The 117,457-nt window shown below is 45.9% G+C and overlaps 2 protein-coding genes and 1 long non-coding RNA gene across 4 annotated transcripts; 2 read left to right on the forward strand and 1 right to left on the reverse strand.

Moving 5' to 3' along the window:
• The first annotated feature begins 28,797 nt into the window (after positions 1 to 28,797).
• LYPLA1 (lysophospholipase 1) lies at positions 28,798 to 57,990 on the forward strand. Its single transcript, XM_040434307.1, has 9 exons — positions 28,798 to 28,992; positions 32,550 to 32,581; positions 33,597 to 33,662; positions 35,239 to 35,286; positions 41,391 to 41,461; positions 50,287 to 50,360; positions 52,852 to 52,953; positions 54,960 to 55,136; positions 57,494 to 57,990. The coding sequence occupies exons 1-9, from the start codon at positions 28,924 to 28,926 to the stop codon at positions 57,542 to 57,544; spliced, it is 690 nt and encodes a 229-aa protein (XP_040290241.1). The 5' UTR covers positions 28,798 to 28,923; the 3' UTR covers positions 57,545 to 57,990.
• Positions 57,991 to 63,130: 5,140 nt separating this feature from the next.
• On the reverse strand, positions 63,131 to 72,471 carry LOC121002773. Its single transcript, XR_005779326.1, has 3 exons — positions 72,461 to 72,471; positions 67,189 to 67,192; positions 63,131 to 63,251 (listed from the first exon to the last, which is right to left on the reverse strand). It is a non-coding gene; the product is annotated as an uncharacterized LOC121002773 (long non-coding RNA).
• A 924-nt stretch (positions 72,472 to 73,395) lies between these two features.
• On the forward strand, positions 73,396 to 104,582 carry TCEA1 (transcription elongation factor A1). 2 transcript variants are annotated; one of them, XM_040434305.1, is made up of 10 exons: positions 73,396 to 73,634; positions 77,468 to 77,530; positions 83,949 to 84,054; positions 87,903 to 87,990; positions 88,984 to 89,135; positions 92,537 to 92,593; positions 93,233 to 93,387; positions 95,433 to 95,579; positions 96,609 to 96,680; positions 104,068 to 104,582. In XM_040434305.1, the coding sequence occupies exons 1-10, from the start codon at positions 73,560 to 73,562 to the stop codon at positions 104,074 to 104,076; spliced, it is 924 nt and encodes a 307-aa protein (XP_040290239.1). In that variant the 5' UTR covers positions 73,396 to 73,559; the 3' UTR covers positions 104,077 to 104,582. The 2 variants fall into 2 exon arrangements, with proteins under 2 accessions (XP_040290239.1, XP_040290240.1); XM_040434306.1 differs by having other exon boundaries at positions 73,397 to 73,634; positions 88,987 to 89,135.
• Positions 104,583 to 117,457: the final 12,875 nt, after the last annotated feature.

Raw genomic sequence — 117,457 nt, forward strand, 5'->3', positions numbered from 1 at the left:
TGTACAGTGATCAGTGGTTTGTCAACACGGGAAACCGGGGACGAGGAGACTCCACCCAAGATCTGCCCCCGACAGGATCTCAGGGTACGAGCGTTTCCCGGACGGTTCGGACATGCCAACCGAAAATGCCCACCGAGACCACAGTACATGCATCGGCCCTCGCGTCTCCGGAGTGCCCTCTCCCCCTCGGACAGGCGAGCAAACCCCAGCTGCATGGGTTCACCCCCAGACAAGTCATCCCCAGGAGGCGTGGGAGGAGAGGGAGGCACGGGTGGGACAGCAAACGTAGGCACCAATCTGTTAGAAGACCTCCGCAGGTTCTCCTTAAAGGAAGGTCTCTCCCTGAGTCTGGTGTCAATCAAAATCAGGAAAGAAATAAGAGACTCGAGCTCAACTGGTAGGTCCTTAGCTGCAACCTCATCCTTCAAGGCATCCGAGAGACCATGAGAGAAAGCAGCGACCAGAGCCTCATTATTCCAGCCCACCTCTGCTGCCAGGGTACGAAACTCAATGGCGTATTCAGCTACGGATCGTGAACCCTGTCTGATGGACATAAGGAGCTTCGCAGCAGAGGCAGCACGAGCCGGCACATCGAATACCTTCCGAAGAGAAGCAACAAAACCGGAAAACTCGGCAACCACCGGATTGTTGTTCTCCCATAAAGGGCTGGCCCAGGCCAAGGCCTTGTCCGAGAGCAGCGAGATCAAGAAGCCCACCTTTGATCTCTCAGTAGGAAAGGCATGTGGCAGCAACTCGAAATAAATGCCCACCTGGTTAAGGAAACCTCGGCACTGAGTTGGCTCTCCCCCAAAGCGCTGTGGAAGAGGGGCAGAACCGGTCATACCCCGAAACACCGCAGGCGCAACAACAGGTGTCGGGGTAGACTCTGGCGCAACAACCGGAGCGGCAGTAGGAGCGAGCCCAGGAGCGACAACCGACCCATTGGCAACGGGAGCGAAATGAGCCGTGCGTTCAAGCAGGGTTTGCAACGCCACAGCGAACCGACCCAACAGGTGATCCTGCTGATCAAGTCTGGCAACCAGCGTGGGTAGTGAGGATGGCCCTGTACCGTCAGAATTCATGGCTTGGTCCTAATGTCACGGAACCATGAACCAGACGTACAACAAGAGATAAGTGAAAATAAGAAGGCTTTATTGAAAATAAAGCTGTAAAGCAAAAGTCCAAACGGATGGTGAAACCGAGCAGAGTCTTTGCGAAGCCAGAGGTCAGGAACCAGAAGGGTAGTCAGACGAAGCCAGGATCAGGAACCAGCAGGGTAGTCAGACGAAGCCAGGATCAGGAACCAGCAGGGTAGTCAGACGAAGCCAGGATCAGGAACCAGCAGGGTAGTCAGACGAAGCCAGGATCAGGAACCAGAAGCAGCAGCAGTCTTAGAAGCATGTGAACACAAGAGGACCAAGCAAGGAACTGAAGCCACAGACCTCCTATATATATGAGCTAGGCATCCAGCTCCTCCCAGGGGAAGGAGGAGCCGCAGGGTGGAAGGCTACAAGAAACCCAGGACCCAAGATGGCCGCCAGCACATGTCAAACGAAGGAGAGCAGCAAGCAGGTAAGACCATGACAAAAAGACACCCCAAAACACATTCCCCAACGTCTCCTGAATACGGCGATACCAGATGTGTGACACTTTTTTGCAGCCTAGGTGGGCAAAGGGGCCCACATTCCAAAGAGCACCTTTCGGATTTCACTGGTCATTTACCTACTTACCACACATTAGGGCCCCTGGAAAATGCCAGGGCAGTATAACTACCCCACAAGTGACCCCATTTTGGAAAGAAGACACCCCAAGGTATTCCGTGAGGGGCATGGCGAGTTCCTAGAATTTTTTATTTTTTGTCACAAGTTAGTGGAAAATGATGATTTTTTTTTTTTTTTTTTTTTCATACAAAGTCTCATATTCCACTAACTTGTGACAAAAAATAAAAACTTCCATGAACTCACTATGCCCATCAGCGAATACCCTGGGGTCTCTTCTTTCCAAAATGGGGTCACTTGTGGGGTAGTTATACTGCCCTGGCATTCTAGGGGCCCAAATGTGTGGTAAGGAGTTTGAAATCAAATTCTGTAAAAAATGACGAGTGAAATCCGAAAGGTGCTCTTTGGAATATGGGCCCCTTTGCCCACCTAGGCTGCAAAAAAGTGTCACACATCTGGTATCTCCGTACTCAGGAGAAGGTGGGGAATGTGTTTTGGGGTGTCATTTTACATATACCCATGCTGGGTGAGAGAAATATCTTGGCAAAAGACAACTTTTCCCATTTTTTTATACAAAGTTGGCATTTGACCAAGATATTTATCTCACCCAGCATGGGTATATGTAAAAAGACACCCCAAAACACATTCCCCAACGTCTCCTGAATACGGCGATACCAGATGTGTGACACTTTTTTGCAGCCTAGGTGGGCAAAGGGGCCCACATTCCAAAGAGCACCTTTCGGATTTCACTGGTCATTTACCTACTTACCACACATTAGGGCCCCTGGAAAATGCCAGGGCAGTATAACTACCCCACAAGTGACCCCATTTTGGAAAGAAGACACCCCAAGGTATTCCGTGAGGGGCATGGCGAGTTCCTAGAATTTTTTATTTTTTGTCACAAGTTAGTGGAAAATGATGATTTTTTTTTTTTTTTTTTTTTCATACAAAGTCTCATATTCCACTAACTTGTGACAAAAAATAAAAACTTCCATGAACTCACTATGCCCATCAGCGAATACCCTGGGGTCTCTTCTTTCCAAAATGGGGTCACTTGTGGGGTAGTTATACTGCCCTGGCATTCTAGGGGCCCAAATGTGTGGTAAGGAGTTTGAAATCAAATTCTCTAAAAAATGACGAGTGAAATCCGAAAGGTGCTCTTTGGAATATGGGCCCCTTTGCCCACCTAGGCTGCAAAAAAGTGTCACACATCTGGTATCTCCGTACTCAGGAGAAGGTGGGGAATGTGTTTTGGGGTGTCATTTTACATATACCCATGCTGGGTGAGAGAAATATCTTGGCAAAAGACAACTTTTCCCATTTTTTTATACAAAGTTGGCATTTGACCAAGATATTTATCTCACCCAGCATGGGTATATGTAAAAAGACACCCCAAAACACATTCCCCAACTTCTACTGAATACGGAGATACCAGATGTGTGACACTTTTTTGCAGCCTAGGTGGGCAAAGGGGCCCACATTCCAAAGAGCACCTTTCGGATTTCACTCGTCATTTTTTACAGAATTTGATTTCAAACTCCTTACCACACATTTGGGCCCCTAGAATGCCAGGGCAGTATAACTACCCCACAAGTGACCCCATTTTGGAAAGAAGAGACCCCAGGGTATTCGCTGATGGGCATAGTGAGTTCATGGAAGTTTTTATTTTTTGTCACAAGTTAGTGGAATATGAGACTTTGTAAGAAAAAAAAAAAAAAAAAAAAAATCATCATTTTCCGCTAACTTGTGACAAAAAATAAAAAGTTCTATGAACTCACTATGCCCATCAGCGAATACCTTAGGGTGTGTATTTTCCGAAATGGGGTCATTTGTGGGGTGTTTGTACTGTCTGGCCATTGTAGAACCTCAGGAAACATGACAGGTGCTCAGAAAGTCAGAGCTGCTTCAAAAAGAGGAAATTCACATTTTTGTACCATAGTTTGTAAACGCTATAACTTTTACCCAAACCATTTTTTTTTTACCCAAACATTTTTTTTTAATCAAAGACATGTAGAACAATAAATTTAGAGCAAAATTTATATATGGATGTCGTTTTTTTTGCAAAATTTTACAACTGAAAGTGAAAAATGTCATTTTTTTGCAAAAAAATCGTTAAATTTCGATTAATAACAAAAAAAGTAAAAATGTCAGCAGCAATGAAATACCACCAAATGAAAGCTCTATTAGTGAGAAGAAAAGGAGGTAAAATTCATTTGGGTGGTAAGTTGCATGACCGAGCAATAAACGGTGAAAGTAGTGTAGGTCAGAAGTGTAAAAAGTGGCCTGGTCTTTCAGGGTGTTTAAGCACTGGGGGCTGAGGTGGTTAAGAAATGTTTTGCGTCTGCTGCCATTCTGATGCAACCTGATGTGTCTCAACCGTTCATCGTGGAGGTTGATGCATCAGAAGTGGGGGTCAGAGCAGTTCTGTCGCAGGGTCCATCCCCTAGCAAATGGCGTCCGTGTGCTTTTTTCTCCAACTCTCGGCCGCTAAAAGAAATTATGATGTAGGAGATAGAGAGTTGCTGGCCATTAAATTGGCCTTTGAAGAATGGTGTCATTGGTTGGAGGGGGCTACTCATCCTATTACGGTATATACTGACCACAAGAATTTGACTTAGCTGCAGCCTGAATCCTAGACAGGCTAGATGGTCACTGTTTTTTTACTAGGTTCAATTTTGTGGTCACCTTTCGCCCTGGGGTTAAAAACGTCAAGGCAGATGCGTTGTCACGTAGTTTTCCTGGGGGGAGTGATTCGGAGGATCCCGCTCCGATTTTGGCTGATGGTTTCCGCTCTGTACCCCGAGTTGGAGATGGAGGTGTTGGGGGCCCAGGAGGAGGTTCCTGGTCCTTGTCCTCCAGACAAATTGTTTGTTCCTGCTGAACTGCGATACAAGGTGTTCAAGGAACATCATGATACGGTCCTTGCGGGACATCCTAGAAGCAAATCCACCATAGATCTTATTTCCCGGAGATTCTGGTGGCCAGGGTTGCGCAAGGGTGTGGAGGGTTATGTGACAGCTTGTGAGACCTGTGCACTCGACCTTCAGGATCCCTTCTTCCTTTATCATCCCGTCTCGTCCTTGGACGCATTTGTCCATGGACTTTATTACCGATTTACCGAGTTCCTCTGGGAAAACTGTGATTTTGGTGGCAGTGGACTGCTTCAGTAAGATGGCCCACTTTGTACCGTTACCTAGCTTGCCCAATGCCAAAACTCTCGCTCAGGTTTTTATCAATAACATTGTGAAACTACATGGCATTCCCTCTGATGTGGTGTCTGATAGGGGGACGCAATTTGTTTCCAGGTTTTGGAGGACGTCCTGCTCTCGTCTGGGAATTCAACTGTCTTTTTCTTCGGCTTTTGATCCCCTGTCGAATGGTCAGACAGAGCGCACTAACCAAAACCTGGAGACCTATTTGAGGAGTTTCGTTGCCGAGAACCAGGATGACTGGTCCTCGTTCTTGTCTCTAGCCGAATTTGCCTTGAATAACCGTAGACAGGAGTCCACTGATAAGTCCCCATTTTTTGGCGCATATGGTTTTCACCCACTGTTTGGTACTTTTTCTGGGACTGGATCTTCTGGGATGCCAGAAGAGGAGAGATTCTCTTCCGCCTTGTCATCTATCTGGCGGAAGATCCAAATTAATTTGGAAAAAACCGCAATTAGACTTACCGGTAATTCCGTTTCCTTGAATCCACCATGACGGCCCACATTGAGATTGACCCTTGACCTCTGTAGGGGCAGGAACACATAGAGAGTTTAAATTCCCCCCACCCCTCCACCTCCTCAGTGCTTTACAAATTATCCGAAAGGTGGAAAAGAGAGTAAAAGATATTGATTCATACCCTTAAACTCGTATTTTATATATATATATATATATAATTTTTTTTTGGGATGGGAATAGTACGGGGCCGTCATGGTGGATTCAAGGAAACGGAATTACCGGTAAGTCTAATTGCGGTTTTTTCATTTCATCCACCATGACGGCCCACATTGAGATGTATCAAATGACTACATGGGTGGGGATATGGCCTGTATAATCTTCCGACCTAAAAGAGCCTCATTCGAGTCTGGAAGATTAAGGCGATAGTGTCTTACAAAGGTGTTTGTGCTAGCCCAGGTTGCGCCCCTACAAAACTGGTCTAGTGAGACGCCTCTTTTTTCAGCCCAAGAGGAGGCAGTGGCCCTAGTGGAATGGGCTTTAATATTGCCGGGACTGGGCTTGTCCTGTATCCTGTAGCAACACTCGATGGTGGACCTGATCCATCTAGCTATGGAGGATTTAGCTAGCTTCTTCCCTTTATTTTTTCCAGAGAACTGAACTAGGAGATTATTATCTATCCTAAGAGCCCTGGTAGCCTCTAGGTATTGAATTACTGTATCCTTAACGTCTAAGAGGTACATGTTATCACTAGACCCTGCAACTTCGGACCTAGTGATAGAAGGTAGAAAGATCTCCTGTTCCTGGTGGAAGGAGGAGACTACTTTAGGGAGGAACCCAGGGTCGAGCGTTAGGCGGATGTGATCATTACAGATTTGGAGATATGGTTCCCTGCAGGAGAGGGCCTGAAGTTCTCCAATACGTCTGGCTGAAGTAATTGCTATCAGGAAAGCAGTCTTCAGAGAAAGGTGTTTTAAGGAGATCTCTGATAACGGTACAAATGGAGGCTTTGTTAGGCCTTCTAGGACGATGTTCAAGTCCCAAGTTGGAGCTCTAGATTTAAGGGTGGGTCTTAACCTTGAAGCTGCTCTAATAAACCTCCTGACCCATCTGTGATTGGCTAAGCTGCAGTCGTAGAAGGTACTGAGGGCTGATATTTGAACTTTCAGAGTACTAGGTCTCAGACCTAATTCCAGACCGCTCTGGAGGAAGTCCAGAATCTTGTTGGTGGGAGGAGAAGAGGTGTCCGGGTGATCAATTCCTAACCAAGAACAGTATCTTTTCCATATCTTTAAATAGATGGAAGATGTCACTTTTTTTCTACTGGCCTTGAGCGTGAGAATCACCTTATCTGACAGGCCTCTGTTCTTTAAGGTTTCGCTCTCAGGATCCAGGCTGCCAGTCTGAAGATTCCTGGGTCTGGATGCAGAAGTGGGCCCTGGACTAGGATGTCTCTCTGAAAAGGAATTTCCCAGGGATCCTCCAGCGATAGCTGTCTTAGAGTAGAGAACCAGCTCCTCTTTGGCCATAGGGGGGCTATTAGGATGAGAGTAGTTGGTTCTCCTAGAAGCTTCTGGATGACTCGCGGTAATAGTGGTATCGGGGGAAATGCATAAGCCAGTCTCCAATTACACTGAATTGATAGGGCGTCTATTGCCCACGGGCCGTCCTCCTGGTTTAGGGAGCAAAAGCATTTTACCTGCGTATTTTTTCTTGAAGCGAATAAGTCTACTTCCGGATGACCCCATCTTTTTGAGATCCTCTGGAAGATCTTTTGGTTCAGGGACCATTCCCCTGGATCTATTTTTTCCCTGCTCAGGTAGTCTGCTACTGTGTTTTCGCAGCCCTTTAAATGGATGGCGGAGAGCGACAGGGTGTTCTCTTCTGCCCAGGAGAAGATTTTCATTGCTACAGCGCCCAACAGGCGTGACCTTGTCCCTCCTTGGTGTCGTAGGTATGCCACAGTTGTGGTATTGTCGGATAGAATCTTTAGATGATGACCCCTCAGTAGGTCTTCTCCTTTTGTTAATGCTTCGAGGACAGCGTACAGCTCTCTGTAATTGGAGGATCTTTTTCTTATGTCTTCTGGCCAAGTACCCTGTAGAAGATGGTCTCCTATTTTTGCTCCCCAGCCTTCCAGACTTGCGTCTGTTATTACCTGAACGGCCGTGTAGTTCCGCCACTGTAGACCTCCAAGCAGTCTTCTTCTTTCTTTCCACCAGCTTAGATCCGATTTTACGGACTGAGGAATCCATACATTTTTGTCTAGGTTTGTCTGTCTTCCATCCCATACACTTAGGATCCAACTCTGGATTACCCTTGTGTGGCTTTGGCACCAGGCAACCGAGGGGATGCAGGCAGTTAGACTTCCGAGAAGACTCATGGACCGTCTGATGGAGCACCTGTGAGAACTCTGAAACATTCGGATCTTCTCTACTAGCGCCACTGTTTTGTCCTGGGGAAGAAAGGTCTTTAACAGGGCTGAGTCCAGTTCTACGCCTAGAAATCTTATTCTTCTGGATGGGATCAGAGTGGATTTTTTTATATTTATGATCCAACCCAGATCTTTTATCAACTCTGAGAATCTCCGAGTTGCAGACAGATTTTCGGCTTCTGTATTGCCAAGGATAAGGAAGTCGTCTAGGTATGGGATAATTGTTATACCTTCCTGACGAAGATAGGCCACCATTTCCACTACCACCTTTGTGAAGACCCTGGGGGCCGAGGAGATGCCGAAAGGGAGGGCGGCATATTGAAAATGGTGGATCAAGCCGTCCGGCCCTTTTAGGGAGAATCTTAAGTACTTTTGAGAAAGATGATGAATAGGAATATGGTAGTATGCGTCTTTGAGGTCGATTGACGACATAAACGCTACTTTCTGGATTAGGGGAATAGTGGATGTGATGGTTTCCATCCTGAATTTCCTGTATAAGATGGATCTGTTTAGAGGTTTTAGATTTATGATGGTTCGCAGGGATTGGTCTGGTTTCTTTACTAGGAAGAGGTTGGAGTAGAAACCTCTCCTTTGTTCTAGTTGCGGGACCCTCTGAATTACCCCTAGATCTAAGAGGTCTCGGACGCCCTGCCATATTTTTGGAAGCTCTGTTTTGTTCTGGGATGAGATGCAGAATCTTCTTGGGGGGATTGATGTGAATTCTATCTTGTAGCCTTGAGAGACTACGTTTAGAACCCAGGGATTTGAGGTGATCTGCTCCCAGGATGGTAAGAACCCCTTCAGTCTCCCCCCTACTCTGGCGTCATTGCTGTTTATTCTGGCGGTTTTGGGGATTGAGAATGAAGCCTCTCCCTCTTCCCCCTTTGGGATAGCTCCACCTGCCAGTTTTTCCTTTCCCCATGTAGGATCTCTGCTGGGGCTGGAACTGACGAAAGGGCTTCTTTCTAGACTCCTTGTCCTCCGGAAATCCCTTCTTCTTATCCGCCGCTCCCTCTAAAATCTTATCTAGAGTGGGACCAAAGACAAACTCCCCAGAAAATGGGATAGAACAGAGTTTGGCTTTGGAAGCCTTGTCCCCTGACCATGCTTTCATCCATAATGCTCGCCTGGCTGCGTTAGAGAGAGCAGCGTCTTTGGCTGAGAAACGGATGGATTCCGCAGAGGCATCCGCTAAGAATGCTGTGGCGGAACGAAGGAGTGGAATAGACTCCCTGATTTCTTCTCTTGGGGTCTTATTTTTTAGGTGTTCGTCCAATTCCCCCAGCCATATATACATAGCCCTGGCTACTGAAGTTGCTGCAATGTTTGCTTTTACCCCAAACATTGCTGACTCCCAGGATCTTTTTAGGAGCCCGTCTGCCTTTCTGTCCATTGGATCACCCAGTTGGGAGGAATCCTCAAAGGGAAGAGCGGTTTTCTTTACAACCTTAGCCACCTGTATGTCGACTTTGGGGGTCTGATTATATATTTTGCTTTCTGCTGGATCAAAGCAGAGTCGGTTCCTGAACTCCTTGGGGACACCTAATCTCTTCTCAGGATCTGACCACTCCTCCATAATCATTTCCCGTATATTCTCGTTTATAGGGAAGACGATGGAAGTCTTGGATCTAAGGCCGCCAAACATTTCATCCTGGATGGTCCGGGGTCTAGGGGTATCCTCAATTCCCATTGTGGACCTGACTGCTCTGAGTAAATGCTCGATCTCGTCTGTGGAGAAAAAATATTTTTTGTCCTCCTCCAAAATTTCCCCCTCTGACAAGGGGTCCTCAGCAGGAATCTGTCTGGATGTGACGGAAGCTTCCTCTACATCCTCGCCCTCAGATGAGGAGACGACCGACAGTTTGCGTTTCTTGGGAGGGTTGGGGACACTAGCGGGGACAGACACAGTGGCCAAAGAAGATCTGATTTCGTCCGTAATAAAAGTTTTCATTTCGGACAGAATATCTGGTTGCTCTTCCTTCCATATTTCGGCAGTACAAGGCTTGCACAGCCTTTTTTTGTAATTTTCAGGTAACCTTCTTGAGCATGCACAGCACTTTGAGAGCTTTGCTTTAGTTTTAGTTTCTTTGCTGCCTGTACTGATGGCCGAAGGATCAGAGCCTTCCTGGCGAGGAGTAGGTGCTTCAGACATCGCGGTGCAGCAGGCAAAGGCTGACAACCGCGCTTTTTTAAAATTCTTGTCCCGGCGTCTGACGTCATCAAGCAGCGCCCCGACTGACAGCGTGAGCCTGCGCCGCACCAGCTTGTAGAAAAAAGGTACGTGCGCCGCCCGGCCCGCCTCTAATGCGCATCATGCGCCGCACCACTCCTCCTGCCGGTCACCTGAGAGGAAGGACGCCAAGCGCCGCGCGCGAGGCGCCTTGTGAAGCCGGCACCCCCGACTATTACCCAGAGGAGGGAAGGAAGTCTGAGGTAGGGAAGGACCGCAGGCCTCAGCATAAGCTAAGACGAGGGTCCTTGTTGCTCCAAGCTGGCCAGCCTTAGCCCCTGCCGTGGGAGGCCAGCAGGAGATTCCTGTAAGAGAATAAAGCTACTACCCTCCTGGAAGGAGGGCTCTCTCTACATGTTGGCCCCTGTAGGGGCAGGAAAGCACTGAGGAGGTGGAGGGGTGGGGGGAATTTAAACTCTCTATGTGTTCCTGCCCCTACAGAGGTCAAGGGTCAATCTCAATGTGGGCCGTCATGGTGGATGAAATGGAAAGATCGGTGAAAGATATAAACGGATGGCTGACAGGAGACGTATGACTGGTCCGGACCTGTGTGTGGGTGATTCGGTGTGGTTGTCTACTAAAAACATTAAGCTGAAGGTACCATCTTGGAAATTGGGTCCAAGATTTATTGGCCCTTACAAAATCTCTGCGATTGTCAACCCGTTGGCGTTTCGTCTGGATTTTCCGCAGAGGTGGCGTTACGTCTGGATTTTCCGCAGACCTGGAAGATCCATAATGTGTTTTACAGGTAAAAGAAATATGTGGAACCTGTGGAACCATCTCTATTGCCACCTCCCCCGATCCTGGTGGATGGCAATTTGGAGTTTGAGATCTCTAAGATTCTCGACTCACGTGTTCTTTGGGGTTCCCTCCAGTACCTGGTGCACTGGAAGGGATACGGTCCCGATGTAAGAACGTTGGTTCCGGCTACTGATGTCAGTGCTAGCCGCCTGGTGAGGGCCTTTCACAGGGTACTCCCGGATAAAGTTGGTCCGGGGTGTCCGGAGGTCACCCGTAGAAGGGGGGGTACTGTCACGCCTTGCCCTGTGAATGTGCAAAGGTCTGTCAGACTGGCTGCACATGTCTGACTTCTCTGTTTTGATTTGGGTTTGAGCTGGATCCACCTTCCCTCAGGTGTACTGGGTTTCATTGATAGTGAGGCTATTTATCCCTCCTTCCCCCAGTGGCCTGTGCAGGTTATAGTTCTTTCCTTGGAGCTCTTGCTGTGTGGTGGATTGTCTGCTCCAGCTCTGCTCAAGATAAGTCCTCTCCGTTATTCCCCTTTGTGTGTTTTATCTAGGCCTCTAGGGAGACGCTTGCTTCCTCCTGGTTTGAAGAAACAGGTTGCCTCTTCCCTTTTCCCTGCTGCTTAGGGTTTGCCCAGGGTGTTTAGGAATGAGGACATGTGCATATCCACCATAAGGGTATGCACATGGGCACAGCAGTCTAGGGAAAGCTTTTAGGGATCACTAAGAGGTGACCCTTTTCTCCCGAGCTTTTTGGCCTAGTCCTTTGTTCTGTTTGTTTTCCTGTGTTTGGTTATTTCCCTGCTTACCTATCTATCGTGACACTTTATTACCTTACAATGAAGCTCCAGTAACAGGCAGAGTGGGCGGCGGCGCAACGTCACTCACGTTATGTCGCCGCCCGCTCTGCCTGTTACTGGAGCTTCATTGTAAGGTAATAAAGATGCGTTGTTGCCAGTTAAGGACCCGCAGGCATAGCGCCTGACTGCCCGCATAGCTACGAATCTATAACGGGATTCGTCGACAGCGAATCCTGTTATCGAATATTATCGATAACTTCGATTAATCGTTGCAGCCCTAGAAGCAGGTGTATCGCAGGCCTCAATCAATATTTGGTGGAAGCAGGTATATCAATCCCCTTAATCACTATTTTGTGGAAGCAGGTGTAACGGGGTGCCGAAGGCGCACTCGGTCTCCCATCAGCCACAGACCTGCTGCTTAGCTTCGGATCTGTGTTCGGCTTCGTTCCCAGGGTTTGCTAGCTGGGAGGCTCCCTGCTCCTAGGTCTGCCTTGAGCGCCGAGCTGATCACTCGGTGCTCGACTTGTCTGTCATGTGACGCTGGCCATGTCACATGACCCTCACTCCCCACTATAAATACAGGCAATCTGCTGGCTACAGGTTGCCTGTGATTTTGGTCTCTTAGGCTGTGTATTATTATTGGTATTTAGCTTACCTTTGGATTTGACCCTTGATCTGCTTCTTGACACCTCTTCTGCCTGCTCCCTGAACCTTGACGCTACCTCTCGGATTTTGACCTCGGCTTGCTTTTGGATTTTGTCTTTGCCTCTTTCCTCGTACTGATGTGACCTCCTAGACTGACCCCGGCTAGTTGACCCACCTCGCCCTTCCGTTTTTGGTGGTACCTTGCTTGTTCCACCTCTCTGTCCGCTCGAGTGCTACCTCTCATTGGCTGTCCGCTTCCCTGCTGTCTCTATCTCTCTGCTTGCACTTACTCAGGTCAGGGACTGTCGTCCAGATGCGCCCCGTCACCTAGGGTGGGTGGTGCAAGTAGGCAGGGACAGGGGACTCAGGGGGTGCACCTCCACTCTATCTTTATATCCGTGACGCTACCCTGTGACAGCAGGTGTCTCGCAGGCCTCAATCAATATTTGGTGGAAGCAGGTATATAGCACCCCTTAATCTGTATTTTGTAGAAGCAGGTATATCAAACCCCTTAATCAGTATTTTGTGGAGGCAGGTGTATCGCAGGCCTCAATCAATTTTTGGAAGCAGGTATATACAGTGGCGGAAATAATTATTTGACCCCTCACTGATTTTGTAAGTTTGTCCAATGACAAAGAAATGAAAAGTCTCAGAACAGTATCATTTCAATGGTAGGTTTATTGTAACAGTGGCAGATAGCACATCAAAAGGAAAATCGAAAAAATAACTTTAAATAAAAGATAGCAACTGATTTGCATTTCATTGAGTGAAATAAGTATTTGAACCCTCTAACAAAAAAAGACTTAATACTTGGTGGAAAAACCCTTGTTTGCAAGCACAGAGGTCAAACGTTTCTTGTAATTGATGACCAAGTTTGCGCACATTTTAGGTGGAATGTTGGTCCACTCCTCTTTGCAGATCATCTCTAAATCCCTAAGGTTTCGAGGCTGTCTCTGTGCAACTCTGAGCTTGAGCTCCCTCCATAGGTTTTCGATTGGATTAAGGTCCGGAGACTGACTAGGCCACTCCATGACCTTAATGTGCTTCTTCTTGAGCCACTCCTTTGTTGCCCTTGCTGTATGTTTTGGGTCATTGTCGTGCTGGAACACCCATCCACGACCCATTTTTAGTTTCCTGGCAGAGGGAAGGAGGTTGTCGCTCAGGATTTCACGATACATGGCTCCGTCCATTTTCCCGTTTATGCGAATAAGTTGTCCTGTGCCCTTAGCAGAAAAACACCCCCAAAGCAAAATGTTTCCACCCCCATGCTTGACGGTGGGGACGGTGTTTTGGGGGTCATAGGCAGCATTTTTCTTCCTCCAAACACAGCGAGTTGAGTTAATGCCAAAGAGCTCTATTTTGGTCTCATCAGACCACAGCACCTTCTCCCAGTCACTCTCTGAATCATTCAGGTGTTCATTGGCAAACTTCAGACGGGCCTGCACATGTGCCTTCCTGAGCAGGGGGACCTTGCGAGCCCTGCAGGATTTTAATCCATTGCGGTGTAATGTGTTTCCAATGGTTTTCTTGGTGACTGTGGTCCCTGCTAATTTGAGGTCATTAACTAACTCCTCCCGTGTAGTTCTAGGATGCTTTTTCACCTTTCTCAGAACCATTGACACCCCACGAGGTGAGATCTTGCGTGGAGCCCCAGAGCGAGGTCGATTGATGGTCATTTTGTGCTCCTTCCATTTTCGAACAATCGCACCAACAGTTGTCACCTTCTCTCCCAGCTTCTTGCTAATGGTTTTGTAGCCCATTCCAGCCTTGTGCAGGTCTACAATTTTGTCTCTGACATTCTTGGACAGCTCTTTGGTCTTTCCCATGTTGGAGAGTTTGGAGTCTGCTTGATTGATTGATTCTGTGGACAGGTGTCTTTTATACAGGTGACTAGTTAAGACAGGTGTCCTTAATGAGGGTGACTAATTGAGTAGAAGTGTCTAACCACTCTGTGGGAGCCAGAACTCTTAATGGTTGGTAGGGGTTCAAATACTTATTTCACTCAATGAAATGCAAATCAGTTGCTATCTTTTATTTAAAGTTATTTTTTCGATTTTCCTTTTGATGTGCTATCTGCCACTGTTACAATAAACCTACCATTGAAATGATACTGTTCTGAGACTTTTCATTTCTTTGTCATTGGACAAACTTACAAAATCAGTGAGGGGTCAAATAATTATTTCCGCCACTGTAGAACCCGTTAATCAATATTTGGTGGAAGCAGGTATATCGCAACCCTCAATCAGTATTTTGTGGAAGCAGGTATATCGCAACCCTCAATCAGTATTTTGTGGAAGCAGGTATATCGCACCTCTCAATCTATATTTTGTGGAAGCAGGTATATCGCACCCTCAAGCAGTATTTTGTGGAAGCAGGTATATAAAAACCCCTTAATTAGTATTTTGTGGAAGCAGGTATATTGCACCCCTCAATCTGTATTCTGTGGAAGCAGGTATATTGCAGGTCTCAACCAATATTTGTTGGAAGCAGGTATATTGCACCCCTCAATCAGTATTTTGCAGAAGCAGGTATATAAAAACCCCTTAATCAGTATTTTATGGAAGCAGGTATATCACACCCCTCAATCTGTATTTTTTGGAAGCAGGTATATAGAACCCCATAATCAATTTTTGGTGGAGGCAGGTATATCGCAGCCCTCAATCAGTATTTTGTGGAAGCAGGTATATCGCTGATTTTTAGTATCGCCCCTATGTTTATCCTGAATGTGTCTTGCAAGGGATGTATCAGAGTCTGTATTAATACAGCTTAAATGTTTTGAGATATGTCTTCTGAATTGTTGTATGTTCCTATATAGAGCTTAGGAGATCCACATTCAATAGCATAGATCACGCCTGTGGATTTACAATTAAGGCTACTTTCACGCTTGCGGCAGATTGATCCGCCAAGCAGTTCCGTCGCCGGCAATCTGCATGCAAATGGATGCAGATCCGTCTTAAAAATGCATTGCAAGAACGGATCCGTCTCTCCGGATGTCATCCGGAGAAACGGATCCGTTATATTTTTTTTTCACATTTTTACCGGTCTGCGCATGCGCAGAAGGACGGATCTGGCATTGTAGTATTTTTAATGCCGGATCCGGCACTAATACATTTTAATGTGAATTAATGCCGGATCCGGCATCTGATCCGGAATTTTGGATGGATATAATACTGCAGCATGCTGCGGTATTTCCTCCGTCCAAAACGCCGTTCAGTGACTGAACCGATGACATCCTGATGCATCCTGAATAGATTTCTCTCCATTCAGAATGCATGGGGATAAAACTGATCAGTTTTTTTCCGGTATTGAGCCCCTATGACGGAATTCAGTGCCAGAAAAGAAAAACACTAGTGTGAAAGTACCCTAATATACTCCTTAATCTGATACTTTTTTATTATCCACTGGATTGGTAAACGTTCTTGGGGACCATCTTGTTGCAAAATGTACAGTCTCCAAAAGAGTATGAACCCCTCGTGGATAACCACACGGTTTTCTGCTCTTTTCGATTCTTCTGATGGTGACTATGTACTAGACTTTGACAGAAGGAGACATTGATAGAAAGTTACAACAAGAAGAAACAAAATGGATATATCGCCTGAAAAGCCTATCTCCGTTGGGACTTAACAAAGGATTCACGTATGTGTCATTCCTCTGACTCTAGTGGCTCAAATAAGAGGTATACAAATAAAAATACTACTATAGATTTAAGAGAAAGAATAAGTATAACTGATGGTAGGAGTATGACCATAACCTGTTGAGGACACATGATGTACCGGTACGTCATGATGCCCTGGTACTTAAGGAGACATGACGTACCAGACGTCATGTGTATTTACGATCACCGCCGCGGAACAGAGTGCCTGCTGAAATCATTCGGCAGGAACTCTGTGACAATGCCGAGGGGGGGTCCTGTGACCCCCCCGTATCGGCGATCGCAGCAAACCGCAGGTCAATTCAGACCTGCGGTTTGCTGCATTTCCGGGTTATTTGGGTCTCTGGTGACCTGATAACCCGGAATAGGATGGCGATCGGTTGTGTGATAATACACCACCAATCACCATCCTTAGATCCTGTGTAGTGATGGTGACATAATCTCACAGGATCGCTTCCTATTGGCTGCACGGGTGGGGGTTAACTCCCCCCAGCTATTCTCTTCTCCTCCATTCTGCGTCCGGGAGTGAGAAGAGAGAGCAGCCTGCGTCGGATCTCCTGACCCAGCACCCCCATCTGTGCCCAGCACCTTCCTTCTGACCCTCCACAAAAAGGTACTTTAGGGACAGGTTAGGTTAGGCAGGGATATTCAGGGGGGGAGTTTGACTGTTGCATCACCCTGATCGGGTGTCTGGGGTCCACAGCACAGCTTCCCCCCCCCCCACATAAATTTTTTAGGGCGCAAACGTTTTTTTCTTTTTTCTTCGCGTACGCTGACTGTGGCCGGCACTCCTAGCGTCCGGCCACTGTTAGTGCATCGCCGACCCCACTGCTGATCAACTTTGGACGGCTGATCAGCGAATTTGAATCTTTTTTTTTTTTTGCCTTTTTTTTGGTTTTCATTTTATTTAGTTTATTTTTATCAGTTAGGTTTAGGGCAAAGTCCGCGAACACCTGTGCCCCCACACACATGCACACTAAACAATGTTTTCCAGGCACGCACACACACACTCCCCTATGGCCCGCCGGATGTTCTCGGCCGAGGAGGTATACGCCCAGCTTGCCTCCCACTCAGAGAGCCCGTGAGGACGAGGATGACCCCACTTTCCTCTTGTCATCCGCGTCCTCCTCATCTAGCGATGATGATGAGCCCCCAAGGCGGCGGAGACGCTGCCAGGTGGAGCAAGAGGACCACCATGCCAGGGACCCTGTGGCCCACACTAGTACAAGCAGCTCTGGGGCTTATACTAGTTTTCCAGCCCACCAGATAAGTCAACCTGAGCCCCCTAACTGTGAACTTGCATGGTGTACCCCAGAGGATTTTGAGCCTGTGATTCCTGATTTTGTTGGCCAACCAGGAATCCAGATTCCCACAGTGGGCTTCACTGAATATGACTATTTTAGTCTTTTTTTCAGTGACCACTTTGTGAATCTAATGGTGGAGCAAACGAACTTGTTCGCCCAACAGTTCATTGTTCAACACCCGGGCTCCTTTTTGGCTAGGACTGGTGGCTGGACTCCGGTCAGTGCAGCCGAGATGAGGACGTTTTGGGGCCTCGTGCTGCACATGGGCCTAGTAAAAAAAAAAACAGTGTCAGGCTGTACTGGAGTAGGGACGTCCTCTACCAGACCCCACTTTACAGTACGGCCATGACACGCTCCCGTTTTGAGGCCATTCGGAAATGCCTGCATTATGCAGATAATGCAGCATGTCCCCCCTTACTCTTAGCTCTGGTAACAGCAGGCAGTGCGGGCGGCGCTCACTCACTGACATCACGCGCCTGCTCCTCCCACTAGGCGGCGCAGGCGTGTGAGGTCAGTGAGTGAGCGCCGCCCGCACTGCCTGCTGTTACCAGAGCTAAGAGTAAGGTATCCAAGTAAAGAGATCAGCGATGATTAAAGTTAAAGTTACTGATTACAGTTTATAAATGTACTCCTGTGAGCATCGGTAGGGGGATCTGTGGATGCCACTATTTAGGGGAGGGGGATCTGTGGATGGCACTGTTTAGGGGAGGGGGATCTGTGGATGTCACTGTTTAGGGGAGGGGGATCTGTGGATGGCACTGTTTAGGGGAGGGGGATCTGTGGATGGCACTGTTTAGGGGCAGGGGATCTGTGGATGGCACTGTTTAGGGGCGGGGGATCTGTGGATGGCACTGTTTAGGGGAGGGGGATCTGTGGATGGCACTGTTTAGGGGCGGGGGATCTGTGGATGGCACTGTTTAGGGGAGGGGGATCTGTGGATGGCACTGTTTAGGGGAGGGGGATCTGTGGATGGCACTGTTTAGGGGAGGGGGATCTGTGGATGGCACTGTTTAGGGGAGGGGGATCTGTGGATGGCACTGTTTAGGGGAGGGGGATCTGTGGATGGCACTGTTTAGGGGAGGGAGATCTGTGGATGGCACTGTTTAGGGGAGGGGGATCTGTGGATGGCACTGTTTAGGGGAGGGGGATCTGTGGATGGCACTGTTTAGGGGGGGGGGCTGTGGATGGCACATAGGAAGGGGTGGGGTTTAGAGAGGAAGGGGTTTGGCCTTGACAGGAAGGGGTGGGTCAAATTTATATTAGGGGGGGCCCGAGTTTAGTCTCGCCTAGGGCAGCACAAAACCAAGATACACCACTGCTCACAGTAATGGTGCCTGGCAAGAATAGCAAAAAAAGAGATGTGAAGACCTGAATATGAGCTGTATGTGGGCCCGCAGTGCTTCTCTTACCCTGTCAGCCTGCTCTACTGACTGGCTGGGAGTGAGAGAAGCGGTCTCAGTATGGAGCCACTGAAAAGGGGAGCACCGCAGTGTCTGTAAAGGCCCTGTGTTGTATGGAGGACAGTGTGCCAGGAAACCAGACTGCCCATCTGGCCTCACTAGCCCTAAAGAAGGATGAGCAGATATCCAAAGACTGTCTAGAATCACACAAAGCCGTGTGTGCTAGTAAAGTATTCGCTGCTTATGGACTTTGCTGCTTGTGGAAGGATTACCAGTTACCGGCACCTTTCACACACTTGTATAATGGTTTGGCCAATCATTTGACGACCTGCATCCCTCAGTCCAGGGATTAAGATTAGAAGGTTTACAGTCTTTGGTGCCTACTACACTTTCCTGCTCTGTGTGTGTGGATGATCTGTAGCCTGGGATGCCTTCCACATTTTTGAGAGTTTTGCATTCCTGTGATAATAGAAAGTTTGTAAAGTGTTTAGAAGGAACTCAGGGACTACTATTCCTGTTATCATTGTTGCCGTTTGCCTATATAAAGCTATTGGGAAGAGACGGCACTGTGACTTGCTTTGGAACTTTGGGGCACATTTATTAAGGCCGGCGTTTCTCTTCTTAACTTTGGCAGATCCTCCGCCACTTCTAAATGTAAGGCTACATTCACACTAGCATTTTTGCTGGATCCGACAGGGTTTAGCAAAAATGCTTCTATTACTCATAATACAACCATCGGCATTCGTTATGAACAGATCCGGTTGTATTATCTTTAACATACCAAGACGGATCCATCATGAACTCCATTGAAAGTCAATGGGGGACGGATCCGTTTTTTATTGTGTCAGAGTTAAACGTATCCGTCCCTATTGACTTGCATTGTGGGTCATGACGGTTTGCTTTCCGGTATGGGAACGCAACGGAATGCTTATTGGGCAGACTAGATGGGCCAAATGGTTCTTATCTGCCGACACATTCTATGTTTCTATGCTTTTTGGGGCATTCCGTTCAGTTACGTTTTGTCCCCATTGACAATGAATGGGGACAAAATGTAAGCATTTTTTTCCCAGTATTGAGACCCTGTGACGGATCTCAATACCGGAAAATAGAAAAGCGCAGTGTGAAAGTATCCTAAGACAACTTCCTTATGTCGTAATAACTAATATAGGTGTATTTCAGCTTCATAAATAACCCCCTTTGTCTTCATATTGTTAGTTGTACTACAACTCCCATTCTGCACTTTAGTAAACAGAGACTTGTTTACTTTCTACAATCAGCCTGGTTGCTGACCCCACCAACATACACTGGTCACTGCACCTCCTGTCTTGCTCCCTGAATAAATACTGAAAGGGGTTGTCCAAGTTAAATTTATTGACCTATCCTCAGGATAGGTCATCAATATCAGATCGGCTGGGGTCCGACACCCGGCACCCCCGTCGATCAGCTGTTTGAAGAGAAGGCGCGCGCCAGTGCTGCCTCCTCTTCATTGTTTACCTTCTCGCTGTTGCATCTGCAGCAATGAGCAGGTGTAATTACACCTAACCGTCCCATTCATTTCAATGGTACGGATCGTTTCCATACACTTGTATAGGAGCGATCCGTACCATTGAAATGAATGGGACGGTTAGGTGTAATTACCCCCCCCCCCCCAAAAAAAAAAACACTGCTTGTTGCTGACTATCCAACCAAGTAGTTACCAGCCCACACACCCCAAAGGCCGGTGTAATGTCATACTTCCCTACTTCATGAGATTTCCCTACCCTCGTCACTTCCGGTCGCACCGGACATGACGTGAGGAGGTGTGCAGCACCGCGCAGGCGCACAACGTCAGGTTAGGGAAGTTTCACAGCAGAGTGCGCATGCGCCAGGAGTCTCGCAGGCGGTTAGGGTAGGGAAAAACTATGGGCCAGTGAGCAGGCGCAGTGATCGGATGGATGTTCTCAGCTGAACACCGGCCGACACTGCACATGCACCGGGAGCCTCACCAGCAGTTAGGGAAGGGAAAAATTACGTACGGGCCAGTGCTTTATCCCTACCCTAACCGCTGGTGAGGCTCCCAGCGCATGCGCAGTGTCGGCCGGTGTCCTGCTGAGAACATCCATCCGATCACCGCACCTGTGCACTGGCCCATAATTTTTCCCTACCCTAACCGCCGGCGAGGCTCCCAGCGCATGCGCACTCTGCTGTGAAATTTCCCTAACCCATCGTTGTGCGCAGTGCGCCCCCCCAATATAATAACATAAACATTGGTGGCACAGTGCGCCCCCCCAACACCCCAGTATAATAAACATTGGTGGCACAGTGCGCCCCCCCAACACCCCAGTATAATAAACATTGGTGGCGCAGTGCGCCCCCCCAACACCCCAGTATAATAAACATTGGTGGCGCAGTGCGCCCCCCCTCAATACAATAAACATTGGTGGCGCAGTGCGCCCCCCCTCAATATAATAAACATTGGTGGCGCAGTGCGCCCCCCCTCAATATAATAAACATTGGTGGCGCAGTGCGCCCCCCCTCAATATAATAAACATTGGTGGCGCAGTGCGCCCCCCCTCAATATAATAAACATTGGTGGCGCAGTGCGCCTCCCCTCAATATAGTAAACATTGGTGGCGCAGTGCGCCTCCCCTCAATATAATAAACATTGGTGGCGCAGTGCGCCCCCCCCTCAATATAATAAACATTGGTGGCGCAGTAGGCAGTGCCAATGAGGGTTAAAAAATAAAAAAATAATTAACTCACCTCCTCCAATTGATCGTCTCCTGTTCTTTCTTCATGACCTGTCAAAGGACCTGTGGTGACATCACTGTGCTCATCACATGATCCATCACCATGGTAATGGGTCATGTGATGAGCTCAGTGATGTCACCACAGGTCCTGAAGAAAGACCGGCAGCTACGCGATCAACTGGAGGAGGTGAGTTAATTTTTTTAAATTATTTTTTAACCCTCATTGGCACTTCCCACTGAGCCACCAATGTTTCTTATACTGGGGGGGGGGGCGCACTGAGCCACCAATTATGTTTCTTATACTGGGGTGTTGGGGGGTGGGGGGGCGCACTGTGCCACCAACGTTTTTTATACAAATACAGGAGGCGGGTGCCGGAATCAAATAGCCGGCACCCGACCTCTGTGACAGGGAGCTGCGATCAGCGGCAGTTAACCCCTCAGGTACCGCACCTGAAGGGTTAACTCAACTGCCGCTGATCGCAGCTCCCTGTCACAGAGGTCGGGTGCCGGCTATTTGATTCCGGCACCCGCCTCCTGTATTTGTATTCAGGTCAGTTTTCTTCATTGGTGGCGCAGTGGCCACAGCCCTTCCCCTCCTCCTCCTGTCTCTCTTCTTATTGGCAGCGGCGGGGGCAGCAGGCAGGTCAGACAGGGGAGGGGGAGATGGAGGGGGCGCCCCGAGGGAGAACACAAGTACAGCCTCGCCTGCCGCAGATTACATTGCGAGCTGTCGGCCGCCCAGCGCCCTTGTTACTAGGGCCCCTTTGCGGCCGCACACCCCAAAGGCCGGCCCTGAGCCCAGGCACTAGGAGGTGGGGACCTAAAGTGAGATCAAGCCTCAGCTGCATTTGAGAGATCCAGTGGCCAGTAAGATAGCCAAGCTAATGCGACTACATTTAGTGTAATGTGGGGCCACCATCTGTATGTTCAAATGGAACTGAGTTTGATAATGCATCATCCCAGTGCCACACAGCACTGTTGGGAGATGTTATGAGGCTTATGTGGCACCAGAAACCAATCCCAGTCTGGGAGGTTGTTTCGAGATCAGCGGGGACCCGACTCCTGGCACCCCACCTGTCAACTATTTGAGAAAGGCCTGGTGCTCACTGGAGCTCTGGTGAGCGCCACAGCCTACTCACAGCGCCGTACATTGTATAGTGGCTGTCCTTGGTATTGTAGCTCAGCCCCATTCTCTTGAATGGGACTAAGCTTCCATAGGCCATGTACTGGTGTACGGTGACATTTATGCCGGTCTGCGCCCCCCTGCACTGTTGTAGTATACGGCTGATTTATGATGAGGAGTAAGCCTGCCTGTAAAACGACCTCAGCCTCTGGTATAGTTGTCTTTTATCGCTATTTCCAGGTAAAAAAAAGTAGTAAATATACCGGGGCCAGAATACGTCGGTCCTACTTGGCGTAAAAACACCTGTCCAACAAAATATTGTCACATGGGCATTAAAATAATCACAAATAGAAAGTCAACTATTTTAACGCCAGACGAGCTTTAATAAATCACTTTCTATGTTTATCTTTGGAAATTGACCTGTCGCGCCAATTTTGAAATAAGCAGCACCTCAATTGTTTCTGAAGATTTCCCCCTTTGCAATGCATTTGGGTGCAAAATACTAACAAAATCCAAGCCCAGCAAAACAGAATTACGGTATATTAATTACAAAACAGAGTTCTACTTTCACATTAGTGTTACTATTTTCCAGTATTGAGATCAGTCATAGGGTCTAAATATCGGAAAAAAACGCTTCCGTTTTGTCCCCAGTGTTTTGGTGTCCGCCTGGCGGTGCAGAGCCATACGGATCCATCCTGACTTACAATGTAAGTCAATGGGAACGGATCTGTTTACATTGACACAATATTGGTGCAATTGTAAACGGATCCGTCCCCCATTGACTTTCAATGTAAAGTCAGGACGGATCCGTTTGACTTACACTTAGACTTTTTTTGACTAAGTGTATGCAGACGGATCCGTAATGAACGGATATCATCGTTTGCATTTATAGGTGCGGATCAGTCTGTGCAGATACCAGACGTATCCGCACCTAACGCAGGTGTGAAAGTAGCCTAAGTCAAAAACGGATCCGTTTGCATTATCATGAACAAACAAAAAATATATAAATATTTTTTTTTTTCATGGTAATGCAAACTGATACGTTCTGAACAGATACAAGCGTTTGCATTATAGGTGCGGATCCGTCTGTGCAGATACCAGACGGATCCGCACCTAAACGCAGGTGTGAAAGTAGCCTTATCTTTAACATAGCCAAAACGGATCCGTCTTGAACACCATTGAAAGTCAATGGAGGACGGATCGGTTTTCTATTGTGCCATTGAAAACGGATCCGTCCCCATCATTTATTGTGTGTCAGAACGGATCTGTTTGCCTCCGCATCGTCAGGTGCACACTGATGCATTCTGAGCGGATCCTTATCCACTCAGAATGCATTAGGGCAAAACTATGAAAGTACCCTAATAGAAGTCTATGGGAATCAAAACGGATCCGTCTGGGTCCCGTTATGCAAGAAAACAAAGTCCTGTCGACAGGACTTTGTTTTCCGTCTTGCATAACGGGACCCAGACGGATCCGTTTTGATTCCCATAGACTTCTATTAGGACGGAACGCAAACGGAATTAGGCTACTTTCACACCTGCGTTAGGTGCGGGTCCGTCTGGTATCTGCACAGATGGATCCGCACCTATAATGCAAATGATTGTATCCATTCAGAACGGATCCATTTGCATTAGGCTACTTTCACACTTGCGTTCGGGGTTCCGCTTGTGAGCTCCGTTTGAAGACTCTCACAAGCGGCCCCGAACGGATCCGTCCAGCCCTAATGCATTCTGAGTGGATGCGGATCCGCTCAGAATGCATCACTCTGGCTCCGCTTGGCCTCCGCTCCGCTCAGCAGGCGGACACCTGAACGCAGCTTGCAGCGTTCGGGTGTCCGCCTGGCCGTGCGGAGCCAAACGGATCCGTCCAGACTTACAATGGAAGTCAATGGGGACGGATCCGTTTGAAGTTGACACAATATGGTGCAATTTTCAAATGGATCCGTCCCCCATTGACTTTCAATGTAAAGTCTGGACGGATCCGTCTGACTAACTTTCACACTGAAATATAATGCAGACGGATCCATTCTGAACGGATACCATCGTTTGCATTATAGGAGCGGATCCGTCTGTGCAGACACCAGACGGATCCGCTCCGAACGCAAGTGTGAAAGTAGCCCATGAACCAAAAATAAAGTAAAAATTATTTATTTATTTTTTTGTTCATGATAATGCAAACAGATCCGTTTTGACTTACATTGAAAGTCAATGGGAGGCGGATCCATTTTCAATTGCACCATATTGTGTCAGTGAAAACGGATCCGTCCCCATTGACTTTCAATGTAAGTCAAAACGGATCTGTTTGCATTATCATGAACAAAAAAATAAATAAATAATTTTTACTTTATTTTTGGTTCATGGGCTACTTTCACACTTGCGTTCGGCTCCTATAATGCAAACGCTTGCATCCGTTCAGAACGGATCCGTCTGCATAACAGTTTTTTTCAGATCTGATTTTTCACTTCGTGAAAACTTAGATCCGACAGTATATTCTAACACAGAGGCGTTCCCATGGTGATGGGGACGCTTCAAGTTAGAATATACTACACTGCTCAAAAAAATAAAGGGAACACAAAAATAACACATCCTAGATCTGAGTTATTTAAATATTCTTCTGAAATACTTTGTTCTTTACATAGTTGAATGTGCTGACAACAAAATCACACAAAAATAAAAAAATGGAAATCAAATTTTTTAACCCATAGACTGGTCTGGATTTGGAGTCACACTCAAAATGAAAGTGGAAAAACACACTACAGGCTGATCCAACTTTGATGTAATGTCCTTAAAACAAGTCAAAATGAGGCTCAGTAGTGTGTGTGGCCTCCACATGCCTGTATGACCTCCCTACAACGCCTGTGCATGCTCCTGATGAGGTGGCGGACGGTCTCCTGAGGGATCTCCTCCCAGACCTGGACTAAAGCATCTGCCAACTCCTGGACAGTCTGTGGTGCAACGTGACGTTGGTGGATAGAGCGAGACATGATGTCCCAGATGTGCTCAATTGGATTCAGGTCTGGGGAACGGACGGGCCAGTCCATAGCATCAATGCCTTTGTATTGCAGGAACTGCTGACACACTCCAGCCACATGAGGTCTAGCATTGTCTTGCATTAGGAGGAACCCAGGGCCAACCGCACCAGCATATGGTCTCACAAGGGGTCTGAGGATCTCATCTCGGTACCTAGTGGCAGTCAGGCTACCTCTGGCGAGCACATGGAGGGCTGTGCGGCCCTCCAAAGAAATGCCACCCCACACCATTACTGACCCAATGCCAAACCGGTCATGCTGGAGGATGTTGCAGGCAGCAGAATGTTCTCCACGGCGTCTACAGACTCTGTCACGTCTGTCACATGTGCTCAGTGTGAACCTGCTTTCATCTGTGAAGAGCACAGGGCGCCAGTGGCAAATTTGCCAATCTTGGTGTTCTCTGGCAAATGCCAAACGTCCTGCACGGTGTTGGGCTGTAAGCACAACCCCCACCTGTGGACGTCTGGCCCTCATATCACCCTCATGGAGTCTGTTTCTGACCGTTTGAGCAGACACATGCACATTTGTGGCCTGCTGGAGGTCATTTTGCAGGGCTCTGGCAGTGCTCCTCCTGTTCCTCCTTGCACAAAGGCGGAGGTAGCGGTCCTGCTGCTGGGTTGTTGCCCTCCTACGGCCTCCTCCACGTCTCCTGATGTACTGGCCTGTCTCCTGGTAGCGCCTCCATGCTCTGGACACTACACTGACAGACACAGCAAACCTTCTTGCCACAGCTCGCATTGATGTGCCATCCTGGATAAGCTGCACTACCTGAGCCACTTGTGTGGGTTGTAGACTCCGTCTCATGCTACCACTAGAGTGAAAGCACCGCCAGCATTCAAAAGTGACCAAAACATCAGCCAGGAAGCATAGGAACTGAGAAGTGGTCTGTGGTCACCACCTGCAGAACCACTCCTTTATTGGGGGTGTCTTGCTAATTGCCTATAATTTCCACCTGTTGTCTATCCCATTTGCACAACAGCATGTGAAATTGATTGTCACTCAGTGTTGCTTCCTAAGTGGACAGTTTGATTTCACAGAAGTGTGATTGACTTGGAGTTACATTGTGTTGTTTAAAGGGAACCTGTCACCAGGATTTTGCGCATAGAGCTGGGGACATGGGCTGCTAGATGGCCACTAGCACATCTGCAGTACCCAGGTCCCATAGCTCTCTGCGCTTTTATTGTGTTAAAAAACCGTTTTGAGTGATATGCAAATTACCTGATATGAGTCCTGTAGCTGGAGATGAGTCAAGCGTCAAGGAGCCCAGCACCGCCCCGCGTCCTCCGAATCTCCTCCTTGCCGGCTGACGTTACAGAGCTGGAGCGCCGAAATCTCGCGATGCGCGAGCTAGCGCATGCGTAGTTCGTTCCCTGTGCTGATGTCAGCACAGGGAATAAACATGATGCCGACACTGCGCATGCGCTAGCTCGCGCATCGCGAGATTTCAGCGCTCCAGCTCTGTGACGTCAGCCGGCAAGGAGGAGATTCGGAGGACGCGGGGCGGTGCTGGGCTCCTTGACGCTTGACTCATCTCCAGCTACAGGACTCATATCAGGTAATTTGCATATCACTCAAAACGGTTTTTTAACACAATAAAAGCGCAGAGAGCTATGGGACCTGGGTACTGCAGATGTGCTAGTGGCCATCTAGCAGCCCATGTCCCCAGCTCTATGCGCAAAATCATGGTGACAGGTTCGCTTTAAGTGTTCCCTTTATTTTTTTTAACAGTGTAGAAAGTCAATGGGGGACGGATCCGTTTGCAATTGCACCATATTGTGTCAACTTCAAACGGATCCGTCCCCATTGACTTGCATTGTAAGTCTGGACGGATCCGTTTGGCTCCGCACGGCCAGGCGGACACCAAAACGCTGCAAGCTGCGTTCAGGTGTCCGCCTGCTGAGCGGAATGGAGGCCAAACGGAGCCAAACTGATGTATTCTGAGCGGATCCGCATCCACTCAGAATGCATTGGGGCTGTACTGATCCGTTCGGGGCCGCTTGTGAGAGCCTTCAAACGGAACTTACAAGCGGAACCCCGAACGCAAGTGTGAAAGTAGCCTTACATTCTTTTAAAGGCATCCGTTTTGCATTCCGTCATAATACAAGTCTATGGGCAGAAGAACGGATCTGTCCTTTCATGGATTCCGTTAGGGCTCTTTCACACCTGCGTTATTGTCTTCCGGCATAGAGTTCCGTCGTCGGGACTCTATGCCGGAAGAATACTGATCAGGATTATCCTAATGCATTCTGAATGGAGTGAAATCCGTTCAGGATGCATCAGGATGTCTTCAGTTCCGGTACGGAACGTTTTTTGGCCGGAGAAAATACCGCAGCATGCTGCGCTTTTTGCTCCGGCCAAAAATCCTGAAGACTTGCCGCAAGGCCGGATCCGGGATCAATGCCCATTGAAAGGCATTGATCCGGATCCGGCTTTAAGCTAAACGTCGTTTCGGCGCATTGCCGGAGCCGACATTTAGCTTTTTCAGAGTGGTTACCATGGCTGCCGGGACGCTAAAGTCCTGACAGCCATGGTAAATGTAGCGGGGAGCAGCATACTTACCGTCCGTGCGGCTCCCCGGGCGCTCTGACGTCACTCTGGAGCGCCCCGGGAGCCGCACGGACGGTAAGTATACCGCTCCCCACTACTACTATGGCAACCAGGACTTTAATAGCGTCCTGGGTGCCATAGTAACACTGAACGCATTTGGAAGACGGTTCCGTCTTCAAATGCTTTCAGTACACTTGCGTTGTTACGGATCCGGCAGGCACCTCCGGCAACGGAAGTGCATGCCGGATCCCAACAACGCAAGTGTGAAAGAGGCCTAATAACCATGTTCTAACGGAAAGCCATAACGGAAATCCCTAACGCTAGTGTGAACCCACAAGGAAAAACGCAGCATAAACGTAGATGTTGTTGCAAAAACCGCGTGCAGTATTTGGTGCACCCTCAGGCAAGTCTTCAAGAAATTTGTAAGAACCCTGCAAGTACTTGGACGCTCGTCAGTTGTGTAAGTACCGCCCGGAGAGCAGGGAGCACAGAGCGGCACATCACAAGACCACACCGGCCACGCACACCAGTCACACACGCTGGCCTCTTCTTGTCTGCTGACGTCACTGATGAGCCCGCCTCCTCACTTCCCCTAAAAAAAAAATCCCCGAAACGTCGAATGTGGCCCACTTTATCCCCGCCTACAGAGACTTTCTGTCCAATGGAAGGCAGTCGTGAGTTGAGGTAACGCCCCCTCTTCCCCGCCCACTCCTTATAGTTCGGGGTTATGTTCGTCCGCTTATTGGCTGGTGAAGAAGGGGCGTGTCTATCCTGGAAATTCTGACGATAGCGACACGCCCCCATCCGCGCGGCTTAGCTCCGGGTTATTGCAGGATACGGGCGGCGCAGCCGTGTACAGCCCAGGATCCCGGCACCGCAGGACGGCTCCGTGCAGACCCGGTGTATGTGCGGCAATAACATGTCCGCACCTCTGCCTGCCATAGTGCCCGCCGCCCGCAAGGCCACGGCCGCGGTGAGTGAAGTGTGAGCCCCTCCTCTGTAGGTCACTGTCCTGCCTGACTTCTCTCTCCACCCCGCCGCACCTGCCCCGTGTGACTGCAGGGGACCCTGCGTGTACTTCAGAGCTGCAATCACACTGCAGCTGTCTGTCTGATACTGTCTTTTATGTCATACTGTGTGTTGTGTATATATTATTGTATTTTCTGTAACGTCTCTTTATGTGATGTGTATACAGTTTGCTATTACCACGTCTTAGGGCTTATTCACACAACTGTTTCTCTAATGCCAGTCGTCCACTTTAAAAATTGATGTCACACTGACCTATAAACGTCAGTGGCGCTGTTCACGTTTTTCCGTTGATCCGTGTCCTCTGCATGTCCTGTTCTGGTCAGGTTTAGTGGACCATTAGTGGAGTGAGAATAAGGCTCCATTCACACGTCCGTGGTGTGTTGCGGACCCGCAATTTGCGGATCCGCAACACACCCGCCCGGCACCCCTATAGAAATGCCTATTCTTGTCCGCAAGCTGCGGACAAGAATAGGACATGTTCTATCTTTTGCGCAGCTGCGTACCTGAAGATCGGGGCCGCGCTCCGCAAATGCGGATGCTGACAGCACACTGTGTGCTGTCCGCATCCATTCCGTCCCCATAGAAAATGAATGGGTCCGCACCCGTTCCGCAAAATTGCGGAACGAATGCGGACCCATTTGCGGACGTGTGAATGGAGCCTAAACCGGGATGCGCACTGAAGCGTCCGTGTGCCGTCCTGCGGATGGATGCTCAGACAGTCTTGTGAATGAGGCCAGTGTGAAAATTGACCCTTTCATTGCTGGCACGTGAGGCAGTTGTACAGAATATGTGTAGACAGACGCTCTGCACCTTATGCGAAGGTCTCATCCACATGACTGCATGTTCGGTGCGGACCCGTTCATTTCAATGGGGCTGCAAAAGATGCGGACAGCGTGCCCGTATGTCCGTTCTGTCAGCCCGCTAAAAAGATAGAACATGTCCTGTTCTTGTATGGATACAGACGAGAGATAAAATAATTGCAGAATGCACACTGCCAGGATCCGTGTTTTGGGGACCGCCAAACCGATACGGTCGTGTGCATGCGGCCTAAATATCAGAATTCCGACTGCCTCTTTTGGAGACTACAACTCCCAGCGTCCCCTCCCCTCTGGTACTTCTTCCTGAGAGCCTCAGTCTGGAGACTACAACTCCCAGCGTCCCCTCTGGTACTTCTTCCTGAGAGCCTCAGTCTGGAGACTACAACTCCCAGCGTCCCCTCTGAGCCTCAGGCAGCAGACCACTGCTGTAGAGTACTCTGTGACTATTCTCGTGAATATATAACCTGTACCCGTGTCATCGCCTCCCCCCAGGAATGTCGTCATGTGTACATACGTGACGGTTCCGGTGTTTTCTGGTGCTCGCCGTCTTGCAGGGGAATGGATAGGACGCTGCACAGTCTGTTTTATGGAGTTTAGACTTGTCTGTCTTGTTATGCTATCTTGGGGCTGTAGCATATGGCGGTATTATACTGATCCGTAGTGAGGCATTCATTGGCTATTTTGGGCCCAAACTGCGCCTCTGTTTCCTTTTTTTTCTGAATGAGACGTCCCGAATGAATCTCCTCACCTAGCAGCATATGGTGCAGTACGGACCTGCAGCTATGTAAGGGTACGTTCTCGCCGACCTCGGTCCCGCTCCTGGCTTAGTTCTATTAAATAGTGTTAAACCGCGAGCGGACACCCACCACATCGTCAAGCAGTGTCCGCCCGGGCACGATGCTAAAAAGGGACACGTCCCTTCTTGGCGCAATCATGGCCCGCAAACCGCAGCGCTGCCTGACACCGTGTAGAATTTTGTTTTTCGGTGTCTGCGGCAAAATTCCCCTAGCAAATTCCGCCAGGACCGTAGGGACTGTGTGTCCTTGAGTCCATGCAGTTATTGACTTTTTAGGCCAAAGCCAGGAAGGAGAAGTAGAATCCTCACTGCTTGTGTGATTCCTGCCTTAGGCCAGATTCCTACCTCTGATGGAGGTTCTGCCTCCTTCTCACATTCCAACAAAACACCACTGCACGCTGCAGCATTTTTTTCTGGAAGAACCCGCGGGCCCCATTATAAGCCATGGGGTCCACTGGACTCTTTTGGTGGCCCCCATATGCCCGATCCAGTGCCCCTTCCCCCCCCCCCCCCATTATACCAGAACAGAAATTGAAAAATGTGCTGCATATGTGAACCTAGCCTAAAGCCTACTACTCCCACCCGCACCAGTCTGGCCCAGTATGACGCCGCGCTCACCAGTGAGGTTATATTGCGGTATTTTCCCCCCCCTATTTACGGTATATCCGCTACATGCTTGGATATTCACACCAATGTTGATATGCTTTCTTCTCCTACGTGTAAGTAGCATGTTTTATACGGCAGCCCGGATTTTATGTTTTTACGGTTTTATTACTTGGCAGAAGATTGGAGACCAGGACTGTATCTGCTGTGCCGAGGACAATCTGTTCTACTTTCCAGGGCCATCAATAATTGAGTTGTAACCCGAGTCATGCGCCTTGCGTCCTGCCACTCGTCCTCCTCTACCACACTGCAGTCACCCTATTAGGAGGCAGTGCCGCGCGGAGGTCGGTGACTGGTTCCCACATCCAGCTTCAAGCTTCGTGGGATCATTCTTTTTTTTTTTATATGTCCTTTGAGGCAAAGGACATAGTGTACAGATCAGACGTCAGGCAAGCCCGCTGCTATTGGTGGGATCGGCCGCCCCTATAATGGGTAAGGGTGTGCCCCCTGTGTAATGGGGCCTTCACACAATGCAGATTTTATTGCAGAAATTTCCGCAACTCAAAAATCTGTTCATCTGAATGGAGCTTGCAGAAATCGATGTGCTTGCCCCCCATTCAAATGAATGGAACCGATTTTCAGTTGCAGAACTTTCTGCAGCGCGTGAAGACCCCCCCCCCCCCCCCCCTAATACAGGAGGCACACCCCTTACCCACTATAGGGCCAGCCGATCCCACCAATAAAATGGATAATTGTCTGATCTGGAAAAGAAGGATTGGGCATGTTGGATTTGAGCAGTCTATTCCCCTCTCCCTGTTGGGAGCACATGCGTGTGCAGAGTATGCATGTGCATGGTGGGGTCATGAGGAACGTGTATAGCTCGTGGTTCATTGCAGCGGACGGCGGGCATGCACTTGTGAATGATGTGTTTCACTATAGAGGGGGCAACCTTGTGCTGAGTCTGGATCGGACCCGTCACGTGATCCAGAACGCACCATACCCCGTTCCTTGGTGACTAGTTTTTTTGTGTTGGTCTCATTTCATGTTCTGTGCTGCGCAGAATTGAGTGATTTGCAGCTTCAGAGCTGCCTGCTCCGCCGTCTCTCAGGCCTTGTTGCACACGTGACTGCAGCTGCCATCAAACCTTGGACTTGATAGTAAACCTGTCTAATGTGCTGGCGTCAGGTTACCATGTTAACTCGTCGTGTGTGCCCATCGGGTCAGTGGTGCTGCAGAATTGTCTTTTTATGTGTATTAACCCCGTACTCTTGTGTTTTTTTGCAGGTAATATTCCTGCACGGGCTTGGAGATACCGGGTATGTATAATGTATCCGTCTACACACAAGTAGGGACTCCTCCGAGAGTCAGTGAGGAATGTGGTTCAGCAATGTGCCTTAGGGCAAGACCAGTTTATTAGACTTGCTGCTGGTGAAGTGTCGGGCAGCCTTAAAGGGAACCTGTCACCAGTTTTATGGTGTCCTAACTAAGAGCAACATAAATAAGTGACTGATTCTCTTAGCAAAATGCTGGGTCACTTTCTTTAATTGTCCCAGTCAATCTGCCAACATCTTGTATTGAAAAGCTCCAGCTGATAATGATGAGTCATGAATATTCATGAGCTCCTGACTCTCCCCGCCTACCTGCTGCTGAGTGACAGTTTTTTTCCATATGAATCAGCAGCAGGTGGGCAGGGGAGTGGATATAGCTCTGAATTAAATATACGCTGGACTCACTAACATCACGCTGGACTCAAATCAGGTCATTAGCATGCAGCATCTTTGTGTGTATATTATGAGGTAACCATCTGTCACACCAGTAAGTGAATACATCTAAGGCACTTTTTTAGTAGTTAATGATTGTATATAATTAGTTAGATTATAATCAAATATCCACATGACAGGTTCCTTTTAATTGCCGTCATAGTTTTGACTTTATTTACTCTAAGTACCGCCATACAGTGAATTACATGTGAAATAGGAGAGACGAATGTTTTCTCTACCAAACAGTTCAGCATAGTGTAGAAGAGTTTGCAGAATTGGCCCCTGCAATTTACTTTTGTATTAGTAGCCAGTTTAGCTTTGATGACCAGCTCTTTCCTTTACTGATGAGTGGGCAATTATCGGGAAGGAACAATCCCTTCCCAATAATTGCCTGTTCGGTCGCTGCATGTAAATGAGCCTTTTATTCTTTAGAACAATCTCGGAGCATAGAGTGATACCAAACGCTTATGTAATATGCCGGGAGGCTGGAATGCTCCTGTATCTGCTTCGAGGTGCTGAGCATCCAGTCTTGTATGGACCATGTATTCATGTTTTCTTTCCTGCCATCCAGGCATGGCTGGGCCGAAGCTATGGCAAGCATCAGAAGTCCCCATGTGAAGTATATCTGTCCTCATGCGTAAGTGTAATCTGTGTGAATTTGATAGATTATTACAAAACAAAGATATTTTTATTCAATTTTTTTTATTGTTTAAGTTGTTTTTTATTTTTATAATCTAGACTCCTCTCATACTTGTTCCAAAACCATAAGTTGTTTTTTTTGTAGCTGTAATCTTGTGTGGTCAGACCTGCCGTCGATATTGCTGCCAGTTCAAATGTAACTGTTGTATGTGTAGATAGAGATGACACTATATCTGGCCATTCGATGACTTGTATCCTGCATTCATTACAAGGTTACTCCTTTGTAGGCTCTACCTCTAATTGCCAGTTTTCCCTGGGCTGATGGGTGGAGAGAAGAGAAGATCCTGCTCCCCTGTCTCTCCTCAGCACAACCTTATAAGCAGCAGCGTGGAGGAGATTGTACAGCAGTGCTGAGCAGTATAGTCGTGCATCCAGCACTGGGGTGTAGTAGTAAAACATTTACTGGAAACAGCAGCATCTCTGTCTCTCTCACTGGAGCTCCTCTCTTCTCCCCTCCCTCTCCATAGTCAGGGCAGCAGCTGTAACATGATCCCTCAGTGAGCTGATAATTAGCGTTGAGACTACGTATAAGTAGGGAGGAGAAGAGGCATCTCATAAGTGAAGTTTGAAGATTTTTCTTTTTTTTTCTTTAATAAGATATATTACAGATTTTGTACTATTCTTTTATGGAGAAAAAATGGAGCCTACGTTTTCTCTTTATACTAGTTTTTCTTTTTGTACCGGAGAATGTTATTGTAGCCTGTCGGCTCCGGTTTATCTGCCATGATGTCACAATTACATCGGTGCTTGTGCTATAATACCATTGTTCAGGTTGCTGAATACTGGACCTGTCATCTCTCCTGATGAGAATCTATTCTTATGAATAAAGTCTAGAATTTATAAATTAATTGCCAGCCGTTTCAGTGAAGGTCCAGATGGGTGTGACCAGTTGGGGGGGAGGTGTCCTGCACAGTCTGACACTGGCAGTACCAATTGGATAGTGTCATACTGGGCAGGGACACTCCCCCAACTGGTGAAAACCAGATAGACCTTTATTGCAAATTGCTGGCAATCTATTCTTAAAGGGGTTCTCCAGGCTTTTAATATTGATGACCTATCCTCAGGATAGGTCATCAATATCAGATCGGTGAGGGTCCGACACCCCAATTACACCTGCTTACCGCTGCAGAGGCAACGGCGAGAAGGTAAAAAGTGAAGAGGAGGCAGCGCTGGCACAGCACGCGCCTCCTCTTCAAACAGCTGATCGGCGGGGTGCCGGGTGTCGGACCCCCACCGATCTGATATTGATGACCTATCCTGAGGACAGGTCATCAATATTAAAGCCTGGAGAACCCCTTTAACTTCTAGAAGGAATAATAAAGGAACGGCACAACACAGACATAAGGATAGATGCTCCAAAACTGTTATTACATGGGGATGTACGTAATTACTAAAACAGACCTGTCAGGAGAAGTGACAGGCCCCTTTAAAGCATTAGAGAGTTAATTGCCGATAACCTGGAAACTTACGGTAATTGTTTTGTAGTCTGTGTAACTACCAATTTCTAATTTCAGGCCCATCATGCCAGTTTCACTGAATATGAACATGGCAATGCCATCCTGGTAAGTAATGACATGCGGTGTATAATTCCGTATTCTTTCCGGTCTAGGATTACATTTATAGGCCGTGTATATGTGCGAAGGACATAAGCAGCAGTTTTAATCATCTACTTTTTACTAGCAGATCTGATCTAAAGATTGAGCAGAAAATAGGAGGGGAAATCAAATACTTGTTCTGCGTCAGGCACGGCATGGGTGGACTGGGAACTTAAAGTGGCCCTGGAAAAAGCCTAAAGGTGGCCCCATGTTTTAGGCGGGTCCTGATGCTCCTACATTAATTAATACTGAGCATCAGATTGTTATGTATCCAGCTGGAGGGCTTAGCTGGGCATCGGCCCACCGGGATATTTCTCTGTAGGGTCTATGGCCAGTCCGCCCATGGGCGACGGTCTGTGTTCTTCTGTTGGGTCATCAGACCCTGAGACTAAGGCCCCATGCACACAACCGTTTTGGGGTCTGCAAATCGCGGATCCACAAAACACTGACTCCGGATGTGTGCGTTCTGCGTTTTCTTTTTCTGCACGTCCCTCCCTATGTTAATAACGCCTATTCTTGACAAGAATAGGTCCTGCTCTATCTTTTTTTTCTTGGTGAGCTGTCCACATTTTCACGACCCTGTTAAAAAGAATGGGTCATTTTTCGCAGATTGAATGGGAACCAAAAATATGGTGGTGTGCATGGGGCCTAAACCCTACTAATTCGGATTACTGTGAAGATTCATGTTTCTAGCCCTTTGTCTTGACAGTCACATATTTTGATGGGTTGTTCCTTGGATGTTCTAGATGAACGTGTGTGCCTCTTCTATGAAGCAGACAGCTCAGCAATAAACTGATATTGCTGGGGATGCGTTAGGTGGTCTTCATTTTTACCTTTGAGCATCTGTATAATACAGGATTGTGCCAATTCCGCCTTTATTTGCCACGGCTTTCTGCTCTCTTATAAGGCCTCTTGAACATGAACGTTGTGTGCCCGTGGCCGTATTGCGGCCTGCAAAACATGGGCACCGGCCCGTGTGCATTCCGCATCACGGATGCGGACCCGTTCACTTGAATGGGTCCGCAATCACGGAGATGCGGAACGGAAGCACGGATCGGAACCCCACGGAAGCACTAGGGAGTGCTTCCGTGGTGTTTTTGCAAGGCACACTCCTCTGTGATGTCCATATAATGTGCTCCAGTCCTGTGTTTCTGAGAAGAGAAGGCTGCGCTGTTGACTTTTCTCGAATGTCACGTAGACTGTATGAATGCTGCGTACAGCGCGATGAGTGGAGCTTTGTTTTCCAGCTCTCCTATACAAATGTAGGCCAAATCTTGGTGATCCTTTCTTTTGGCTAGCTTAGCAGGTGTTTCCATATGCCACCCTATTAGTTTGACTATGACTCTGTAGTCTCTCGTAGAGGATGCGTCTGCCTGACAATGCTGTATATGCTTATCATAGCTTTTCTGGTGTACAAGACCCTTTAGCTTATTATCGTAAAGGAAGAGAGTCTGTTTCTCACCTACGTGTGTGTATTTGGCTCATGTTCTTTTCCTCTTGAGGAGTTTCTTGGTCATCCTATGCTTGCTAAACTGGTTCGGGTGTCATTGACGTTTGGATAATGGTTTGCATATTTTGAGAAAAGGGACAATAACTGGGCTTCTGTGCACAGACTGAGATTACATCTGACCCTCCTCCTACACCGAGGAAAGGTTCTCAATAGAAGCTTGACCCGGCCATGTGGAAAGACCATTAAAGACACACCAGCAGTAGAACATTTTCTTTGCGCACAAAGAAGTTTTCCATCTACGAAACTATTAAATTCCATTGATCCGTATGCCTTCCGTTTCTGTATTTCCGTTTTTCCGTTCAAAGATAGAACATGTCCGATTATTGTCCGCATAAAAGACAAGGATAGTACTGTTCTATCAGGGGCCACCTGTTCCGTTCCACAAAAAACGAAATGCACACGGACGTCATCCGTATTTTTTGCGGACCGCAAAATACTGAAAAAGCCATATGGTCGTGTGCAAGAGGCCTTATTTGTTAATCATTGGCCACGAAGAAACTTTTGCAAAAGAATCTCCTACGGCCTGCGGCACCACAAGGTCTCTGTGACCCAAACAAATGGTCTCATGACTGGAGACATTTCCTTGGTCTGTCTAGGTCAGTGTTGGCGAACCTATGGCATGGGTGCCAGAGGTGGCACTCAGAGCCCTCTCTGTGGGCACCCGCGCCCTGGAAAAAGTCTATGGTGTACCAATATGCCTTAGACTTTTCCTGCCATTCATCAGCACAGGGCGCACTATGAACAGCACAGGCAGCACATTGAATGCAGGCTATTATAGCTAAATGATAGAGTACATGGAAGATATAATATACTGGACTGTAGTATTCAGGTCAAATTCACGTGCGATAAATAAGTGGGTTTTGGGTTGCAGTTTGGGCACTCTGTCTCTAAAAGGTTCGCCATCAGTGGTCTAGGGTCTAGGCTCTCTACAGAAGAAGCTCATGGCGGTGTCAGAATCTGGATATTCTACCATTAGCGTGTTTTTGGCAATATATCACATGAACGTTGTTTTAGCATCTTGCATTAGTGCCTACGTTTTTTATCCCCCCCCCCCAAAAAAAATTTCATCATGGGGTATTTATTCGTCTTTGCGTTTTTTCTTCCCTATCTTCCCGAGTCATAACTTTTTTTATTTTTCCGTTCACATATCCATATGAGGGCCTATTTTTCGTGGGACAAGTTGCACTTTCTAATGCCTCTATTTAATATGACATACAATATATTGGGAATCGGTGGGGTGAAAAATGAGGTGGAATTTGAAAAAAATTAGATTTCTCCACCATTTTATGGGTTTTGTTCCTACGGCGTTTCCTTTGCGGCAAAACTGACCTGTGCTCTTCATTCTCTTGGTCAGTACGATTACAACGATACCACATATGTATAGGTTTTTTATGTCTAAATAGTGTAAAAATAAATTAAAACTTGGAAAAAAAAATTTAGTTTTTATATCCCCATATTTTGACCCTCGTAACTTTTTTTTAATAGTTATATCTACTGAGCTGTGTGGGGGATAATTTTTTGCGGGACGATATGTAATTTTTATAGATACCATTTTGGATTGTGTGTGTGACTTTTTGATCACATCTCATTACATTTTTTGGGTAAGAGAAGCGATGAAAAAATGGGGAATCTGCCATTTTGACCCTTTTTTTCAGTTACGTCATTTGCCGTATTGGAAAAATATTTTTATATTTTAATAGTACAGGTTTTTGGATGCGGTGATGCCTATGATATTTTATATTGTTATTTATGTATTTTTTTTAATCTACGGAAAGGGGGGTGATTTAAACTTGTTTTTTTTTTTTTTTTTCATTCTGTTTATTGTATATCCATATTGGTACTAGAATTGCTCATTTCTTATGTTGGCTTGTGACCTGCTGGTCTCAATAAGAATTGCAGTTCCAATACTCTGGGTCGCTTCAGAGAGACCCAGTATATTGAAATCAATAGCCAGCATCCTCATTGGCCGCAGAGCCACACCTGATCACTGCATCTAAAGGCTTTAATGACTGCTATCAGCATTATAGCCGGTTGTTGTCATTAGCCGCGGGTCTCTGCTGTTTGAAACAGCGGAGACCCGCCAGCCATGGTACCCACTGCATATGTGACTCATCGCTCCAGCGCCGTACAAGTATGGTGCTGGTAGCCAAGGGGTTAATGTAGTATTAAGTGGGTCTTTTTGCTTACATTTCTGAAATGTCATAGACTTGGGCCTCATGCACCTGCCCAAGTGATTTATCCATTTGACCGGATCTCCGGCTGTGTCCTCTAGCCACTGAAAGCATTCAGCCTAAATCCAGGAGATTGGTCGCCTGTATCTGTGCCTGCGCCGAGTGCTTCACTGCAGAGGACAAAGTAAATCTCATAACTTCTGACATCTTGGAGGCCATAATTGCGTTGGTCACCTTTGCATGCAGCGCTCAGCAGCTCGCCTCTATGCATGCTCTGGTCTCTTGTAGTCAAGTCACATTATATAGAAAAATGTTACTGTTAAGTCTCTGTTGCATATCCATAAAATCATCTATATGAAAATGCTATATAAATCATTAAAATTTTGTGATGGCAGTGGAGAAACTGGCAATCCTCCTAGTTATGGAGTTTATAAATGGGTTCGGTCGCCCTCTACTTACATGCCACTGTGACATGTCAGAATATGGATCATTGAGGAGTTCCTTCAGAGCTGGTCCTGGAGCTTCTAATATCTGGTTATTTACATTTAATTTCCTTGAATTTAAAGTTACTCTTCAGTTTTGGTAATGCTCAGATATAAGAAAATGTTCCCCATTGTCGCCTCTTTCTTGGAGTAATTCTCATTGAAGGTTTTCCTGTGATGTTCTTCAGCGGTTGCCTTTGCTACATAATAAATTGAATGTGAGCACTGTAAATGGATTAGATAGAACGGAAATGTCTGCTGTCACAAAAAGATAAACCCATTAAGCCGCTGTGCCGAAAATGTATGTCATGGACTGGCTTGCATTAACCCTTTGTCATGTACAGTTATGTTATGGTGATCACAGTAGCCGTGGCTGCATGATCATCGCAGGAGTCTGACAGTGGGCTGAAATGAAGAGAATAAAAACCTCCATGCTCCCCTTCTAAATGTCCCGCCATCCCAGTTGCCGGTGTTTTGATCCCCTCTGGGCCCGCAGTAGTCGCGCTCCATTCATTGTTCATACGACCACTGTAGCCAAACACTGATTTCAGTGGTCACGTGCCAAAGGTGTTCCCCTAAATAAAGCTATTACAAATTACAACTCCAACTCGTCCTCATACGACTATCGGCAGAAAAGTATAAAATATATAGCTGTCTGAATGTGGGAACACAAAATCGAAGGCTGTGGACACCTTTGATATGAAAAAGCTGGTTTTACATATGTTAGTGGCTACCTTCAGTAAAAAGGTTACGCAAAAGTTTGGCTGCTATTTTCACCCCTTCATTCATTTTCAGACCCCTTGAAAGTCAGTTTACAACCTGCTCCTAATTTCAGACTTTTCTCCTGTGGACATGTCCTTCTCTTGATTTATCATTCTGAAATACGCCTAAATTAGATGTATTTAAGGCGCAGATTGTGGCGACTTCTCACACACATGTCTAAAATTGTGGACGGGCCGGCAGGTCTAAATAGTAACACAGCTCAGAAGCGCTCTTGCATTTAGAACTGGTGCTGGATGCACCGAAGGTATGAAGAGGCCTGCGTCTCTTCATATCTTCGGTGAAACCACCGCCGGCTTAGGGCTTTATTAAGACCAGCGTCTAGTGCCCTTATGTGTCCAGGATGCTGCTGTCAAACTGCAACCAGTGTGAGCTGTCTCCTGCCTTGCTTGGATTCTTTACCCCCTCTCCACATACATCTACCATATACAATCTCCACCCATCACCCCCGGCTGCTATTTAAAAAAAAAAAAAAAACGAAGGGGGAGAGCAGAAAGAGTGCTCTGAAGCAGGACCAGTGCTCTGTCAGATTGAGCAGGACCACCAGCTAAGTGAAGGACTTACACACACTCTGCAGCGTCACAGTGGTAGGAATTATTCAATGAAAACGATTGCTATAAAATATTGCTTAGTTTTGCATTTAGGAAGCAAATGACGAATTAAATGACAGTGAGATGACAATTTGTTACCTCTTTTATATCACATTTGTTTTTCATGTTTTTCATTAATATCTTGTATGTTTCCATTTGGGTTTATCAGATTGTAGCCCCCTATTTCTTCCTATTACAGGTTGTAGTAATGTCCCTGCTGCAACTCTGCCAAGGGACTTTGACTATATCTGCTTCCCTCTAATTAATTTTTAAATGACAATGTAATTAAAAATGCAGTGTCCACAGGGCAAAGCTGGCTTAGTGTTGTCTGGATACAAGATGACATAAAATGTAATGGTTCCTCAAGGCTTTACGAGTAGCACAGCTCGGCAGGATAATATTAATTTTGCATTTACTTGAGATGTCTGCAATTGTATTAGGAATAATAATAATGGGCAAACAGTGTCTTCTGTCCAAATACACTGAATACCTGGGGCCTTTTTCTTCATGACCTGTGTTTAATATGTTCTTGTTTTAGGTTTGACATCATAGGTTTGTCTCCCGATGCACAGGAAGATGATGCTGGCATCAAGCAGGCAGCAGAGAATAGTAAGCCGGTTTACCTTTATTGTACTTTCCTGACATAATTTTGCCTGTTTCAATTATTCTGGTTACAGGTTGCCAGCACAAAATATGACTATTTGAAGATTTTAATTGTTATAGTAGAAGTAACGTTTTACGACACTTTAGAAGAAAGTCCCAGTTGTTGTCTACAATATTCTGGTTACAACCGGCGCTGCTCTACGGAGTCTTCTTTCCCCTCCTTCGCTCACTTCAACTATGGCCGCTTCCCCCCCCCCCCCGCCCCTGTTGACTCCAAATGTAAACTATGAGTGCAAAAACAACAATTAAAATTAATGATTATTTTGTTTTTGATTATTAATCCCCCAGCCCTAAAGCCTCAGATGCACAATGCTGAAACTTGCAGTCAAGAAATGTTACTTGTGGCTTAAAAAATGTTCTAGCACCCAATTCGCTGTTCATGGGGGATACCGTGGGCCAACAGATGTACACTGCATAGACTAACTAATCTTTACAGGATAGGGGATAATTATCAGATCAGGGAAGGTCCTACCACTGGGACCCCCACTGAACATGAGAACGGGGGGCCCTGTACCCACCGGAGCCCTGCCCTGAAATGGTCGGAAAATCGCGCTTCTGCTCCGTTCATTTCTATGGGAGTTCCAGAGATATCGGAGTACAGCGCTCACCTATCTACAGAATTCCCATAGGAATTAATGTAGCAGCTGCATGCATGCCCGACCAGCCGCTCTGTTCATTTCAGGGAGCTGCAGGGGGTACAGATCAGGGGGGTCCCAGTGGTAGGACCCCCCACGATCTGATAGATTCGGTGGATAGGCAGCTGAAGGCAATGTGGGCACACATGTTCATATGTGTCCGCATTACTGAGAGAAATGATGTTTTCCATTTCATCCTCTACGACTGCATACCATGAGAGATGACCCTCCTCCAACCAGGTAGGGACAGGAAGCGTAAAATTAGGCCCTCCTCCAGTCCACCTCAGTGTCTTCCTGTCCCTCCAGGTGGGGAGAAGCCATTGCTCATGGCATTTGGTATGGGACCACTCAGGAGGCAGTACTGGGTGGAGAGAAGAATGAAGGCATGGTGGCTAGTAGGAAAGAGGTTACTTCAAAAATGTATTCTAAAGTTTGGAAACGGTTCTATTCCTGGTGTCTAGAATCTAAGTTAACCCCATGTTTTTCTATTCAGGCAGTTTTAGGGTGTCTACAGTCTGGGTTTAGTAAATGGCTTCGCCCTAATACCTTGAGAGTGCATATTGCCGCCCTAAGCTCAGTCTTTGATTTAAAAAAAGCTGACTATCCTTGGATAATCAGGTTTCTCAGAGGGGCAGACAGACTACGTCCCACTCTCAGATCTACAGTACCTCAATCTAGTCTTGTCAGGTCTCACAGCCTTGTTCAAACCTCTTTCCAAGATTTCTCTGAGATTTCTTACACTTAAAACCATTTTTCTAGTAGCCATTACTTCTGCCCGCAGAGTTGGCGAAATTCAGGCAATAAAAATGGTAGAACCTTTCCAGATAAAATTGTATTTCGTCTAGATACCTTCTTTCTTCCAAAAGTAATATCCAAGTTCCATAGACAGGAGGAAATCTTTATACCCTCCTTCTGTGAGAACCCAAAATCCTCAGACGAGAGTAGATTTCACTCTCTTGACGTTAGACGTGCGTTTTTTCAGTATCTGGAGTCTACTGGCCCGTTCAGGAAGTCTGATTTCTTATTCTTTCACGTTCAGGGAGTCAATAAAAGAAAGAAAGCTTCTAAGAGTTCTATTTCCAGATGGGTAAAAACTGCCATTGTGGAAGAGTATAGAGCCTCGAAAAAAGAACCTCCGGGTCTTGTTAGGGCTCATTCTACTAGATCGGTTGCGGCCTCTTAGGCGGAGAAGGCAGACGCTTCCATCGAACAGATTAGTAGGGCGGCCACTTGGGCTTCGCCACACACCTTTATCAGACATTATAGGGTAGATGTTGGTTCAGGGCAGGATTTAGCCTTCGGCAGAAAAGTCCTGCAGGCTGTTGTCCCACCCTAATCTTACTTCATCTGATAAGTCTCATGGTATGCTGCCATGGAGGATGCAATGGAAAAATTGGATTACACTTACTGGTAATTTCCTTTTAGTGAAACCTCTACGACGGCAGGGGATTTGCCCCCCCCCCCCTAATATTAATAATAAAAAATGGGGTATATGGAGTAAATATACCTGTCTAAGGCTAGTTTCACACTAGCGGCAAGGGACTCCAGCAGGCTGTTCCGGCAGGTTAACAGCCTGTCTGATCCGTCCTGCCGCTAGTACACGCGTGCCGCCGGACTATCGCTGCGGCCCCATTGACTATAATGGGGGCGGGGTGGAGTTCCGACGGCAGCGCATGCCGGGAGGCGGCCGGAATAAAAGTACGACATGTCGTACTTTTGTTTCGGCATGTGTTGCTGCCGGAACTCCACCCCGCCCCCATTATAGTCAATGGGGCCGGAGCGGTAGTCCGGCGGCACGCGTGTACTAGCGGCAGGACGGATCAGACAGGCTGTTCACCCGCAGAAACAGCCTGCCGGAGTCCCTTGACACTAGTGTGAAACTAGCCTTAAAGGGGTTTTCCCATCTTGCGAATTCATCCTCCCCTGCAGCCAGCTCTGCTGTTCACTTCCTGGATTCATGCTTCTAAGGCTGGGCGGGCTTAGGCAGTGTGAGTGAAGCCCTGCCACGCCTCTTTATGACATCACACTCCTTGCATGCTCGTTAATGTGTCTCCTATGGCCACCACTTCTCTCCCGAATCCATGGGCCTCGCTTGCGCAGAAGACATTTTATTTTTTCACCCAGCCGGCCACTCATTGCAGTCCTGAGAGCTCGCGCTGCCGTGCATTTGCAAAGCTTATTTCTTCAGTGCTGTGTCTCATACAGAGCCACGCTGCATACAGGGCATGCACGGCTCTGTATGAGACGTGGCACTGAAGAAATTAAGCCTTGCGCGGCAGCGTGCGCATTCAGGACTGCCGGCTGGGTGAAAATAAAGTGTCTAATGCGCAAGCGCGGCCTATGAATTTGGGAGGCGAGCGGCGGCTGTTGTCATATGGTTTCCCATAGATACGATGAGGTAGGAGGAAAATAATGTTATCAAGAAGGGTGGGAATTTGCCAATACAATATAATTACAAAAATGATCACTGGCACATCATTAACAGATTAAACAGTGATCATGGTGATGGGAATACCCCTTTAAAAAAAATATATATTATATATATATATAAAATATATATATATTTTTTAATTTAATTTATTTTTTTATTATTATTTAGACTATGAACTACAGTATAATAGGTAGTTATAAATAAGTGTTTGTGGAATGAATGATATTAAGGCTCTCTAGGCTTCGGTCCAGAAAGACATTGAAGGTGAATTTTAGGAGGGCCTAATTTTATGCTTCCTGTGCCTACCTGGTTGGAGGAGGGCCATCTCTCATGGTATGCTGTTGTGGAGGATTAATGAAAAGGAAATTACCAGTAAGTGTAATCCAGTTTTTAATATATGCAAATGAGCTTGTAGGAGCAATGGGCTCAGCTCTCTCTACAATGGTAACGCCCCCGTTGCTCCTAGAGGCTCATTTGCATATATTAAAACTTCATTTTTCTCAGCAGTGCGGGCGCATATCAACATGGGACTAATACAGATGGCTTCAGCTGCCAAGCGCACATTCAACCGGTCAGCCAGTGTCATAGGGACAAATCTGCTGACAGGTGCCCTTTAAGGGTGCTAATAAGATGTAGGAAAGGTGTTTCCAAGTGTCTTTTTTTTTTTTTTTCACAACTGACTCCGTGAGGGGCTTAGTTGTGTCCTTAGTACAAGTGACGCCTGAGTGGATGTAATTGGCATAAAACGGACACATTTCTTATGCTGGGAAAATAGAAGGAGGCATAAGAAACGCTGCAGCTCTTCCTTTTAAGCTTGCTTCCTCCATACAGGGTAATATTAACCCTATCCTCCAGTATGCGTTAATGGAGAACCTTAGGGAATTTTTGCACGAAAAATGTGAAATTGCGGTTATGTTGCTTTGGATATATCCGTACAGCACACATAAAAAATGGCCAATCATCTGTAATTCCCTATCACACTGAACCAGAAGGGAGGCGAGGACGGCCAGTCTCCACAGGTCTGTTTGAGCCCTAGCATACACCATTCCTGATCTGTCTGTATTATGGAGGTCATAATGAGATTCTCTCCATCTACAGCCCCCCTCCCTCATCAGATTAGAACGGCGCAGCCGAAAGATCAACTCGAGCTTAACCATTCAGTGACTAGTTCTGGGATTTCCACTTGGCATAAGGTACACAGACTTGGGGTCCATTCACATGTCAGTATTGTACTTTTCCAGATTTCCGTTTTTTTTGTGGATCAGTGTTTCCGCAAAAACCTTCTGTTTTTGCCAATTGTACGCAAAAAAACGGAAGGAGGTGTATATGTTGCTAGGGTACTAAAAAAAAAAAACAGTTCTATTTCCTGGAAACGGATTCGCAATTGTGGATGACATATTGATACATTCATCCGCATTTTTGCGGACGCATTGACTACAATGGGACCACGGACTGCATTTTGCAGACAATAGCAGGACAAGATCTATTTTTTTTTGCGGATCCGCATATTGGAACAGAACAGCGGATGCGGACAGCACACTGAGTGCTGTCCGCATTTTTTGCGGGGCTGTTGAAATGAATGGATCCGCATTCGGTTCCGCAAATTTGCGGAGCGTATGCGGATTACAAAATACTGACATGTAAATGGACCCTTAGACTAGGGCTACACGGAAACAATGGTCGGGCGTCAGCAGAGTAGAGGTGAGCCCATAGAATCCTCAATAGTCGTAGGTGGCACCGAGTATCCAGAGCTCCAGCCCCATGGCGAGCATGCTACACATGGAGGCTAGCCACTGATGCAATTACCAGGACAATAGACGGAATCATTTCTAGAGGACCTCTTGCCTCTCCTGACATGGCTGATTTTAGTAACTACTTGCATTCCCCATAGACTAGCAATTAGTGTTGAGCGAAGTGAGCTTTAGTCAAAACGTCATTTGAATACTGTATAGAGATCCGTCTCCGTACAGCATCCAAATGTATGGGCTCCGGCGAGGGGAAATTCGTTATCTCCGAAATCTCATGAGACTTCGGTGAATAACATCCGACTTCAACTCTATTGCTTGAAAACCATTTTAAAACTCGGTACCAAAGCCAACTTTGGATTTAAGTTTTAAAATGGTTCCCAAGTTGAAAAATCGAAGTCCGAAGTCTCACAAGAATTTCACCTGACCGGAGCCCATACATGTGAATGCTGTATGGAGACGGATCTCAGTACACCATTCAAACAAAGTTTTGACCAAAACGACTTTGGGTCTATGATCCGAAGCTCGCTTCGCACAACACTACTAGCAATTCTGGAGCATCTATTCTTAAGACTCTATGGTGTGCCATTCCTTTTATTATTCCTGCTGGAGGTTAGGAATGAATTACTTACTAGCAGTTTGCAGGGAATGTCCAGATGGGTGTTACCAGTTAGGGGGGTTGACACTGGCAACACTGGTTGGATAGTGTCCTACTAACTGGTAGCGCCCATCTTGACCTTTATTGCAAATTGCTAGCAATTCGTTCATCATTTCTAGCAGGAATAATAAAGGAATGGCACATCACAGAGAAATGAGGATACATGCTCTGGAATGGTTATTGCATGAAGAATGCAAGTAGTTACTAAAACGGACCTGCTGGGAGAGGTCCTGTAATGGAGTAGTCTCTTTGACTGGATCTCAACCCATCCTCTGAATGATGGCTCAACTTGATCTGGTGCAGGATGATTACAAGGGCTCTTCCTGCATACTAACATGTCGTCGGGATGTTAGTTGTCCTTTCCTCTTGGTTTGTCTCTTTTCTAGGTATGTCTCATTGGTGGAGCTGACTCCACCGCTCTGGAGTGACTGGGAGGCCTTCTCCTCATGCACTGCTCCACTTCTCTCCACACCCCTGGTGGTGCCTCCTTCTTCACTCCCTAGAACCAGCTTTCCCCCTTCTGTGCCCTCTATGACCTGTTACATACAGAGTACCGACGATATAATGCTTCTATTCAACTTCTCGCTGAAATGTCTTAAACAATATATTCCTTGTCTATTTTGTCTCAAGTTTTTCATCGTTTTCAGCATTTTGCAGACGCAAGCAATGCAGATTCTGATCCTACATAGGACCACATTCTGCCGCCTGCGCTTTAGAGGACTGCTGCAGATTTTTTTTTTTAGCAATTCTGTATAGACCATTCGCCCTACATATTTATCCTGCATTTAATTTTCTGCCTCCAGGTTTGTCTATGGAAATCACTTGTGTAGTTTGCAGCTTTAATGGGGTTGTCTCACCTCATCAAATGGCATTCATCATGTATCGGATCACTAACTAATGTATTGTGATTTGTCCATATTGCCTCCTTTGCTGGCTTCATTCATTTTTCCATCACATTATACTACGCTTGTTTCCAGAGGTTATGACCACTGCTGCAGCGCAGATACGAGGTGGCTGGGACGGGAGCTGCTGCGCATGCACGGCAAACGCGCTCCCAAAGGTCCAGGCCATTAGAGAGGCTGGAGCTTTGTCCCCACGACCACTGCTGCTGGATTGCAGGGTGGTTGTAACCCCTGGATAGGAGCAGTGTATAATGTGATTGAAAAATGAATCCAGCCGGCAAAGGAAGCAATATGGACAATCGCAATACATTAGTTAGTGCCTTGTATTAAACAAGTTGGCCACTTTCTCATTACTGTTGTCCAATGTGCGAGATTATGACACTTGGGGTACTTTCACACTAGCGTTTTTGTTTTCCGGTATTGAGTTCCGTCCTGATCCTAAAGTTTTATCCTAATGCATTCTGAATGGAGAGCATTCCGTTCAGGATGCATCAGTTCAGTCCCTTTTACGTTTTTTGGCCAGAGAAAATACCGCAGCATGCTGCAGTTTTCTCTCCGGTCAAAAATACTAAACACTTGCCGGAATGCTGGCATTAATTTACATTGAAGTGTATTAGTGCCGGATCCGGCATTAAGTGTTCCGGCAAAACGGATCCGGCTTTTCGGTCTGCGCACCAGATCCGTTATTCCAAATGACACTGGAGAGACTGATCCGGTATTGCAATGCATTCGTCAGATGGATCCTGATCCGTCTGACAAATGCCATCAGTTTGCGTCCGGATTGCCGTATCCGGCAGGCAGTTACGGCGACGGAACTGCCTGCCGGAATCCTCTGCCGCAAGTGTGAAAGTACCCTTGCTAATATAGCCTTTTTTGCTATTCTGCCCAGTTTTGTATAATTCATAAGGTATACTCCTTTGTTTGCTAAGTGGGGGCTGTCCACACAGAGGGGCTGTCCACACAGAGGTCCTGTCCATAAGATGATCGCTGATTGGAGGGTCATGTGACCAGGTGATGTCACTTCCTTTCAAACACACTGCACCTGCACTAAACTCCCAACAGAAAAAGTGCAGATGGCAGCTGTGGTGTAACTGAATGCAGGGCTGGCCTTAGGTGTTCAGGCGCCCTGTGCAAGTCCCCTGCCCCCTTAATCATACCCAGTGTCACCCTTACCCAGTCTCCTGCCCCCCTTAATCATACCCTGTCACCTTGAGCCAGTCCCCTGCCCCTTAATCATACCCAGTGTCACCCTTACCCAGTCCCCTGCCCCCCTTACACATACCCAGTGTCATCCTTACCCAGTCTCCTGCCCCCTTAATCATACCCAGTGTCACCCTTACCCAGTCTCCTGCCCCCCTTAATCATACCCTGTCACCTTGAGCCAGTCCCCTGCCCCTTAATCATACCCAGTGTCACCCTTACCCAGTCCCCTGCCCCCCTTACACATACCCAGTGTCATCCTTACCCAGTCTCCTGCCCCCTTAATCATACCCAGTGTCACCCTTACCCAGTCTCCTGCCCCCCTTAATCATACCCTGTCACCTTGAGCCAGTCTCCTGCCCTTCTTAATCATACCCAGTGTCACCCTTACCCAGTCCCCTGCCCCTTAATCATACCCAGTGTCACCTTTACCCAGTCCCCTGCCCCTTAATCATACCCAGTGTCACCTTTACCCAGTCCCCTGCCCCTTAATCATACCCAGTGTCTGTCACCCTTATCCAGTCCCCTGCCCCCATTTAATGAAAGATATTTGGTAAAAAAATAAAATCCAAGAAGAACAGGTACTCACTATTTGAAGTCTTCTGCTCCCTCCCTGTCTGCAGAGTACCGGCCGCCGTCCTTCAGCGGCTCTCTGTGAAGGCGTAGCACTTGGACGCTGCGCCTGCGCCCCTAAGCTCCGCCTCACACAATCTCGGGCCGGCCTGCTGTAAGAGACCGACTGCGAGCTGTGTCGGCCGCCGGGCGCCCCTGTTGCCATGGCGCCCTGTGCGGCCGCACAGCTCGAACACCCCAAAGGCCGGCCCTGAATGAAGCAGACATCACATGGAGGCAATTTGCCTGGTCACATGACCCTCCATCAGCGGCCATCTTATGTGGGGACAGCAGAAAAAACTTTGTAAACAAGGGGCATACCTTATAAAATATAGAAATTGGTGCAGAATTTCAACAAAGACTATATTAGTAAGTGTCATATAATCATCTTCCAAACACACTGGACAACAGTAACCGGAAAGTGGCCAACCCCTTTAACTTCCTATGTCCGGCAGTGTATTCTGTGTGCAGATATTGGTGCACGATCACACTGACCTAGTATTGTCTTATAGAATAAATCCATCCTATATTATTGATGTTGAATTTTTATCTATATCCGTCCATCACCAATTCTCTTTTTCCCAACAGTTAAAGCACTGATAGACCAAGAAGTAAAAAACGGGATCCCCTCAAACAGAATCCTCTTGGGAGGATTCTCTCAGGCAAGTGTGCAGTAGTTGTCCATGATGCTGGCAGGTCTACGACATCGGTGTTCCTATTGTATAGTATTAAACAAAACCTAACAAAATGGGTGTGCATACCCAACAAATTAGCACATGAGTACAACAACGTAGCAAAATGTAATTTATTAGATATCACTTAAAAAAATACATATAGCAAGGGGAGTAAACATGAACCAGTGTGGTAGCAAGAATATGAGGAGAGCACATGGGAAGGGGATAGTAATATGTGGTAATACTGAATGGAGGCTGGAACGTGCCTGGTCCACTGCACACCCCCGGTGTGAGGAAAATGTGCACACAGCCTGCAAGTGTAACAGCAGTACTGCACAGGGTTTACAGAATGGAAATACAATCAGTCAACAAGTTACAAAGTTAATCAAACAAGATAGTGATCCCCTTCCCAGTGTCACCTCACCTGCCCAACGCGTTTCGCCAAACAGGCTTAGTCAGGGAGTGACGAGTAAAGGTGACTATGGCGATTTAGGGTCCATTCACATTTTCACATGAATAAGTCTGCATCCCTTCCATAATTTTGCATTTCAATGGGTCTGCAAAAGATGCGGACAGCACAGAGTGTGCTGTCCGCATCCGTAGTTCCGTTCCACTGCCCCGCCAAAAAGATAGAGCATGCCCACAGAGAGATTAGGCATTTCTATCATAGTGCCGGCTATGTGCAGTCCCCAAAATGCGGAGCGCACATGGCCGATGTCCTTGTTTTGCGGACGTGTGAATGGACCCCAATCCTATAGGGGAAATAGTCTCCTGCCTTTGTTCTGCAAGTGCTATCTGCAGTCTACAGCACCATTTATGGCAGACTACATTCTGGGTGCGGGCAGCTTGCTGTATGCTGATGCACATCGCCCGCAAGAACCACCCTCTCAGAATCCATGGCGTTTGATTCACCCAAAACCGCAAATGTTTTAGAATTCTGCTGCTTTTACTTACAGAGATATTAGCGTTTTGCTGTTATTGTCAGGGGACCATATTGGTTGTCATCTGTGAGTTAACTTCTCCGAAACTGATGATCTACTGTTTTGTCAGCATGACGATGTACAGGGAAGCGAAATCTAAGGCGAAAACCAATATGGCTGTAAATCCTGTTCATCTCCTGCACAACAAAGCCTGCAGATATTTGTTAGGCCATGTCCATGTCCGTTATGACAGTCGCGACGAGATGCTCAGTGGTTCATCCGGGAGGAACCCAAGGTTGGTCCGTCTTTTGCCCTCTGTGTATTCTATGGACACTGCTTATTTACCAGAGCATCTCCTTCCAGTGGTCTGTGAAACTCATGGACCAAACGTGGAGGACATTGGTGTTGTATTCGTGTTTTGTTTTGTTTTTTGCGGACCCATACACATTTTATTTAACATTTTTTAAATACAGACCAATATAAAAAAAAAAAAAAAAACGGGGAATCAAAAACATTATTTTATCGCTGAACCCCCACCCCAATCCAGACTGAGAGAGGAGAAAAAAAAAAAATAAATACTTACCCATACACTTTAATGAACGTGAGGGATCCAAAATCACTGACAAAATAGGGCATGCTTCTGTGGCGTCACCATGGACAGTCAGTGGGGCGGCGTGTGGAGACTACGGACTGCACGTGTGAAAGAGGCCTCGGTAAAACAATTGCGATGCTGCTTTAATTTCTGTTTATTAATACGTGGCCATTTTTACTTTTGGGTTTAAATGCTCGTTAAATATCTTTTATATTTCGGGTATAATTTTTACTAAAAAAAACTTTCATACAATAAAACCCATTCTTGTGCAATGAATAGGATATAAACATAGCACATAGTATGTCCAGTGGTATATGTAAAAATGGTAAATTACCTCAATGTTTCATGAACAGTACAATTCTCCCCCCAACAACAATCCTGCAGGGATACGACTCAACCTGGTCGCTGTTCAGAGAATATAATGCATAGCTAGAAAACCTCCACCGAGATTGGCATTAGGGTCAAGGTGTGAGGCGTTGTCATGTACACCCATGCGTATAGGTAGATATCATATTAACTATCTCAATTACGGGACTAGTTATCTTTTATATTTCTAGTAGAGCTATGGCTCTGTGTCTGCATCCTCCTCTTCATTCCTGATTGTTGCCAGCTCGTTCAGCTGCATTCACATACAGCAATCATCCCGTCTGCTGTATAAAAGACTAATCGCCCTACAGACATGTGCGTGATTGGCGACACATTTACACATTGTAATTATTGGGAATTAGCATTCCTTCCCAGTAAGTGTCCCGAATATCAGACGTGATTTCTTTTTTTTTGTTTTTTTTTTTTAATAGAAGGAAATGTATCTTAAAGTATTTACGTCGCTGCTCGTAACAGCCACGGGCGGTGGATGGATATTATCGCATGTTCAGACTTATGTAATATCTATAGAGATGAACGGTCTCCTCGTAAGGCACGATCGTATATTCCTCCCTGTGTGTAATAACCCACGTCTTCTCCATAGGGAGGAGCCCTGTCACTGTACACTGCGCTAACATCAAACCAGAAGCTAGCGGGGATTATTGCTCTAAGTTGTTGGCTGCCGCTCCGAACCTCCTTTCCTCAGGTAATATAACAATGGTCCTATACTGAATGTGTGCAACATTTCATTTATTTGCCTTTTAAACTGGAATTTAACCTCCTCTGGGATATGCCGCACTGTCAGAGAGGTGCAAGGCCCACCTATGTCTCCAGAATGAGACCCTCAAAGTGAGCATTCATTTCTAAGATGAGAAAACCTCTTTAACCACCCAACTGTTTTGCCCGAGCTCAGCTCCGGCTCTGGGAAAAGCACTTACCGGTACCGCAAAACACAGATACTGGCCAAGTACGTTCCACATTTTGCCGAACGCATAGGGCCGGCGCTATATATAGAAAATGCCTATTCTTGTCTGCTATTGCGGACAAGAATAGGACATGCTCTATATTTTTTTTGCGGGGCTGCGGAGCGGAACTACTAATGCGGTCAGCACACTGTGTACTGTCCACATCTTTTGCGACCCCGTTGAAATGAACGTGTCCACACAAAATTGCGGAACGGATGCTGACCCATTCATACGGTCATGTGAATGAGCCCTAACTGTTTTGCCAGAGTCCAGCTCTGGAAAAAGGGGAAAGGGGGGCTGATTTAGCTACTGATATCTCCTTATTGGTAGCAGCTAGAGACGTGGGCCTGGTCTTGTTTGAAATCTGGCATTTTAAACTGGCAGAATTAGCAGCAACTTCTGCAGAAGATATCGCTGTAAGAAATCAGGTCGGGAATAAATGCGGTAAAACTGTCGGTAAGTGTAGGAACAATTATTCACAAGTGGAATAGTAACGCAAAAATGCCCCAGAATTGTAGTTTTATGGGGAAGACAAGGATTTACATAGCATACATATCCTCTTTTAACTATATCTGAAATTTCTAGGAGAAGAGCGCGCTCAGGACAGGGGCATATGATGAATTGTATAATTTCTGCTTTAATTAGACCTTTTGTCAGCAAAAGAGTTAGACAGAAAATCCACCTATAACTCACCTCTTATGTCTAAAAAGACATCATGAACCACATCAGTCCATGAGCTTGGACAGCTGTCATTTTCAAATCTTACCAGCCATCCAAGTCCCCTGGGGGCCACTCAGATGTCCGTGGCTTGGAATCTGATGCAACGTTCTTAAAGGAAAATTCGAATCAATAGGGTATTCCTTGTTTTTTCAGTAGTTTCTAATGTCTGAGGCTCCATCTAAATCGTTGCTGTCCCCTAAGGACTGTTTCAGAAAAGCGCGCACTGTGCCGGAATCGCGCTCCGACACTGGACACTGCTCGCCTTGCAGGAGCGCACGGCATTGTGCGGATTTATGATGCTATGTGCCTTTGCATGACCTTATTGCTGCAGAATCCTAATGTCAGCTTTATGTCCGTATGATCCTGTAGCAGGTCATGCAGAGGCACATAGCATTATAAATCATGATAATGCCATGCGCTCCTGCAAGAGGAGCAGTGTCCAGAATTGAGGATCACGCTCGCACCCGGTGCGTTATTCCCGTACTGCACACGCTCCTCTGAAACAGCCCTAAGGCTCCTTTTAAACAGGCTAATGATCTGAGCAGTTATCGGGAAGGATTATTCTTGGAATTGCTCATTCCCAATAACTGCCCTGCGTAAAGATGCCACAGATCACAGGTGCTTGTTCACCAGGTGAAAGCATTGTTGATGCAGACACCATAATCAGTTTCTGGGCAGTAGATTGTCCCTTGTAAACGGGGATCTGCTGCCCAGAAACAATGATTCTCTATTGGGGCAAGCAATTGCTCTTCTCCATGCAGGGGAGACGATTGCTGCATGTAAATGCAACTCTCACCTCCTCTGACGAGCAGGCAGTTTCAGGAACGAACTGTTCATTCCCGATAATTGCCTTCTGAGTCTTCTCGAGTGAAAGGGTTTGTAGCCGTAGAAATTGGTGCTCTGCGCTCTCAGACTGTCTCCATTGTGATTTTTTTTTTTTTGTTATTTGCCTTACATTGCACTTTAACTGGATTTCTCATCAGTTTGACTTTCTGCAGAAACTAATGCTGGTTTACTTCTGTGCCAGGCTGCTGCTAATAGTGCCAACAAAGAAGTTTCTGTTCTCCAGTGCCATGGGGAAAGTGACCCGCTAGTTCCTCTTATGTTTGGTTCCATGACTTCAGAGAAGCTGAAAACTGTAATAAATCCAGCAAATATCAAATTCAAAACCTACCCAGGGTTGGCACACAGCTCTTGCAACCAGGTGAATAAACTTCTCATAGTAATGACTTGGCTTTGTTAAAGGATGATATGGATAAAAACTGTACAGATTATTAAGAGTTTTTCTGGGGTTTTAATATTGATGACCTGTCTTCAGGATAAGTAATCAATATCAGATCGGCACCTCCGTCAATCAGCTGTTTGAAGAGGCTGCGGTGCTCCAGTGAGCTCTGCAGCCTCCTCGCAATTTACTAAGCACAGCGCCATCCACTGTATAGTGGCTGTGCTTGGTATTGCAGCTCAGTCTTATTCACTTCTATAGGGCTGAACTGGGCCTAGGCCACCTGACCAGTGTCACTAGCCTAGGAAGAGGACGCCGCGTTCACTGGAGCGCCGCAGTCTCTTCAAACAGCAGATCAGCGGAGTTGTTGGGTGTTGGACCCCCCTGCTGATCCGGTATTGATGACCATCCTGAGGAAAGGCTGTCAATATCAAAATCTTAGACAGTCTTCTTAAGATATGTTTTATTTATTTATTTTTATTCTTTTGATTCTTAAAACACTCTGGTAGGAAGAAAATGTCTCCTGCAGGAATATCTCCACACCCTCGCGCCACAAGAATGTGGTATTTAAAGGGCATATGTCAGCAGATTTGTACCTGACTGACCTGTTACATGTGCGCTTGGCAGCTGAAGGCATCTGGTCCTGTGTTCATACGAGCCCGCGTTGGTTTGAAAAATGATGTTTTGATATATGCAAATGAGCCTCTAGGAGCAACGCGGGCGTTGCTGTTACACCTAGAGGCTCAGCTCCCTCTTCAGCTGCCGCACCCTCTCTACTTTGATTGACAGGGCCAGGCGTGATAAGGTTTTCTCTGTTTGGCCTTGTCAATGAAAGACGGAGTCTTCGATGCAAATGTGAATAGAGCTTGAAGGGGTTGTCCGATTACAAAGACTGCTGCAGCCCCCAACGATCACAAAAACAGGGGCCGTCAATCCCTTCACCTCTATGGGGCTACTGGAGATAGTCAGGCGCTTGTACTCCGCTTCTTCGGCAGCTCATACAGTTTAATCGAGTGGTTGGTGTTCATGTGTGACTGCAGTTTGATTCAAACGGGATAAAGGGATAAAAGTTTGCATTGGGGAATAGTTAAATGAATTGAGAAAAAGATGGTCTATATCCAACCCCTATGAAAATTGAATATAGATATATAATATTCCTACCGTATAAAGTGATGACATAACTGGGATACCCCATAATTTTTTTGATCATTTGGGACTCCGAACCACCATTCACTTTATAACGGCAAAGGGGACACAGCACTACGCCAATGCTGCGGTCCATGGAGGGTGCCAGAGGTCGGCCCTCCACTGACCATAAAGTGATGGCCTATCCTGACACAACTGGAACAAACCTTTTTAAAGGGGTTGTGTCCCCTCAGCAAATGGCATTTATCATGTAGGCAAAGTTAATCCAAGCCACTTACTAATGTCCAAAATCGCAGACTTCACCTTAGGGCTCTTGCACAAATCAGTGGAAATTTTTGCAGTCCGCAAATCACTGATACTGGCCAAGAGCCAGACGCCATATATTTTTTTCGCCTGCAGAAACGTCCTATCCTTGTCCACAAAACTGACAAGAATAGGACATGAGCTGTCCGCATCTTTTGCGGCCCCAATGAAGTGAAGGGGTCCGCATCCGATCAGCAAAAAATCTGGATTGGACGTGGGGAAAGAAACGTGTGCGTGAGTCCTTATGAAAAGATTCTTTTTAAGGGTATTCCCCTGCAATGGCGATCACTACGTTCAGTTTATGGATGGGACCATCGGTGGAGGATCATGGAAAACTTCTATCATGTGGAAAGCTCACTAGCCTATTTGTGTCATGTGCGTTACCAAAAAAATCTGGAATCCCTACCGAATAATCAGATATTCAAAACCATCAGCCTATAAATATACACGCACATACGTGTGCTGGATTTGTTCCATACATTTCTGAGACTGAAATTCCGTTTGCTGCAAATGAATGGGGTTGGTGGCAGACACATGGATCTAGATGAATAAGACAGTCACATACAGTTTATAATGTAGCTCCAGCAGGTACTGATGCCTGGGATGGGATCGTCACTGTTTTCTAAAATTATGTTCTTTGCATTATTATTCTATTTGTAGTAGTATTGTATTGGTAATTGTTATTTTTATTAGTTTGTACTTTTTTAGTTTTTTTTATTACTTTATTTATTTTTATTGTGCCTACAAATTAGTCTCATGCCAGATCTTTAGGCATGAAGGAATTTATCTTTACTGCGCGATTACCCCCCAACCATTGTAACACATTGTGCTAATACGTATTTTGCTTGTTTAAAAAAAATTCTAAAAATGTAATTCTTTTTGTCCATCAGGAAATGACAGACATCAAGCATTTTATCGAGAAGCAGCTACCTCCCTCTTAACTGAGAAAGATGCCTTCTGGGATAAAGCACCAGCAGCAGTCACTATGCTCCTTTTTAATTTGAAAAGTAAAAAAAAATTAGAATTTTTTTCCCAAGCTGCACAGTCCCAAGGGGGTCAGGGAAATCAACTGAATTATTAAGGGGCTGGTTGGTTGGCTTTTGGTTAAAGAAAAACAAACACAAAACCGGATATTTAAGTGCATAGAATATTCCATGTAGTAGACAGATTGCTATATTATTTATAGCAGTGTAAGGGCTATACACTGTACCTAGTGTAACCAGTGTTCTGTTCACCACCTGCATCCAGGATGCCACTAATCGATATTTCCATTTCATTCTGTTGATTTTAATACTACAGAGTTTTTTTTATTTTATTTAGTTTTTTTTTTTTTTGGGTTTTAACCTTTGTTGTAACTTTCTAGAATAAAGTCCTATGTAGCTGATCACTTGTGACACACACCACATTTCATCTGTTTGACGTTCACCGGCCAGGTATGAGGTCCAGTGCTGTAGAAGACCCGGACGTTGTACATTTCGGGAAGTTTTAGGTGCAGAGTGTTCCCCTTACCAAGTACCAAAATGGTTGAAGGTTCACTATTGCTTCGTCATATTCACCATTGCAGTCATCTGTACAGGTTTTTTTACAGTGTGTTTGGGTAGGGTAAGTTAAGGTTTTGTTTTTTATTAGAAAATTAGAAAAATGGTACTTTTCCCCCCAAGCCTGACCTGTTCCCTGCTGTTGCCATTAACTTCTGTTGTACAGACACCTCAGAAAGACGGATCCTGCCTCATTTTTGTGTCCTGGTGTAACGATAAATTTGGCCAACAAAAAAAAGTTACCTTTCCATAGGGTGCAAAAAACGTGTTGTGAACCTGTCTGCTAAAGAACGCAAGACACATAAAGGGGTTGTCCAGCCCCTAAAAATTGGTTACCAAACGCTTACAGTGGTGTGAAATAACAAACTAATACCTCGCCGTTCCCCTGCTGCCACTTCCCGGTCCTCCACCAGCTTCTCTGTCCTGGCCTTCTCTGTCGGCTGTGGTGACCTCAGTAGTGACTGGCTCCAGTGGTCATATGTCTGTGTCGAAATGTCATTGCTGGGGGCCAGGTTGGAGAGACTGGCAAGGTGCGGTATGCAATCGATAGTGAGTAATAGTATTACTCATTTTACACCATTGAGTATTTTCTAAAGCAATTTTTAGGGGCTAGATAGGGGCCCCTTGTAAAGGAAATCTTCACTTTTTGTGTAAGCTGTTTATGACATTATACTATTAGATGAGCATCTGGCAGCAGGATCAACCTTATTAAACTAGACCTAATGTATGGTAGGGTTTAACCTGCTAAGCAAAATGATACTTAATTTATGTTCCTCTGTTGTATTGTACCTATGAAATAAAAAATAACTTCTTATTAATACGCAAATTAGGTCGTCGCTGAACTGAAGGTTGGGCCTGAGCCCCCGGAACACCACAGCTCCTGCATGCGCTTTGGCCAGTCCCATTGATTGACAGGGCCAGGACTAGCCCCTGGGCTGTAGTCTACACTGTTAGTGCATGAGCAGTTCATCTGCCTCAGCTTCCCTAACAGCGCAGATGACTACTGCGCATTCACCACCAACGTCTGCTCCACGCAAATGAAGCCGGATGCGTACCTTTCATAGAGGAAGATGACATCATTGTTACATGTGCAGTCTACTACACTGCTGGGGGGAGGCGGAGGCAGATGCACTGTGCATGCGCTGATTGTTAGACTGTGCCCCGGAACAGGACAGTCAGGGAACATATGTGAGGTATTGTTTCTCTCAGCGGGATTAACCCCACCAGGCAAAATGCCTTGTCCTGCTGATAGTTTCTCTTTAAAATGATTAAATGTATTTAAATGTCAGAGCAAGATAAGTAAAGCATTTTTATCATCAATTTTTATTTCTAGAATGTAAATGTTTGCTGCATCCTCAAAACCAGAGAGCTCTGCATTGTGGGAGCTTGGGTGATTGTTACAATGTTAAAGCCAAGCTGTAAAAGGGTTTGGCTGGTTTAGGAAACCCATTTTTAAAGGGAACTTGTCACATATACATAGACCTGTTCTACAGGCAGCATGTTATAGAGCAGGAGGAGCTGAGCAGATTGATATATAGTTTTGTGGGAAAAGATTCAACAAAACTTGTAATATATGCATTTAAATCTCTGCTCTTTCTGAGTTCAGTTGTACATGGGGGGCCGTCTTATCAGTGATTGATAGCCATGTCTGACAGCATTCCCTATGTAACGCTTCATTTAGACTTCCCTGTTGTCGAGCAGATTAGTTTGTTTCCCGATAATCTGCCCGCGTAAACATGCCGCAAATCACCCAATGAACGAGCAAAACTCTTTGGTGCACACACCTCAATCATTTCCTGCAGCAGATCGCGGTTTACACAGCACAATCTGCTGCCCAGAAACCATTAAATAGTATGAGGATGAGTGATGGCAGTAGCCGTTATTTGTCCTCATACAGTGGAGGTGATTGATGCATGTAAATGTAGCTCTTCACCTCAACTGACAAGCAGCCAATTGTCAGGAAGGAATGCTTCCTTGATAATTATCTTCCAGTCGGTGCAATGTAAATGCGCCTTAGGCAACTTTCAAATCTGCGCTTTTCCTTTCCGCTATTGAGATCCATCATAGGATCTTAATAGCAGGGGAAAATTCTTCTGTTTTGTCCCGATTCATTGTCAATGGGGACAAAACTGAATGCCCCAAAATACATTCCGTTCCGTTTGGTTGCATCCCCATCGCGGACAGAATAACGCTGCAAGCAGCATTTTTCTGTCCGTGTTGTGGTGCGGAGCCTAGATGGATCCATCATGACTCCCAATGTAAGTCAATGGGGACGGATACGTTTTCTCAGACACAATAGAAAACGGATCCATCCCCATTGACTTTTTATGGTGTTCATGACGGATCCGTCATAACTATGATACAACCGGATCCGTTCATAACAGATGCAGACGGTTGTATTTTCAGAAACGGAAAGGTTTTTTGCTGATCCATGATGGATCCAGCAAAAACGCTGGTGAGAAAGTAGCCTTAAAGCATACCCGAGTTTCCAAAAAGTTTGCATAATGGCTGTGCTTCTTTGTGTAATCCTAACTGTGAATGAACAGTTGTGTTTGGGCTTCCGTAAAGTATCTTTTCAGCCATAGTATTCCCTGTTTCAGCTACATAGCTAGATGCATTTCTCTCAGAAGCAGTGGGTCTCCCTTCTACCAGTCCTGTATGCAGTGACCTGACTCCCACTGTTTGTTTTCTTCTAGGATGATCAGAAAGCTGATAAATGGGGATAAATCAAACTTGCAGAAAGGCAGGATGCTCCTGTGAAGTCAGAAGCTGTGTAGAAGCAGTTGTTTTTATCAGAATCTCTGCTAGCTCTGACACCCCATTTTTTTCCCTCTCTGCTGTCTTCTGAGTCTCTGTTACAAGGGGCGGACCTTGCCTGACAACGGGCAGTAGACTGCAACTTAGGTGGAAGTGAGACCCCTAGTGGCCATGACTTTTTGCACTTTTTTTTAGGGGATTGTAGGCATATTTTTCAAATGAAGTGATTTAGAAATTTGCTAGTTACATCATTCTCTATTAAATTGTGTAAAAGTACAGCGACTCTGTCTGTATACAGCCTCTGATAAGATGGCACTTGTGTACAACTAAATCAGAAAGAGAAGAGATTTAAATGAATTAAGTACAAGATATGCTAAATCTTTTCCCATAAAATTATGAGGGAAATCAGTTATTACCCCATGCCTGTTTTTGGCTTGTGCCTTGTCATAAATTACATGGCTCCTCCGGCGGTGCAGGCCCCATCTAGACGACACAGGAGACGCTGGTCTTGATTTATCAGGGTCTGTATTTCAATCTGCCCTATAACACGCTGCATGCAGACTGCACTGCATTTTGTGGTGACAGGTCATCAAGTGAGTAAGGGTACTTTCACACTAGCGGTTTTCTTTTCCGGCATAGAGTTCCGTCACAGGGGCTCAATACCGGAAAAGAACTGATCAGTTTTATCCTAATGCATTCTGAATGGAGAGCAATCCATTCAGGGTGTCTTCAGGTCAGTCTTTTTGACTGATAAGGACAGAGATAAAACCGCAGCATGCTATGGTTTTATCTGGTTTTTATCTCCGGCCAAAAAAACTGAAGACTTGCCTGAATGCCAGCATTTTTTCCCATAGAAATGTATTAGTGCTGAATCCGGCATTCAAAATACCGGAATGCCGGAGCGCAGACCGAAGAAAAAAAAATAAACGCCGGATCTGTTTTTCCGGATGACACAGGAAAGAAGGATTCGGCGTTTCAATGCATTTGTAAGACTGATCAGGATCCTGATCAGTCTTACAAATGCCATCAGTTGGCATACGTTTGCAGAGATTTTTGCCATGATTAAAAAATTTGGATAAACCCTTAATCAGTGCTCTGCCTTATAATGACTTGTCTACTCTTGTGATCATAAATTGACCAGAACAAATTTTCAGCCTACAGAAGTAAAAAATAAGGGATCCCTTTGCGTAACAGCAAGCAGAGATCTTAATCAGAGGAGAGTTGAAGGAGCTGAAAGGGTAAAGACACTTGTATACATGGTACCGGTACGCTGTAAAGCTAACAAGCTCCTCTCACTGTAAAATGTTCTAAGATCATAAGGTCTGTTAAAGGGACCACTTTGCGGACCTATAAAGGGAAGCCTACTTACCTGCTTCCCAGTGCTGGCTCCCCGCTCCTTCTCCTCCCAGCCTACGATGCTCCGCCGGGCTCCCTTGGTGAAAATGTCCGATTTGACATCTGCAGCCAATCACTGGCTGCTGCGGACTCCGGCTGCCCTTATTTCATGGTAAATGGTCACATGATGCAAGGAGATCTGCTTTCCGGTGCGGCCAGTGATTTGGCTGTGGTGATGTCAACCAACAACTCCCTCCCTTCTTGCACAACTCCTTTTAAGGTCAACAAACATAGGTCTTGTTTTGAGCGATTTAAATATAGTTGTCAGTCTGGACATTTGACTTTTACTAAATTAAAGGGGGAGCTGAACCTGGTCATATCCCCATCTTCACCCCTCCAGTCCCCTGATATGCGCATCGGAGTATTTCATGCTCCAATGCTCTTCTTTGTCCTGCACTGAATCGCACAGGGCAAAGGCTATTTGAGGAGATCTGGTGACATACCAGGCTCTCCATAGGGACTGCCAGGCGGAGGCTTCCGCCCAACAGTGAGCCTGGTGATGTCACAGACCCTAATGGGCAGGCTTTAGCGCTGCCCTAGCCTGTAAAACTACTAGGGCAGCACTAAAGCCTGCTCATCAGAACCGGTGACGTCACTGGAAACACTGCTAGGTGGAAGCCTCCACCCAGCAGTCTGCCAAAGTAAACAAAAAGGTAGGGCAAGGGAGAGCATCATATCAATGGGGCCGGAGGGGTGAAGATAGGGATATGTCCCGGTTCAGCTCTAAACCTGAACAACCCCTTTAAACTTCACCATGTGAATCAGTCGTGTAGCAAATGTTTCAAGGAGTAACATGCCATGTCAACTTTGTAGATGTAAATTCTTTTTTTTTTTTTATTCTATCCCCTGCCAACACCCCCATCCCTGAATGTAAACCATAAAGTCAATATGCATTGAGGTGGTGCAGATGGTATGCAAGGGGTTCTAGATGTTTCTTAATCATATAGAATAGGTACATCTGCCCCCCCATTGTCTTATAGGTGCACCTATCGAGAATGGAGTCCCGCAAGGTGGTGGCCCCCCACTCCCATTCATTTCTATGGACCCGACAGAAATAGCCGAGCCAGTCATAGAAGATAAATGGAGGGCAGCTGTGCATGCTCAGAGCGCCCCCCTTTACTTGCAGGGCTCCGTTCTCGATATAGGTGCCGGTCCTAGCGATATGCCCCCATTGTCCATGATGAGACAACCCCTTTAAGCCATATGTTTTTATCTCTAATATTACATATTCCAGGTATAATCTCCAGACTTCTTACCTATTTTGTGGTTTTAGTCTATAAATGTCTGGTGTCTATATTCTCAATCAGATTGCAGTTATTTATGGTAGGAAGTCATTACTTTCTATGAGCAGTTTTCTGTCTGTTGGGAGACTGGGTAATAGCTTCATAGTGAATACGGCTGATGCAAAACTGAGAAAGCAGATGAAGAGTAGATGCGTTTATTATGGTCATGTTAGGAATATGTTTTAAATTGCAATCCATTTTTTTTCTAAAACCAATGTGAACTGGCTTTACTCTAAGGTTTTTTTATGATCAACTTAATTGTGAAAATAAAGAACTGGTAAAATAAATTTGTCTTTATTTCTGACCTTTTTATATAGTTAATGTCCTTTTTCTCAGAATCCTCTCATCTGTTCCTTGAGGCTGACCTGTTTTCCGCACCACAATAAGGCTACCTGCACATGGGTACGTGCTGTTTTGCAGAAATTTCCCACAAATTTCCATGTGGATTTCTGTGTATATCTGCACCAAAAACCATAAGTAACACATTGCCGCAGATCTCGCCCTTGCATTGAAAAGGGTGAAATCCGCACCAAGAATTGACGTGCTGCAGATATTAAAATCCGCTTAGCAGGTCAATATCTGCACAGAACGAAGAAGCAAAGTATACATGAGATTTGTCTAATCTCATACAGTTTACTGGTACTGTATTATGTTGCAGTTTTTATGTAATCTGCAGCATGTGCAGGTAGTCTAAAGGGACCCTTCTATCAACAAAATATTAAACAACCGTATGTGAATATTCAATAGGGGAGATTTATCAAAACTGGTTTAGTTGTCCCTAAAACAATGACATGACAACCACGTGGTATGGGAAAACCTTTGGTGGTTTTCCTTAGTAAGCAAAAAAAAGGGGGGCCTTAAAGGGGTTATCCAGGTAAGGGTCTTGTCACGGGTAATGAGGGGGATAACACACAGAAGGAATAGACTGGAGTCTAGGCCTCAAAGCTAAGGGTGACCTCCAGACACCCAGGGCCGACTTTATCAGGATGCGCCCTGTGAAAGGACTTCACAAGGCGACTGGCATTAACGTCAGTCGCAGGAACCCACATTCTTTCCTCTGGACCGTAACCATTCCAGTGCACGAGATACTGAAGAGATCGACTGAGAATTCGTGAGTTCACTATCCTGGCAATCTGAAATTCAAGATTACGGTCCACCAAGACAGGAGGTAAGGAGATCGGTTCAGCAGGTTCAACATATCTTTTCAGTAATGATTTGTGAAAAACATTATGAATTTTTAAAGCCTGTGGAAGTTCAAGACAAAAAGCAACCGGATTAATAATGTCAGATCTTATATGGCCCAATAAACCTTGGCCCCAACTTCCAAGAAGGTACGTTCAACTTAATGTTTCTTGTGGACAGCCACACAGAATCGCCCACTCTCGGGTCCGGACCACTCCTCCGTCTCGTCAGCCATACGTTTATACTTTTTGCCCATTTTTTTTTTTTATTGTTTTGAATTTTCCGCCAAATAGATGACAACGAAGAGGAAAATCTTTCCTCTTCCGGTATACCAGAAGTCTCAATACCATAAAAAGTGTCAAACTGCGGATGGAACCCATATGCTCCAAAAAACGGCGACTTATCAGTGGACTCCTGCCTACGGTTATTTATGGCAAACTCAGCCAACAACAAAAATGAAGACCACTCCTCCCGATTCTGAGACAAAACATCTCAAATAAGGCTACTTTCACACCTGCGTTCAGGTGTCCGCTCGTGAGCTCCGTTTGAAGGGGCTCACGAGCGGTCCTGAACGCAGCCGTCCGGCCCCAATGCATTCTCAGTGGAGGCGGATCCACTGAGAATGTATCAGTCTGCCAGCGTTCAGCCTCCGCTCAGTGAGCGGACACCTGAACGCTGCTTGCAGCGTTCGGGTGTCCGCCTGGCCGTGCGGAGGCGAGCGGATCCGTCCAGACTTATAATAGAAGTCAATGGGGACGGATCCGCTTGAAGATGACACCATATGGCTCAATCTTCAAGCGGATCCGTTCCCCATTGACTTTCAATGTAAAGTCTGAACGGATCCGCTCAGGCTACTTTCAGACTTAGAAAATTTTCTAAGTAATAATGCAGACGGATCCGTTCTAAACGGATGCAAACGTCTGCATTATCGGAGCGGATCCGTCTGATGAAACATCAGACGGATCCGCTCCGAACGCTAGTGTGAAAGTAGCCTAAGTCTCCAGATTCTGGTTAGTGCGCTCAGTCTGTCCGTTCGACTGAAGATTAAAAGCCGAAGAGAAGGACAATTGGACCCCCAGGCGAGTACAGAATGCCTTCCAGAATCTGGAAGCAAACTGAGTCCCCCTATCAGACACCACATCAGAGGGAATACCGTGTAGTTTCACGATGTTATTGACAAACACTTGTGCGAGAGTTTCAGCATTAGGTAGACCTGAACATGCTATAAAGTGCGACATCTTGCTGAAGCGATCAACAACCACCAGAATCACAGTTTTCCCTGAAGAATTAGGCAAATTTGTGATCAAGTCTATGGACAAATGAGTCCATGGTCGGGACGGGATAGACAAGGGAAGTAGAGATCCTGAAGGTCGAGTATGAGTCACCTTGGCACGCGCACAAGCTGACAAAATAGCCCTAAATACATTTACGCAATCCTGGCCACCAGAATCTTCGGGAAATTAGATCAACCGTGGATTGCTCCCAGGGTGTCCTGTAAGAATAGTACTGTGATGTTCTTGAAACACCTTGTGCTGTAGTTCTGAAAGAACAAACAACTTCCCTGGAGGACAAGAATCAGGTGCATCTCCCTGGGCCTCCAACACCCCTGCCTCAAGTTCAGAATAAAGGGTGGATACAACCACCCCATCAGCTAATAATCGGGCCAGGATCCTCCGAATCACCCCCGGGCTTCGCGACAAAGCATCTGCTTTGATGTTCTTAACCTCAGGGTGACAGGTGACAACGAAATTAAATCTAGTAAAAAAACAACGACCATCTGGCCTGCTTTGGGTTCAGACGATTAGCCGACTCCAGATAAGCCCGATTTTTGTGATCAGTAATTACTGTAATGGAATGAATCGCTCCTTCCAACCAATGACGCCATTCCTCAAAAGCCAACTTAATGGCGAACAACTCTCTATTACCTACATCATAATTTCTTTCAGCAGTAGAGTTTTTTTTTAGCGAAAAAGCACACTGGCGCCATTTGCTAGGAGAATCGCCCTGCGACAAGACTGCTCCAACCCCTACCTCAGATGCGTCAACTTCCACAATGAATGGCTGTGATACATCAGGTTTCACGAGTATAGGAGCAGAAGCAAAACACTCCTTTACCGCTGTAAAGACATCTAATGCCTCATCAGACCAGACTGAGAAATCCGCACCTTTCTTAGTCATATCTGTTAATGGTTTAACAAGTCGAGTAATTCAAGATAAAGTTACAGTAGTAGTTGGTGAACCCCAAAAATCACATGAGCGCTTTCACATTTTCGGGTCAATCCCAGTCTAACACAGCACAGACTTTTTCCGGATCCATATACGAAAACCTGAAGATGAGAGTAGGTTACCCAGGAATTGCACTTCCGGAAACGCAAATACACACTTGTTCATCTTAGCATACCATTTTTTCTCCCTTAGGATCTGTAAGACCTGTCTCACGTGATCCTGATAGTTCTCCATGTCGGGGGACTAAATTAAAATATCATCCAGATACACCACCACAAACCTGCCCACCAGATGATGAAAGATGTCATTGATGAACTGTTGAAAAACAGCAGGAGCATTGGTCAACCCAAAAGGCATGGCCAAATTCAATTCTCAAAATGACCTTCAGGGGTATTAAAGGCAGTCTTCCATTCGTACCCCTCCTTGATCCTTACCAGATTATATGCCCCCCTCAAATCCAACTTAGAAAACACCTTGGCACCGACAATCTGATTGAACAAATCTGAGATCAAAGGAAGGGGATAGGGATCACGGACAGTAATGCGATTAAGCTCACTGAAGTCCAAACATGGCCTAAGGGTTCCATCCTTTTTTTTTTTTTTTTTTTACAAAGAAGAACCGTGCAGCCACTGGTGATTTAGATGGTCTAATATGAACTTTAGCCAAGCTCTCGGTGATATTCTTGCATGGCTACTCTTTCGTGTTCAGAAAGATTATACAACCGAGACTTGGGCAATCTAGCTTCGGGAATAAGGTTGACAGGGCAATCATACTCCTGATGTGGAGGTAACTCCTGGTCTCCACTTTCAGAGAAAATCCTAAATAAAAGAAGGTCCAATTTTAGTGGTTACAACAGAAAGTAAAATGCTAAGACAGTAGTCTATGCAAAAATCGCTCCAATCCAGAATCTGAAATTGCCAATCGATGGTAGGGTTATGTTTGGATAACCACAATAAACCTAGCACCAGAGCAGCAGGCAGACCCTCCAGCACAAAACATGAAATGGATTCTTGAATCTCCCACCTTTAGGCGAATGTCCTGCATTATTTGTGACAAATACTTTTGTGACAGTGGAGCGGAATCAATCGCAAAGACCGAAATATTTTTGTCTATTGCACTTGTTGTCAAACCATGCATATGGACGAATTGGCCATCCACTAGGTTAACCCCTGCCCCACTGTCAAATAATACTTCAATTCCCACAGTTTTAGAGTCTAGCACCACCTTGGCAGGCAGGAGAAATCAGGTACTACCGGTAAATGACAAAAGTACATTCTCAGATTCCCCACCCACACCACCAAGTGTGAGAAGAGGACTAAACACATATTTTTTTCTTCCTTTTTTCACCTTGACGTTTAACATAAGGACATACGTTAACAAAATGTCCCCCTTTACCACAGAAAAAGCAGAGTCTTTTCTTAACCCTAACGTTTTTAATCACCAGATACAGGAGTGACTTCCCCCAACTGCATTGGCTCATCATCAGACATGAGCTCAAGTGCCTCCCTACCCAAAGTGTCGGAAGAGGCCGCTTTCCCATCTCTCCCTAAGGCATCCATTAATACTTACAGCCAGAGACATGGCTGCCTCCAATGACTCTGGATATTCGTGAAATGCCAATGCGTCCTTCAGGTTCTCGGATAACCCTTGACAGAATTGACTACGGAGGGCTGGGTCATTCCACTCAGTATCAGTTGCCCATCTCCTAAATTCAGAGCAATAGGACTCTCCCTGCCTTAAACCACGCAACTTAGTCTTGGCTAGGGAGACCCGTTTTGGGTCATCGTAGATAAGTCCCAGAGCTCTTAAAAAAATTCAAAGAAAAAGCCCAAGACTGAGTGTCACCTTTCAGTAACGAAATAATAATCCCTACTCTTTGACTCTCATCCCCAGAAGAGTTAGGACGTAATCTAAAATATAGTTTGCATGACTCCTTGAACCAAACAAAGTTGTCACTTCCCCGGGAAAACCTACCAGGGAGATTGACCTTATTTTCCGGGCAGGCCTGGTTCCTGCTGCTAGAACCCGGCGCCTGTGGTCTCTAAAACTGCGAGACAGCCACCTTCAAAGACAGTCCCTGCATGCGATCGACCAGTACAGAAACAGTATCCATCAATGCACTGACACAAACAAAATGATGGTTTTTTGGCGGTTGATAATGTCACGGGTAATGGGGAGGGGATAACACCAGATAACACACAGAAGAAATAGACCGGAGTCTAGGCCTCAAAGCTAAGGGAGAGGGATGATGACCTCCTAGGAATCCCTAGACCTCTCCCTGACTCCTGCCAGTATGAGTAGACCCTGAAGGTGGAAAAACTCATACACCTGAACCTTAGCCCTGGAGACCCTGGAAGGCCCTAGGAGTGGTGGCAGGGAATGAGACTACTGGTTCCTTCCCAGATGAAGGAACCAGCGTCTCCCTGAGGCCTAGACAACAACAAACGCAAGCAAACAACAAAATGCAAAACAAAATGCACTTAGCTTAAACAAGAATGGAGGAGCAGGATCTCCAAAGGAACAACACACCAGCTCAACCAACTCCAGCAGGAACTATCAACCGCATGGTAAGCAGTGTGAGTCAGAACTAAATAGGGCCTAAGTAATGACCACAAGCTGCATCTGACAAGAGGTGTGGTCATTACCAAACAACAACACTGCAAGGAAGAAAAAAGAGACTGTCAGATACTCTCACATGCCGCCAGTCTCTCAGATCTTCTCACCTCTGTCATGGGAGGGACCGTGACAGGCCCTTGCACATGACCGTATGCCCTCTGAGATATACGGTCCATGAGTTGGCCATATATCCCGGAGCGGCATTGATCGTGCGAATGGGAGCACACAGCATCATAGATTACAATGATGCTGTGGACGTCGGGCCGCCCGCGGGAATATTTTCCCGCATCCATATGATCATATAAGTGCGGGACAATAGTCCCGCGGGCGGCCCAACGCGCACAGCATCATTGTAATCCATGATGCTGTGTGCTCCCATGCGCACAATCAATGCCACTCTGGGACATATGGCCCGCTAACGGACCGTATGTCTCGGAGGGCATACGGTTGTGTACAAGGGCTCTAAAGATAAGGATGAAATATCCTGATCATAGGTCATCAGTATCACATCCTCGGGAGTCCGAGTAACTCATTGGGGGTCACTTATAAATATTTTTCCGCCAACTTTTGGCGTAAAAATAGTTGCAAGACCATTTTTTGTGCTATCCTCGCCACTTGGGAGTGGTAAGAGACTTCTGGAGGGTGGGACTTCAGTATCTACACATTTACTTTCTTTTATGCCTGGAAACAGGAGTAAAAGAGAAGTAAAAAATACTCTAGTCTCAGGCTGGAATAGTTTTTACTCCAGATGTACAGTCATGGCCAAAAGTTTTGAGAATTACATAAATATTGGAAATTGGAAAAGTTGCTGCTTAAGTTTTTATAATAGCAATTTGCATATACTCCAGAATGTTATGAAGAGTGATCAGATGAATTGCATAGTCCTTCTTTGCCATGAAAATTAACTTAATCCCCCAAAAAAATTTCCACTGCATTTCATTGCTGTCATTAAAGGACCTGCTGAGATCATTTCAGTATTCGTCTTGTTAACTCAGGTGAGAATGTTGACGAGCACAAGGCTGGAGATGATTATGTCAGGCTGATTGGGTTAAAATGGCAGACTTGACATGTTAAAAGGAGGGTGATGCTTGAAATCATTGTTCTTCCATGGTTAACCATGGTAACCTGCAAAGAAACGCGTGCAGCCATCATTGCGTTGCATAAAAATGGCTTCACAAGCAAGGATATTGTGGCTACTAAGATTGCACCTCAATCAACAATTTATAGGATCATCAAGAACTTCAAGGAAAGAGGTTCTATTCTTGTTAAGAAGGCTTCAGGGCGTCCAAGAAAGTCCAGCATACGCCAGGATCTCCTAAAGAGGATTCAGCTGCGGGATCGGAGTGCCACCAGTGCAGAGCTTGCTCAGGAACGGCAGCAGGCAGGTGTGAGCCCATCTGCACGCACAGTGAGGTGAAGACTTTTGGAAGATGGCCTGGTGTCAAGATGGGCAGCAAAGAAGCCACTTCTCTCCAAAAAAAACATCAGGGACAGATTGATCTTCTGCAGAAAGTATGGTGAATGGACTGCTGAGGACTGGGGCAAAGTCATATTCTCCAATGAAGCCTCTTTCCGATTGTTTGGGGCATCTGGAAAAATGCTTGTCCGGAGAAGAAAAGGTGAGCGCTACCATCAGTCCTGTGTCATGCCAACAGTAAAGCATCCTGAGACCATTCATGTGTGGGGTTGCTTCTCATCCAAGGGAGTGGGCTCACTCACAATTTTGCCCAAAAACACAGCCATGAATAAAGAATGGTACCAAAACACCCTCCAACAGCAACTTCTTCCAACAATCCAACAACAGTTTGGTGAAGAACAATGCATTTTCCAGCACGATGGAGCACCGTGCCATAAGGCAAAAGTGATAACTAAGTGGCTCGGGGACCAAAACGTTGACATTTTGGGTCCATGGCCTGGAAACTCCCCAGATCTTAATCCCATTGAGAACTTGTGGTCAATCCTCAAGAGGCGGGTGGACAAACAAAAACCCACTAATTCTGACAAACTCCAAGAAGTGATTATGAAAGAATGGGTTGCTATCAGTCAGGAATTGGCCCAGAAGTTGATTGAGAGCATGCCCAGTCGAATTGCAGAGGTCCTGAAAAAGAAGGGCCAACACTGCAAATACTGACTCTGCATAAATGTCATGTAATTGTCGATAAAGGCCTTTGAAACGTATGAAGTGCATGTAATTATATTTCACTACATCACAGAAACAACTGAAAGAAAGATCTAAAAGCAGTTTAGCAGCAAACTTTGTGAAAACTAATATTTGTGTCATTCTCAAAACTTTTGGCCACGACTGTAGACTGAGCCCACATTCTGATATGATAAAATGTGAGCTTTTAGACAATATATTTTGATCAAAACATATCTGTGCCCACCTACCCGCGCCAAGGTGGTCTCAGGTCAGGCGGGTCCTACTACCTACCTATGCCATTGGGTATCTATGTTCGGGAGCGCAGACTCTGCACATATGGTGTGCTGCTCCTAGTCACCTCCATGTGCATCCAGCAACCAATGAGAGGAGGAGCAAGCACACCCATATGTACCACCTAATCAAGGCGCTCTATTGGATAGGAAGGGCAAAGGAATGCTACTCCCAAGATAAAATAGGAGCGCTTTCACACTTGAAAGTGTGTACCTGCCCAGACTTGCTCTATCCAATCACTGCTGCCATTTTCAGACTGTGCAGGTACACCCCCCAACTGGTAACACCCCTCTGTACCCTTACTGCAGACTGCTAGCATTTCATTCATAACTTCTAGTAGAAATAATAAAGGAATGACACAACATAGAGACATAAGAATAGATGCTCCAGAATTGTTATTACATGGGGAATGCATAAAGCTATTAAAACAGACATGTCAGGAGAGGTAAAAGGTCCTCTTTAACCCCTCAGATGCTGTGTTAATTTGTGACCAAGGCATCTGAGGCAGGTTTCCCCAGGAACACTGCTGTAAATTCATTGGGGACAAGTCATCTAACAATCACTTCTTTAAGTCCCCCAAGAGGACTTAAAATATGTGATATATGTAAAAAAAATATATAAAAAAGACTAACAAGTGATCATAAGGGCTTACACAAGCCAAAATGGTATCACTGAAAATTACAGGTTGCAAAAAACAAGCCCTCACACAGCTCCAAAGACATAAATGGCAAAGTAAAGAAAAGAAAAAAGTTTTTTTTCTTTTCAGTATTAAAACACAAAAAAACTATATAAATGTGGTAACACTGTAAATTCGGGACATTTGGCAGCTATGAACTTGTCCTGCAAAAAAACAAGTCCTCATAGGGTTATGTGAACGGAAAAATAAAAAAGTAATGGCTCCTGGAAGACAGGGAGTAAAAAATGTATTTTCCCTATACGGCTCTACAGGGGGGACATACTGTTCTCACAAAAAGTTAAGCATGCATAAAAATGCTGTGTAGTGAAACGCGCTGTGTGGGCAAAATCCCTAAAAAAAAAAAAAAAAATACTACGAACCGCTATCAAAAGTGATGAGCAAGTCAGGTTTTTTTCCCCCAAAAAAAGAAAGTTTTATCTCAGAAGCTGCTTATTTATAATAATTTTGCCCCCCAAAAAATAATTTTCGAAAAAGTTTTATAAATTCTTGTTGCATCATCCACCCAGGAGACCTGCAGCTCCAGATACTCTACTGAAGAATAGAGCCGGCACAGTGCACTTCCACCTCCAGCCACTAGGTGACGCGCTGTCATCTCAGACTCCTAGAGGAACAGACAGGAACGGCAGAGCTGAGGGGAGTCTCCATGGTGCTGTAACAGGAAGAGGCAGAGCCCACGTGTTATGACAACATAGCGGCGGCCTCGCTTTTCGGCAGTGTCGGGAGCAGTTTCCGGACGGGGTGTGTGAACGGGACAGTCTTAGCGGGAAATTCTCTCGGATTCGGAGCGCTGTTCTCGGGGCTGCTGTGTGAGCGGAGCAGGGCAGAGCCAAGATGAGCGCGCTCGGCGGGGAGGAGATCATCCGGATCGCTAAGAAGATGGAGCGGATGGTGCAGAAGAAGAACACGGTCAGTGGTGCCCGCTGTGCCCGGCGGATGAGGGGGCGCTGCCCGCTGAGGACAGGCTGCAGGAGCTGTGCTCGGGGCCCTCAGGTCCTTCTTCTCGGGTGGTATCAGAAGTGCCCCCTGATGCAGCAGAATGCAGGCTGCTGTCTATGGAGGGCTGGATCTGAGGCCCCAGGGTGACCAGCCTCACATGTTACTACTCGGATTATTCCCTTTTTGATCAGGTTCTGACGTTAGGGCTCTGTTCACACTGGCGCGTTCATCGGTCTGTCAGGATCTCCAGTATCTGTTATGGCAGCACTATTCTAGCCGCCTCCGTCTGGGTTTGTCCGAGAACTGGTCCAGTATAGTCGTGAGGCTGGTAGAGGACCTGGAAACAATGGGATGGGGTCTGCGCCACTGCGCTGGGATGGGGTCTGCGCCACTGCGCTGGGATGGGGTCTGCGCCACTGCGCTGGGATGGGGTCTGCGCCACTGCGCTGGGATGGGGTCTGCGCCACTGCGCTGGGATGGGGTCTGCGCCACTGCGCTGGGATGGGGTCTGCGCCACTGCGCTGGGATGGGGTCTGCGCCACTGCGCTGGGATGGGGTCTGCGCCACTGCGCTGGGATGGGGTCTGCGCCACTGCGCTGGGATGGGGTCTGCGCCACTGCGTGTGAACTGGGCCTGACTTTTCATTGTGGTGTCTCTGTTATTCCTCTTAGGAGTTAGTATATATGGTGACAACTGGGCGTTACCTTGTCAAAGGGGCGTGTCTGTACGTCTGTCAGTGTGTTAGGTAACTGGTATAATAATAGGCACGCTTCATCTGAAATCATCCAGAGACCTGAATATCCTTAAAGTAGACCTGTCCCCCTCTCCTGACATGTCTGTTCTAATATATTCATGCCTTCCCCATGTAATAACAATTCAGGAGCATCTATTCTTATGACTCTATGTTGTGCCATTCCTTTATTATTCCTGCCAGAAGTTATGAATGAATTGCTAGCAGTCTGCAGTTAGGCCTCTTTCACACGGGAGTTGCGGGAAAATGTGCGGGTGCGTTGCGGGAACACTCGCGATTTTTCCGCGCGAGTGCAAAACATTGTAATGCGTTTTGCACGCGCGTGAGAAAAATCATGCATGTTTGGTACCCGAACTTCTTCACAGAAGTTCGTGCTTGGGATCAATGTTCTGTAGATTGTATTATTTTCCCTTATAACATAGTTAGAAGGGAAAATAATAGCATTCTGAATACAGAATGCATGGTAAAACAGCGCTGGAGGGGTTAAAAAAAAAATAAAAAAAAATTTAACTCTCCTTAGTCCACTTGATCGCGGAGCCCGGCATCTCCTTCTGTCTCCTTTGTTGAACAGGACCTGTGGTGAGCATTAAGTACAGTTACAGGACCTTTGATCACTCCGGTCATCACATGATCCATCACCATGGTAAAAGATCATGTGATGACCGGAGTGACGTCACCACAGGTCCTGTAACTGTACTTAATGCTCACCACAGGTCCTGTTCAACAAAGGAGACAGAAGGAGATGCCGGCTCCGTGATCAAGTGGACTAAGGTGAGTTAAATTATAATTTTTTTTAACCCCTCCAGCGCTGTTTTACTAAGCATTCTGTATTCAGAATGCTATTATTTTCCCTTATAACCATGTTATAAGGGAAAATAATAATGATCAGGTCCCCATCCCGATCGTCTCCTAGCAACCGTGCGTGAAAATCGCACCGCATCCGCACTTGCTTGCGGATGCTTGCGATTTTCACGCAACCCCATTCACTTCTATGGGGCCTGCGTTGCGTGAAAAACCCACAAAATAGAGCATGCTGCGATTTTCACGCAACGCACAAGTGATGCGTGAAAATCACCGCTCATCTGCACAACCCCATAGAAATGAATGGGTCGGTATTCAGTGCGGGTGCAATGCGTTCACCTCACGCATCGCATCCGCGCGGAATACTCGCCCGTGTGAAAGGGGCCTTAGGGTACAGAGGGGTGTTACCAGTTGGGGTGTGCACCTGCACAGACTGACTCTATCCAATCAGTGCTGGCATTTTCAGACTGTGCAGGTACACTCCCATAATCCGTCTTTATGAAGATATCGCTGCTCCTTGCTCGGAGTTCGATAGCTCCTCACACCGCTTATATTAAGTCCACAGTTCACCTGCAAATTACGGACATTCGATTAATATGTTTGTTATTAGCAAAGTTCATGTACTCACTGGTTGGTGGATAGTGGTGTATCAGCCGTGGCGTCCCACGTGGTATTACTGCTGGTTACCACTTACCTCCACCTCTGAGGTACATGTGAGTGATCCCACTGTCCGGCTGAGTGCTGGCATCCCACGTGGTAGGAGGGATCATGACCGTCTAATATACCTCCAGCCACATAATCACTTGTTCTTTTCTGTTCCAATAGCGTTTGTCGCTCTATGTAGCTGAGCTAACGCAGCTAAACCGCAGACAAATGCTGCACTACCCAAATGCACTATATAGAAAGTATATTATTGCTATATACACTGCCTGTCCAAAAAAAGGGTCTCCACCAAAACCAATAATTTCTATTGGTGTGATATACTTGTTCACACACAGCAAAAACAAAGCAATGTTCACCTGGAATCCTAGGGGTTCACACCTGGCTGAATGCTCAGCCACAGAATAGTTCACGGGCAGGCTTCCAGGCGGCCTGCACACCTGTTAGGACTCCACAGCTTCACTGTCAGATGGAGGAAAAGCCACACCACCTGATAGTGCTGACTGCTTTTATAAGACTGCCAAGATCCGGCCTAGAACGTGGGGAGTAGCCACCCACCCTGCACTTTGGCTACTCCCAGTAAGAGCCGGCCCGGATCAGCTTTATAGCCATACTAAACAGCTGAAGTTTTCAGACCGCAATCTGCAATACTGACACTTGAGAAAAACCGGCTCTTACCTCACCGAGGCCAGGAACCTCGGTGACACATACCGACCATCAATGCTTGAGAAAGGCTCATGTATGAGCCGAAACGTCGCTCTTTGCCACTTCATGGGGGAATAAAACACATTTTCTCAGTGAAAATCTTTCTGGAGTGCAGTTTGATTTTTATTCTATACAAGTGGGTAAGTACCTATTGCCGTACTTGGACATTGCACCCGCCTATTTTCCTTTTGGATGGTGCTGCCGGTGTGTTTTTTTTTAATTATTAATATATATATATATACACACACACACACACGTCATTCATAACTATGAAGTGTGTGCATATACTTGTATGACCTAATATAATGATACTTGTGTAAGACCTTGTGCGGTGGCCAATGGGTGTCCAGTTTTACTCCAAAGTGGTAATCGTGTGGCCATTGTAGTGACTTGCCCATGTGCAGCCATCCTTTCCATCTGGACTTCCTGTTAGTCCTGGTGGCCAGCTGGCAGGGTTGCCTGGCCATGAACAGGCTGTGACCAAGGAAGGCACACAGCAATAGATTACAGTTTGTTTCTATAGAACAGGTTTTCTTCTACCCATTTGCTGCTCCTGTCCTCAAACTACATGTCTTATTTTCTAGATCTTTTTACCAAATCCTGGGGGTAGCAACTGGGTACAAGAACAAGCTTAGGCCTGCATTTACTAATTCTGGAGTTTTCTTCACACCTGTCTAAATAGCCCCATAGACCGCAGAGCAGTAGTGGTGTTTTTGTGCAGTCTTGATGGGGTTCGCCACCAATGAGCTATTGCTCCAAGTGGAAAATCAAAATTGAGCCGTGATCTTTGTTTCATTTAACCATGTATTTAGGTTTCTTTTACTTTCTATACTTTCAGATTAATTTGATTGTATAATTATAATATTTTTGTTCTCTTTTTTTAAAGGCTGGAGCTTTAGATTTACTTAAGGAACTTAAAAACCTTCCAATGACTTTGGAGCTTCTTCAGGTAAGTTTAGGAAAATATCCAAAATACTCACATCTGAACTTCACATCCGTACACTGTGTCAATGTAAAACGTAACACCCGCTCACCAAGCAGCGTGAGTTCCGGTGATAGCCGAGTACAGCGCTCAGATATCTCCGGATTTCCAAGAGAAATGAACCACACGCATGCTCGACCTAGTGCTCTGTTTATTTCAGGGGGCTGCAAGGGGGACGGGGCTCCTGTTCTCGTGATCGGTGGGGGTCCCAAACTTTTTTTTTTTTTTTTTACTAAATTTTACCACTGTCATGAAGTACAATGTGTGACGAGAAAACTGTCTCAGAATGGCCTGGATAAGTTTTAATAGTTTGGTCATCTTTGGACGTCTAGATACCAAATGTTGTGTTTTTTTGTGTTTAATGTAAAATTGTGAAGGGGTAATTAAAATTTTTATACTTTAGTGGGTTTTTTTTAAACAATTTTTTTTTTTTTTCCCCCCCGTCAATTCCCCTTTTCCCTTTATTTCTAAAACCCAGCAGTTTTCGCACTGGCCGCTAAGCCAAGTAGGCAGATCACTTTACTGCACAGGTCACAGAGAATGTCTAGAAAACTCTCCCATCAGATTCAGTGAGGTCAGCTCCTGTCCATCGTTTCTATGGCCCATATGGCTGCTGTAAATCAAATCTCTAAATGCTGATAAGAACAGCTCAGGCAAGATGGCTGCCCCCCATAATCATGTTCAGGAAACCGAATAGAAAAAATCTACAATCAGAAAATAAATCCAGATTAGGAGAAATGTCACTATTTGGTTTTCACTGGCAGAAAAATATTATAGGTAACACATTCCCTTTAAATGACTGGGATCAGAATTATCTCTGATCCTGTCACTGCAGGTGGGTGTAAGCACCATACATTCCCCGCACACTTATGACATATACGTGCGTCATATTGCGTGAGCAGCTTAATGAATAATCGCAGTGAGAAGCTCAGTTGTTTGTTTGCCGCTGATCATTTTCCATATTCCGCTTTTAGTGGCTTGGTGCTTATAGGCTGTATTTTAAAATAAGTGCTTAATAAGACTAGGGATCGACCGATTATCGGAGTTACTGATATTCAAGATTTTCAAAGTTATCGGCATCTAACTATGCCGATAATGAGTCCAGCGCGCTATCACAGAACATCAGCGCGCCATGTTCCCTCAGTAGCACAGGGGAGAAGGAGTCACACTTCCCCCCCCCCCTCCTGTGCTGCTGCCAATGAGGAGAGATGGTGGGAGGAAGAGGGGCGGGCGCACTGCGCCACCAATGAGAGGACCTTTCCTGGGTCCAAACATAATAAACTAAGTAGCAGAACATGTAGGGGTTAATGCAGGGATGTCCGCTGCTCCGTTGCACCGCTGTGGCCCCCGTTACCTTCTTCTGCGCTGTATGCTAATCACTAGCATCGGAACACCAAGGAGGAGACATCAGCTTCTCTCCCTGGGCGTTCCTTCTCCCTGGCTGTGATGCTCTGCGCTGCGATTGGACAGCGCTACAGCCAGGGAGAAGGAACGCCCAGGGAGAGAAGCTGATGTCTCCTCCTTGGTGTTCCGATGCTAGTGATTAGCATACAGCGCAGAAGAAGGTAACAGAGGCCACAGCGGCGCACCAGACAGAAATAATAGTAAGTGCTGGAACATCCCTGCATTAACCCCTACATGTTCTGCTACTTAGTTTATTATGTTTGAACCCGTGAAAGGTCCTCTTTAACATTTAATACAAATACAGGAGGCTGGGTGCAGAATCACATAGCTGTCGCCCAGCCTCTATGAAACGAAGCTGCGATCAGCGGCAGTTAACCCCTCAGGTGCGGCACCTAACTGCTGCCGCTGATCGCTGCTCCCTGTCAGAGGCAGGGTGCGGGCTGTGCACCCAGCCTCCTGTATTAAAAGTTAATTATCATTGGTGGCGCAGTGCGCCCTCCCCTCCACCCCTAGTATTAAATCATTGGTGTTAGTGGCCACAGGGTCCCCCTCCTCATTGGTGGCAGTTCCGATCGGAGCTCCAGCAGTGTAATCCTCGGGCTCTGATCTGTTACCATGGCAGCCAGGATGCTACTGAAGCCCTGGCTGCCATGGTCAGCTCCCTGCTGCTGTGTGCACTATGCCCAGGGCAGCAGGGAGAGTGGGAAGTCCTATTCACCCTAATAGAGCTCTATCAGGGTGAATAGGTCAAGGGATGAAAAGATCCCAAGTTCTAGCCCCTAAGGGGGAAAATAGTTATTAAATAAAAAGTAAAAAAAAAAAAAAACACACCAAAATATATAAACAATAAATAAATATGTCACACATTGCCACGTCCGAAAAGTCCAAACTATCAAAATATTTTAAAAAAATCTCCAATGTGGTGAACGCCGTAACAGAAATTTTATTTTATTTTTTTCAAAAATGAAAATGCACAGAATATCGGTATAAGTTATCGCTATCTGCCTGAAATTTCACAGGTTATCGGTATTGGCTCTAAAAAGTCAATCTCGTCGATCCCTAGCTTAGACATTCTCTGTAAGCACTGTAAATTCCCAGATCACGGCAGCACAAATGCAGGCTCATCCAAAAGGGGCAAAGAAAAGCAAACCCCTTCTTGCTTTAGGCTTTTCCCCTGTGCTGCACCTTGTAGGCTCTGCTTTTCTTGAACTGTCCATTATCCAGAACTCCCAGGAAGTAATAAGACGTGCACTTCTCAGCAAAACTTGAAACCTGGGTCCGACATCCTTCGCATCATCTGCTAGAATACTACAGGAGATTTTTTTGCAAAGTGTTTTTTTTTATTTCTATTGAAAAAATAAATACATTTTCTTGGGTCAAAAAGAGCAGTACAATAGGATGCATATATTAGCACCCCTTGTTATTAGGTGGTTTTGCTATCTTGTATTTAAGTAGTTCACCCCAACATACAACAGTTACTGGTATGGGAATTCTAAACTGGGATGTAGCTGGGGCTGAAACGATTACTCGCTTGAATCGAGTAATTCGACACAAAAAAAATCCTCAATGCATTGAGGATTCGTTTGTCATGTGACCACGTAGCAGGAGTGAAGCGCTTGCTATTACTTACCGCTCCGTGGTCACCCGCCGGCCTGCACCGCACTGCACTTTCAGCCCAGATACATCGTCAGGACATAGTGCACGCATACGTGCACTATGACCCGACGCTGTGTGACGTCAGGACGGCAGTGCAGCGCGCGGAGAAAAGAACGGAGGAGCTGTGGAGCGGCTCCCCTACAGGAAAGGTAAGTACTGGCACTTAGGGGGGAAAGCTGATGGCACTGGGGGGGGAGCTGATGGCACTGGGGGATAGTGGAGCTGATGGCACTGGGGGAATGAAGGGTGTTGGGGTCTGAGTTTTTATAAAGGAAAACGGTCTATAAATTTTTTCTTATTAGTCGATTAATCGTAAAAATAAGGTAGAATACTCAATTGCTAAAATAATCATTTACTGCAGCCCTAGATGTAGCTACATAAACCTCCCCGATTTTCTGAGACTGTTCTACTAGTGGTTTTCACCCTAAGGCCTCATTTACACTTGGGTATTTTGGTCAGTGTTTTACATCAGTATTTGTAAGCCAAATTTTGCACCTTTCTCCAGCTTTATTCTCTGGGCTGCTTGTTTGATCTTACTGCTGGTGTGACTGTGACAGCTGCTGAGGACGGTCATTGGCTGCAGCGGTCATGTGCCATACGCGTGCACAGTGGTGTATAATTGTATGGATTGTCCCTGTTGCAGCCAGTCACTGGCCTCAGCATTAGACCACTGAAGAAAGTGATTGCCTGCAGTGGTGGCGTGCTGTATACCGGCATGTCACCGCAGCAGTTTATATTGCATACTGTGTAGTGTTGCATCTCCATATTCTGACGCCATAACTTATATATATATATATATATAATTTGTCTGTTGTTGTGTGTGCTCATTTTCAGTGGGAGGGATCTGTATAATTTTTTATTTTTATTTTTTTATAATGTCTTGGAGTATGACTTTTGAATCACTTTTCATTGCATTTTTTTTTTTGGTGGGGGGGGGTGATGAAGTCACAAAAAATAGGCGAATTGGCCATTTTGAATTTTTTTTTTTTTCTGTGATAGGCTACTTTCACACTTTCAGCTTTCCCTTTCCACTATTGAGATCCGTAATAGGACCTCAATAGCGGGGAAAACGTTTCAGTTTTGTCCCCATTTATTGTCAATGGGGACAAAACTGAACTGAACCAAACGGAATGCACCATTTAGTTGCCTCCCCATCACAGACAGAATAACACTGCAAGCAACGTTTTTCTGTCCGCGATGTGGTGTGGAGCAAGACGGTTCCTCCTGACACACAATGTGTATTTGTGGACACAGAGATGCCGATCTTTATTTTTTTTTAATATGGGGAAAGATTTTTATATCTGCACTGATGAGCAAAAGGGTAGCAATGTTTTGAACGTTTGACTTTCCAGCTCCATATCTCGCCATCCACTACAGCCTTGAACATGAGAATACCATCTTCTTATAGACCATCATCTTGTGTTGTGGATATGAGACTAAAGATCTGACGCCATTACAAGATGGCGCTGGCATCCAGGACCACTCCCCACTTATCTATAGTTTACATTCCTTAGATTATTATTATTATTTTTTTACGCACCTGGCACCCCCGCCGATCAATTGTTTGAAAATAAGGCAGCGTTTATACGAGAGCTGCTTTCTCTGCTCATCTGCTTGTTGCAGCAATTGCAGTGGTTAACAGGTGTAATTACAAGTCTGGTGTCCCTATTGACTTCTATGGGACGGCTCCTTCCTATACACTTGAACAGACAGCTCTCCCATAGAAGTGAATGAGGCAATTGCTGCAGCTGCTGCAGGTAAACAGAGCAGCTCTCGTATGAGTGCTGCATTCTATTCAAACAGCTGATTGGCGGGGGTGCCTGGTGGCAGCCCCCCCCCCCAACAATCAGATATTGATGACTTATCCTGAGGATAGGTCATCAATAGTAAAAAGCGGACAACCCTTTTTAGTCTCCTTTTGAGGACTTTAATATACAATTGTGTGATTGCTTCTCCCATAGACTGCAGTGATTTAATAGAGCAGCCTATGGGAGAGATTCCCTGTTTTCCTATGGAGCCCTGCTGCAGGCAGAGCTCCATAGGAACTTCCCTGTGGCACGCCTGGGAATCTTCAGAAGGAACAAGACTGCCATAGCAACCAAATGGCTTCTTTGATCTTGGCACAGGGAAGCTGTTCATGCTCTGGGAGCGAAGAGCTCCCAGGATTTCACCACTCGCAGTTGTCCATGGCATCTGACGGTTTAACTGTCAGTGATCGCCATTATCGCCGATCACGGACATTGCCTCCAAGTGTAAAACAGCAGGCACCCGGCAGCTACTGCACCCACTTAGCTTTGGAGCGGGTGCCATGTTTAGAAGTGTTCAAAAAGTTGTATTCACACTGTAGAGGTAGCATTGAAAACGTCAACTCATCGCACAAAAAACAAGCCCTCACACAGCATTGTCAATGGAATAAAAAAAAAGAAGTAATGACTTATTTTTTTTACATTTTTATCGGGCCTTAAATCCCGATCTGAGTTCTGCTTTAAAGTTGTGGTTAGTATGTAGTCATTTATATTATGTACGTTTCAGTCAGTGTATGCTGTACCGTGAGAAGCACGATGTAAAGCGCTGATGTTCATGCATTTTTACTTTTTAGCGCGGACTTCAAACACTAGTGAAGCAAAGACACCCACATGATTTTGATAGTGAGGATCCAGTAGAAATAGATCGAGAAGCCTTGCTTTACATGTACATGTAATTTCCTTTTTAACCTGCAGATGGCGTAGTGTATGTAGATTAGCTGTGTGATGAGACCCTGGTGCCAGTGCCTTTAATCGCTACATGGTTGCCCAAACTGTGATAATGGGACCCTTTTATAGAGGCTCAGAATTCAGATTCTGCCTCTACAATGTGGGTATAGCTTTGAGAAGACGCCAAAGAAAATATCCTTCAACGTACATATGTTTTCACCGCTTTCTAGGCAGAATTGCTCCAGTGTCTTTATTCTATGCAGGCCATCGTTTGTCTTAAATGTAATGTGTATAGCCAAGTTTGGATTATCTTAGAGACCCGGCTGCAGATTCCATCAGATTTGTTGCTGCACACCTTGGCAAAACCCGACGAACCCCTATTTATAAATGACAGTAATAGGGCCAGTTCAGCTGTCGGGCGACACGCCAGGTTACGACAAACCTAATGAGTTATTCGGGAAGTCTAAATGGGGCAGAACTGGAACGTGGCACACTGTTGTCACCATGTGGCCTCGCTCTCTGATGGCGCTTGTACTTATGTCTTATTGTAAGTCTGATGTTTGTTCTCGGCTCTTTCACCCCTTGCGTGTGATCCTGGTAATTACAAAGCTTTTTCCTGTGCTTTTCTATAGTCTACCCGAATTGGGATGTCTGTGAACGCCATCCGCAAACAAAGCTCCGACGATGATGTCACCTCTCTGGCCAAATCGCTCATCAAATCCTGGAAAAAACTGCTCGGTAACACAAACCTGCTTTTCTTCACTTATGTAAAATCAGGACATTGCTGCACTATCACAATAAGGCCGCATTTTTTGTGGATCTGATGCGGGCCTATTCATTTCAGTGTGGCCGCAAAAGGTGCGGACAGCAGAGCATGCGCGGTCAGCATCCGTACGTCCATTCTGCTGCCCTACAAAAAGAATAGAACGTGTCCTATTCTTTTCTGTTAGTGCGAGACCTGTGGAAAGGGAAAATGCGGATAGCACACAGCCGGTATCCATGTTTCGCAGATCCACGATTTGCCGACCACAAAAATGGATACAGTTGTGTCCGTGAGACCTTGGTTTCACATGCCGTTAGTCTGTCCTGCTAATAGCATGCTGTTGTTGTGAACTGTGGCTCACATTTATTGTTGTATTTGTGCCACAGGTCGCACAATTTTTTTTTTCCAGAAGAGTAGAAATACTCCTCCGACCATTTTTGAGGAGCATTTTTACCCGAGGAGGAGTACGAAATCTGCAGTAATTCAAATACATAAGATATCTGCCTACACTTGCTCACATCTGTGTTTGGAGCCTCTGTTGCAGATCCTGTCTACAGACCAGACAAAAAAAGCCTTGTACGCAGCACTTTTTTGGTCTGGTAAAAAGACAGTCTCGTGAATGGAAACTGAACGCACTCCATCATAGTTATTTTTTTATTTTTTTTTGCTGGACTTTGCAGGATGGAAAAACATGGTACTCTACACTTTCCCATCCTGCAGAATCCTCCAAAAAAAAGAACCTTTTAAAAAAAATTTTTTTTGAACTATGGAACTCCATGGTGATGTATGTCACAGTATGGCATCTGTTGTGTATGTTATTTGTATGACAAAAACCCAGCCTTACGTGCCCGATCCAGCACTTCTGTTATTTTCGTCGTTCTGCTCCATTAGATGAGAACAACAGAAATGAATAGTGGGGATTTATGCAGGAGACCATTACTGGTCTAAATAACATCAAGCTATTATAGCAAAGTTAAAGTCCAGTCCAATATGGCGGATCTTCCCTGTACTTTACCACTTGGCTATAATAGCCTGTCTGCATTCACTACATACTGCACCACATACATGCGTGTGATGTATGTAGTGCAGCGTGTGATGGGTGTGATGTATGTAGTGCAGCGTGTGATGTATGTAGTGCAGCGTGTGATGTATGTAGTGCAGCGTGTGATGTATGTAGTGCAGCGTGTGATGTATGTAGTGCAGCGTGTGATGTATACATGGGTGTGATGTATGTAGTGCAGCGTGTGATGTATGTGTGTGATGTATGTAGTGCAGCGTGTGATGTATGTAGTGCAGCGTGTGATGTATGTAGTGCAGCGTGTGATGTATGTAGTGCAGCGTGTGATGTATGTGTGTGATGTATGTAGTGCAGCGTGTGATGTATGTGTGTGATGTATGTGTGTGATGTATGTAGTGCAGCGTGTGATGTATGTGTGTGATGTATGTAGTGCAGCGTGTGATGTATACATGGGTGTGATGTATGTAGTGCAGCGTGTGATGATCACACACTGCACTACATACATCACACACATAGTTACGTTACACGCTGCTGTCACCTTGTTCTGCGTCCATCTTCATGTCCGTGCCCAGTCTTTAGCTCCACCGCCGCCAGGGTCCTTGTGCAGCACACCCGACACTCCATAGTCAAATATCCCCCGGGAGCCGACCCCTCCTCCTTTCAGCGCCCGCCGGCCCCTCCTCCTTTCAGCGCCCGCCGGCCCCTCCTCCTTTCAGCGCCCGCCGGCCCCTCCTCCTTTCAGCGCCCGCCGGCTTCCCCTGATGCAGGACCTGTATCTCTCCCCCACCGCCCAAACTAACCAATAGCAAAGCTCCTTACTGTTCGAAGCTTTGCTATTGGTTACTGCGGGCACAGGCAACATCGCTGCGCTGCCTATTCCGTTCACAGCGCGCCATACGCTGATGAAAAAGCAGGGAAAAGTCTATGGCGTATTGGTACTCCTTACACTTTTTCCAGGGAGTAAAATGGCCTGAACAGGCGTCTGACGCTTGTACAGGCGTTCTTGCGACCTCTGTTTGTGCCCTTTATGGTTAACTTCACTCCAGAATACTGTCTGATCTTCTGTGTGACATATAACTATTTCCACCCTACACAGCACAAATGATGATTTACGATGGCACAGATTTAGCAAAGACAGCCCATGCACTTATCAGTTTCTCTCAACACGAGTCAGTAAATTAGCCGAGTTTTGAAACTGCTTTGGCGGTGATCATCCGCCCGGCCTGGGTCTCCCTCCCTGCTCCCCCTGGCAGGCTGCTGATTTTCCTAGAGGAAGCCGTGACCAGCCACGGCCATGTGGTTAGAGACACCTGCACTTTCCCTGTATGAAAATTAGACGCGTGACCCCAGAGCACAGCATAAAATCAAGTTAGCACATTCTCGGTGTAAAGCCACGTTAGATTGGGAGAATCCAGCGATTTGAGCGAGCCGGGGTCATTAGTGTTAGATTAGCCAAATAAAATGCCAACCTTGTGATGTTTTCTTGTTAGACTTTGACAAGAGCATACAGAGAATGGTGTGATCGAGGTAAACCTTCCAGCGTCAAGGGATCCTGTAAATGTACACAACTCCTCAATGAAAGAGGCAGAGGAGGATGTCGAGAATTGTTCTGAGGAATACAATGAAATGCAATGCTGTTCCCTTAGCATGGAATGGCTACAACAGCAGACATCCAGTTTGAGTGGCATTGGTGTCTAAGGGCTCATGCCCACGAAAGTAAGGGCTCCATGCCATACCAAACGGCTGGTGAGCAATATATGGGCACTAGCGGTGTGCACTCCGTGATTTCAATGGGTCCGCACGATACGGCTATAGATAGGACATGTCCTTTCTTTCACGGAACAGATGTATGGATCAGAAGCGCTTCCGTAGGCTTTCAGGTCCGCGCCTCCACACCCCAAAAGAAAAGACATGTCCTATCTTTTGCCTCATCTTACAGACCCATTCAAGTCAATGAGCCCGCATCCACAGCGCGGAGTGCACACGGCTGGTGCCCGTGCATTGCAGACCGATGTTTCTGTTCCGCAGCATGGGCACGAAGCCCTTATATTCATGGGCATGAGCCCTAAGGGAGACAAAAAGACAAGACTCCATTGAGCAAAAGTTCGGTCACCGAGCAGTGGAAAAACATTGCATGATCAGGCGAATCCAGACTTAACCTGAACCATGGGAGAGTCAGTTTATGGCATAAGCAGCATGGACTGACGAACCTGTCATGTTGGCGGAGTAATGGTGTGGGAAACCCTGGGTCCTCTGATACCTGTGGATGGACCTTGGACAGTTGGGCTTACCAAGTTCATCCCTTCATGGCGGCAGGACTATCCACCCTACTACAAGGGTTGTATAGTCAGGAATTGGTTCCAGGAGCATCAGCGAGTGTTCCTTGCTTTTCTTCCTTTGGAAGAATGGAAGCAGCAGCCATCAAATGGTTTTCATGTGTGGGGACCGGAGCTCTACAGCAGCCGAGGAGTTAAGGAGCTGTTGTACAAAATGCTTCTATGTTCTGCTCAATGGGGGATCAACATCCGTGTTCCCCCCAGGAGGGCATAAAGTGTGGGGTGAGACAACTCTTTAGACACTGACTGAAATGAGGCCACAATTGTTGAACGTGGCCCAGTGGCTGCGTGGTATGAATGGCAGGGCATGTGTTGGATTCCAGTTGTGTGTGTGCCCCTGTGTATTCTGGTTTGTGGTGAAATATTTTCCTCTTTATAATCCTCTATTTATGCCAGACCGGGTAAAATAGAACATGTTTTTTTACTGTTATTCTTATGTTTGTTTTGTCTTTTTTTCTCTATAATTTAGATGGGCCGTCAGCTGAAAAAGAAACAGAGGAAAAGAAGAAAGAGCAGCCCCCGCCTGCACAGAACAGTCCTGAAGCAAAGGAAGAGAGGTATTCTGCCACGACTGATGCACAGTTATATCCAGGATTGATAATAGAGGATCATTTCAGGCAAAACACTTAAGGAATTGGGAATCGTGATCTCCAACCCCTTTCGGATCTCACTTTATTTCCTTTCCTGGTTAACTACAGCAATTATGATCCGAGCGTGCGAAGACACACGCATGGCGCGGAACCAAAAACTATCAGCATTTTAGGAAAGGGGGGATGGAGTCGAGAAGGTTTAGGCAGTGACTGGTAGTGTTGGTCAGTTTCCTATATTGACCTGTCCTCAGGATAGTTCCTCAATATCGGGCAGGGGTCCGACTCCCAGAACCTCTGCTCATCAGCTGTTTTAAAGAAAACGCAGTACCCCTGCGAGCGCTGCCATCTCATCACTGTTTATCTGCTCGTTGTCGGCATCACTTTGGCGAGCAGTGTAATTGCGTCTGCTCCGTCCATTCACTTCAGTGGAGGGAGTAGCTACAATCTGTCTGCTCCTTTCCATTGTAGTGAATGGGGATGGCGTTGCTGCAGTCACACTGCTCGCCGCTGCGATGTAAGCAGTGAAGAGAGGACAAACAGCTGATCGGCGGGGGTGTCGGCAGTTGGACCACCGGTGATCTAATATGGATGACCTATCCTGAGGCCTGAGGATAGGTCATCAATATAGGAAAGTAGCCAACTTTCCTAGGGGGGAGGGGATGGGGGATTGCATTTATCAGTTAATTTATTCCAGTTTCCAGCATGAATATACTGAAAAATACAGCCCCCAGATGCTTTTTGCAGGATATGCAACTGTCATATGGAGTCAATCTCCATCACTGTTAGAAAAATGTCAGAAAACAATGCCAGGTTCAACCACACCGCACTGACAGTGTGTGGTGGGACCTATTCTAAATTCTGCTATGTACATCATTGCATAGATCCCAATAATGGGTGGCATAGTCATTGTCTGCACTGAGCTAGCAGAACGCTGCAGGTAACGCTTTCTCTTCTCCCTAGCAGCAGCTCCAGCAGTACTTGCAGTGGACGGAAAGAAGATTGTACGGCCCCGTCTGATACATTAATTACATCTTTTCCTCGAGCTCCCAGCACCTCGGATTCTGTCCGAATCAAGTGTAGAGAGCTACTTGCTACAGCTCTGAAAACAGGAGGTAAGTACTGGTTTATCCATTGCCTCCTGACAGTGCTCTTGTATTGCACAGTCTGCAGCTTTAAAGAGGAGCGGTCACCTCCCCTGACATGTCCGTTTTAGTATTTGTAATTGTATTCAACATGAAATGACAATTCTGGAGCATCTATTCTTATGACTTTATGCTGTGCTGTTCTTCTATTATTCCTGATAGAAATGTATGGCTTATGGTCCAGATGGGTGTTACCAGTTGGTGTGTCCCTGCACAGTCTTACATTGTCCAATTAGTGCTGCGGGTGACACTGTGCAAGGACACCCCCCGAACTGGTAATGCCCATTTGTACCTTCATCCATAGAATTCTATCAGAAATATAAAAAAGATGCTTCAGAATTGTTACACGGGAAATTCTCATGTAGCTACTAAAGCAGACATGTCAGGATTGTTGCTGCATGGCGGTGTACCTGGCCAATGGCAGCTTGTTGTCCTGTTGTGCAAGAGGCGCTGAAGCTGGTTAATGATGGCAGCGGTATCACGGCACAGCTGCTGTGTAAAATCAGCCACTGCAGACATATTGCCCACTTACACTTGTGCCCTCTCTGAGTCAGAACCGAGAGCCCGCTCTGCTGGACTCAAGCCGTCGACTTAGATTATGTTCTGGCATTGATCTGTATAGCAGCCATGTAATACTACATTGCACCAGCCATTTGCCGGGGGCTGCTGTCTAAGGCTAGGTTCACATCTCCATTACAGTATTTCGGTAGTCTCTTAGGGCAGAGGAGGAAACTACTGGATTAACTTTATCCGGCATAGCCAGACCTAGCCAGATTCTTAAACTAAAAACACCTGCATTCTTGCTGGACACCCGACTGATCTCATTATAGAGAATAGGGATCTGGCAGACTTTGTACAATGACCCCTGCACAGGTCACACAACATGCCTAGAAAGCTCTACCAGAGAAGTCAATGAGGTCCCCTCCAGACCATTGTGTCTATGGGGCGGCCGTAAAGCAATTTTCTTAATGTCTATTCAAACTATAAAACATGCCCCCAATGCCTGGGCCCCTCATAAAGATTATACTTACCCCGCTCCCCGGCACTCACCTCACTCTTGATCCCTGCACCGCCGTGCGGGAGCAGGGTAAGTATAAACTTTGAGGGCCCGGGTATTGGGGGACATGTTTTATAGTTTGGATAGCCCCTTTAAGAACAGCTCATTTAAGATGGCTGCCCCCATTATCATGTTCAGATAAATAAAATTAAAAAAATCTACAATCCGAAAGTAAAACAGGTTAGGATAAAAGATGTTACTATCTGATTTTAACTGGCAGATAAAAATGTTGGTGACACATATAAGCTGTATGGTTGTGGGGGGGGGGGGTAGGGTTGGGCGGTATACCGGTTTTTCGATATACCGCAATATTAAAAAAACGGTGATATGGCGATATCGCCGTTTCCTAATACCGCGGTATATTTCGTGACGTCACAGCTTTAAAAACTGAGTCCGCGGCGCCGCTGCCCTCCCCCATCATTATCTATATCTACCAGCGGCTCCTCCTGCTTGCTCTGAATGTGCTGTCTCTGCCCACCGACTGACGTCTAAGGTCGGAATCAGGTGACGCCCCCAGGCTGAGACTAGAGGAGCGCAGTACATACAGACTACAGCAGCGAGTGGTAAATGGTTTGTAATGTCTCTCCAGTCCACTCTGCCTATTACTCCAGTTATATGTCTTGGCCCACAGCCCACTCAGTCCTTCATGCCTGCCAGTGGCTGCATGCTCCGCAGTGAGCCATCATGAGTCCCTCGACTCCCTCCAGTACCTCCCGGCTCCCCCATGACATGATGAGCATGACCAACAAGAAAGAATTATGGTGGTGGCAGCCTGGCAGGCAGGTGACAAGTCACAGTCACACAAGTGGCCATAAGACATGGGGGGGCAGCTGCTGCCCCCCCCAGCCCCATACTCTAAGTAAGTAATGTCTCCTTTTGTGGCTGCTGCAGGCGCAGCTGCCCCCATACTGTATGTAATGTCTCCTTGCGGCTGTGCTCCTTGTGGCCCCCATACAGTATAACGTCTCCTTGTGGCCCCCCATACAGTATAACGTCTCCTTGTGGCCCCCCATACAGTATAACGTCTCCTTGTGGCCCCCCATACAGTATAACGTCTCCTTGTGGCCCCCCATACAGTATAACGTCTCCTTGTGGCCCCCCCATACAGTATAACGTCTCCTTGTGGCTGCCCCCATACAGTGTAACGTCTCCTTGTGGCTGCCCCCATACAGTATAACGTCTCCTTGTGGCTGCCCCCATACAGTATAACGTCTCCTTGTGGCTGCCCCCATACAGTATAACGTCTCCTTGTGGCTGCCCCCATACAGTATAACGTCTCCTTGTGGCTGCCCCCATACAGTATAACGTCTCCTTGTGGCTGCCCCCATACAGTATAACGTCTCCTTGTGGCTGCCCCATACAGTATAACGTCTCCTTGTGGCTGCCCCCATACAGTATAACGTCTCCTTGTGGCTGCCCCATACAGTATAACGTCTCCTTGTGGCTGCCCCCATACAGTATAACGTCTCCTTGTGGCTGCCCCCATACAGTATAACGTCTCCTTGTGGCTGCCCCCATACAGTATAACGTCTCCTTGTGGCTGCCCCATACAGTATAACGTCTCCTTGTGGCTGCCCCCATACAGTATAACGTCTCCTTGTGGCTGCCCCATACAGTATAACGTCTCCTTGTGGCTGCCCCATACAGTATAACGTCTCCTTGTGGCTGCCCCCATACAGTATAACGTCTCCTTGTGGCTGCCCCCATACAGTATAACGTCTCCTTGTGGCTGCCCCCATACAGTATAACGTCTCCTTGTGGCTGCCCCCATACAGTATAACGTCTCCTTGTGGCTGCCCCCATACAGTATAACGTCTCCTTGTGTTTTTTTTCTTTAAAACTGGTATTTATCGCGATATATATCGTTATCGCGATAAATTTTTTTATATCGTTATCGTCTGAATATTTTTGATATCGTCCAACCCTAGGGGGGCTGTGGGGGGTTATTACGCAGATTACGTGAGTTTTAAAAGAAAAAAGCTTTGCCTTTTGTCATGAATGTACAGTTTTGTACATGAATTTTTGACTTTCTCGCCACCTTTTAAAATGTGGAAAGGCAAGTGGCTTCCTGCAGCCCCACCAGATTTACCAGAACCTGGTGTAGATGTGCTTTCCTGGCCTACAGACGATGCGACAGCTTTAGGCCTGTGCCTCCCTCATCCATACCTGTCAAACTCCTGGGGGCCACTCCGTACACTTCAGTATTTGACATGTGCTGTGTACTTTCACACATTCTTTATCAAAATTTAATTTTTTTGTATAGAATTTTTCTAGTGTACATTGTTCAAATGTATTTGGTGCGTTTCTCTTGCAGATGACTACATAACTATTGGAGCAGATGATGAAGAACTTGGAGCTCAGATTGAGGAAGATATCCTTTTATTTTAGTTTTCCATGAGATGTTTGTCACTATAATTGGTATTGTTGTCCATTCATTTAATCTTGTCGTTTGGTATCATTGTTTCCCTCTGAAACCAGACTGGTACGGGGTTGTAACGCCAGATTTCATTCATAAACAGTCCAAGTCTGAAACCCATGTCACCCCTCCCCTTCCTTCCTGACCATGCCCACTTTCCTTTTTTTAGTACATGTCTTTAAAACCCATAGGTTGTTGTGTGTTTTTTTTTTTGTTTGTTTTTTTACCCCGTTTTGGTTATGTAAAATAATTCTTGTGCCTTTTTCGGTGATACATGGGGATTTAATTTTATAAAGTGCTGTGTATAGATCGATGGGTAAGGCACTCGCAGTGAAACTCGTCTCTGTGGGGTGCTCTGCTGCGAGCTCTGCATGGACGCGCGCAACTGCTGGGACTCGGACCGATCAGTAGAACGGGATCTTCGGTTCCTATTCTTCCTCACTGCACAGCCGCAGGGAGAAGTTTGAAGGCCCTGCTGTTGTGTTCAGTGTCTGTGGCGCTAGCGGACACACCCGAGCGCTGTATACACACTCCATGGTGGGGTGGTCCCTGGGGGGCATCCATGTACTTGGTTATCACTTAACTCCTCTGCACCGGCTTACCAAGAATTTAAAAACACAGATGCAAAATATAAGAACAGGGTGCGAAGTAGAATTGCCAACTTGAAGGATGCGAAAAATCCCAACTTGAGGCGAAACGTGCTTTGTGGGAACATCGCTCCAGAGGTGTTTGCTCGGATGACAGCAGAGGTGAGTAGCTGGTTCACACGGAAGGGAAGTTGACAATATGCTCGTTATGGATAATCACTTACTGGCTCGTGTCACTTGAGTTTCCCCGGAGTCTTGTACCTTCTGTTCCTTTAGAGATTGATGTAGATGAAAAAGTCACGTAAAGAAGAATTATTAGTTAAGCTATTCTATGCGTTACCGGTTATTTTCCTGCTCTCTTTTCCTAGATTTTAATAATTGAAATTATTAGAGTTTCTACATATCTCTTGTTTCCTATATAATACTTACTTTTAAGATATGGTATTTATGTAGATCTGGAGGACATAAGCAGATAATAGAAAAACTGGAATAAGGTGTCCACCACCCTCACCTGGAGAGATTGACACATTGAGTTTTGCATTGTAGAAGATTATTCTTGCGTCCAACTTTAAACATTTAGGGGCAGATTTATTAAGACCGGGGGTTTAGACGCTGGTCTTGGTAAAGCCCTGCACTGGCGGTAGATCCTCTGCCGTTATGTAAAGACAGCTTCTAAAAGTACGACAGCTTCCGAGCTGTCTTACATTTAGTCCATTTTCTACCCCTAAAACAGGCGTAGAAAATGGTAAATGAGACTGGTCGCGGTGATACCCATGATGTTTATATTTATTGTTATTTAGGTATTTTTTAAATGATAAGGAAAAGGGATTGATTTAAACTTGTATATTTCTAATATATATTTTTGTGATTTTGAAGCTCATATATGAGCCTATAAATGATGTTTTTAAATTTTTCATGATATACTATCAGGAATTTTTAAAATGGGTTTTGAATTGGAAATTGCTCATTTCTTATCCTGGCCTGCCATCTGGTGGCCAATATAAGAATTGCAGCATTAACACTATCAGCCTCGTCAGCGAGGCTCATAGTGTTCAGCGTAACTACCGATCCTTCCATTGGCCGCACAGGGCATTGGTAGGAAGCGCGAGCTTCCGTATTTTTGCATATTTAGATGCCGTGATCTCACTTGATCACATCATCTAAAGCCTTTAATTACAGCGATCGGTATTATTGCCGGTCACGGTAATTAGCAGCAGGTCTCTGCTGTTTGAAACAGCAGAGACTTGCCAGCCATGACACTTGCTGCACGTGCAAGCAGGCACCATGTTCGCACAGAGTTAAAAAAAAGGAAGAAAAAAAAAACCTGATACTTCCCCCACTGCCTCTGTTCTGATGCTTCCTTGGTCCCCGCTGGTCTCTGCTTCTTGGTCTCAATCCAGTGGCTAATCCGGGTATTTCCCGTCACTGGTTCCGTGGCTAATGATGGACTGAGCAGTTATTTCCTGTATGTGTCAACAGGGTCCAGGAAGTGTCTGAACAGGAGTGGCTAGGGATTGGTAAGGTAAGTATTTTATGAGAAAATAATAAAATACCTGAGTGCCATTCCTGCAATCTCCAATGCAGGTCACAGGCCTCTTCCAGGTATAGTCCTTGTGCCGTTGGTACACTGCCTCATATAGTGAACAGCAGGGCAGGAGGCCATCAGATCATTATGTACCCGGCCCTGTAGGGTTTAAGGCCAGTCCACCATGCTAGAATCTATCTAAACTTGGTGCTGCTAGGTCTTCTACACCTTCAGACTTGCCCAAAATGAGGGTGGGCTTAATGAAACGGGAAAAAGTTTTACTGGAAAGAGGGCAATAAGGTGCAGTCTAAAAGGAAGTCAACCAATAGTTGTATAGAGTCAGAGAAAAGTGTCTATCTGTGATACATTTGGTGCATGTCCAGACAGCCTGGCGAAACTTACTCCATCTACAGGATTATTCAATCTGGGCCAAAGAAAAATAGCAGTGACCTGAGCATGCTGTTTGCATTTCAAAATACAAATCCATAGTTTAAAAAAAAAAATGTCCTGAAATCAGCACTATAACATGGATGTTGGGACTCCTAATAGAACTGAAGTCTTGATAGTTTTGTAAATGGATGGCTGAAGAAGTCTGGAAGTGTAATGTAGAGGTTTTTTCCTACATCCTGCTCGGTTATTCACACAATTAGTAACTTGTTTTTTTCTTCTTTAACCTCTCCAGGAAATGGCAAGCGATGAACTTAAAGAAATGAGAAAGAACCTGACAAAGGAGGCCATCAGAGAACATCAGATGGCCAAGACTGGCGGCACAGAGACTGACCTGTTCTCCTGTGGCAAATGCAAAAAGAAGAATTGTACTTACACGCAGGTAAGTTTAGTGCATGCTGCTTTCTTAGTCCACACAGTGCAGATTTATTTGCAGAAAGTCCGCACAAAAAATGCACATAAATCTGCACTATTTATTGCATTTTTATGCGGATTTGATGCAGATTTCACCCTTTCATTGAAAAGCGTGAAATCTAGACCAAAAAGCAACAAATGACATGCTGCAAATTGCAAAATCTGCACGGCAGGTCAATTTCCGCACCTAAGAGAAAAAGCGAAGTGGACATGGGATTCGTGTCATCTTATACACTTTGCTGGTTGTATTACACTGCGGCTTTTCCCACACATCATCCCCACCGTGGGCAGGTAGCCTTAGTCATGCTCTTCTATATCGTATGTTTGTGCGAATGCCACTCGGGCAGCGATCGTTTTTGTCTAGCCCCTATAATAATCCACCTTTTCTGAACCCTCTAAACATTTGTGCCTGGCCATGGTTTACTTAGTCCATCATATACAGGTTACGCTACCATAAGCCTTAACATAACAGGGTAATAAAATGCACGCCTCTGGTATGAAAATGATAAATCTGTGTAGTCGTGAATCCACTCAACATATGTAAAGTTGTGGTAACAGTAATATCGGTCATTGTTGCTTTGATTTTAGCACAGCGGTTTCTGCAGTACTCTCCTGCCTCTTATTTCTGCCCCATGTTAGGCTCTGTGCAGCCTGTTTCAGCCTTCCTTTGATATACATGCTGGTAAAAGCTGCTGACGTATATGTCCGATGTATCCATAGAGCTTCATTGACCTAACAGAGGCCAAAACAATGTCCTTGTGGCTGATGGGTTTTTCTTACAGGTGTATTTATTAGGCACCATAGACCTAAATGCACTCCGCACAGAGCCTTACGCTATTTGACTGCACATCGGGCTTCCCGTTTTAACTGGTGTATACATGTGAATAATGTAATGCCTGTTGTGGTAATATGGATAATGAATATAATATTCTGTACACAGTACAGAAGTGTGATGCGTAGTCCGACCAAATTGACACACTGTTTTTGCGTGAATTAGGTACAGACCCGCAGCGCTGATGAACCTATGACAACATTCGTGTTCTGTAATGAATGTGGAAATCGGTGGAAGGTAAGACCTGCACTAGTTGTCCTTTGCTGTTTATGGGTGGTAAGGGGCATTACGTAGATGTCTGTATCCTGTTCTCATCATGGGCTGGAGCAGGATTTCTTGTGCATATCTCCTAGATTTGTATGTAGAACTTTCCAAGTAGAGATCAGATGATCTGATCTCATAAATGAGCTATTTCACCCCTAAATCTAAGTCAAGGGGGGTTCAGCAGACGACACCGACTGGGAGCCTCTGCTGGTTTATTAGAAGTGGGCACAGAATTGTAGGCTGCAGTACAGGGTGCAATGCTCCTGAGGGTGGGAGTTATGACTGAGCCCATGAAAGACCATTAGAGAAGGCGTCTGCAGAAGGGAATACTACTTAAGAATGCATAATACATGTAAAATGGAATGATGGTTCTGCTTTAAAGCCAAATAAGCCAACTCCTGTGTGTTCCTCATGAACACCTTCCTGCTCTGCGCCATAATAGTACATTGTAGAGGGAAGGTAGTTAACCTGTGTTGACAGACTATTACAGCACAGTGATGGCACAGGCCCAGGAGCTGTTCTGTTCTATCACTTGGAGTCGCCAGCTGGCACTCTGCTCTAATGGCCGGGATCATACATAAAGCAGATCCTAGTCGTTCAACCCCTTAGATGCTGCAGTCAGTGCTAACTATGACATCTAAGTTGTTAGCTAGGAGGCTCCCTGCCTAACCTTATCGTTCCCAATGGGGTGAGAACAGGCGGCATGTCCCCCATTATTTGTATTGAAGTTTTCATTGTGCAAAAGTATTGCCGTAATCGAAGTGACCTGCGGAATAAAGTTATGTCGCTTACAGTGCACAGTGAGTGGCATAAAAACAACCCCCCCAAAAGACTCTTTTTCACACAATCACCACAAAATAATGTATGCAACTTACAAAACATTAGTACCCCAAAGTGTTATTAACCACTTCAGCCCCCAGTGCTTAAACACCCTGAAAGACCAGGCCACTTTTTACACTTCTGACCTACACTACTTTCACCATTTATTGCTCGGTCATGCAACTTACCACCCAAATGAATTTTACCTCCTTTTCTTCTCACTAATAGAGCTTTCATTTGGTGGTATTTCTTTGCTGCTGACATTTTTACTTTTTTTGTTATTAATCGAAATTTAACGATTTTTTTGCAAAAAAATGACATTTTTCACTTTCAGTTGTCAAATTTTGCAAAAAAAACTACATCCATATATAAATTTTGCTCTAAATTTATTGTTCTACATGTCTTTGATAAAAAAAAAATGTTTGGGTAAAAAAAAAATGGTTTGGGTAAAAGTTATAGCGTTTACAAACTATGGTACAAAAATGTGAATTTCCGCTTTTTGAAGCAGCTCTGACTTTCTGAGCACCTGTCATGTTTCCTGAGGTTCTACAATGCCCAGACAGTACAAACACCCCACAAATGACCCCATTTCGGAAAGTACACACCCTAAGGTATTCGCTGATGGGCATAGTGAGTTCATAGAACTTTTTATTTTTTGTCACAAGTTAGTGGAATATGAGACTTTGTAAGAAAAAAAAAAAAAAAAGTCTCATATTCCACTAACTTGTGACAAAAAATAAAAAGTTCTATGAACTCACTATGCCCATCAGCGAATACCTTGGGGTCTCTTCTTTCCAAAATGGGGTCACTTGTGGGGTAGTTATACTGCCCTGGCATTCTAGGGGCCCAAATGTGTGGTAAGGAGTTTGAAATCAAATTCTGTAAAAAATGACCTGTGAAATCCGAAAGGTGCTCTTTGGAATGTGGGCCCCTTTGCCCACCTAGGCTGCAAAAAAGTGTCACACATCTGGTATCTCCGTACTCAGGAGAAGGTGGGGAATGTGTTTTGGGGTGTCTTTTTACATATACCCATGCTGGGTGAGATAAATATCTTGGTCAAATGCCAACTTTGTATAAAAAAATGGGAAAAGTTGTCTTTTGCCAAGATATTTCTCTCACCCAGCATGGGTATATGTAAAATGACACCCCAAAACACATTCCCCACCTTCTCCTGAGTGCGGAGATACCAGATGTGTGACACTTTTTTGCAGCCTAGGTGGGCAAAGGGGCCCATATTCCAAAGAGCATCTTTCGGATTTCACAGGTCATTTTTTACAGAATTTGATTTCAAACTCCTTACCACACATTTGGGCCCCTAGAATGCCAGGGCAGTATAACTACCCCACAAGTGACCCCATTTTGGAAAGAAGAGACCCCAAGGTATTCGCTGATGGGCATAGTGAGTTCATGGAAGTTTTTATTTTTTTTCACAAGTTAGTGGAATATGAGACTTTGTATGAAAAAAAAAAAAAAAAATCATCATTTTCCACTAACTTGTGACAAAAAATAAAAAATTCTAGGAACTTGCCATGCCCCTCACGGAATACCTTGGGGTGTCTTCTTTCCAAAATGGGGTCACTTGTGGGGTAGTTATACTGCCCTGGCATTTTCCAGGGGCCCTAATGTGTGGTAAGTAGGTAAATGACCTGTGAAATCCGAAAGGTGCTCTTTGGAATGTGGGCCCCTTTGCCCACCTAGGCTGCAAAAAAGTGTCACACATGTGGTATCTCCGTACTCAGGAGAAGGTGGGGAATGTGTTTTGTGGTGTCATTTTACATATACCCATGCTGGGTGAGAGAAATATCTTGGCAAAAGACAACTTTTCCCATTTTTTTATACCAAGTTGGCATTTGACCAAGATATTTATCTCACCCAGCATGGGTATATGTAAAATGACACCCCAAAACACATTCCTCAACTTCTCCTGAGTACGGAGATACCAGATGTGTGACACTTTTTTGCAGCCTAGGTTGGCAAAGGGGCCCAAATTCCTTTTAGGAGGGCATTTTTAGACATTTGGATACCAGACTTCTTCTCACGCTTTGGGGCCCCTAAAATGCCAGGGCAGTATAAATACCCCACATGTGACCCCATTTTGGAAAGAAGACACCCCAAGGTATTCAATGAGGGGCATGGCGAGTTCATTGAAAAAAAAAATTTTTGGCACAAGTTAGCGGAAATTGATTTTTTTGATTTTGTTCTCACAAAGTCTCCCGTTCCGCTAACTTGGGACAAAAATTTCAATCTTTCATGGACTCAATATGCCCCTCAGCGAATACCTTGGGGTGTCTTCTTTCCAAAATGGTGTTATTTGTGGGGTGTTTGTACTGCCCTGGCATTTGAGGGTCTCCGCAATCATTACATGTATGCCCAGCATTAGGAGTTTCTGCTATTCTCCTTATATTGAGCATACAGGTAATGAGATTTTTTTTTCCCGTTCAGCCTCTGGGCTGAAAGAAAAAAATGAACGGCACAGATTTCTTCATTCGCATCGATCAATGTGGATGAAAAAATCTCTGCCAAAAAAAGAAAAAGGAGGGGAAAGGCGTCTGCCAGGACATAGGAGCTCCGCCCAACATCCATACCCACTTCAGCTCGTATGCCCTGGCAAACCAGATTTCTCCATTCACATCAATCGATGTGGATGAATAAATCATTGCCGGGATTTTTTTTTTTATATATACAAAGTGTTTGCCAAAGTATATGAACACCGCCACCTCCTCAGCTCATATGCCTCGGCAAACGTATCTTTTACTGCAGAGGAGAAATCTCGTCTTGCAGCGCCGCATACACCGACTTGCGTGTAATCTGACAGCAGCGCAATGCTTCTGTCCGAATGCACATCAGTGCTGCAGCTGGTCGATCGGTTGGTCCACCTGAAAGGTAAAAAAAAACAAAACAAAAAAGAAAAAACCAGGCCGCAAAGCAATAACTTTATTAACTGTTGAACAGAACATAGAACCTTTTTTTAAACTTTTTTAACTGAACGTTTAACTTTTTTACTTACCGGTATTTTTTTTTTTGTTTAGTTTTTTTTACCTTTATAGAACAAACCTCTCCTTCCCCATGGGACAATGTGCAAAGCGCAAATCGCCCAAAGATGTGGCGAAGTACGTTATGCACTTTATCCCAGGTGAAAGGAGAGGTTTGCAGCAGCTGTGAGTGAATGGGCCCTAATAGCCCTGTGTGCCTGTCCTGGTGAGATGTGATCCCTATGCTAGGTGTACCTGTGTGTGGTACTTCCGGAAACACTCTCCATAGCATAGGGCAGGGTGGTCAGCACAGTCAGGACAGAAATAGCGGGTGTCACGCCTTATTCCACTCCTGCTACAGACACGACATCTTTTTCGGGGTGACGGTTGGGTTGAGGTACCAGGAACGACACTGGGGAAATGTCGCTCGTGTAGACGGCTAACTACACTGGTGGATGGGGCCACGGAACCTCCTGGGTAAAGGAGGTTCTCGATGATCTCTTCCTGGAATTTGAGGAAGGATCCTGTTCTCCCAGCCTTACTGTAGAGAACAAAACTATTGTACAGCGCCCAATTGAATCAAATATACAGACACCTTCTTATACCAGCGTCTGGTTCTGCGGGAAACTAAATACGGAGACAACATCTGGTCATTGAAGTCCACCCCTCCCATGAGCGCATTATAGTCGTGGACACAGAGGGGCCTTTCAATGACACGGGTTGCTCGCTCAATTTGGATTGTCGTGTCTGCGTGAATGGAGGAGAGCATGTAAACGTCACGCTTGTCTCTCCATTTCACCGCGAGCAGTTCTTCGTTACACAAGGCAGCCCTCTGCCCCCTTGCAAGACGGGTGGTTACAAGCCGTTGGGGGAAGCCCACGCGACTAGTTCGCGCGGTGCCACAGGCGCAAATCCGTTCTAGAAACAAATGCCTAAAGAGGGCCACACTTGTGTAGAAATTGTCCACATAAAGATGGTACCCCTTGCCGAATAAGGGTGACACCAAGTCCCAGACTGTCTTCCCACTGCTACCCAGGTAGTCAGGGCAACCGACCGGCTCCAGGGTCTGATCTTTTCCCTCATAGATCCGAAATTTGTGGGTATAGCCTGTGGCCCTTTCACAGAGCTTATACAATTTGACCCCATACCGGGCACGCTTGCTTGGGATGTATTGTTTGAAGCCAAGGCGCCCGGTAAAATGTATTAGGGACTCGTCTACGCAGATGTTTTGCTCAGGGGTATACAAATCTGCAAATTTCAGGTTGAAATGGTCTATGAGGGGCCGAATTTTGTGGAGCCGGTCAAAAGCAGGGTGGCCTCTGGGACGGGAGGTGGTGTTGTCGCTAAAATGCAGAAAACGGAGGATGGTCTCAAATCGTGTCCTGGACATAGCAGCAGAGAACATGGGCATGTGATGAATTGGGTGCGTTGACCAATATGACCGCAATTCATGCTTTTTTGTCAGGCCCATGTTGAGGAGAAGGCCCAAAAAAATTTTAAGTTCGGAAACTTGGACTGGTTTCCACCGGAAAGGCTGGGCATAATAGCTTCCCGGGTTTGCGGTTATAAATTGTGTGGCATACTGGTTGGTCTCTGCCACGACTAGGTCCAAGAGCTCCACAGTCAAGAACAGCTCAAAAAATCCCAGGGCCGAACCGATTTGAGCCGTCTCAACCCGAACTCCAGACTGGGCGGTGAAAGGGGGAACTACTGGTGCGGCTGAAGTTGGTGACTGCCAATCAGGATTTGCCAGCACCTCAGGGACTCTAGGGGCTCTACGGGCCTGTCTGTGCGGTGGCTGCGACGGGGTAACTAGTGCACGTGCCACCGTACCAGCTTCAACTGCCCTTCTGGTGCTCGCTACTTCACCATGTTGTACGGCAGTGCTGGTACTAGGTCCAGGAAGGGCTGCGCTGCTGGTGTATGCCTCACCACGTGATCCGGCAGCGACAGCCCCACTCTGCTGCTCTTGAAGCGGATCCTGCGTAACCTGTGGTCTAGCGACATGGGGCCGGGTACGCCTGGTGCTGCCAGGGACCTCCACCTCCTCGTCCGAACTTTGGGTCAGAGAGCCACTGCTTTCCACAGGTTCATATTCTGACCCGCTAGATTCGTCAGATGAGGGTTCCCACTCCTCATCCGACTGGGTCAGAATCCTGTAGGCCTCTTCAGAAGAATACCCCCTGTTTGACATTTTGGACTACTAAATTTAGGGGTATTCCCTGAGACTACCCAAGAAAAAAAGCAAGCCTGTCTTACAAAGGGGAGGCTAGCGAAGTACCGGAGGCCGCTGCGGTTGATAAAAAATATCAAAACTGATTTTTTTATCGCCGCAGTGCGTGTAAAATGAATGTGCAGTGATCAAAAAATATATATTTTTTGTCACTGCGGTGGGGCGGGCGTGGGTGAACGCACGTGTGGGCGACCGATCAGGCCTGATCGGGCAAACACTGCGTTTTGGGTGGAGGGCGAGCTAAGGTGACACTAATACTATTATAGATCTGACCGTGATCAGTTTTGATCACTTACAGATACTATAAAAGTACAAATGCTGATTAGCGATACGCTAAACAGCGAATAAAAGTGACTGCGGTGGGGTGGGCGCTAACTGACGCTAACTACCTAACCAAGGGGCCTAAACTATCCCTAAAACCTAACAGCCAATACCAGTGAAAAAAAAAAAGTGACAGTTTACACTGATCACTTTTTTTCCTTTCACTAGTGATTGACAGGGGCGATCAAAGGGGTGATCAAAGGGTTAATTGGGGTGCAGGTGGGTGATCTGGGGCTAAGGTGTAGTGTTTGGTGTACTCACAGTTCAGTCTGCTCCTCTGCTGGATCCAACCGACGAAAAGGACCAGCACAGGAGCAGACAAGCCATATACCAGATCATATTTACTAATATGATCTGTTATATGACTTGTGATTGGATTTTTTGAAAATCGCCAGCCTGCCAGCCAATGATCGTTGCTGGCAGGCTGGTGACGAAATACTTCTTTTAATTTTGCCGGCCCGCGATGCGCATGCGCGGGCCGGCTTTGAGCGAAATCTCGCGTCTCGCGAGATGACGCGTATATGCGTGACTCTGCGCAGCGCTGCCACCTCCGGAACGCAATCCTGCGTTAGGCGGTCCGGAGGTGGTTAAGAAACACAATGCATCCCTAAAAAAAAAAAAAAAAAAAAAAAAAAAAAAAGCCCTCATAAGGCTATATCAACGAGAAAATCATTCCCGTCTGCCATTGGCTGCACCCTTCCCCCCCCCTGAAACCAGATGTTTTAATCCGCGCACGGGGAGAAGCAGTAAGTATATTGTGTGTGAGGGGTACAGCATATGGGGGACATGTTTTAGTCTCGGATAACCCCTTTAAGTCCAAAATAATGAACTCCACCAGATTGTCACCTTTTTATGTTTATAATGTTTATTGTGTATAGGTATTTTAAGTGAATATGTATGTGTGTGTGTATGTGTATATATATATATATATATATATATATATATATATATATATATATATATATATATATATATATATATAATCTCTCAAATGATCTTGTTTTCTTTCTTCTAGTTTTGCTAAGAGAAATTCTGTTCTGACACCAAAACAAAGAAGAGGCTGTTTTGTAATTGGGAAGATGAGAACTCTTCCAGATTTTTTTTTTTAATTGAAGCTGGATTCAACTTGTGGGATCTTTTGGAATTTTAAGACCGTAACGAAGCCGCAGTTTTATGGTGCACGTTTGGAGAAAAGAAATCTTTTTTATAACAGAGTTCACATTTCTAAATCCGTTTGAATCTAGATCACGTCCCGATTGTATTGTGCGCTTGATAGTCTTGCACTCTCGCAGTCGCCTGAGCTGTTCTGAACATGTACATAGTTTGCAATGGTTGGTGGAAAGAAATCAAATATTTCTCCAAAAAATTTAATGTTAGAAACTCTCTAATCATGTGATAAGAAATGTTAAGAGGCGCCAAATTAAATTATTTTGTTAACTCATGGTTAGATTTACCTTCATTCCCGTTTAAAATTGTTGTGCTTACTTTTTGTTTTATATAGCTTTTCATTAAAACCGAGAATGTTTGTAATTGCTGGATTGATATTTATTTGCTGTGATTTTTTTTTTTTTTTTTTTGTGGGGAAGGGAAATATTTGAGTGAATTTGCAAGAGATATTTAAGTAATAAAATGCAGTTTTTCCTTCTCTAGTTAGTGTTGAGCTTGGCAAAGAAAATACTCCAGCTGCTTTCCCACCCAAGTCGTTCTCCTCAAAATCCCAAAAACATTTGTGTCCTAAATGCACCGAGAAGGTAGTTACAAAAGAGTCCTCTTCCTTTCTTAAAACTATGAGAGCCATGATAAAGGGAGAAGTTAATGCAGCGGTGGACTTAAGTCATGCCACAGTCCCCTGGGCCATCCACCTCTCATAGGTCTCTCGTTTCTGATTCCGCCTTTGATCTAGATGATGATGGCTCTGGAAAACCCTTATTTCTTCCGGAACAAACAGAGGGGCTTCTAAAAACAATAAGAGCCACCATGAATATTGAAGAGGTCAAAGAGAACCATTCCATCCAGGATAAGATGTTTCAGGGTTTAGGTGAGAGAAAGAAAAGATCCTTTCCCATACATAACCATATTAAAGCCCTCATATCCAGAGAATGGAGAGACCCAGAAAAAACATCGTCCGTAACTAATTCCTTCAAAAGAAAATACCATTTCTCAGAGTCTGACTCTAATTTGTGGGATAAAACACCGAAAGAAGATGCCCTAGTGGCATGTATTTCTAAAAGAACTTCCCTCCCATTTGAAGACACGGGTCTCCTAAGAGATCCTACGGATAAAAATTTATTGAAAAAAATCATAGGAAACAAATACTGCCATGTTGCGTCCCAGCATAGCATCTACTTGTACAGCTAGTACAACACATAAAAAAAAAAAGCATCAAACTTCTTAGCAGATGCATCAGCGGACTTAGTCAGATTCTCTGCTAGATCTGCCGCCCTGTCTAATGCAACCAGAAGAGCTATCTGGCTTCGTTCATGGTCTGGGGATGCAAGTTCTAAAAACCGCCTGTGCTCAATACCATGTGAGGGAGACAGATTATTCGGCTCGACCCTGGATGATGTTCTTGATAAAGCCTCTGATAAGAAAAAAGGTTTTCCACTGGAAAACCGTTACTTTCATAAGAGACGGCCCTTTTTAAAACCAAAAAAGTTGGATCAGAAGAAGAAAGAAGGATCAAGGAAGTGGCAGCCATCCAGGGGCAGAGGAACAGGATTACTTTTTAACCCTGAGAATTACTCCAGCTCCAAGCAATGACGCCTTACACCAGGTGGGGGGGCAGACTAAAATTTTTTGCTCCCATCTGGGAAAGTATCAGAGTCTCCCCATGGGTGGTAAATACTCTAAAACTAGAGTTTCTATCTTATCCCCCAGACCGATTATTGGTAAACAAAAAATTGCCTCTGAAGATAAAGCAAACCTGTCTGGAATCAGAGTTAGGCTGGGTTCACACGAGCGTGTCCGGATGCGTCCCGGGGTATTGCGGCAAACCCGCGCGAGTAGGAATGCAATTGCAGTCAGTTTTGACTGCGATTGCGTTCAGATGTTCAGTTTTTATCACGCGGGTGCAATGTGTTTTGCACGCGTGTGATAAAAAACCGACTGTGGTACCCAGACCCGAGCTTCTTCACAGAAGTTCAGGTTTGGGTTCGGTGTTGTGTAGATGTTATTATTTAGATGTAGATGTTATTATTTTCCCTTATAACATGGTTATAAGGGAAAATAATAGCATTCTGAATACAGAATGCTTAGTAGGTGATCAATTGAGGGTTAAAAAAAAGAAAAAAAAATTAAACCGTGGTGATGGACCATGTGATTGGAGCATGTGATCTGACGTCACCACAGGTCCTTTAGCCCATAGCTCATCTTTAAAGAAGTAAAGAAGAGACCGGGAACTACGCGAACAAGAGGAGAAGGTGAGTTAATTTTTTTTATTTATTTTTAACCCTTAATTGATCACCTACTAAGCATTCTGTATTCAGAATGCTATTATTTTCCCTTATAACCATGTTATAAGGGAAAATAATATAGTGAATAGACTCACCTAGCAACCATGCGTGAAAATCGCACCGCATCCGCACTTGCTTGCGGATGCTTGCGATTTTCACACAACCCCATTCACTTCTATGGGGCCTGCGTTGCGTGAAAAACGCCGAATATAGAACATGCTGCGATTTTCACGCAACGGACAAGTGATGCGTGAAAATCACTGCTCGTGTGCACAGCCCCATTGAAATGAATGGGTCAGGATTCAGTGCGGGTGCAATACGTTCACCTACCGCATTGCACCCGTGCGGAATACTCGCCCCTGTGAACGCAGCCTTACTATCCCTGGTACACAAAAATGTAATCCAGCCGTTTCCAAAGGATCAACAGGGAAAAGGGTATAAGTCCTTAAACAAGTCCATCATCTACAAAAGATTCAAGATGGAATCAATAAAATCAACAATAAACGTTCTCCCACAGGACTTCTTTATGGCGACCATAGATCTTCAGGATGCATACTATCACGTCCCAATATACTACCACCACCAAAAATTTCTGAGAATCACTATCTTCATAAAAGATCAACTATGTCATTCCCAATTCACAGCCCTCCCATTCAGGCCCCGAGAGTATTCTCAAAAATTATGTCGGAGGTAACAAAATATCTACACTTAAAGGGGATCCAAATCATCCCATATTTGGACGACTTCCTGATTGCCTCACCATCACAGGAAATCCTACAGTCCCACCTTTCCCAAATCCAAAGATGTTTAGCCACCTTGGGGTGGGTAATAAATATCAAAATGTCACTTAGTTCCAGACCAGAAAAAAATCTTTTTGGGAGTACTCCTAGACTCCGGTCATCTGATGTCTTTTCTTCCCCTAGAAAAACAGAAATGTCTTCAGAAAGTTTCTCAATTCTGCAGCCAGAAGACCACCTCCATAAGGAACATTATGACCATCCTAGGTCTCCTGATGGCCACAATCCCGTAAGTCAGATGAGCCCATCTCCCGGTTGATTGTTCCACCTTGGGATCTTAACCTGGTTCTTTCGGTCCGGATGGAACCTCCGTTTGAACCTGTTGGAAAACTTTCTCTTAAACTTCTCACCTTGAAGACAGTTTTTCTAGTCGTTATTATGACTGCCAGAAGAGTGGGGGAGATACAAGCCTTTTCCCTGCAAACCTCCATATCTGGTAGTTCTAGAAGTTCGCATAGTACTCAGACACTGCCCTTCTTTTCTTCCAAAGGTCATTTCCAGGTTTCACTGCGAACAAGAGGTCTGATTACCTTCCTTCTGCTCATCTCGATCCTCAGAAAGGGAAAAAAAAAGTACCATAATCTGGACGTCAGAAGAAGTGTTTCATCCTACCTTGATGATACCAGTACCATAATCATCGTGGGCGGAATCTGCATCCGTCTCATTGGATCAAATTTGCAAGGCAGACACATGGGCCAACCCTATGACTTTCTTTAATCATTAGAAGTTAGATATCCATAACAAACAAGAATTGTCCTTTGGCCGTAGAGTTCTTTCAGTTGCTGTCCACCCCCTTCCCCCTAGAATGACTACTCTGTCAATCCTCCTGTGAGTGCCGTTGTGGAGGCGCCTGGTAAAAGAGATAATTACTCTTACCGGTAATTGGTTTTCCAATAGCCTCCACAACGGCACTGGGATTTCCGACCCTTTTATTTTTTTGTTGTTATATAATGTAATTGTTTCTGCTTTGTGACAATTTTTTTTAAAGTCTCAGAAAACCCCTTTAAAACCCTGTCACATGCATACTACAGAGCAGCTGTCTAGACTATGTTGTTTGGAATCTGTTCCACTTTTATGCATTATCTGGTCTTGCAGCTCAACCATGTTCAAGTTATGCCTTTGGCTTCAATTTTATGTTCTGTTAACTTTTTTAGGCAATAGGTATATCTGAGGTATATGTTGTCAGTACTCCATGATATATGCCACTGTATAGGTATACAATGATGTGCTTTTGACTATTAAACTGCACCCTACTGAATATGAATTCATAGTAGATTACTATTACAGCAGTGGCTGTGGAACCACTTTGTCAATCAACAAATTTGGCTTTGGGCTACTCTTAAGGTAGTTATCCTGGCAGTCCCCTGGTTTTCACTTTTTACCTCTCCCTGTACAGGGATTTGGACTCTGCTGCAGGGTAAACACCAGGCTACTACTTCCTGGGGAAGTCCCTGTGTGATAGATAGCTGACGCACAGGGGTTATAAAGACCGTTGCAGAGCACCAAAGGATCAGGCACAATCATAGTTTGGGATAGGCCGAAATCAGCACAGGCAGAGTACGAGCAATCCAACAAACAGTCTGAGGGCAGGTGGAGAAGGGTTAATGTGGCAGACGGGCACATGTCAGTCAGCAAAGTGTCAATATCCAGAAAGCGGGCAGAGAGTCAGTACACGGGCAGACAGACAAATACAGCACACCTTTGCAGGAACTAGCGGGCTTGGAACCTTTTGCTCAGGCACCCTCCCATAGAGTGCCTAAAAGTGAGTAGCCATTAGCTAGTGTGAATTAGGATGCACCCACGTTGGCCCTAGAGGCAGAGGGTAAAGGCCTTGCCGGCAAGAGGCAGGCTGCGACCTGCTAGTGAGAAGACACAGGCGAATCTGGTGGCCTTGGTCTGCCGCAAGGGAGGAGAGGAAGGCTGATGGGTCTGGGCTGCTGGAGAACGAGCAGAAAGGTCAGTGAAGTAGCACCCGTGCCTGCCCTGAAAAGCAGGCACATCACTTCCTATACAGTGGAAAAAAATAAAATAAAAAAAAAGTGCTGATGCTTACTGGCCCAGCATATGGCAAAAGGGACACTTTTGGCATACACTGGGTGCATGAGAACATATGGACACATTTAGCATGTACACTGGATATTTTTTCCAATGCACACCCCAAATATAGTCAACAAAAAGTTGATCTTAAAAAATGTGAACTGACTCCCCACCCCAAAAATCTATTGGGTCAGTCGGGACTTAAAAAAAAATATATATATATATATATATATATATATAAAAGAAAAAGAAAGAAAGCAGCACACAAAAAATGAACGGGTGCAAAAAAATCCTCCCAGGAGACCTGCGACCAAGATCCCAAATGTAGATAATGTAGCAAAAGAAGGCAGCACTCCAGTTTGCAGTAAAAAAGTGGACGGTTTATTCACTCATCAGCAACGTTTCAGCTCTCACATTGGAGCCTTTTTCCAGCTGAGTAACATGTGCAAAATTACATACATATATAGTGCAAGTAATTACCAGAATACAAATTAACCCATCATATAATAAAGTGCAAATGCATAAACATAATCATCACATTACAAATATAATCAGTGTATTGTCATAATTTGATATAGCAGCAATACAGACATAACCGTAAGAAAATTCATAATATAGTGGATGTGATATAAAATCACCAAACTGTCATAATGACCAATCAAATGTGAAGGTGAACAGGTGTGTTTAAACATGATATAACAATCAAAAAAGATTAAAAACCTTTGAATGAGTCACTTGCGGCTGACAGGGCATGGTAGGAACTGTTGGCGTCCGGAAAGGAGCATGGCGCATGCGCCGCTCCAACCACTATCGCGAGATTCACTGAGGTAATGTGTGGTAAAACAACCACATCAAAGATGGCCACTTTGGAACAATGTTTAAGGGCGCATGCGCGTACCAATGCTACCGCCCATACGAGTTTGACAGACACAGATACAGTGTCCGAGCGCCGCAGTGTACAGCAGAAACAGCTGATCTATTCATCGGGGGCCGACGGGTCAACGTGGGTCACCAGTGAGATATCTGTACATGTGGGATGATGCGGTTGTCACACCGTTAGCATCCCACTGTCCAGACTGCCAGCATATCCGCTCTATGTCCCTTATAGCCATACAGTAGACGATGTCCACTTGAAATCGGCCTGAAGGACACAGATAGAACTGCATCGGGGCTCATAGTATATATAAATGTATATAGAATAGGTCAACTGTACCCGTCTGTATAGGTGTCACCCCAGTCCCAAAGGGGGCTTGAGTCACACCATGGCACAGACCGGTACTGACCATAAATATTAATAGAACTTATTACAAGATTATGAAAAAAGGGGATCGCCAACATGTTCCTCCAGGCTTCGCCATACGTGAACATTCGAACTTTTATGCTTCAGAATAATTTCCTATAAAAAAAGAAAAAATATTTAATGTATAGCACATGTTGTTTTCCATATAAGTCATCAAATTGGGAGAGAACACACATAAATTCAATGACTAGACAACCCTAAACTCCACATTTAAACCTTGTGGCCTCAAAGTGCCAAGTGTGTAGATCCAATAAAGTTCACGCTTTTTCAATAACTTTATCCGATCCCCACCTCGCCTTGACAGAGATATTTGCTCCAAAATTCTAAACCGTAGGTCATCTTGTGTATGTTTAGCTTCAGTGAAGTGTTTGGACACTGGGAGATCCATTTTTTGTTTTCTAATTGAATACCTGTGTTGGTTGAGACGGGTTTTGACGTCCCAAGTGGTCTCACCAATATAAAGCAGACCACACGGGCACACCAACAAATAGATGACATAAGACGAATCACATGTTAAATATTGTTTGATATATATTTTTTTTATACAAAATAAAAACCCACCCATGTGGGAACCCAGCTTAACTGAACTTTCTAAGAAGGACTAGACGGTCTATTTGGCCCCTGTAGGGTGGGGCATATTAATCAGGTGCGTCTGAATCTGCTACCACAATGTTGCTGTGACTTCAGACTACTGCTTCCCTGCAGTGGCAATAGTGAGCAAACTGTAGTTGGAAATGGTCCCTACACTGTGCAATGCTTGTGGGATGTCGGGTCTGCACAGAACTATAGCAGGTAAGTCGCATGGAACTTGCATTGTGGTCTGTGGCATCAAAGTCACATCATGACCCCATTGACAGTTATTATTAGATGTAATGTCAGTTTTCATGTAGCCATAGCCATATAACAAGCTGCGGATTTGAAAACCCTCAACATACCTTGGATAATGGCTGGAATTTTTACACTGAGTGATTGGGCTTTGTTGCGCCCCATTCTCTTATATTGTACAGTACCTTGTTGCAGATTCCCCACATACACTTGAAAAACTTTTTTCTCGGGCATGGCATTGGGGCACACAGCACCTTGGCTATATGTCCAACTACCACTAGGAGGCGACACTAGACAAAAAGTGTTGGCTTCTCCCCGTTGGGCTATACCCTCTCCACGGGCACTAGACAGATCAGTCTTGTTCTAGTGTCCGTAGGAGGCAGACCTGACCTGCCCTTTTTGTGCAGGTCATCCTGCTACTTTTTTATTTTATTTTTACTTTCTCTTCTCTGCAGGTTCTGGCCTGCTGCAGGGGTGGCTCCATTGTGTTCCACTTTAGTTGCCCCCCTGCGGGCGCATACTCGGGTACCTGGCAGCCATCCAGTCCCCAAATCTGCTTCTGCAGTGGAATTCCGGCAGTCCCACAGTTCCCGTGTTGAGTCCTCCGAGGGGGTGGTTATTGCTGCGCCTGAAGACGTCTGAGGGGGAGTATGTTCCCTTAGATTAGGTTCCCCCCCCCCCCCCCCCCCTCCTCCCTTCCCGGATACCTAACCTGCTCCCTTTATATGGAGGGGCCTGGGTCGACATCTCTTAGCTGTATCCTGGCCCCAGAAGCCCCCTGGCCTTCTGTTTTTTCTCCCTCTGGGGTCGCTTCTCCAGTTCTCTCCCCCACCTGGCCCCCGTTCGTCGCGGCAGCTCGGGAGCACTTCCGTGATCGCCCCGGCCGCGCTCCACTAATTGAGGCCCCGGCTTTTCGGGCCTACTAGGCCGCAACTCCCCACCCACTTCTGAGCTTCCCGGGCTTGCTCTGTCACCTCCCCTCCGTGGGGGGAGCCTGGGAGGGGCCTCTCCTGCCTGCCCAATCCAGCTCCAGGTTCCCTGCTCTGTCTCAGAGGGGCGGTTCTTCCTCTTGCTGCCGACTCCTTCTCTCACCGGGTCGCCATCTTGCTGCTTTCCTGCATGGGGCGCGCTGTGATACAGCTCCTGGGGTCTGGTAGGCAGCCTCTGGCTGAATTGCTTCTGCAGGCTCCTTCCCCCCCCCCCCCCTCCCCTCTCAATTGCCTCATCCTTTTGCAGCCCTGGTAGAGTTCCTACACCTACTCCAGATGCTGTAGCCATTACTCCTGACTGGCTCTATGGTGTTCCATGTGGCACTATTTCCCCCTATCGGGCGAGATATACAGGCCGCCTTCAATTGCCGTAGCAATTGCACCTGTCTGTTTCCAGACACCTTGCTCCCTTCATAGGTAGAGTTCCTACACCATCTCCTGCTACTGTATCCAATATCCCTGGCGGGCTCTATTGTGTTCCGTGCGGCACTATTTCTCCCTTCCGGGGCGAGATATAGAGGCCACTCTTAATTGCTGTAGCAATTGCCTCTGTTTGGTTCTAGTGGGCACCAAGCTGCCACCTTGCTCCCTTCATAGGTTGAGTACCTTCACTATCTCCTATCTGGCCTTATGGTGTACCTTGCGGCACTATTTCTCCCTTACCGGACGAGATATTGAGGCCACCTTGTATTGCCGTGGCCACTGCACCTACCTCATCATAGTGTGCACCAAACAGCCATCTTACTCCCTTCTTAGGTAGATTCCTGCACCATCTCTGATGCTGCAGCCGTTACACCTGTCTGGCTCTATGGTGTACTATGCGGCCCTGTTTCCCTCAGGTGAAATAGAGGGCCTCCTTCAGTTGCCATTGCACTTACTTAATTGTGGTGTGCACCTGTCGTTCTTTGTGGTACCGTGCGGCCCTATTTTCCCCCTCCCAAGCGGAATATAGGTAGCATTGCTAACGCGGTAGCCGCTGCACTTCTCTGGTCCTAGGGTGCACCATGCGGCCACATCGCTCTAATCTTAAATCTAGTACCTCTACCATCTCCAGATGCTGTACCCATTGCACCTGTCTGATCGTATCTCTACACTACACAGCCGTATTCCTACTTTAACAGGTTGAGGACCTGTACCCTCCAAATGCGGTAGCATTCCCGGATGCTGTGGCTTTGTTTCCACTCTCCCTAGTGTGCAACATGCAGCCACTTTACCTCGGTTTTAGGCGTGTATTTTTAGTACCCACGTGCTGGACCCTATGGTGCAATCTGTGGCCCATACAGTTTCTGTATTACTGGGTGCTTCCTTCCCCGGGCTCTAATCTGTGCTGCGGATGTTGGTTACTTCCCTTTTTGGTTCTTCCATACATCTGCCACTCCGTTACTGTCGTGCTCTATGGTCTCCTTGTACTTTCTCAAGGCACTGTGTACAACAGGCCATCCTGGTTCAGCATGTACATGGTAACCATATCTGGCAAGGGTGGGCCAGCCCAACCCCCACCTTGTCAGTCTAGTGCTACTTCTGGTGTACCCAGTATATGGCTGATCTGTTCTGATCTGGTGGGTGGTCCACATGCAACCACGCTCCCTACACCATGGCCAGGTGGTTGTTGGCTTTTGTGCTAGGGTTGCTATTGCCATCCCTATAAAATACTACTGTCTGCTGCACTCCGCGTTCCCCATGTTATAAAAGAGTACCCGCGTTGTTTTCTATTACAGGGCGGACCATTCCTGGTGGAGTACAGTGATCTCTACTGGATCTTCTCCTTGTTGGGGTACATAGCTTGGTGAGCACCGGCCGCTGCAGCAGTTTTCGGCCATCACTGGATGTCCTCCGCCACACAGAATCCTTCTGGGGTCAGCGACATTATCCTCGCTGGCCGTCCTCCCTGATGAGTCAGGGACAGAACCACTGAGCGCCACACACCTGCCTAGTAGGTGAATTTTCTGCTGATTGCTCTGGCATCGGACAGGGTTCCGTAGTTCCTTCTGAGTCCGGGTGTTTCATTATATTCTCTGCTCAGTTGTGCTATCTGACAGAGGGCAGTCCCCTTGGACCTTGCTATTGTCTGCGCCTGTCGGGTACTTTCTCCCCCTGGGAGTCTTCTGTATGTCGGTCTCGGCTGGTTTCTTCATTTCGTGTAGTCACACCCCGTTTCTTTCATAGCGACCTCGCCATTCCTTATGCATATGGGTGTCTGTCGTTTTAGTGGTACAACCCAAGCTTCTGTACTTGTCCTCCCCAGGACAATGTATGCAGATTGCTAGTCACTGTTCTTAGAATGGCTAGTTGTCCATGGCCAATTCCTTCCCCTATGGTGGTTCTTTTCATTTTTTCTTGGATATTCTGGTTTTTGTTGTCCTCTGGTGGTTCAGTTCCTGGTTCCTTGTGAGCCCATACCGGGTACTCCTTCCTGGATTCCTTGTCCCCGTTCTTCAGACCACACAGATTCTGTATGATAATCGTTGTTTGGGAGGGGCCTGAGTTGATTGTTCCCCTTGTGGGTTCCAATAGCCTTGTGGACCTCTTGGGATTCGTGTCTATCTTCCTATCCTCCCATGTCAAGTACCTGGTGTTGAGTGGTTTAGTGGTACGGTCTGCATTTCCACCTTTATGGTCTCCTTTGGGAGGGACCTCCTCCTGTTTGTAGAACCTTCCTCCTTAGACTTTTGGGAGTACTCCCCTTCTCCTCCCATGTCTCTCAGTCCAGTGTGTCCCGCGCTTCTCAGCGATATTTTGTTTTCAGAGGCTCGTTCCTCGTCTCCTGGTTTTGGGATGCAGGTCTTATCTTATCTTTTTTTTCCTGGCCTTTACTTACAACCCCCTCCCTTTCCAAGGGTTGGCGGTTTCCCTTAGAGCCTTTGGGGTTTTCACCTTTCAATAGGGTGCTTAAATTCATCACCTGCTTCGCGGTGAGGGGAGACCTGCTCCCTTCATATGTGAGCCTTGCTATGGCTTCCCTCACTCCAGTGTGTCCCTGCTGAGATTTCCTGGGCCTGCATCTGGTCCCCTTTTTTCCCTGATACTTCTTTTGACCAGAGTTTCTCCAGTCTTGCGCTTCTCAGCGATATTTTGTTTTCAGAGGCTCGTTCCTCGTCTCCTGGTTTTGGGATGCAGGTCTTATCTTTTCTCTTTTCCTGTTTTTTACTTACCACCCCCTCCCCTTCCCCGGGTTTGCGGTTTCCCTTAGCGCCTTTTGGGATTTTCTCCTTTCAATAGGGCGCTTAAATTCTTCACCTGCTTTGCGGTGAGGGGAGACCCGCTCCCTTTACATGTGAGCCTTGCCATGGCTTCGCCTCACTTGTTTGGCCTCAGGGTGTTTGTGCTTTCGCCTAAGACAATTAGAATGTTAGATAGCTCCAATACGAGGTGCTGTCCTACTTTCACTCCAGCTTTGGCTGAGCTGGGTGTTCCCCTTTGCCGCCTTCTTGCATTTGGGACTTTCTCCCAGGCATTTGTCCTGGGGTGCTGGCAGTCTTCACTGTGGCTTCTCCCTTTTTATGAGGCTTCTTGCCTATTCCGTGCTTTTCTCCTGTTGGGTCACATGGTTCTTCTGCACCTGTATGCCCAACCGGTGGCATGGCTGTTCTTTTCCCACCCTCGGGGACTGCTTTGGGACGTCCCATGGTGCTGTATCCCCCAATGCCATGCACGAGAAAATTAGATTTTTTGTACTCACCGTAAAATCCTTTTCTCGTAGTAGGCATTGGGGGACACAGATCCCACCCTATGTTTTTTACTTCCGCTTCTCCGGGCTGGTCTCTTGGATCTTTCCAGGTACGGGAGTTGTTGGTTCCTTGCCTTTCTTCTCTCTCCTACTGCTTTTGGTACAAACTGATCTGGCTAGTGCCTGTGGAGAGGGTATAGCCCAACGGGGAGGAGCCAACACTTTTTATGTCTAGTGTCGCCTCCTAGTGGTAGTTGGACATATACCCATGGTGCTGTGTCCCCCAATGCCTACTACGAGAAAAAGGATTTTGCGGTGAGTACAAAAAAATCAAATTTTTTCCCCACCTAGATTACTTTCTCTGGCTAAGCTGTCCGTGAAAGATGTCTCATTCTCCAAATGTGGTGCACTTCTGCTCCGCAGCTAAAATTTAATTCAACAAGCATTACTTTCTCTATCTAGCTGTTTGTAAAACGTGTGTTGTCATTCTGGAAATGTGGCACACTTCTGTGCCATAACCCAAATGTTGTTCTTCTCTATGGAATTTATACTTCTGGCCAGCTGTCTGTAAAAGTTGTCTTGTTCTGGAAATGTGGTGCTTCTGCACCTTCAGCCAAATTTAAGGCTACTTTCACATCATTTCCTTTCCAGTAGGTTTGCAGCTATCAATTATTCTACAGCCAAAAGTTTTGAGAATGACACAAATATTAGTTTTCACAAGGTTTGCTGCTAAACTGCTTTTAGATCTTTGTTTCAGTTGTTTCTGTGATGTAGTGAAATATAATTACACGCACTTCATACGTTTCAAAGGCTTTTATCGACAATTACATGACATTTATGCAGAGTCAGTATTTGCAGTGTTGGCCCTTCTTTTTCAGGACCTCTGCAATTCGACTGGGCATGCTCTCAATCAACTTTTGGGCCAATTCCTGACTGATAGCAACCCATTCTTTCATAATCACTTCTTGGAGTTTGGCAGAATTAGTGGGTTTTTGTTTGTCCACCTGCCTCTTGAGGATTGACCACAAGTTCTCAATGGGATTAAGATCTGGGGAGTTTCCAGGCCATGGACCCAAAATGTCAACGTTTTGGTCCCCGAGCCACTTAGTTATCACTTTTGCCTTATGGCACGGTGCTCCATCGTGCTGGAAAATGCTTTGTTCTTCACCAAACTGTTGTTGGATTGTTGGAAGAAGTTGCTGTTGGAGGGTGTTTTGGTACCATTCTTTATTCATGGCTGTGTTTTTGGGCAAAATTGTGAGTGAGCCCACTCCCTTGGATGAGAAGCAACTCCACACATGAATGGTCTCAGGATGCTTTACTGTTGGCATGACACAG

This window comes from Bufo bufo, chromosome 5 (assembly GCF_905171765.1).
Source record: "Bufo bufo chromosome 5, aBufBuf1.1, whole genome shotgun sequence".
Lineage (NCBI taxonomy): Eukaryota > Metazoa > Chordata > Amphibia > Anura > Bufonidae > Bufo > Bufo bufo.

What these genes read in the sequence shown, in the direction of transcription:
- TCEA1 (XM_040434305.1), top strand. Translation starts at nt 73,560, where the DNA reads ATGAGCGCGCTCGGCGGGGAGGAGATCATCCGGATCGCTAAGAAGATG. An exon ending in TGGTGCAGAAGAAGAACACG is followed by an intron (nt 73,635 to 77,467) that starts GTCAGTGGTGCC and finishes CTTTTTTTAAAG; the next exon opens with GCTGGAGCTTTAGATTTACT. An exon ending in TGACTTTGGAGCTTCTTCAG is followed by an intron (nt 77,531 to 83,948) that starts GTAAGTTTAGGA and finishes GCTTTTCTATAG; the next exon opens with TCTACCCGAATTGGGATGTC.
- LYPLA1 (XM_040434307.1), top strand. Translation starts at nt 28,924, where the DNA reads ATGTGCGGCAATAACATGTCCGCACCTCTGCCTGCCATAGTGCCCGCC. An exon ending in CCCGCAAGGCCACGGCCGCG is followed by an intron (nt 28,993 to 32,549) that starts GTGAGTGAAGTG and finishes GTTTTTTTGCAG; the next exon opens with GTAATATTCCTGCACGGGCT. An exon ending in TCCGAACCTCCTTTCCTCAG is followed by an intron (nt 52,954 to 54,959) that starts GTAATATAACAA and finishes CTTCTGTGCCAG; the next exon opens with GCTGCTGCTAATAGTGCCAA.